This window comes from Hydra viridissima, unplaced genomic scaffold, assembly GCF_058129835.1.
Source record: "Hydra viridissima isolate aposymbiotic clone 2 unplaced genomic scaffold, HvirCarnegie_v1 scaffold_5, whole genome shotgun sequence".
NCBI classification, from domain to species: Eukaryota; Metazoa; Cnidaria; class Hydrozoa; order Anthoathecata; family Hydridae; genus Hydra; species Hydra viridissima.
The window spans coordinates 6,030,569-6,144,161 of record NW_028324304.1 but is presented as its reverse complement, the minus strand read 5'-3'; the positions used below and the strand labels follow the sequence as shown (position 1 = coordinate 6,144,161).

Sequence of the window (113,593 nt, the reverse complement as noted above, 5' to 3'; positions counted from 1 at the left end):
TAATTTTTTTGTGTAATTTAGCTTTTTTTAAATATTATTTCAAAATATTTTACTGCATTAAATAGTCACAAACTCTATAGTAGTTTTTATTATTTAAGGGCAGGAAGAAGAATGTTTCCATTTCTACTACTGGATTTATATTCACAGTCTATCCTCTTGTTGTTTTTGTACTTTCGCCTTTCATTGGCAAATACGTAAGTTAATTTCTTTTTTGTTGATTAGGTGCAACAAGATTAAAGGAACTTCTTATTTGCTAATTTGGTGCAAAAACACATTTGTAATTATGCTCAAAAAGATGTAACCTTTTTTTTTATTCAATTTTTGCTTTAAACATGTGAGTTTTTCAAAAAAGAAAAACTTTTAAGGTTGGTCATAAAAGAAAACAAAAAGTTTTGATTTTTTCATTTTTTTGGCTTTTAAATATTAAGTTCTTTAAATGGCTTTAGTACTTAGTTGGGTACTCTTTTCCATTAAAATCAGCCTAGCATACCTAATGTCAGTATTTGATGTGTATCTGACACCAGATATTCTCAATTGGTGCAAACATATCCTTTTTTTTTTTGGTTGATTATCCTTTTATTTGGCAATCTAAATTCTTACTAAGATGTTGGGTTATGATCTAGATTTTTCAATGGTCAAAGACTCTAAAAAGATTTCTTTGTTTTAAAAAAACAAAAACAAAAAATCTTTTTAGAGTCTTATTATATTCTCTCATATTTTTGTTTTATTCTTCTTGAAAGGACTTTAACTTGTGTATTAGATGGTATCTTACTGAATTAAGTTATGAAAAGCTGTGAGATGAATGTGTATGTACAAATTGGGATTTTGTTGACAGTCAAGTAAAGTTTAGATATTTTGCATCCAATTATCTGGGTCATATTACATGGACCCTAGCAATTTTCTCCAGGTACCAGTTTAAATGAAATTTAAAAAATAATTGTTTAGATGCCTGTGATTGGTGTAAAGTTCTTGCTAATTGCTGGATGTTTTATAGAAGGAACCACAGAAATTTTATTTGGGTATTATGACTTTTTTAAAACGTTTTCTTCTTTAGAGAATTTTTTTTTTGTATAAAAAATTTAACATTTCAGTTAAATAATAGTAGTGGTGATGAATAAGGTTGTACTAAAAATAAGTTGTACCTCTGTTCACTGAAAGTAAAAAAAATTAAAGTTGCCATGAAAATAACATTTTAATTTGACATAAGCACCAAATTTTATTAAACAAATCTGTCTTTAAAAATGGTTGAAAAAGCCTCTTTTTTCATTTCATTATGCAGAAACCTTCAAGATTATTTGTCTGTTAATCTGGTGAACAATAATATGACAATCAGTATTATGTTGATAATTCTAAAGAATTGGACAAGCATAAATGTAAATATTTTTATTTCTATTTCTGTTGGATGAGCATAAACATTTTAAATATTTTTGTTAATTTTTTGAGCACCCTCACTCATCAACACTGTTGGCTTTAATGCTGTAAATTTACTTTTTCTGCGTCTTAGTTTAAGACTCTTTTTTTTAAAATAAGAACCTACTGAAAAAACTTTTATTTAATGAGGATGATTCTAAATGTAAATTGCATTTCCTTTGTAAGAATATGGTACAACAAAAGTTCTTCAACAACTACTGATATTGAGCGCATTCTACAAAAAGTTTTATTTTTTTAATTTAGTATTTCATGATTTATTTACTATGCAAAAAGTATAAAAAACCAAAAACTGAAAACATATTGTAAAAGTGAAATGTTATTGGCCCAGCTTTTGCATCTTTCAATAATACATATATATATTTTTGAATTTTATGTTGAATCTGTGATAAATGAAACAAGAAACTTAAAAAAGTACCATATCTATCTTTTCTTCAGATCTTCGCTTTCTTGTTAGCAACCTAGTAAATTTATCTTTTCGTTATAGTTTTTTAGGTGACATAAATGATCACTTGACTTTTGTATCATTTTGCTTTCTTGTGCGATCATTTACTGCTATTGGAAATGCAGCTTCTTCTACTGCAGCAATTTCTATACTCAGTCATACTTTTCCAAAAGATATGTCTACTGTGTTTGTAAGTAACAGAAAATTGAGATTAAATGGATTGAGTTATTTTTGTTTTTTGAATAAAATTTTAGCTAATAAAGTTGACATTTATATTTGTTTTAGGGAGCTTTAGAACTTTTTTCTGGTCTTGGATTTATGACTGGACCAACTCTTGGAGGTTTTTTATACCAGGTAATTTATAAAGTATTGCTACATTTTTAGTTAATTAATCATAAGCTTATATTTGCCGTATTATAATTTTTTTTCTTAAGTATGGTGGTTTCAAATTACCTTTCCTGGTTACTGGTTCTATGGTGTTGGTTGTAGTATTTACTGTATTTTGGGTATTACCATCTGAAAGAGGTATTATTGTTCATACTGTATTTATTCTCCTGCTCTCTGAAGAAGAAGTAGATATACTTATGCATTACTTATTTAGTTTTGTAGATTTTTTTGTTAAAATCATTGTAATTATTTGTTAAACAAAGTAAATAAAGAATGTGTAAATTTTTTTTCCTGTATGTTAGCTTATCGAGATGAATCATACGAGGATGATGGAAAAGTAAAGATAGAAACAGGGTCTTTACTTAAAACCATATCTGTTCCAGGGATATTTGTGATGTGTAAGTTTTACAGTTAATTATTTTTTGTAATATTTGTAGATTAATGATTCATAAGTACGGTATAATTTTCCAGTCACTAAGAAAATTAGTAGAACATTTTAAAATTGAGTTCACAATAAATCAAAAAGTAACTTTATGTTAAATTTTTGTTTTGTTTAAAAGCTTAAAGAAAAAAACAAAGTATTCCTGGTGAAGTTCTCCCCCTTTTATCTATAGGTGGGAGGGAGAAAATATAGCGTACCATTATAAGTTAAAAATTAACATGCTAACAGGATGTGTCTTTGCTAAATTACTATTATTTGAACTTCTTATTTGTAAGTGTTACGTATATAGTTACATAATATGTGTAATACAAAAGTAATGCTATTTACTATATAAGTTTTGTAGTTTTGTATATATTAGTATTTTATGTAATGTGTAAGTATATAATATAGTTATAATGTAATTATATAACAAGTGTAATTTTCAGCTATTACATGTGTATTTGGTTCAATGGTGCTTGGTTTTCTTGATCCAACATTAACATTGCACGTCGAAGCATTAAGTGATGTTAGTTTGTTATCACTAGTTTTTTTCAAAAAAAAAAAAAAAATAGAAACATAAATGAGAAAAATATTTCAAAAATAAATTGTTTTAAAAATTTTACTTTAAAACTTTGTTACAGGTCAATAATTTTTTTTAGAACAAAATTTTTTTTAGAACAAAATTTCTCCTCAAAAAATTGGATTGGTTTTTTTGTTACCAGCTGTATTTTATGCATTGTCAGCACCATGTATTGGATTTTTAACAGATAAAAAGGTTGCTTAATTTAGATTAATGTTGAATTGAGTTGATTTTCTTAAAAAATAAAAAAGCTGCACAATCTTTATCATTAAAAAAAAGTTAATAGCTGTATTAGTACTTTATGCGTTTATATGTAGAAATTTTATTTCATTGTGTATCTATTTATGTATAAAAATTTTATTCCTTATGTACTTACTTATACAAGATTTATTTCTTGTTTATTTATGAATTCTTCTTTTGTGAATGTTTTATAGTTAAATGCAAGACATGCAATAATCAGTGGTGCTTTTTTTGTTGGTCTAGCATACTTACTTATTGGTCCCTCACCTTTATTTCGATCTTTTATTCCAAGGTGGGTTATGGACTTACTAAACTTGAAGCATAAGTTTAAATTTTTTTTATTATTTAACACTAAAATATCACATCTATTGTTTAATTGTTAACTCTTAGGAATGCACAAATAAAATCAATACAGGTTTTTAAAGTCTGGAGCTAAGCTGAAAACATCAAAGACTTGTGTTCATTCTGCAACACAGCAATAAAGATAAAGTGAAAGCTATCAAAATCTTTCTCTTTTAGGAAGGCCAAAACCAAAAACAAAAGAGCAAAGCGGTTTGTTTTAACCAGGAATGAAGGATTAAGATTCTGTATCCAAATTGTGAGCCGCTAAGATTAAATCTTGGCTAATCTTATACTTTTCCAAGATAAGACCTCTTTTTAACTGAATCCAACATGGTGCCATTGAATACTGAACCGACTCGAATCCCAGATTTAGAAAAAAAAGTTTTCAAGAAGTTTTTTGAAAGTTCTTTGCAAAATTGGTTTCAACCAATAACTTTTAGGATGATTGTATGGATCCTGAATAAAGAAGGAATGATTTGATGAAGAGTTGGCTCTTTTTGTTCTGATAAAAGTTTAGAGGACAGATCAAATTGATTCAGAAACAGAATACAGGCTTTAAGCACTGTAAACTCAAGGGTATTGGAACAAGCTTGTTAAATTTTGAATTCTTTCCTCCTTCAATCTCAAGTGCAGCTCTTAAAGTATTGATTTCATAGAATAGAGCTCGCTATTCCATTTGGTTTTACATGTCATAAAAGTTTTCTATAGTCCGGTTTTAGAAAATCACATGTCTCATTAAGCTTTCTGAGCTAGTACTCTTGTGAACATGAGCAGCCAATAATGAGGAATTTGCTGAAGCATCTTTCACAACTTTAACTTATTTGAACTTTTTGTAACAATTAAGTGAAGTGTGTGATCAGCACAGACAATATCAGTTTGAATCTCATGAGCAGCTTAACATTGGAACCTCGATCATTTACAGACCATCCGTGTCTAAATTTGCACTGATAGAAACTCCAGTGTAAATCATCGACAGATTTTAGGCCCACTAAAGTTAAAAACTATAATTGAAGAAATGTCTCCTAGGTATCAATGCTCCTGCTAGTCGACATCAGTTGTGAATGCTGTACCAGGAAGTCTTTTGAGTGATTTTTTTACCTCTTGTTGAACAGCATCTTGAACCATGTTTGACAGCAAATGTAGTTTCTATTTACTGTTGTAATTGACTTGACAGTCAATTTTGGATCGACTATATTCATGAGTCTATGAGATCCTCTCTTTTCTGTTGTATTAAAAAGAATGATTATTTTCACAGATGAAAGCTGCCATTCTAAAATCAAAATGTACTTGCTTTGGATTACTGAACTCATAAGCAGTCGACTTAAAGAATCATGTCATTATTGTTTTTAATCAAGCTTTTCCCAATTTGTACCACTTTGCTTAAGGTTCAGCTAGCACATTACTGAATCTAGTCTGTTATGTCTCTAGGGAAGCTGTTTTAATGTATGCCACTTCATTTTCTTTGGCCCTCTTGTTGAATTTCCATGTAATCTTTTGGGTGAAAACTAACTATAATAATTTGTTTAACTGATATTATCCAGTTGTTAAAAACAAATCCAGTAGTTTACAGGATTGTAAATTTGCTTTTTAGGTCTTTGTCACTATGAGCCTTTTGTTTCCAATATTATGTTAGCTCCCAGTTTGCTAGTGTGTAACTCCCATATACTTATTTCATACATTTTTCAGTATGTTTTTTTTTTATGCATTTGATGAAACTGAATTTATGAAAAATTGAAATGACTTTTTTTAAAACAATGTTACAATGTTTTGAAAAAATGATATTAACAAACAACTTTTTGCACCCCCTTTTTTTTTCAATCCCTGTATAAGTTTATGAGTTTTTTTTAAATTTCTTTAATCTAGAAAGTTGTATGTTGTATTGATAGCACTTGGAGGACTGGGTTTAGGTATATCTCCATTTCTTGTGCCTGTTTTATCAGATATGCATCAGGCTGGAAGGTTTGTTTTCATGTTTTTTTCTTCATTTGAATAAAACTTACAAAATATTATAAAATATTTTGTTTTTTGTCTTTTCAACATATTATATATTAACTAATTGAATGTTTTCAGCAAAGCAGGCCTACCTGATAACATGGGAACTAAGACTATTATATCAGGAACCTTCAACAGCTGTTTCAGCATTGGGTAACTAAATGTGTTAGCTGATTCATGATATTGTTTAGTAATATTTGGTACTATATATATTGCTATGAATAACAAAATAGTTAGTCAAAAAGATGAGACCCCCTCTTTATCACTTTCTGGTTTGTAACTTCAAAATTTATAGACATTAAATTTAGAGTTTTTTTTATCCTACTTGTTTTTACTACTGGCCATTTTTCATTGCTTTCTTTATTAATTTTAGTATTTTTCAATGGTCAAGTTATCATGTGCAAAATGTGTTAAAAGCATTTAACAGAGTTTGTAGATAACTTGTCCATTGAGCCTTTATGGTTTTTTTGTGATAATATTTTAGCCATTTTTAAATCTTCAAACTGCAAAATGAAAAGAATAAAAGAAAAATACTTCAATAAAGACAGTTGCAACAATAAAGTTAATACTAAAAGTCTTCAAGAACAAAAAAAGAAAATCCTTAATGACGGTGATCTTTTCCACTGGTAAAGCGTAAAAATAAAGTGCCAAAAAAGTTATGCAAGAATGAGGGTGCAGAAAGAAATAATTTAGCATTAATAGAGATAGCAGAGCAGTTTCATGCGCCTCAGTATGACTAAAAAAACTCTTAAATAGTGATTAATTAGAAAAAAATAAAAAATGACCAGGACCAATTAGTTTGAACCTACTACAATTTGTAAAACAATGCAAAAAAGTGTCACTGACAGCCAAAAAATAAAGAATATTTATTTACATCTAATATAACTTATTGACTAATACTACAAAATACTACAAAAATAACAAAACAAAAAAACAAAAAAAATGCACCTGTAAAAAAATTTTTTTAATTTTTTTTTACACTATTTTTTAATAAGTAAAAGCATATAAAAGGTTTATATTATTTTTTCAAATGATGTCATAGCCACTGTAATAAGCACTTTCGCCATCAATACGCCGTTTTAAATCTTTATAAACGTATTAGAAAGGATTGCTATTGTGGTTTTTTTTTACAGTGTAGAGACAGTTGTAGGATTCTTTTTTAAAAAGTTTGGAGATAGTGTTAATTTCTTTGTGGCCTCATAAAGTTGCTCCGTTATTTAGTTTCTTTAGTGATGATTAAATGTCGTAGTAGTTTGACAGAAGATTAATAATGTGCTGTTGCCATACGATATGTAAGAGGTTTTGCTCTACGTTTACGCTACTCGACTTAGTTTTTTGGAAGTTTAGTCACGTGATACAATTTATTTATATTTATTGCAAAAAGTTTTTTAACTTATTTTCTTTAGGTCGGTGATTGGACCAACTCTTGGCGGTTTTCTCACTGAAAATTTCTCTTTTGAGTGGGCTTCAACAGTAAGTTTACTTATTGAGTGCAACATTGTCGCTACGATGTAAAATTTGAAAGTATGCCTTCTGCACATATCTAATTTTTCTTGTTCTTTGCACCTTGCACTTTATTTTAATGCAGTTTGTTGAACATTTTTTATTTTACTTTTACAAAATTTACTTATTTATTTTTTATCAAAGTTCTTCTTTTCAGATATTTGGTTTTGCTTTGGTCGGGTTGGTGGGTGTTTTTTGTTTTGTTTTTGAACGATTATATAAATATTTTTAACACTTATTTTTATTTTTCTATCGATTCCTCAAAAAGTTCATTAGCAAGTTTATTTAGGGATTATTTTTGTTACTGTTCACGGTGTGGGAATCGAGATCAAGAAGGTGAGTACTGAAGACTATATGTCATTTTAAAAAATCACTTGTTCTGTCTCAACGACGTCGGTTTACTTTTTTTTATTTGCTATTTATCTTACAGTGCCATGACGCTCCCTGAAGGATGCTCATTGAATGCCGAGAGTTAAATTACGATGTAAAAAGAGTATGAAGTTGCCATCTTTATCAGTAACAAAGAAGGTGTTAAAGTGGATATTTCAGAAAAATTCCAAATCAAGTCCGCATTAGAAGATTATTCTCGTCGGCGAACCTTCTGTAAGAAAGTGAACAGATCAACAAACTTTACTGTTAATACACGATATTATTTTATATGCTATTTTATATATTTTCATATTTTTAGTTTTATAATGTTAGTCTATTGAACTTTTTGTTTATTATTACAATGCTATTACATCAATATTACAATCCAAAGTTAAATTATAAAATATTAAATATTATAATAGTTTTATGTTTTAGGTTTATTCTATTTAATTGCTTGATAATTCGTTTTAAGGTTACTTGTTGACCAGAAAGAATTTACACGATAAAAAGGTGATGAACAAATTAGTTGTAAGGGAGTTTCATATTAAAAAAACAGTAACCAATAAATGATCGAGAAATCGATCAGTTATTAACTACTCTCGTTTTTAATATGAAAAAAATTTAGTTCTCTATTTCTTCATTTTCGAGGTTTCAACCCAGCACAACTAATTTCTAATCATTTATAATTTTCCCAGAGTGAAACCAGTTCGGTTAGAAGAGTAATTGAAACAAAATGTAGTGATACAAAAAATGTCAACATTCTTAAATAGAAATTACATAATGGGCTCTATAAAGAGAATATTTAAGAGTTAATTTTTATTTATTTGGCAAGATCAGAGACAGTTTATTAAACTTTGAAAAGCAACTTTGGCTATAAGTAAGTGAGCATTTGTTTAGTTATAAACTAAATCATTAATTTTTCTCTTACGAAACCGGCTTTTAAATTCGAAGACCACCCTCCGGATAAATGAACGGGAGCCGAGTTTGTACTGGTTTTGGGAAAACCCTGGTTGATAACAACTGGCGTATTTTGGCTAGGTATGCCTAATTAAACAAATCACTGTAGCATTTGTTATTTACTTAATATTGCTCGCTAAGATTTTAAAAAAACTCCAACGTTACTGGTTATTGACAAAAGCTATCAGGCAACATTTCAGTTTTTATTCTCGTGGTAGTAGTCTATATAATAAAGTAGACATGTCTGTCTGTGACACCCTGTAATAACCATTAGAATTTTTGCACAGAAAAATGGACACACCTGTTTTTGCGCATGGACAATTATATGTGGCGTAGTCAAGAGCAGTCAAGAGACAATTACATGTGGCGTAGTCAAAATTTTTTAAAAACTCAATTGCCTGAAAATGCGAAAAAAACTAAGAAAATTGTTTATCAAGAAGTATTTGAATAAAATTTACAGTTTATTTATTTGTATGAAGTATTCATACACACGTGGCTCGTAAAAAATATTTTACAGTGAAACATTGTTTTTTAAAATAAAAACCATTCAAATGAAATCTTCAATGAAAGCAAGGTAACCATTTAGTAAATACAAAGAGGATGCAAGTGAAATATCCGACAAAAATTCCAATTTTCCCTAAATAAACATGGTGTATATAGTTGGGGAACTCATAAGGCACTACTTAACGTTAAATTATAACATATATTGTGTAAATGTTATATATAAAATGTTATAACATATATTGTGTAAATTTGAAATATTTCTAAAAAAATCATACTTAAGAGTACTGCTCTCTTTAAACTTTTTAAGCTTTGGATAAATTTAATTTACTTAGCCTATTTAAATGCAAATGAATTTTAATAAGACAAAGGAGTAAAAATAACCTGTCGCAGCAAGTTTTTGAAGATTTTCAAAGGGTCTTGGGCGACTTTCTCTAATAGAAGTGAAAACCATGAATCCGCCTGGACCCTTTTTTGCTTTTCTTTTTTATTTTGTTGATTGGGGCTTTTTTCCATGGTGGTAAATATGAAGTGAGAGAAATCATTTTAAGGTTCTTTATTCTTAGGAGGATCTTTTCCTTGTTGTTTATTTCCTAGGGGCGATTACCTAAGAAACTTTTTCTTGTGGGTAATTTTCATAAGGGCCTGTTTCCTGATATGCTGATATGTATTGAAGGTTGGTGCATTCACGTTAATGACATTGGGTTTACCTGAATTATTTAACTGTAAATTACAAAAACTTGTAATTTTGATTAAGATGTTCTTTTTATCATCGAAGGAAGATTAATAAGAGCCTTAAATTAAAATTAAAATTTTCCGACAAGATTTAGAGCAGTTTTTAAAACTCTTCGTTTATTGGTAAGTCATAAAGTTTTTTCCTGTTTCATTCACCATGCAATATTCCTGTGGAAACTGCACAGCCAATTAACTACAAAGTTTGTTTTTATCTTTCTAGAAGCACCAAGTGTACGTGAGTCTAAAGTATTTATCAACAATCAGTTTTATAAACTCAGCTACAACCAAATTCAGGTTTTGGAGTTCAGTGCATGACAAAACAGATCTTTTTAACTAAATTCTGATGGAGCTCATTGCAGTGAATTGCTCTTTTTTTCGGCAAATAACAGAAATATTAAAATTAACTCCTTCGCATAAAGAACGATGACAACAAAAAAAATACCACTTCTGTGATGTAAAATAAATAGATACAGAACAACTTCTCTTTAGTTCGACTGTGGCAATATCAATTAGGCAATTTTGCTTCAATCTTAATTATTACAGTCGTCCATCTCAATCAACTCTCTTCATCGAAGAGTTTTGTCTTTGTTCTTTATTCATTTTCTTATACTTCTTACTAGAGGTGTGCGAAACTCGAAGTTTCGAGTTCGAGTTTATTCAATAATCGAACTCGAATCGAATATGCTTAGTTAATCAAATATAATTCGAATTTCGAACTTAAAGTTCGATATTTAAAAAATTGCTGTAAAATCGTATTAAAACGCTTCAAAAAATCGCTGCAAAATTATATTAAAACGCTTCAAAATGGAGGACGAGACAGTAAGGAGCGTTATTTGGAATTATTTTGATAGACGTAAAATTAACGATACTATTTTTGGTTTTTGTAAAATTGGAAAATGCAGTCAAAAAATATCTTCTCCTACTTCATCTACAACTGGCTTATTTACTCACCTAAGAAATTATCATAAGAAGGAATCAGTAGAATGTGATAAAATGGCACAAGAAGCAAAAAGAATGAAAAAGGAAAAAAATAAAACTGGAAAACAACTGTCAATTAGTGTCATAGATCTGTGGGCTTAGAAAGCACCATGGACGTCTGATCACAAAAAAGCTAAAGAAATAATACGAGCTATTGGCTGCATGTTGGCTTCCGATTACCTACCATACGATTTTGTAGAAGGACAAGGTTTTCAGGCACTTATGAAATTGGTTGTTCCTCAGTATCATATTCCGAGCAGGACCACTTTTTCTCGCAGTATTGTACCAATTATGTATAAAAATTTGAAACGAGAAATGGTTGATCGCATTACTACTGAGTTTGTTGGCATGCCATCCTATTGCTTTTCCACAGACATGGTTTTCTCGCGCACTAGATTCCTATATATCATTTTGTTTGATATATTTAACTGCTGATTTTCAAATGCAATCATATACACTGGAGAATAAACCATTTGTGGCTGTTTCACATACGGGAGAAGCAATATTAGAATTTCTTGAGAAATCAATTGAAGAATTAAAAAAAGATGAACGTGGGTTCATAATGAGTGTATCAACGCGTTGGAATTCCGACTATTACATGATTCAACGCTTTATGAAAGAGAAAGCGCCTTTATCAGCCGAAATCGCATTAACTGGTAAGGTGGAGAATCTCACTACGAACGAATGGAAACTCGCCGAGGGTTATGTAAAGATTTTAACTCTATTTGAACAGGCTAGCAGAGAGTTGTGTGCTGAAAGTTACCCAACGTCATCTATGAAAATACCAGCTCTGCATGGATTACACCAGAAATTGCAAGGTTTCATCAGTAATATTGAAGTTAAAGGCTCTGGAATTTCACTGGCGCGGAGACTTGTGGCATCTTTAGGAAGGTTTCCTTCTTTTGACGAGGTAACATAAATAATTATTTATATACTGAGACTCATTATATAAGTGTTTATTTCGGTGTTTTATCAATCTTTTTTCGACATTCACTGTCATTATCAATCACGCACTAATTTTTAATTACCTATTTCCACATAAAGCTTTCTTTAACTTCAATTGTATTAAGAACTTATCTAATATATTAGTATCTAATTATCTACATTCATTGAGTTATTTGACAGTTTCTGTAATATTTCATTAGCTTCAGCCAGATGCAGTTTGCACACTGGTATGGTTTGTTGATGATGACATTTTTAAATGAAATAAACGTACACTTTCACTAGTTTGTTTAATAATCTCGAACTCGATCGAATTTTTTTATCTCGATTGAAGATAAAAAACCTAATCTCGCACAGCTCTACTTCTTACAGTATTACATTCTCTTAAGCTTCAACGAGCCTTAGTTAATTTCCTTTACTTTGCGTACTTTTTTTGCGTACTTTTTTTTCTCTCGACACATTAAAAATAACGAAACGAAGATTGACATCAAAACATCTTATTTAATCTATTGAGCCTTAAATACGCATAGAAAGTCATAAAATCATGACAATTTCTACTTAAAAATAAATTAAAACAACTTATTTTTATTTTTTTACAAATAGACTTGCCACATTTACTAAAATTATTTCAACGCAGCAGATATCCTTTTAAAGTACATTTTGGGCGTTTTATTGGTTTTTCGTTTTTCTAAACGAGACTCTGGCAAAATTCATTTCTTTCCAGAGTTTCAAATGAAACAGCTGTGTTGACATTACATCCGAAAAACTCCAAACTTTGTTGGAGAAATAGGAGCATTTAATGAAGCACTTATACTTAAACCCAACACTGTTCTTGTATCGAGAGGGTCTATAACACCGTCATCCCAAAGTCTAAACAAAAAGGTATCAAGTAAACAAACTAAAAAAAATGCATTAAATACCCACGGTTATCATGAAATCCAATATTGCCAACCTAGCTGACCCAAGAATGCCACTTATATGGGGTGATAATTTACACATACCAGTGTCACCTCGTGAAAATTTTAAAATCTTTTAGGTACGTCTGCGGGAAAAAAATGACTTTGAAGTTACGAAAATGGAAAAAATTTACCTTCTTTTTTGACATAGCAAAACTGCTATAAAATCCATACCATTAGTCATAGACCAATAAAATTTGGTGGCAATGCAGCCTAGGCCAATACCAAGATTTGGGTAAAGTTTTATTCCAATCTCTGCAGTATAACAAAAGTTAGGGTAGTTTTAGTGTCGATTTTTTGTCGATTTTTTCACTTACAGTGCAGAATCTTTCTGATTATGGCCTATTACAAGCCCCCAGGCCATAATGTGGGTAATACATGTGCTCTAGTTGAATATACCAACAACATTATAAAATAAGGATTTTCACGTTCTTACCAAAATTTTTGGTTTAGGGGGTCAAAACTGTTGTTCTTGATTGAGCCCTATTTACAGCATATGCACCTTTTTCTATATAAAATCTTATATGATAGTGCTATTAGTGCCCCATAAGCATTCTTTTAACTAAACCACTACCTTAGAAGTTAGTTGAGACATTTTTACAGATTTTTTGATGAAAATTATAAAAAATCTTGACATTTTTTACTCTAGTAACTTTGCGCTTATTCTACACATGGATTTAGCCCTGAAGATTTGTGAGCAAAGCAAAGAAACCTGTCAAAAACCTTTTGCATGTGATTTTTAAATGGTCAACATGTATTGTGTGTTGAAAAACCCAATTCATACATAAAATCAGCTAAAAATGCCTAGAATTTTCTTAGTGCTTTGTTTTCAAAATCATTATCAAATGTACAAACTGTAAAGCTAAATAAATTTACACTAACAGTGAATTAATTTCTAAAATTTATTCAATTCTATTCTTTTTTTTGTGAAATCTTGACACTCTTTAATTTGTTTAACATGACATTTAAAGCACTGGTTAGTTTATTATTCTTAAATGGCACTAAACTTTGACATAAGATTGGCACAAGTTTTAACTATTTTTTTGAAATTGACTATAATTCATCATATAGGGTGACTTCATTATATAGGGTGACTCTTCTAACAAGTAATATTAATCTATTAAAATGAAGCTGAATGGATGAAAATTTTTGATAATTTTCTAAAGGAGTTTGCTATTCAAATCCACAAGACAACTGAACAGCCTTTCTTTGTATTCAGGGTGGGTTTTATCTCTCTTGTATCATGACCAATGCAGGTGAAAATCTTGAGTGCGGTCTCAAAAGCTTGTTCACTGAATTGTCCTAAGGGCAATTGTTTCATGTTTACAAAGTACTTAATGTGGTGGAATACTGTGTGTATTTTGGGCGTGATGCTTCCAAGTTGGATTGTCAAATATGTGGCTTTAAATTGATCAATCTTAAAAGAATTTTATTAAGCAAATTAAACTTTTTTGAAAGCTTCAATGACAGCTCTGCAAGCAAGGTTCTTTGAGCCAATATCACACCAACAACAAGGAAGCATGCTTGAGTGTGTTTGAAGTCCAAAAATAATGCTGGCAACTTTCATGTCACATGCAATAATCATGGATGAGTGACCAGACCTTTTGAGAATTAGAATGAGTTTCTGGCAAATCTTCAGAGACTGCCACAAGAATTTGTCTTTTCACACTTGCTGCTTTTGCTGCTCTGGAGCTCAAAAGTCCAGAGCAGCAAAAGTCGAACTCACCGCCTTTTAGGTGATGAGTTCGATTTATCTTGTGCTGTGGAACTCTCAATAAATAACACTGACACAAAACTTGAGGAAACCTTTGCCTCCATCAATGCCTAATTTAACAAAGTAGCCACCTGGAGTTTCTCTACATTGAATGATTTGATTAACCAGAACAGACAAATCTTTGCAATGAACAACAACATGGGTTGTGTCACAACCATTGGAATCTGTGGTTTTTAAGTCTGTAAAAGTAAAAATCTCCTTCAGTTGTTGACCAGGCATTTGAAAATTGTCATAAAAGTTGGGCTCAATCAACTTCCTGTCTGATGACTGATGAACAGTTTTCACTAATTTTTTGATCCCATTGTTGGAGAGGCCAGTGTTAATTTGTACATTAATGAGGTCTTGGGTTGTCAATGTTGATGTGGCAGAATTTAATCTTGCTGCACTTCACCCTATAGAAAATTTGCATTCATTACCTCCAGCAAACAAAAGTTACAAAAACTATCATTTTATAATTAATCACTTACAAAATTGTAATACTGTAATTAATTTTTGCTGATACTGCACCTGGAGTAACAGGAAGTGGATGACCTCCAGATGCTTTTGCCAAACGAATTGTGGCTTTTGGAGATGCTAGCTTATTTTCAATCACATTGGATGCTATCTGTTCTGCAGCTTTGGCACCTAATGAAGACAATTTCTGTATATTTTCCCTGAACTTTAACTGTGAACAATGATGTAGTAAACCCTTACCTTATGAGGTGAGGTAGGTATTTCACAGCTGGCATTTGACTCACTTTCATTTTTTCACAAGGTTCACAATGCTTTTTCTTGAAACCTAGACTGGCCAATTTTGCAAATCTAGCAGTCACAGACATGACTTCGTGTTTTAGCTCTGACTCGGATAGATTTGAAATCAAACAACTTTGGCAAAGCAACATCCTTGCCTTCATCTTTTCGTCTTAAGGCAGTTCTGCATGATTCACAAAGACCTTGAGGCACACAAGAGTCACACATATTAAGATTTGTCTGGTAAATGCGACTAACTCTTTTAGCCTGAAAAGCAGTCATCTGTCGGCCACATTTTTGGAGGTAGAGTATGCAGACACACTTTCTGTTCTGTTCATAGTTTCTAGCCTGATTTGGCATCTTAAGGAGTCAGTGGATTGTAGCTGTGTACCTAAACAAATTTAGCCATAATATGAAATTGAAGAACATGATTGACAAATGTTAAGATTCCTGGCAATGTTATTTCATTATTAACATTACTAGTGGACTCTCCGTAATGTCATCGTAAGAGATGCCTTGATTTTTTTAAATTGGATTTCAAGATTATGATAATCTTTAGAATCCTGCCATCTTTAATATTTTGAATTTAACGCACTAACATATACGTCACATTGACTCAAGAAGGTGTATTTGAAATAAATAACATATTGCTGCAAGTAGAGCTACATACAGTGCCGGTTTTAGCACTACACAGCGCCCTGGGCGAGATTTCTACGGAGCCCCTAGCTCAATTGAACCCCATACAAAAAAAGGCTAAATTTCACCCCTTTATATTCGGCGCCCTGGGCCATTGCCCAACCAGGCCCTACCCTAACGCCGCCACTGGCTACATATATACCTAAATCAATCCTATTACTTCAGCCTAACAATTTTTATATTATAAAAACGAAAAACAAAATTTTTTACCACATACAACGATTTTCAAGTGAAAGGTTTAACAATTTTGGATATTTCTACAAACGTGTCATTTCAGTGCTACAAAAATAAAGTTTTGTTGTGATTTTAAGTTTTCATGATATGTACGTCACAGCGTACAAAACCAAAGCAAAAATCAAGTTAATCGTGTACGCTCTTATTTACTTGATGATGGGTTGATATTGTTAATTCCTCTTTTGCAAAATCCTTTTTTTTTTCTAATCATTGTTAAAACAAAAATGGATCAAGACTAAAATTAAAACACTTAAAACTTTAAAATTAAATTTAAGTATATCTTATGATAGAGAAGAAAAAAATATTCATTTTAAGAATAATAAACTAACCAGTGCTTTAAATGTCATGTTAAACAAATTAAAGAGTGTCAAGATTTCACAAAAAAAAGAATAGAATTGAATAAATTTTAGAAATTAATTCACTGTTAGTGTAAATTTATTTAGCTTTACAGTTTGTACATTTGATAATGATTTTGAAAACAAAGCACTAAGAAAATTCTAGGCATTTTTAGCTGATTTTATGTATGAATTGGGTTTTTCAACACACAATACATGTTGACCATTTAAAAATCACATGCAAAAGGTTTTTGACAGGTTTCTTTGCTTTGCTCACAAATCTTCAGGGCTAAATCCATGTGTAGAATAAGCGCAAAGTTACTAGAGTAAAAAATGTCAAGATTTTTTATAATTTTCATCAAAAAATCTGTAAAAATGTCTCAACTAACTTCTAAGGTAGTGGTTTAGTTAAAAGAATGCTTATGGGGCACTAATAGCACTATCATATAAGATTTTATATAGAAAAAGGTGCATATGCTGTAAATAGGGCTCAATCAAGAACAACAGTTTTGACCCCCTAAACCAAAAATTTTGGTAAGAACGTGAAAATCCTTATTTTATAATGTTGTTGGTATATTCAACTAGAGCACATGTATTACCCACATTATGGCCTGGGGGCTTGTAATAGGCCATAATCAGAAAGATTCTGCACTGTAAGTGAAAAAATCGACAAAAAATCGACACTAAAACTACCCTAACTTTTGTTATACTGCAGAGATTGGAATAAAACTTTACCCAAATCTTGGTATTGGCCTAGGCTGCATTGCCACCAAATTTTATTGGTCTATGACTAATGGTATGGATTTTATAGCAGTTTTGCTATGTCAAAAAAGAAGGTAAATTTTTTCCATTTTCGTAACTTCAAAGTCATTTTTTTCCCGCAGACGTACCTAAAAGATTTTAAAATTTTCACGAGGTGACACTGGTATGTGTAAATTATCACCCCATATAAGTGGCATTCTTGGGTCAGCTAGGTTGGCAATATTGGATTTCATGATAACCGTGTACCCATCACTATCAATAACGCTCGTTATCATCAACCAATTAAAACGTTAACTTCAACTAATTTTACTGACATGTCATCAGGGTAATGCAAAATTTAAATATTTATCAATTTAGATAAAAATAAACTTCAAATTCTTGTTACATTTTCACTTTACGTAAATGTCAATGAAAGGTAATTGATAAAAATATTTAAAAAAACTTTTTACCGTGAGCTTGAGTAATATGGGTGACCTTCATGTTCAAACTGCTTTACTAATGGCATTTTTAACTCAGCATCAATTTTAGCTTCCTCTTCTTGAGTTATCTAATGTAAAAAAATTTCAAAAGTAAAATCTTTGAAATAAATACTCTCTGAAAACAAATCTAGTTTTTGAAAAAATAACCAATATCAAATATCGTAGAGATAATACAATATCTTCATAAATATACATTTATAACAAAACAAAGTTAACACCTCATAAATAAAATTTTGGACAAAATTCAAAAACTAATATTTTAAGAACTAATAAGTTTTATCATTTAATATTTCAATTGTTAATATGTTAGTATATGTAGTTTATAAATATATTAAAATAATTATTTCAAATAATATATTTAGCAATATTATAAAGTTTTTTTTGAAAGATGTTTTATTTGAGTAAGGAAAATTTCTTTAATTCATCTTTGAATAACAATATCTTATTCTTGCTTCAAGCTCTTCCAAGTTCTCAGCTCTCCAATTATTCTCGTACACTAGCCGTTTTAAATCACCCCAAAAGTTTTCAATTGGTCTTGCTTCTGGAATGTTAGCTGGGTTTATATTTTTGGGTACAACTTTGATTTTTTTTTAAGCTTAAAAAGTTGATGACCGACTTTGCGTAATGTGATCGAGCTAGATCAGGCCAGAAGATAAACTTATTGCCTTTTTTATAATATTCTGATACTAGAGGAAGTAAAGTTTTTTCTAGTAACTCTTTATAAGTGTACTGGTTGATTGCCTGCTTACTGTAATGAATATAAAGAGGGCTTATTCCACGGGGGCTGATGCAACAAGAAATTAAGAGCTTGTCCTCGTACGTTTTACGCAAATTGTATCTTACTTGGTAAGAACATTGAGAAGGATCAGCGGCATAAAATCTATCATTACCAGCTAATGTGCTATTATTTAAGGCAAAATAGCTTTCATCATCCATAACAAAATCCAAGTTTTTACAATTTTCGTACAATTTACGACATTTAGGACGCATAGCTTTCTGCTGATGGCTACGATCTGGACGATTTGTTTTTTTGAAATTTCGAATGTTAGTCATTGTTTTTAATACTTGGGAAATTCGAGTTTGACTACAGTTAAAAACTTGAGCTACTTTCTTTTGGGAGCACCCTGACTTATTTTCAAAAAATGCAATCTTTGGAACATTTTCTTTAGTAGCTACCTTAGCAATTCGACCACTTCCAACTTTTTTTTTTAGAGATCCATTCTCCAATTTTACGATTTTATCGTAAGCAGTTGATCTGGGTAAACCCCATTCCATAAACTGCTTAGCAACAAACGCTTTACCTTTTCCTCGATTTTTTTGGAAAAAAATTTCCATAATTTTTTCAAGGTCCTTTACTTTGACCATTTTATTTTCAATATTTAAATAATATTTTTAATTTAACTAAATTAAATTTAAATAGATTATAAAATCCTCTTTCAAATAAGTATAAAGGTTTTTTGCGTGCATGAAATAAATTACATAATAAATGCAATTAGAATTTGTCCGAAATTTTATTTATAGGGTGTTATTATTGCAATATTTTCAGTAACTCATCTTGCTTTCTTAATTGTCATCTTACTCCCTTTTTAAATTAAAAAAATCTTCACTATTGGAAGCCATAATTATTAGATAACCCATATACGTATATTTTGATAACGATCATGTACAATGGCGACAACATGAATAGCACACTTTCATGACCAGTTGGTTTTTGATACCAACTTTTTTGTATTTATAGCAATTGCTGTTATTTTTTATAGCATCAACAACGTTTACCTTTTTGAATGGAAATACTCATTTGACATTTGCAGCTGTCAAAATTGCTTGTTTTGAGCATTTAATCGGTCGTGTTTACCTTTTGGCGGTCATTTTAAAAAGCACACATTTACTTTTTATTTAAAAAAAACTTAAATTCTTTTATTATATCAAAAGATAATCATTTAATTCAGTATTTAAAGGATATTCTTGTAATTCATTTGGTAAAAAAAAAATTCATGAGACGAGGTAAACATAGAACAGATGTCTTTTGAGGACAAGTACAGGCATTTCAAGATCTAGGATTGAACAATTCTGAAATAGCTTGAAGATTGGATTGTTCTCGTAAGGAAGTTATCAATGCTATTAACTTATTTAACGATACTGGTTCATTAAGCAACAAAAAACGCAAGTCTCACGAACGAAAGACAACCCCCAGAGAAGACACAGCCATTGTCCGTATCGCTAAGCTGAATCCTTTTGTTGGCGCACCAACAAAAATTAAAGAACCAATAGCTCAAAATTTAAAACGGGTTGCCCGAAAAAAACGATAGGTCTCAAAACGTAATCTCGTCAGCCGTTTGAAGTTTGCAAAACAGCACGTACACAAGAATTTACGTTTTTGGCAAAATGTGCTTTGGACTGACGAGTCTAAGTTTAATAGTATTGGATCCGACAGAAAACAATGTTCGTCGTCCCAAAACCAAGAACTCAGCCCTTGGTATACTCTTAATACCATAAAACATGGTGATGGCAATGTGATAGTTTGGGGCAGTTTTTCATGGTGTGGTATGGGCCCGTTGCATATAATTCAAGGGACAATTGATCAACACATGTACAAAGAAATACTAGAAAACGTCATGTTCCCATATGCCGAGGAAAATCTCCCTTTGGTTCGGAAATTCCAACAAGACAACGACCCTAAGCACACCGTCAAAAGTGTTAAAATGTGATTTAACGCTAAGAAAATTGATGCATTCGATTGGCCCGCACAGTCACCAAACCTAAATCCGATAGATAATTTGTGGTAGGAAGTTGACAGAAACATAAACCGGTCAATTGCAACAAATTTACACCAACTTTGGATCGAAATAAAGGCTGCTTGGGAAGCCATTACGCCTGAACGATTCCAAAAATTGATCTCGTCAATGGGCTGTCGTTGTCAAGCAGTTATTGACTCAAAAGGATACCCCACTAAATATTAATTTACCTCTAATAAAGTTTTCCAAACTATTTATACAAAGAACCTCCATGATTTTAGTAGCAAAAGGACGAAATGATAATTTTGTACAGGATATGCTATTTAAATTGCCCCCTTATTCTCTACTTCTAAATCATTTACGTGATTGTACTTTTTTTTTTTAACTAAGTTACTTTCTTTTCTTACTCAGTAATCCTATCTTCTAAAATTAATATTTTATTAGGCTGAAAAAGTTTAGATCTCAAAGACTCAGATCTCTGGAAAATATATCATTACATATTGAACATCAATCTGTGCTATTTATTTAGTCGCCGCTGTATAAGCTTAAACAATCAGAAAAATCTAATTTTATATCGTACATAAACCTATTGAAGCAGCTACAGCTTCCTAGAAGAAGCTTTGGAGAACTTCTAAAAAAGGTAGTGATGATTTATCTTGAGTGTAGCATAAATAAATTTTGAAAGAAATCTTCTAACAAATGTGTTAATTATCAACGTGTATGTTATAGAAATAAAATCCTGTTGTATCATTCTGAGTGCTCCTTTTATCAAAAAGCTGTGTGTCAAATATAATGCATTTTACTAATTATATTTCACATTTGATTAAGGTAAATTATGCTCTAAATAAGGTTCCATCAATGTAGAACATGGTCATTTTTTTAAACCTAATTTTATATGCATAGGGGGTGTGAACTTATTTATCAAAGAAATTGTAATAAAGTTGAATATCAAAAAAAAAAAAAAAAAAAAAGGAATGTTGAAATAAGCTGAGAGTCCACAAATTTATTAAAGTCCATAAACTTTATTTTATTCTCGTTGTTATAATTGAAATAAAAGTTAAAGAACAAATCATTAAAATTTTTATAAAATCTTTGTCTAAAGCAACCAATGAACTAAAAGTTTGATAACATGTAGTAATACCTTTTTCCCTTCCTTCTTCAGTTGAGCTTTTTTAATGGTTGACAAAACAGTACCAGCTTGTTCACCACCCATCACAGATATTCGAGCATTAGGCCACATATACAAAAAACGTGGACTGAAAAGAAAGCAAGAGGGAAATAGAATAGGAGTCGTTTATGGAAGTATTGCAAACCAGCATATTGATAGTTAACAGCCTTTTTATGATAACAAACAATTCAGGAAATTTTACTGGAGAATAAAAAACATGTTTTAACAATCGAAAATGTTATTTTATTTTTGACATTTGTAATCAAAATTGTTCATCTTATCTCATGCTGGACAAGATGTTTTAGTAATAGGACATTTTCTTCTATTAAACAATTTGCTACTGTTTTTTAAAAATCATATTTACATTCGAAATGTGTTTAAATCAGTACATTTACTTTAAAATATATTACAAAAATAGCTTGTTACTGGCTTTATAAATTTTTTGGTAAAAAGGTTGGTGAAATATTTTTAAAGCAATCTACAGAAGTATTATACAAAATATTCAGAGTTATTATAGTCTTGTTTTTTCAGCTTTGAAAGGATCTAAAAAGCTGAAAGGAAAACACTCTTAGGCACTCAGTACATAAAAAGAAAAGCAGCTAAATGTATAGAACTTTAACAAAATTGAATGGATTTATTAAAAAAATTCTTCCCTCAACTCTAAAATCTGAAAAAGATGACAGGCCTACCAGAAAAAGACATTGAAGTCACCAGCAGACATCAAGAAGAACACAATTTGATTCCAAAAGATAACTATAGATAAATAAAAGATAAATAAAAGATAAATAAAAGATAGATTTCAAAAATGAAGATGGTGATCTAAGCCCAAAAATAATTGAAAAAAAAATTTTGCAGCTGTAAATTATAAAAGAGATTTCATAAGGCAGAAAAAGTTTAGCATGAATACCCCTAGTATTCTCAATCAAATGATAACATTTTTTGCTTTTGCTACAAATTATTTAGCTGAATTCAAGTTCAAGACAAGTCTTACTCAAAATGAATGCACAAACTGCCTTCACATGAAAAGAGGGTTTAACATATTACCAATTTCCAAACCTATTTAGGCAGCAAAACTGCAAGTCAAATCAAACAGCATTAATAAGAAAATACTTTCATTGGTTAAAAAGACAAAGTATTTTTTGTCAATAATTCTAGATTACACCCCAGAAAATATGATCATGCACATAAAAACTGTGCAATCAAAACTGTGCAGACATTTGAGCTCTTTGATGAAGAATTTAAAAAAAAAAATGAATGCAAATAAAAAAAACTTTTAGGATTTGTACCAATAATTAAAACAACAGGTGATGAAATGAATCATGTTCTGATCAACTCAAATCCAATTGAAGCGACAAGCTTTGGAGTTGATTGTCTAAGTGGACAGGGTTATAATAATGCCAGCAATAAGAAAGGTAAGGAGTGGATCTGCATATTAATCTGTGTGCCTTTTAATGTTGCCTACAGCTCCTACACCAAGTACCTTGTGGTAAATGATGCTGTCTTGTTTTGCAACTTTTTAGATGTTTGTATTTGATGTGTCTGTTGTATAACTACTTTTACTTTAAGACATTCCACCACTGAGTGATAACCAATGGTGAATTGATGTAAGATTGATACCTTCAGATGTCAGTTACCTATATGCATAATCTTTGAAATTACTCTCATAATCATCAGATGCCAGTTACCTATATGCATAATCTTTGAAATTACTCTCATAATCATCAGATGCCAGTTACCTATATGCATAATCTTTGAAATTACTCTCAAAAACTCTTCTGGTACCAATACTAAGGTTAATGCTGAAGAATTTCTAAACAACATATCCTCATATCAGTTTTGTTTGTATTTAAAAAACACAAGGAGTATCATGGGATAGGAAGAGCTTGTATTGAGATTTGAGGTCTAGCTAAAGGCACCAATATTCAGCCAGAGATGAGGAAAAAAGGAAATTGTTCACTTAAAAATCAGAAAAATGAACCAAGGATCTTTTAATTAAAAGAAATTTTTATTTTCTGTTTACTTATATAAAATGTTAAATTCAAAAAGTAATGTAACAACATTTTAACATAAGCATATAAACCCAAAACACCTGTAAGCTCTGCCACACATCCCATAATTCCCGGCTCCATAACTACCACCAATAATAACAGTAAACTTTGGAACATTAGCACAAGCTACAGCAGTTACCATTTTAGCACCATTCTTGGCAATACCTCCAGCTTCTGCTTCTTTACCCACCATGAAACCTTAAAAAAAATAAATATGTATTTAATTAGAAAATTTTTGCTTTGAAGTAAAATCGATATTTTTAACATTATGGTTTGTAAGATTAGTCAAACAATAGATTAAATCTGTATTAGCCAGTCACAACTCAGTATATGTTGAAGTAATTGTAACTTTATTGCATATTTATTTCTAAATATCATAAAGCATAAATACTAAACAAGACACTTGACAATCAAACGGTTTTCTATAAACTAAAAAAAGAAAGAGGAAAAAAATACCTGTAATATTCTGCAAAAATACAAGTGGAATGCTTCTTTGACAGCACAACTCTATAAAATGTGTGGCTTTCAATGCTGATTCACTATATAGGACACCATTATTCCCAATGATTCCAACAGGATATCCATGAATGTGAGCAAAACCTAATTTTAAAAATAACTTAAAATACAAATATTCTTTAAAGCTGTTAATTTTGATCTGCTACTAATTGATTAGGTTTAACCTGTCACTATAGTGGTCCCATACATGGCTTTAAATTCATCAAATCTGCTTCCATCTACAATACGAGCAATTACTTCACGAACATCATAAGTTTTTTTCAGATTTGAACCAACTATACCGTACAAATCTTCAGCATCATAAACTGGCTCTTCTATTTCTCTTTTTGATATCTTAAGAAAAAAATAATTTTTTTAAAAAATTCTCAATTATTTTTTGAGAGTCAAAGCATAAGTTAAACTAAAAACTGAGTTTCTCTTTGTTTAGCTCAATTTTATAATAAACAATTTTATCTATTTACTTTTTGAATTTAAACATATTAAGCCTTGCTTTTAATAAGCAAATTGAGGTAGTAATAAGTATCATACAGTTAGTATAAAAGATTCAACTCAATTGTAAAAAGATTATAATTAAATTAGAGAAAAGAAGAAAAACAAAAAACTTCTAAATGTTTTGTAGTATTATTATCCAATGTTTTTTAAAGATTATTTTTTATATGAAGTCAATTCTCCAGTATATATTTTAAATTTTAGTTCCAAAATGTTGAATATAGAAGCTTTAATAATGAAAAACTTAATATTTAATAATATTTCACAAAGTATAAATTATTTTAGGGAAAAATATAAAGTAGAATAAATTTAATACATACTGATACTATAAAAACTGATAACACAATTAGAGAACAATTAGTGAAAAGCAAAATAGAACTCATTTTTATAATCCAACTATTATGGTTTATTTAAATGATTGAATTTTAAAGAAGTGGAGAGGAGGAAGAAGGAAGGGATATTCTGATGCAGCTGATGAAATAAGTTACAAGAGTTCAAAAGAAAATTTTTGCATTCTACTCTTGGTTGTGAAAACAAAGTGGAAAAATGATAACAGCCAATAAAGCGTGCAACTACTTTGGTGGCTATGGCTATGTTGATAATAAGGATATTAAGGACTCTCCTCTTCCATTATCTGGCGACTGTCAAAACACGTGTGAAGTTCTAAAGCAGTTTTTAAAAAGAATTTAAATGGAAAAATGGCCTTAATATTCATTTTCAGTGGTAAGAAAAATTTTAGAGATTAAGAATTATCAAAAAAAAAATTTATGATAATAAAATTTAACTTGCGGCCTTCTCAGATCTGTTAGAGTCAGTTGTTCCTATAGAAGCTTTTAAAATGAACATTTGACACTCAATTCTTTAAACTGGTTTGATAAAGGTAGCAGTTTATTGCTTTGCATAAAATGTGTTTCATTTTAAATATGCATTGAATGGTTTATGCTATTAAAGTTACTGTACCAGTAATGTGTTAATATATTCGAAACAACATGTTTTTAATTAAAACATGGATAAGCTTAAGTCATTATATATTTGCCATAACTTAACAAATTTCTTTGTACAAACTTTTAAAGGTAATAACTAAAATTTACCTGGATTTCTTTTTTATAATTGATGTTTTTAATGCACTGTCGTGCTTGATACAATGCATGAAAGTCATCGATTGCATAATAATCAGTTACACCTGAGGAACTACAAATCAAGCAAAATAAACATTACATGTATTCCACTTTTGCACAAAGAACAATTAACAGTATAATACTGTTTGTTAACTTGAATGAACTTTGCATAGATGAAATCCCATGATATCAACCATGTGAAGTGCATTTAATTCTTTTTTAATATCATGATCATACTTATTTACTTTTCAACTTTTAATAGATAACTTTGCGCTCATTTTAAAGCAAAGTATGGTTTGGTTGGATTTGTTTTATGTTTAAAGAAAAATTTTCACCTTTTTGTTATTAAGCTTTAGTTTTAGATAAAAGCAAACTTACACATTTTATAATTAAAATACTCTTACCGACAATGCAAATCAGCACCTCCTAATTCCTCAGCACTGATTTCTTCCCCAAGGGCAGCCTGAACCTGAACTCCAATAACATAATGGTAGGTTACTTTTGATGGTCAAAATTAAATTATTTATAAAAATTGTACATAAACAAGCAGTTAATCACCAATGGAGGTCCAGCAAGAAAAACAGTTCCTTGATTTCGAACAATGATGCTTTCATCAGCCATTGCTGGCACATAGGCACCACCAGCAGTACAAGATCCAAGTACAACAGCAATCTAAACATTTATTTTTTCTCTAGCTTTTTAAGGAAAAAAACAAAAGTAAACTTGCTAATATAGCTATTGTGCAATTAAAATAGGTAAATGTTTTATGCAATTTTATTTCAAATATTTGCATTAAATCGTTAATTAGTTAAAATTTTTTAGCAACATTTAAAAAAAAAAAATTGATTTTTTACCTGTGGAATTTTTTGAGCAGACATATTAGCTTGGTTAAAAAATATCCTCCCAAAATGGTCACGGTCTGGAAATACTTCAGCTTGACGTGGCAAGTTTGCACCACCAGAATCAACTAAAAAAGAAATCTGACTCACAATTTTTATTCCAAACCATTAAATATTCACAAAAACTACTAATTCAAAATGTTTACCTAAATATATACAGGGAAGCCGGTTTTGCTGCGCAATTTCTTGCGCACGCACATGCTTTGCTACAGTAATTGGATAATAAGTCCCCCCTTTAACTGTAGGATCATTTGCCACAACCATGCATTCAACTCTGCATACAAAAAAGTATTATTTTTATCAATAAAAAACTTTATGTTCCATATCAAAGTGTGTCTAACATTTACCAAAAAAACATGCTTTTTCTAGAACTATGTAAACAACTTAAAAAAAACAAACAAACATCTGTTATGTGTATTAATTTACACAAATATTTATACATATATTCCTTTAAACAAAAAATAAAATTTGTAAAGTGCTCTCATAACAAAATAAGCAAATGGAGAAGTCTCAAAATAACAATTATTTACTTTAAAAGTTAAGAAGAGAGCCAATCTGCTGTGAAAAGTTGTACTGTAAATAATTTTTGTTGAGTTCAGTAAATAACTATTATTTTTAAAATGCCATCAATTAGAAAAATAATCCTTGATGCATAATGCATTCAACCGTCTATGATTTTCTTGATGGGTGGAAAAAACTTATGATGAGTGGAGTAATTGCTTTTTCTGAGAATAACAAACTTAATAAAAACCAAAACAAACTAAAGAGGTTGAAAAGTTTGCTGTTGAAAGAAGGTTAGAAAAAGTCTTGTTGGTCATTTAGATATTGCACATAGCTTTGATATAATTATCATAGAAGGAGATTGAGCATTACACCTTGATCATTGTTATGATTGAAATGGTAAAAGGGGAAGTGTTTTAGCAAAATGAGAATCTCAGGCATTCAAAATGGAGGAAAACTGAAAGAAAAAAAAAGGTAAGTAGCATGAAATGAGGTGTCTTTGGCATTGGTGGTGACTTTGGCCCAAACAGGATTTTTTCTTTAACTCAACCAACATCCCATACCATTTGGTATGCAATATCATACTTTGTGGACAATTCTTAAATAGTGGTTTAAAGATTTCAACATTTAATGTTGCTATATGTAGTTTCACATAAAAAAGATTGTTTATAGTTGTGTGAAACATGCCAATGTATATATGTAAAAATCAACATAATTTATACACAAATTAATTCCCTTGACATTCACACATATCTCTTTACACATACAATTATATACAAGTAACGCTACAATCACATTTCTTTTTATGCACACAATTATTTACAAGTAATGCTATAATTACACTCCCTCTTGTTCATAATGACCACTTCACCTTACAGACTATAATTCTCAAGTGCCTTCCTTTTTTGGGTGCTTCTTCACAACATTGGTGTCTGGTTTGTCTTGTCTTCAGGCAATACAACGTATAGTTCTTCATCATCTTCTGGATCCTCATTCGATTTGTTGTTAACTTTTAAATGTATTAGGTTGCCTATGTGTCAGCACACTCTTTCCACTTCTACCGTTTGCTCCAAGATGATTCCTGTAATTCTTCCAAAAATGTATTGAGTCGCATTGATTATCTGGGAGCTTTACCCATATTTTATCATCATCAATTCCTCTTACTCTGATTTTGCATTGGTATAATTTATTTGCAGGTGCTGTAGAAGACTTACAATAATCTTTTGGAGTGACATTATACAAATAAACTGCCTCGAGGGTGCTACAAGAAACTCTCTTTGCCATTTTTTTGACTATTCGATGGCATCGTTCTGCAATTCCATGAGACTCAGATTAATTGATTGGCAGGCTACCTATTTTTCAACCACTTGTCTGACTTCTTTTTCTTACTGATGGGTCAATTCTACAAAATACAATGTTCTCTTCACACTATAATGTCCTGTGGACTTATGAACATGGTTTATTTCTTTGGGAGATAGAGAAGCACTAATTGTTCCAACTGCAGCAAGTTCAGGGGGCTTATCAACCATTTTCAACCAACTTCCAGGCACTCAAGTAAGTACATCAACAAGGTTAGGCTCCGAGGGTATAAGTTTGATATCCACTCTAAGTTTGTATTTGTCCACAATATTTGTAATGGTCTGAAACCGCCTTCTAATCAGCATTTCATTTGAAGCTCTTGTCTTCAATCTGGATTTTACAGTCAGTGCATTGGTGACCCAATGAAATACTGCTTTTAAATCAGTGCAAATAAGCAAGATATTCATCTTCCTATTAAGACCCATGTTTAGTGCATTGATTACTGCATCAGGTTCCAACATGTTTATATGTGTTGCATCATCTTTTCTTAACCAACAAACATCTTCAATTATACTGCCATCAACTTCAACAATCACACTTAGTGCTAGTAAACTAGCATCCACCCACACTGTTGTCTTTTTGCCATAAACATTCCAAACTCCTTTGAGAGGATCGTCATCACATGTTCTTTTTACCATATTATTCACTATTTTTTCAACAAAATCGCATTGTATCTTTTCATCCCATATTTCCATTAGGGAATTTGCCGTTCTTTTAATAAGTGACGAAGCTACATGCAACCAACCATAAACTGGATTCCCTCTCATTTTTCCACATAAAGAGAAGTTTTTTTGCCATGTTAGTGAACTTGAAACTTAAAACAAAATTTTTGTCTCACTTCCAAAATAACTTCTTATTTTTAATTCCAACTAGTAACCCTAGAACTCTTGCTCCTTTGGAGACACGAACCACCGGCATACAATGTAGTCCATACATTTCCAAATGGTCAAGTACACTGCGAACTGATATAATATCTTCATTTACAAGAATATCAATGTACGATGATATTCCTTTCCAGATCTTTTCATCTTGCGATAAGATCTGGAAAGGAATCATTATAAAATTAAAATGATTTTGGCTCAGACTAAAGTCACATGAAGTGATGATCAAAAGGCACTTAAACTTTTCATGAAATATAAGAAAGCATTGTTCCAGGGAAGTAATTAAAGACAATTGATTTCCAGTAATCGAGTACCATTATTTAATGTTAAATAAAAAACAATGTTCTTTTTGTTATTGCTTGTTTTTTTTTTGCTTTTGTTTACTTTGCATTTACATTTTGCTTTTTTTATACATCAAAGTCATCTTATGGTCTTATGTTTCTTTTTAAGATGTTATAAATACTGGAGCAAAGTCAATATTTAAAAGTTTTCTTAAGTGCAAAACTAATAAATATATAATTGATAGTAGTAATTGTGCAGGTCACAAAACATTTGTTGTTTCAGGTCCACAATTGAAATAGCCTTCAAAACAAATCAAATGCAGAACATCAAATACACTAGTTGGAAGTTGGGAGGATTCGTCCAACTTGAATGTGACCAACAATTTGTTGAGAAAGAATTAAACATATCGTAAAAAAAACTAAAGAAAATTTGAGAAGTAAACTCAAATCAACAGTTCCTCTCACCATTCATTGAGATGGTGAACTGCTACAAGACATCAGTAAAGAAATAGTTGATCAACTTCCAATCTTGGTGTCTGGATTAGGAGTTGATCAGCATCTATTGCTTATACTAAATTTCTTCATTTTTGTAAAACTAAATAATACAAAAAGTAAAAAAAGTCACAAAATATTTATTCAGAAATCTTATAATGTCAATGACTTATTTTTATAGTCAAATGTTGATAATAATTTGAAATGTTGACATGGTGTTATATTTTTTCACTTGAACATTATAAAAGCTGTGACAGGCTATTTCATTAAGCAAGTTGGGAGAATGTTACACAAAAGTTTTATTGCTCTTACTTTTATTACTTTTGTTATAGTTCTTGTTGTTATTATTATTATTATCTTACCCTGATACTTTTCCAATTCCAGTAATTATACCACCTGCAGGTACTTTATCTTCTCCATATAATTCATAGCCTGCCAGTTGGGAAAATTCCAGAAATGGAGAACTGAAAAAATATTTAATCTTTAAGAAGGAACAAAATGATTAAAATTATAGACCTCAAAAATAATGCAACATTGCACAAGTCTTAAAAAACAAAACTTTTATAGTAAATGTATTCTGATTATGTTAGAAAATGGAGTCTTTTTTCACTAAAATTGAGTTAAAACTTCTTGGTTACTTAATATTATTGATAGATAAAATGAGAAACTAAATCATACTTTAAATCCAATAAGTTTGTGATTCTGTCTCTAGGCAACATCTTGTTACGTGAAACATGACTTGCTTTTGCTTTTTCACCACCCCCTAAAACAAAACCATCTTATTTTAAAAATTATTTTACTCCTTTATATTACTTTGATAAAGGACAGTATTAAGACAACAAAATATTTATTCTTTATAAAGTGTCTTTCATATGGTAAATTTTTTGCCTAGAATTTAATCCATAAAGTTAATGCTTATAGTTTGTTGAGGCAAAAATTATCTGTTCATCATATTTCTCATTTGACCAAATTATGTTACCGTAATGAAATTTGATGTATAAAAATGTTAGAATATTAAAATATTTGAAAACTACCAAATATACTGAACTTGTAATTTTTAAGTATAAAAATGTATTAAAAGATTAGGAGTACAAAGGTAATTAATGACTTTGCTTTAATCAATGACTAAAAAAAATCTCCTACACAATCAAAAAATATTTAAATATCTAAAAAGATGAAATAAAAGTTACTCAATTTTGAACTTATTTATAACCAATTATAACAAACCTTCTTTGATAAGATTGCAAACTTTTTTTAATCCGTCTACTAACAAACGTAACTGATAATCATTTTCCTGAAAGTAAATAAATGCTTGGTCATAATTTATAATTTTTAGCCACACTATGCATTCGATACAAACATTTAATTTTACCTTGAAGTCAACACCATTTTTGTTAACTTTAGTTTTTAATACTCCAGCATTAGAAACATCATACATAAATCTTGAAGCAGAATTAGTAAAGGGAAGTGTGCAACGATGCAGTATTGCATTCTTGCAGCATCTCAGCGCCATGCTTCGAACAATTAATAGTGACGGAAACGAAGTATATAAACATCGAGTTATTTTGTGATCTTAAATAGAAGGAATAAATAAGTCTGAGCTCGCCTCCGGCAAACCCTTATAGTCTGATTTCAACGAGCAATATTTCGCGACGTACAAATTAGGGAAGAGTATAAAATCTTAATTTTTAAAATATTAATTCAAATTTCTTTTTAACTCTACAGCTTAGAGTAGTGAGGAAATAGTAAGAGGCCTGTCTATGCTATCATTGATTTAATAGTAAAACTAAAATATATAAACATTAAAAATTAACAAAAACAACTTTGCTGATACTGAACATGCAGAGAGAATTGCAGTTTAAAGAAAACAAAATAATGCATTGTTAGAGGTTATCGTCATCACTATCATAATGATTATTAAAAAAATTCTCGCATAATAAAAATGCCAGTTAATAAATTTAGAGAAACTCAAAATTTTCCCTGAGAGCAATGAGGAACAAAACACTTAGAATGCTAATGAACTTAAAGCTATAAATAATTGAAAAGTTAAATTAAAAAGACTAAAATAATTGAAAAGTTAAGCTCATTAGAAAAAACTCAACCAGATCAAATTAAAGGATTAATTAGCCTCAAACATAAGCCTGTAATGGCAGTATGTAGTAAAGGTTTAAGTAGGCAGCTAGATGAGCAAGATACTGATTTCCTGACAATGTTTAATAAAAAAAAGAAAAAATTGTGTTGATGTCTACCCGTTGATAACAACAGGTAGAACATTAAGAATGAGCGTGAAACATTTTAGTAAAAATATTTGTAGAGTTGTTCAAATTATATTGAATGATGAAGTGTGGCATATCACTGATAAAAGTCTTATCAATTTCAAAAATGTATATCATCTTAATGTAGGTGATGTTATAAGTTTTAATGTTGTTGTTACACCAAGAGCAGGAATTGCAATGGCATTAGATTTGTGATATTTTTACAGTTTATAATTTTTTCCTAATAAAAATGACAGCTGATAAATTCAGAGGTGGTACATCCACGACGAATTCAAGCAAAGTTGGTATCGCAATTATACGAAGAAGAAAGAAAGAAGAAAAAGTTTATTAAAAAGAAAGAAGAAAAGTTTGTTAAAAAAACATGGTGATACTATGACTGAAGAGTTAAACATGAATAGCCATAAAATAGATTCAACTATTGCACGAGATACTGCCACTAAAAAATTTTGTTGATAATAATGCGCTGTTGTTAAAAAGAGAAGTGGTACAATGACTAGCCCTTTAGTTATGAATATAAATAGAATTGCAATTTTAAGGGCTTCTGTTAACGCTGTCTTTTAATAATGCAACAACTAAAAACTATTTTGATGAAAATATTTTAAAATAGACTGGTGACAAAATGGTTATATTGCAATAGCATTAAATGCTTAAATTTTCACCATAGGCTGATGGTTGCTCCTATAGTTGAAAAAATGTAATATATATTGCGACTATTTAACCAATAGTTTGACCATGTGTTTATGGTTAATAATATGGTTAAAAAATGGGCTGAGCCAGCTCCTACCTTGTAAAGATAATTAAAAAATTTTAACCACTATTTTACCATCCTTTAATGGTTAATTATATGGTCAAAAATGGGCTGAGCTAGCTTAACCATTTATAATAAAAATGTTGGATTAACGGACTCTTTCTTAACAAGTATGAAAATATTCATTACTGAATAACCTCAGAGGTGACAAAGACCTATTGAAATGAAGACTGTGATGAATTTATTGATAATGGACAACGTGGATATGCTTTACATCTCTACAGTGGATCTTAAGTTGGGAAATATCATCGATGTCATTCAAGCGCATGACTCTACCTAACTGTGCATATGGTGTGAATATCCAAGGCCCATTTTGATGATCCACAAAACACAAAATTGTTTTCTATTGATTCCTTGAAGACCGACGGTAACTGTTAAAGCTTGAGATTTCAATAAATTTTGAAATCAATTTATAATGTTCGAGAGTTTTTATTACATTTAGCAGAGCTGGGCAACCGTTATTTTTTTTTTTGATAGTCCGATAGTTTGAGTTCCTAATTCGCTATCGATAATCCGATAGTTTTTCTATATAGCCCGTCCGATAATCGATATTCCGATAGTCTGATATCTTAAAAAAAATTTAAAAGTTTTTTTTGATTTTTTTTTATCTGCTTGCCTTAGGCAACTTGCACAGGCTGACTATGTTGCCTGTAGCAAGCTGGCTGTCTCATAGGAAAATAGGTCTTCTCCTTGTCTGGAGGTGTCAAGCATAATTATCTCCTCTTCGTCACTCCTCAGGTTCATTTCACTATTAGGGTGGCTTTACATATCACTGTGGCTAATAGCACTAGATGTCCGACTTGAAGTAAATATTAAATATTTGTCTGTTTCAACTTGGCATTATATCTAGCTGTAATTGTTTACAGAAAAGAAGTATAAAACCCATCAATGATGGTTTTTTAAGTAATTAATGATTCATTAATACTTAAATACTGCTTAGTCACAAAACTGAAACTGGGGGTAACTAACAAGTTTCGGTAGCTACGGTTTTGTGAGAGGAAGTATTTCGTTTCTCGAATTTACTGTAGTAAATTTATATTATACAGCTTCATAGTAGCGAAACTAGGTAACCAGGGTTAATGTATTTTGGGACTATAAGGATCAGGAATATAACGATCTTTTCCGAAATCCATCTTACGGAGCTGTTGAGATAAGAATCTAACAGTGCTGATGGACAATTTGACTTAATGTAGCATTTAAAGTAGATAATGACGTCCCCCGGTTGGAAAGGGGAAGAACAACAGTTAAAAACAAAACAGGAGTAGTTGTTGGAACAGAGGAGATATGCGTGATTGTGAATTTGAATCTGTACTTGTTCAAAAAAAAAAAATCATTTATTTTGTATATAAAAATCAGGAAGACGAAAATACAAAATTTGGACAGTCCAATTGTCCAGTACTTTATGCTAAGTCCGTTAGTTATCGGAATATCGGATATCTAATATGGTCAGTCCGATAGCCGAATTCCGATACATATATTAGTACGATAATCCGATATTTTTTTCTTAATCCGATACTAGCGGAATATCGGAACTTTTATCGGAAGTGCCCACCTCTGCATTTTAGATTTATGAGATTTTAGCTTATTAAACCAGACTCATTTATGATTTTAGATCCTTCTTTTAAACTTCCGAAAACCTATTTTTTTTGTTTATTATACTGTTTAGTAACAAGTTTCTGGAGCTTAGCAAGTATTAAAAGAAATTGCATATTTATTTTCAGTTTAATTAAATTAACTAAAGTCAGTTTTTAGATATTTGTTTTTTAAATAGCATTTTGATCACAGTGTTAGAAAAATAAACACTTAAGTCAAAGGATCAAGTTTGTTTACAATTTTTCCAAAAACACGAACTTTCTAATAAGACATACCTTTAAATATTTTTTGTTTCGGCTGATACACCATCAAACGCACATAATTTACTAATAAGGCATACCTTTAAATATTTGTTTCGGCTGATACACCATCAAACGCACATAATTTACTAATAAGGCATACCTTTAAATATTATTTGTTTCGGCTGATACACCATCAAACGCACATAATTTACTAATAAGACATACCTTTAAATATTATTTGTTTCGGCTGATACACCATCAAACGCACATAATTTACTAATAAGGCATACCTTTAAATATTATTTGTTTCGGCTGATACACCATCAAACGCACATAATTTACTAATAAGACATACCTTTAAATATTATTTGTTTCGGCTGATACACCATCAAACGCACATAATTTACTAATAAGGCATACCTTTAAATATTATTTGTTTCGGCTGATACACCATCAAACGCACATAATTTATTTTCTTAAACTTTAAATATTACAATATTGCTTATTAGTTTTTTAGAATAATTTGGATTGAACTGATAAGCTTGTTAATTAACTAGAATTTTATTTTGCAAAGATTTTATGAGAATGCCTAATTCTGCTAAGAGTCTTGATAAATTTCGTAAAACTGTATGTCTTTTGTGTATGGGTAAATGCACAAAAGAGTTAAAAACCACAATCATTGAAAAGATTTTTGACCTGTTAGGACAAATCATTGGTTTAAATTATTCTCGCATGCCCCTTGGAATATATGATCAATGCAGATCAGTTTTTCGCCAAAAGTACCAAACTAAGAACTATCTTCCAACTCTCTTTGACTTCAAATAAATTTAAATTTGACCTGTTACTAGAGATGACTCATGTAAATGCCTTATTTGCCAGATTGGTCGTTTGAAGCACAATCAAAAGCATTCACTATTTCCTTTAAAACTAGAAAAATAAACCCATCAGGCACCAAAGCATTGCTCAGATTGCCTATTCTTCTGGCTGTTGTCTACCACATGACTGTAATCAGTCAACTTTCAGGAATAATTTTAAGTGTATTGCAACAACGATACAAATCTTGCTTAACACATTGCTTCTTTTGTTGTTTAATCAAAACCGTCTTCACCTGATGGTACTGCCAGGGTTTCTAGAGAAACTGGTGACCAATTAAACCTTCTCAGAAGAGTGAGACCCAAAGTCCATGCTGTTTTTTTTTTCACATGAAACAGTTCATTGAACTTAAAAGAAAACCCCTTGGTTACTTTAATGAACAAGTTCTGAAGCCCTTCATCACATTTTGCTATAAATTGTCAGAGATAAAAGAGATCCCCTATTTACCCAGATTATGGGAAGCAGTTTGTGGCTGATTTCGATAGTAAAAAAACTTATGAAACTTGTTTCCGTTGCATTTTTTCTTTATGTTTAATTCAGTAAAAGTTTAAAATACTTTTAAATTGTGATAATAGTTAAATTAACTTTTTTATACTATTTGTGAGTTTTTGCAAAGAATAGTTAATTTGAAATAAAGTTTAGAGTGAAAAAGAGTCCTTAGATAACAAATATATTTCATAGCTCAAAATTGGACATTTAATCTGTTAAAAAGAACGTAATTCTTTCGCATATAAAACACTCGGACGTTGAAAACTGATTTCAAAGTTAATTGCAGTGTAGCCATGGCACTAAAACCTACAACATTTGTTTAACAAACTTTTCTGGATCTGTCACTTATCTAGACTCCATATTTTATATGGGAGTATCCCCTGAAGTAACCGACAAATGAATAGAAAGACTTACACAAACAAAATTTTACTCTGGAGAATTCAATAGAAATATATGGAAATAGCTACTTAATCACTCTTCCAAACTAAAAGATATACCTGAAGAGACGGAAAGAAGTGATGTGAAAGTAACATACCTGAAGTAGACGGAAAGAAGTGAAGTGAATGTCTCCATACATGGAGACATTCAAAGCATTCAATGATGTTACTTCCACTTATTTTGGAGAAGTTCTAGCTTCTGACTTTGTAGAGCTCATTTGCACATTTTTTTTCAACATGCATGTTTTTAGCTGAATATCACAGTGACTATTGTTGTACATGCAGCACGTTCCACAATTCTGCCAGCTCTAAGATTTTGATCTAGCAGAATTTAGCGAATAACAATATATATGAGAGAAAGAAAGTGGAAAAGTCAGCCTTCTTCATGAAGCTCACAGAACTAGTTTATTGCAAGCAATCATTAGATGTAACGGTAGAGATTTAAAATAAAGCCTGGTTTTGCTTATTTAATGCACTTCCTTTTGGGGAAAACACTAACATGCAATTAAAATTCGTTAGTATTTATATAAATAAAGAGGAAATGGTAAAATGTTAACTGTCGATTAATATAAAAACAGCTCATCGATAATTATTCAGACCCATCTAACTAACTTTGTAACAATAATGTGATTTGAAAGTAGGTTACTTTGTTGCAATAATGTGATTTGAAAGCAGGTTACTTTGTTGCAATATGTACTTGAAACAGGTTACTCTATCGCAATAATGTTTCATGTCAAAAAAATTGCAGTACAGTGTATGTTAAAACCAACATGTTTCACAGAAGTCCTAGAAAAATAATTTGATTAAAATCTAACTATAAATTATTCGCACATACTAATATGTAACTTTTCATTTAGGGGTCTTATTTTTGCTCATTTATGCCCTACATTTGTCGTTTTTGAATAGTACAATAAGAGCTAAAACTTTTGATAAACTTGAATTTCTGTTTTATGAAAAGTACAGAGCGGAGAAAGTTGAGATGCTTATCATGAATTGTATTTATAAGCTTTGCATCAAGGTATTAAACAGCCTTTTTTTTGTTAACATCTTATGCAAGAGGCAAATTAAAACTAACGAATGTTTAAAATAAACTTTACCAAGATTCTTTTTTATTTATTTATTTATTTTGATTTTTGCAATGCTATTATTAGAAGGATATAAACATTAGGTCTATTGTTTAAAGCCATCATTTGAATTGAATGAACTAAAAAAATAGAAATGATTTGAAATTGAAGCATTAAGGGGGCACAACCCTGTTAAAAAAGTGTAAATTATTGAAAAAATTAATTTTTCAAAAATACACTTATTTTAACTCAAATTTATCGTAGAAACTATTGCTGATTTTTAAATTTTTGCTATCTATGCTGATATTGATCAAAATTTCATTTATTTAGATGTTCATTATTTAAATTATCCTAGCAACGCGCATAGCAACCGTTTTTAAATGTTGTTTTTCATCTTTTTAAGCCCTTTTTTCAAAGTTGATTTTGGCTTTTTGTTTGTACAGATACTAAATCATCCTCCCCCTATGACAGAAAAAAGTTACAATAGTATTGCTTCTAATTATCAAGTTGTAATCAAAAAAGTTGCCAAAAATATAATGCATCAAGCTGTTAAAGAAATACGAACATTGAAAAAACTAGATCCAATCGTCAGACAGCAGCAATCTATTTTGCCTCATTTAGATAGTCAAGCAGATATATTATGTGATGCAGGTGTATCTGTTGATGGTACTTGGCAGCGGCGTGGATTTAGTTCAAATAACGGTATTGTTGCAGCAATTTCTATTGACACAGGTCGAGTACTAGATATTGAGGTAATGAGTAAATATTGCCAGGCTTGTATTAATGCCAGAATATGGAAACATTCAAACGTAGAGAAATATGCAAGTTTTATAGCAGACCATACTTGTACAAACAATCATCATGGATCTGCACCATCAATGGAATTGGTTGGCACAGAAAAAATTTTTAATCGATCTATAGAATTAAATAAAATGCGATACATTGAGTTTTATGGGGATGGGGATTCAAAAAATTTTCTTTCTATTGAAAATGTTTATGATGGCACAAAAGTGGTTAAACAAGAATGCATTGGCCATGTCCAGAAGCGCGTTGGAACACGATTACGTGAATTAAAAAAGAGAGAGAAGGAACTAGGAGGGAAAGGAAAGTTAACTGATGCTGTTATTGATAAGCTGCAAAACTATTATGGTATTGCAATACGTTCAAATACAGGAAATCTAAAAGGAATGCAGATTGCTGTGATGGCTGCACTTTTTCATGTGGCATCATCAAAAGAACATAATTATCACACATTTTGTCCAAAGGAGCCAGGTACATGGTGTCAATATCATCTTGACAAGTTGAATAATACCCAAAATTATAAACCAGGACCAGGACTACCCATCAGTGTTATAAAGTTTGTTAAACCAATCTTTATAGCTTTACAAGATGAAAATTTACTCAGCAAATGCCTCCATGGCAAAACTCAGAATCAAAATGAGTCTTTCAATGCAACAATATGGAATCGTGTTCCAAAAGATACATTTGTAAAACTAGTACAGTTGGAAATTGCTGCTTATGATGCAGTTGCTCATTTTAATATTGGAAATTTAGCCACATTAAAAATATATGATAAAATGCAGATGGAGAAAGCAGCTACACTAAGCTTGGTTGCAAAGGCAGAAATCGTTCACGATTAAAAAATGCAAGTCGAAAAAATGGTGAGAACTATAGGATGCGTCGCAAGTTTCTGCGTGGAGTGAAAAAGAGTAAGGGAAGTGAAAATAAAAATAATGAGGGTTTGTCATATGGAGCAGGAAGTTTTTAATGTTTATATCAAATTAGTTTTATCATACTTGTTTTGTAATACTTGCAGTTTGTATGAACATGGCATTTAACAGGGAAAAGTAAATTTTTCTTACCATTTTAGCTTTTTATTCATTCGCAAGTAGAAATGGGTTATTATATAAGACTTTTGATAAATAAAGTACATCTATTGTTTGAATATAGTCTACAGTGTAATACTTAATAGATAAAAAGGCTCCAGATAAATATAATTATTATTAACAATAGAGTTAACATAATTTTTTTTTTAAACCTTTTTTTCTAAGGTTTCCACATTTTCCCAACTTTGCCTGACTGTGGCAAAGATATTTCAAAAACGGTTTGATTAAAACTTCTCATATTTTGACAGATTGTTTATTATGTACAAGGTTGTGCAATAAACCTCAAAATTATAAGAATATATGTGTTAAAAATAAAATATAACGATTTTTCGGTCATTATGGGGGATAAAAATATCATTTTTTTTTGTATCCTTCAAACAAATAAAGCACGACCCCAAGGAATAAGTAAGTTGTTAAGTTTTTGAGGTTGATTGCATACCTCTAACATCAAGCTAGTTAAATGCCAAATTTTATTCTATGTGACCTTCTGCATTTTGAAATATTTTTACCACAAAATGGTCAATTTTTAAGTTTTTGCCCCCTAAAAATTGGCCCACAGGGCAACCCTTTCTTTTTTTTTAATGGAATGAACTATAAAAGAATTAAGATATGTAATATAAAAAAGAGAATCAGGGTGCGGCAACGATTTGCAGTCTTTAAGAAAGGTTGCATGATTTCAAAGGAACGGAGTAGGTTTGTTTTTTTGTGCACGTTTTGTTGATGCCTAATAATGTAGTTTTGAACTTTTGAGCAAGTTTAAAGAATGGAAAAAAAAAAGTAATACCTTTAGTATTAAAATTGATCCACGAGGGTTTACTTACAAACAGAATTGATCAGAATATCTGGAGTTTCTAAAAATACAGTTTGTAAGGTAAAATAATGTCATAGTACTGAAAGAGCTCAGCTGCCAACTTCTGTGATCAAAAAGTTGATAAGACGTTCTTAGAACCACTTAAGAAGCAAATAGGTGTCAGCATACAATGAATATATAGAAATACAAAAAAGCAATCAATGTAAGAAACTGGGGAGGAATGTTATGAGTTGGTTTTCATGCAAAATCGTAGATCGCTTAAGCTTTAAACTTAGTTATTAAATATAGTTATTTTTGTTGACATCTTATGCAAGAGGCAAATCAAAACTAAAAAATATTTAAAATAAACTTTGCCAAGTTTCTTCTTTTATAATTATTTTTGGACTTTTGCAATTCTATTATTGGAAGGATAAAACATTAGGTTCATCTAAGCCATCGTTTGAACTGACTTACGAAGAACGCAATTGGTTATCTTTTGTGTACGTTTTGTTGATGCGTACTAATGTAGTTTTGATAACGAAACAAACATTTTAGATTTAAAAAGTTTAAGAATGGAAGTAAAATAAACTGAAGAATTAAATTTGATTCACGCAAATTTACCTACAATAGAAGTAATCAGTTTAACATAACGCGATAAAATTGAAAGAGCTCAAATTCCAGTTTCAGTGAACAAAAAGTAGACATAAGTTCTTAGAACCACATAAAAAGTAAGTAGAAGGTGACATGCAAACATACAAAAAGCAAATAATATAATTGCATAATATAATTGAAGACTCCACGGGAAGAAACGGCAGGGTCACATTTTGAAAATTTTGACATTTTACACATTCTAGCTTTATTAACCACCAAAGCATAGTTTGTATTTGAATTCAAATCAAATAAACAATTTGATGCATATTTAAAGTTTGACGGAATGAAATCTCTTTTCTTCATTATACAAAAAATTACCTCCCCGAAAAACAAATTTTTAAGAATGTGAATAATGTTCGGAACTTTCTAAAAGACATCAACCAAGTTTACCTTCCTTATTTTTTGAATTATCAAGACTGATATTGATAGCTTTAAGTCCTTGTTTTTCAAAATAGTAACAGATGACTTGGTTGATGTAAGTTTAGTAAAAATGGCGGCAAATGAAAAACCATTAGAAATGCTAAAGAAATCCAAAAAACGAAAAAGTAAGGAAAGATTGCGTGAAAGTAAAAAAAAACAAAGACTAGCATCACATAAAACAGGACCTGAATGTAATTGTAAAAGGTTGAAATGCTTCGAAATTGTTAAAAGAGAAGATAGAATTTCTTTATTAAGTTATTTTAACTCTCTAGCCAGCAAGGATGCTCAAGATTCGTATCTTGCTAGTTTAATAACTTTAAATAATGTTTCAAGAAGAAGACCACGAAATATCGATTCAAAAGGTTATAATAGCAGTTACAAATATAAACTTTTTATTACAAATCAAGAGGTAATAACAAGTGAGAATTCGTTTGTTCATGTTTGCTTTTCTGCATTTACTTCAATCTTTGGGATAAAGAAGGGAAGATTGGAGACAATAAAAAGAAGTCTTTTAACCACAGGCAAATTATAATTTTTTATTGAATACATTAATAGTTATAAAATCTTTTTTCTTAATGCAAGTTTTCAATAACATTAATCTTATATAAAAATTACGTTTTTTCATTATATAGGTCACTCACCCCACGATCAAAGAGGAAAACACAAAAATCATTATAATAATTTTACTCCTGAACTTAAAAATAAGATATGTGATCACATTTCTTCTTTCAGAGGTCGAGAGTCTCACTATTCTCAAAATAAAACTAGGCGACTATATCTTCCTGAAGAACTGAATATTACCAAGATGTTTAACCTGTTTAAAATCAAGTATGGAAATGAAAAATTGTCATATGAATCTTATCGCAAAATATTTAACACTAATTTTAACATTTCTTTTGGGTACCCTAGAACTGACACTTGTTCTAAATGTGATGAGTTTAAAATTAAAATCGAATCAATAAAATTTGAACTATCTCTTAATTCAGAGTGCAAAAAGCTTAAACAACAATTAGATGAGATAGAATTACAGAAAGAACAACACCACAAAGATGCCAAAACATTTTATGTTAGAAAACGAAATGCACGGTTTAAAGCACAAAGGGAACAAAGATTTGAGTCAATTGCTTTTGATTTCCAAAAAAATCTCAATTTACCAAATCTATCAACCAATGACTTTTACTACAGAAGAAAACTGGCATTTTATTCATTTAATATTCACGTGCTTTCAAGTAATGAAGTTTTTTTGTATTGTTATGATGAAACTATTGCTAGAAAAGGGGCTGATGAGGTAACGTCAATGTTATATGATTTTTTTATGAAACATTTAGACAAAGAAATTCGATCTGTAGAGCTGTTTTGTGATTCATGTGCCGGCCAAAACAAAAACTATACATTAATTCGTTTTATGGATTTCCTTATTCATGAAAAAAAAAGGTTTGACTTCATTAAAGTTATGTTTCCAGAACGCGGACATTCTTATATGGAGTGTGATAAAGATATGGGGTTAATTAATTGCAAAACACCTGCATGTATTCCATTAGATTGGATTAACACATTCAGAAATGCTCGTAAAAGACCCACTCCATTTCAAGTTGTAGAATTGATGCAAGATATGGTAAAAAATATAACTGATTTTTTAAGACCATTTTATAAGAACAAATGTCCAATTCCAACACGTCCTCTTTGTGAAATTTGTTTTAGAGGAGACTCAACTGGCATTATATTTCATCGTGATTCGTGGAATGGGTTATTATTAAAAACAAATTTAAAAAATAATAGGAAGATTGCTATAAAAGGTGAGATCCCAATACTATATAATGCAAAACTTTGTATCTCCGAGGCAAAGTACAGAGACCTACAAGTGTTAAAAAAGTTCACATCCAATACAGAGTTTTATGATTCTCTGCCTTACAATCAAGAGCTTGTCGAGGCATTTCATGAAAATATTGACTCTGAAGATGATGAATAAATAGACGCCTTTTTTCATTTGTAGTTTGACCTTTCTTTTTCTTTTTTTTGTTAATGTTTCTTGAAAGATTTTTAAAAGTTAATGTTTTTTCTTTCTCTGCATTTAAACTGAATCAATTTATAAAATTAATAATCACAAGATATTGAAATATTGATATTAAGATAAAAATTGAGAATAGACATAAATATTAGTTTTTTAGTTACATTTACCCATAAAAATTTAAAACTCATTTATTATAAGGAAAGACTCCCTGCAATAAATACCTGTTTGTACATATAGTTTTGTGAAAGAAAAGTGACATCTGTATGGGCAAAGCTTTAAACCTTAGAATTAAGAAGAAAAATTGCATTTTGTCATCAACAACAAAAAGGTATTTTTAATTCATACTGGCCCCAAGACTGTTTTAAGGTCGATACTAGGTTCCAGTGGTGAAGTCGGTTGATTAAAAAGGCTCCTGCCTGATTTTATTTACAAGCTAATATAAAATAATTAAAACATTAACTTTTCACTTGATCTAAAAACTTAAAAAGACGTTATACCGGGGAAAAAACGGCAGAGTCCAAAAAAAACTTCACTTAAAAAAGAATGTCTAAAATGAAAATTATTGCACTTAAATTGAAAGTATAACTTTAATTGCATACAAAAATGGTTATTTTTGCAATATACTTTAAAAATCCACACATTTTTCCTAAAAATTTAAAAGATATACAGGCTTAAAAGGTTAAAAATGAATTATCTCAAAACGAAAAAATGTGACCCTGCCGTTTCTTCCCGTGTAGTCTTCAATTGTATAATAGAGCCTGTTAACTATATAGTCAAATGTTAATAATGTTCCTTGATTAAAAAACAAAACATTAAGCTCATCCTTTCGTACTTTATATTTAGATTGCGGAAAGGTAGATATGTGCAAATTCTTTAGCAAACTTCTTGTTAACATACTGATGCCGTAATTTACACTGTTTTATTTATCTCTTGCACAAAATTAATACTTTTTTTAAAAAGCGTTTTTAACTTTCTATTTTTGGATAAGATAAAAAAAAAGAAATTCTTTTTAGTAAAATGTTGCTAAACAATCTTTTATATCAGTACAAAGTTAAACACAATAAAAGGTTCTAAAGATGAAGTTTAACTCCGAAAAGTTAATCTGATTTTTTTTTAACTATGAAGGTCAAAAACAATATTTTTCACAAAATCTGAAAAAATAAATGAAAAAAAAAATTTATTAATTTCAGACATTTAAAATTTATCTTGAGAAAACATATTTTTATAAATATATTATAAATTACTATTTTGTAAATTTTAGAAAATGTTTTTAAAAGTATAAGTACACTAATATATACAATTTTATGGAATGAGAATGAAATATTACTATTAACACTCGCTCAAGGTTTTATGAGAAATAATCAGATATTGATGAGTGATTTTTCAGGTATTGCACTGAGACATTGAATTATCTCGGTAAAAAAAGAAGCGGTGTGCTAAGAAAACACAGCAAAAGAGAAAGATTCTTCACATAGTGTTAGTCTATCAGTTCATGGACAACAGTTGAAATTTTCAATACTTTACTGTGCATTATTTAATTATTGTAGAGAAAGCCAACCTTTGTATAGTTAAAAAAAAAGTATTAATACAATTTTCGGGATACTTTATTACGATTTTTGAATTCTTTTAATTTTTATCACTGATGTTGATATATTTTAAGTGAGGTGTTATCAATTTCTGCTGCTGAAAACATTGTGCGAGCTGTTGAAAGTGCTCCAAAAACGTAAAAAATAGAATAGATTGAGGAACTAGTCGCAAGTAGCATGGCGTAAAACCTTTCCAGAGCGCAAAAAATCCTTCTTGAGTGATTATGTTTATTATTATTTCTTTATAAGTTTGCTTTAAAGTAACAGTTTGGCATCTTGTTTTAATTATATCTGCTGGCAAAGCAACCACAGTGGAAATGAAGCCACTTATTGCACTTGCAACTATATAACATTTAATATCATCGTTGAAATAGTTTTTGCCTAAAAACAGTTGCTTCATTTGGGTATAGGTGGTAGGCTGAACTGCATTTAGGCTGATAGCTCTTATAATAGTCGGTTGACATCCTCTCCATAACGTCAGTACGCCTTCTTCGGACACTATGCGACGCAAAGCATCGAATACATTCTTGTATCCTCTTTGTTGTTCTTTAGGGAGCCTTCCATCGTTTGTCATTCGAACTAAAGCGACTTCTGCTGGATTACCGACCAAAGCTCCACACCCACCAGAAAACATAGCAATAGCGACATTTTTAAAGAGAGACAATTCTCCGTTAGCCTCTTTAAAGTATTCCTTGAGGCTTGTAAAAACCCCTAGTCTCACAGCCGTATACGAGGCTTGACGAAAAATTGCTGCTGATAATCCGCTGTAAAGGGCGAATGGTCCTTCTGTTCGTGAAATGTAAATAAAAGCATGTACAGCACTTTTGTACTCCTTCTGAATTCCTTTTATACCGTTCATTTGCATTCGAACTTTAATAAGATCTAACGGATGTATAACAGACGAAGCACATATTCCAGCCGCACCACCAATAACAAAATTAGACAATATAGGTAAAGGTTTTATTTCAACGCTCATTTTAACGTTACCGCTGTTTCATCAGTAATAAGTAAGCATCATAATAAAAGTAAGCACGTGGTTTTTATCAAGTTGATAGAAAATCAGTGTGACAAACTTTTTGCATAAAGAAAAGTTGTAATAAACTGTCAACAGAACGCAATTTAAAAATCTCTGTTCAACTAATATAATAATCAAAGGAACATTCTCAACCTTTATGATTTTAAGTTAAGAGTAAAATATAAGCATTTTATCTCGTAAAATTTGCTTCCTAAAAAAAAAAAAATATAATGAAAAATATTTTTTTAAAATTTAGAATGTTTCATAAAATAAAGAAGCAATATTAAACAAATCAAGATTTGATTATTATCACCCTGGCCACCCACCTTTTATAGAGTTTATGTAAATGTAACTTATTATTCAGACGCTTGACATTTTATTGCGTGATTTGACAACTGTTTTGAGAGAAGAAAACTCTGTGTAAAGCTTTATAAAAAGCTTTAAAAAAAGATTAAACAGAATATTTTCGAGCTTTTCTAGTATCAATTACACAATTATATATACAAATCAAATGTCTTTCAGCAACAACAACAAAAAATTAACAAACTTAGTAAACAAAAATACGAAATATGTAAAAATATAAACAAATGAAAAATTCCAAACAATATCCAAAAAAAGGCAGACAAAAAAAAAAGCATTGTAATACATAAAAAAAAAAAAGGCAGACAAGAAAAAAGTATTCTAATACATCTAAATCTGCATAGCAGGAAAAGCATAAGATTATGTTAAATTATGACTAAACATGGGTTTTAAAATCAAGTTTCTCCAAATCTATCTTTCACTTAACTTAAGGAGAAAAGATCACAGATGTAGAAGTTTTTAACAGCTCAAGTTATGTCTAAAAGGTAGATATTTATGAAATTCCTTCACATTTTATACAACCAAAGGGTTCTCTTGCACTTATATATTACTCATCAAATTAAATTGAAGTCCAACAATATATCCCACCTAAACAGCCACTTTTTTAACCAAAAACATTTAAAACAAAAATCCAATTGTTTAAAAAAGCACAGAAGCTTCCATGATTAGAGAATGAGAGCCGCCATTTTATTCTTGAACTTTTTCAAAACATTTTCACTATAACTTCACATTCTGTTCAACCCATCATCCATCCATCCATCCACAGACTATTGAGTTATTTTTCATGACAAATTATTGTTATTAACTTTTTTTTTTTTTTTTTTTTGTCGTTAAACCTAAAGAAGAAATATATTTCATATTTTAATATCAAAAGACTTGTTTAACTTGATAAAACACAATGGAGCATAAAAGGAATAAAATGGTAATCAAGCAGTTTGTATGAGGTATACAACTAGTAAAAAATGTTATGAAAATTGATATTAAAAGCAAATAACATTACAAGCCACTGCATTCACTTATTTTCAGAAAAAAGATTAAATCATAATTTAAAAAAAATAATAGTAATTTTAAAAAAAATTCTCACTTTAGAGCTAAGTTTGTTTTCATTTAGGAGTTAACAATTTAAAAATTAAAAATCTAAAATAAAAAACTTAGTTAATCTTTTTTTCTTCATTTACTTACCAAAGATTGACCATATGCTATTACCATATTACAAAAAATGTTTACAAGAGATCTTAAAGGGATTTTTATTTTATTTAAAATTTTTTTTTTTCAAAGATGGTTTTGTTTAATGTGAATTAAGAATAATATTGTTTGTTTTAAAGTTACTGATAGATGAATAAATTAATATTCCAAATGAGATGAACTAAATATTTTCAAGCAGACAAGATTTGCAGAATGTATCAAATCAACATTTGTGATATCCATGTTCCTCAAGGTATCTGCAGAGAAAGGAATTTGAGAAGAAAAAAGGAAGGAAAAGATGTTTCTCTACCAACATTATTTGACAAGTAGTTTGTTTCAGAGCAGAACCATGTGGCCAAAACTGAAACAGCTGATCAAAGACAAAAAACTAGGAGGAATGACACCAGTTGTTAGGTGTAAAAGATGCTTGAATTTTTTAGGAAAAGGTTTGTCTCATTTGATTTACCCAACTGTTTGTCTCATTTGATTTACCCAACTGTAGAATGTCAAACAAATCCACTTTACATGTGAAGTTGGTTGAGGTAGTTTAGTTTTCAGCCTTTTGATTAGATCCTTCTTTTCAGTATAGCCCAAAAAAACTTCAATCAGGAAACATTCAGGAAACATAGGGGCAATAAAATAGAAAGTCCAAAATGACCACTTTTTTTCCAGATTTTGAACACCTTAAAAGAAATGAAATTAAATGACAGTGCTTCAAAATTTTTAAAACAAATATTGTACTTAGATAATAAGTAGTCTGCTTCAACAATTATTCTGATAAGGAAAAATAGCTAATTCCACCTCCACTACATCTTCATTATATTCTTTGCTGCGGATTTTGTTTATTTTTTCATCAGTTGAAAACTGACAGTAAAAATATTTATTCATAAAAATTTAAAATATTGATTGTGTCATTTATCGATCAATCCATTACACCATTCATAGACTCCATTATAGGGTTACTTCTTGTATAGAAAGTCTTAACAACTGCCAGTAACCTATGCTCATGTTCCTTAGAATAAAACAGGACTGTATAAAACAGAGCAATGAATTTCTCACAATGAGAAAAAAAGCTGTTTTTTTGAATAATAGGAATGGAAACATCGGGGTTCAGCTTATAAATAAATTGAACAATTTTAAACATTGATTTAGTCTCCTGTGTGTTATACTTAGAACTTTCATTAACCTTAACTGATTCCATGATTGTGTTCAACTGTATGGAAAAAACTTCTTTATAATTTTATGAGATCTGCTGTTCCCTTTCTTCTCTCTTTGGTCTTTTATATAAAACTGCTATTCCAATGGAACCTAAAATAATATACTTTCTTTCTTAACTTATTTAAAAAACCCATACCTCACAAAGGAACAGAGGACATCATTTATGAAAATGAGCAAAAATTTAACCTTTTAAGTTGAAAACTATAGTAAATATGCATACTTGAGCAACCAGAGTACTGTCTATCATTAAAAGGGAGAGCAACCAGAATGTAAATACAAGCAATTAGATTGAAGTGATTACTCTTGTTTTTAATCATAAATTTGTTTCAATTTAAGTTTGTTTCAGCAAATAAAAATGTCATAAAATTTTTACAGCTGAATAATGATACTTTTCTAGCCAGTTTGGAATTGCATTTCAACCAAGTAACCTACATTAGGTTACTTGGTTGAAATGCAATTCCAAACTGGCTAGAAAAGGTCATCAACTGCAAATGTAGGATATTCACTTATTTACTAGTAAGAAGTATTCAACATAATAAAAGAGTACAAGGCAGTGGGAGCTCACTAGGCATATGGGGATATTACAGTGGTTTTCATAAATTTAGACGCACTCATATTTAAGAATAGAAATTTTTAGTTTTTTAACGATAAAACAATAACAAAAAAAGATTTCGGTTTAGTTTTTTTCTATTTATTAGATAAATACATACAAAATACAAAATTTAAAAAAAATTAACAAAAAAAATACAAATACTAAGTAATAATTAGGTACAACTACATGGTATCAAAAAAATAAGACAAAAAAAATTATTAATAAATTTAGACGCACGATACATTAGGAGGCGTAATTTATGAACAAATCAATATTTTGTGTATCCGCCTTTTGCTTTAATACAAGTAAGAACTCTTCTAGGCATCGGCTAAACAAGAATTTTGCACATCGCTTCTGGGACCCTATACCAGGTCTCCTTAAGGATGTTTTTCAGCTGGCCAAGTGTGGAAATTTGAACCTTTGCCAATTCACGGTCAATACAATCCCAAATGTTTTTAATAGGGTTCAAATCAGGTGAGTATGGAGGCCACGGTATTGTCTTGATATTATTATCGTTGAACCACTCCTTTGTATAGTATGCAGTATGTGCAGTGGCCCCATTTTGTTGAAGTTTCCATGGTTCATCATTGAGCATAAGCAGGTCAATTGATGGAATTAGGTTGTTTTCCAGTACTTCTACGTATATTCTGGAGTTGATTCTTCTGGTGTATGTTTGGCACATACCAACATCTTTGTAATTGAAGCATGACCAGATTCCTATCAAACCTCTTCCACTTTGTACAGTTGGTCTAATGTGCCTGGCGATACTTTTAATGAGCCATTCTTTTGACAGTTATGTTAGATTTGCAATTGATAAGCTCAAAGTTACTCTCATCACTCCACATCATGTTTTTCCATTGTTCTATTGTCCGATACCTTCTTTCACGACACCATTTTAGTCTCCTTTGTTTATCATATGTACACAGGAGCGGTTTCTTCAAAGCAGAGTAGACTCCAATCTTGTATTTGATAAGTATTCAGCGGACTGTGCTTTGAGAAATAGATGTATTTTGCATTGTATTGAATTCTGTGGTCAATTCTTTGTAACTAATTATTGGATTAGCTCTAACAGCTCTAAAAAGGGCACTATCATTCTTTCTGGTGGTTGACAAGGGTCTACCTTGCCTTGTTTCAGACTTCCTTGTTCAGACAACGAAGCAAAACTTTCTTCACACCACCAGTGTGAAAAAACTCCAATTAACCTGGTGATTTTCTATTACTTTTGGTTCGTTTTTTGATGTGAGCAATAATTTGCCATCTTTCACCTGAGTAATATGTCTTTTGCCCATTTTTTGCGTCTTTTTAGTGCAAAACTAACTTAACTTTTGTTTATTTATTAAATAATGATTAACTAATTCCAGGTAAGTCATATTTAAATAAAGTTTTTTGACAAAATCAATTAGTTTAGGCCTTTTAATGAGAAATATGGGAAAAAAACTAATAATTAACTATCAATTAACAAGATATAAGACTTTTTTTGATTTTGCGTCTAAACTTATGAATAAAATAAAATTAAGCTTATCAATTAACTTTTTTGTGTTAATTGGTATAGAATGAGTAATAAACATCCTGTAAAAAAAATTAAGGTACTCTATAATAGGGTTTCACTTTTTCTACTAAATTATATATCAAACATTGCGGTAGCACTTTTATTTTATTTTTATTTTAAGAATTTTCTTACATATATGTAAAAAAAAAAGAGTACGTCTAAATTTATGAAAACCACTGTATTTTAACATTATTCTTTGTGTAAGTGAACTGTTTGAAACTAGAATTAATGAAATAAATTTTGTTCCATCAAAACATAGCCTTTGGTTGAGAAAATACAACTCTTGATGTAAAAAAATGAAAAAGTAAAATCAATGCCTAACTTAAAAGAAAAAATATTAGCATTTTTTGTACAAAAAAAAAATCTGATCAGAAACTAAAATATTTTTTTTATAAGAAAAAAGTGGTTGCATTAAGTATAAGCTTAAATGTATTGACAATTTTTATTGCTGATATTAACTGATGACTGATGACGTTTTTAGGGATAAAACTTTAAGTTTCATATGAAGTCATATTTCTTTGTATTTAATTACATGCTACTTTATTTGGTAATATAACCATTTTTAGAAAATTTTAACATTTTAGCATAAGTCAATATAACAATATGCGTGTATATGTACATGTGTGTTTACAGCAAAAAGTTGGCACATTATATGAGCATAAACAAACAAGACTTACTAGATAAAAATTAAACAACACGTGATTATACTGACATAAAGCCTAATCTATATGGTTACCAATATTTCGAAATCAAACTTGCTAGATATTTGAGGTAACTTTATTAAGCAATGTGTATCGATATTAACTTTTGATAATTTAAAAATTGAGTCTTAATGCATGTCCATTCGGAGTTTCTTCATAAGTTTCACGTGAGCGAATGACGACATAATAAAAAGACATCGCAATTTAAAAAAAGCAAATGCGATAGGGCGAAACGATTTACGAATGACGTAGGCGAAAAGATTTCAAGTGAATTCAAACTCCTCTTTAAACTGTGTGTAAAAGAATTTAACCACCAGTTATAATATTTATCTCAACAACTGTCTCCTGAGGTTTGCTTTATCTAGTTTAAAGTCAACAGCACTTGCTTAACTTCCCCCTTCACACCTCGAATTTTAATACCTAAACAAGATGCGTTGTCGGCAAATTTTTTTCTGAATATGAGGTTGTTTTTTTTTCAGGTTATTTTATGCATTTCCTTCTTTAAACAAATGTTGATATGAATTATGTGATCGACCAAATAAAGGAGAGGTTGTTTAAATTATTAAAAATACAAGTAAAAGTATTAACTGCCTTAAATACAAAAAGTTTAAGTAATTCATTTTTCAAAATTAACTTCTTAAGCAAAAATAATATTTTAGCAAGTTCAACGTCACGTAATTTTTTAAAAAAGCTACATAGCACTAGAATTTATTTGCTGACTTAATTCTCAACGAATGCCTTTTGCCATGTTGCGTTAAGAGCCGTTTTTTCTAAGAATCAGGCAAATTCCTGAAACTGTGGAAGTGACCTCCTCCAAATTGCTTGAATTTTTTATATATTGATCAGAATATAGAGAAAACCTGTTGGGGAAAAAGAAAATTTTCAAAAATGTTTCGTTCACTCGGAATCTGGGCTTAAATTTTTGAGATTTTTTTAAAAATTTTTAGAAATTTAGTTTTTGCCACCTTTGAACCCATTTTTTTGGCAAGGCAAAAAGTTGCACATAGCTTTTGTAGTTAATATCAGACGTAACCCAAAAGCTCTCTCCAAAAAATATAAAAAAGTTGCGTGACACTGTGCGGTTGGCTAATTATCATAGTTCAAAAGTACAAAATCAATCACTTTTGTCAATTTTTAATCGTGCAACACTTCGCCGCTAGTTAATTCTAGCGGCGAAGTGTTGCACACAATTTTTCTTTTAGGATTTGAAATTATCAAAGGTATTGAGTCTAAAAATGCAAAGAAAGTTATGTGATACCTAAGGCCTATTAATATATTAAGGCTTGAAATTGGAAAAAAATGTTTTAGTATACTTACAAAATGAACCATTACGGCAGAGGCGCTTAGTTTTGTAAAAATGTAAACATATCCAACTGTCAATACAAAAAGGTCCTAACATAATAATAAAAAAAATTCGTGTGATTTTGTCACACGCATGATATAGCATGAATTAAAAACTGAACAAAAATCTAACATCAAGATAACTATATTGCTAATTAAATAAAACATAAATCAAACATTTAAATGTTTTTCCATTTAAAGATTAGTTTTTTATTTATTAATAGAGTCATTTACACACATTATCCACCACATCACACATAATTTCTACTCTGCTGCAGTAAGTTTCTCTAAGAATAATGATATGACTGTATTATAGTCTTCTTCGGATAATGAATAATCGCCACAACCACTGATTAGAAAAGGAGCATTTACTAAACAGATAATTTTATCAGTTTGGTTATTTATCTCCTCGGTAGTAACTGGCTAGCGAAAAGTATTCTTCTCTTGCCCGTTAATCATACAATTAACTCTGATCCCAGTTATAGATACCTAAAAGTATTAGCGCAACATTTAAAATAATATAATAAAGAGTTTATGATTTGTTTAATTTTGCTTACATTCAATAAAACTTGTAAAGTCTTATATAATGTCATTCTGAAATTATTTTTACATTTTATTTATATTCCTTTTATTTTAGAGCACTGTTTTGTAAAACAAAATAAAAACTTGAAACTAATATATACTTTGAATAATATTACCTCCACAATATATCCTATATTCCATTGTTTTTCATATGCAACAGCAACCCAATCATTCACTTTCCATACAAGACAAATTTCTTTTGCAAGATTGGCGATGTCTTCCTCATATTTATTATCATCTTCATTGTCTCCTGCCAGATTAAAGTCATCATTTTCGCCATAAACTTCTTTGTTATCGTTAACCTGACTATTTTCATTATTTTCTGTTGTCGGTTCTACCAGCTTACCTTTTCTTTTCAGGTTACTAAATCTATTACAATATCAATTGTACATATTTTTAAACATATGTAAACAAACACACAAAATTATAACTTTCACCTAAATTTTAATTTCATATTTGTAAAAGAACTATTTAACAGTCAGAAACATAATCTAATTTGCAAAAGTTTTGATAGCAACAATGCCTACCTTGAAAATAAAGATCTTATCTGTTGGCTAGTTACATATTGATCAGGCGGAAGTTCTCTCCTCAGCTGCATATGAACCTGCTCAGGGCTCATTTTATTACCTGATTCTTCTCCACGAATAAAGTATTTATACAACAGTTCTTTCTGCTGATTTGAAAATCTAAAAGAACTTCGAACTGGTAATGCCCAACCTTGCAATAGAAAAATGTTCATGCAATGTGGTTTGTCTTTTACGGAAGCAATGTTAGAGGATGAAGAAATTGGCATATTTAGTTGTGAAGTAATTTTCATCTTATGAACAAACGAGTTGCGAACTTTATCCAATGATGTTAATGATTTCGGAACTATATGAAGACCGGATAGCATGTGTTCTTCTAACTCAGCATCGCTTTCAAATGATAAAGTACAATTCATTTCAGTGCAAAATCTTAATGAATATAATTGCCTGTCACTTCTTTTCTGTTTTTCCTTAAGTGACTTGTTACGCTTAATTGAATTATCTGTTTTGCTATATGGCAACAACAACTTAATCGAAGGTTGAATTTTAAGATTTCCATACTCTTGTTCAATTCCCTCACCGATATTGAAATAACGCCACATCTTCATACTTTTCTCACCAAACTCAAATGAGTGATAGTTGCTAATGTTCTTAATCTTTGGTCCAGTAACTACAGTTTTATCATTGCTAATTTGAGCAACTGCTACTTTTGCATCTTTAGCGCCAAAACTATAATGCATAGCCTTGTGTATATCTTCAGCAGTCAAAAGATTATTACCAGAGTCAACGTAACTCCTTAAAATTGTCTTTACAACTGCACTCTCCCTGTCACATTGATCTTTTCCACAACAGGGTTCATTATAATCATATCTCAGCAACTTTATATCTCTCTCTTTGCATACATTGTAGATTGCTTCAGCTGAAAGATTTCCCTGATAGCAGCCGGCATTATCAGATTTGGTAAACATTTTCTTGATATGCGGTTGATCAATTCTGAATTGGTCTAAAACTGCAGTGGCTAACGAAACAACATCACCTATTCCCTGATCACACCTATACATTGAAGTAAAGTAAACACGTTTGAATAACTTTCCTGCTATTTTTATGAAGAATATATCCACATGTAAACTCATTCCTTTCTTGCCAAAATACTCTCTTTGGCCCTCTCTGTATCAAACCGGAAGAATTTTTTGACAAAAATCTTTAAGCCAGAAAGCAGTTTCATCGTTTAATTGCTTAAAAGCTTCGATTTTTGCCTTTTTCTGTTGAGAATCTCTCATCAGGTGTTTTATGTAGTTGAATACATCCTTTACAGCAATTTCCAAATCATAAATAGAATCAGCATCGTCAGAATTTTGAATTGTTAGTTCTTTGATCATCTCGATAGCTTTGCACAAATCATAGCAATCGGCACATACCACTTCTGATATCTCTGTGTTGGATTGAAGATTTTTTTCAGATGGATCTGATAAGGCATGTTTTGAGCTATGAGAAGAAATGTTTGAGTCATTGACACTACAATTGGTTTGATAACTTGTTTTCAAATACCTTTTTCCTTTTTCAAGGGCAGCTTCGAGAGATTTAGAACTAAATCTTTGTGCCAATTTTTGTAATGTTTGAAAACCATTCATGCCTGAAGCAGTAACATCATCTAATCCAGCTAAGCTTTTTCGACTTGAAGATTTTATTGCATGCAATACTTTCCACAAACTTGAATCAGATAATGGTATATAATTGTTTTCACTACAACTTTTTCGATAGAACATGATAGCGTGGCTATATTTTGTCGTCAGTATTGCATGCACTATCTTTTGTTCTTCACCGCTGTCGTATTTTAATTTGGTTATTCCATAAGCAACATCATGCAAAATACCGCTTGTAAATATAAAGTCTAAGAAATGTTTACACTTTGTTTGATCAAGACTAGATCGGACGAATACTTTCTTCTCTGGAAATGCCAACCCTTTATGAGATGCATGCCATTTTCTTGCTGTTTCTATACGATGTTTGGTACACTCAAATGTGTTCATTATAAACTTTTTGGTATACTTAGTATGGTCTAATAATGAGAGGATAACTAACTTTCCCATGGAATCACTTTGCTTATATACTTTCTGAGCGCGAATAATTTCAATTGGGAGAGGGCTATTTATTTCATCAACATTTTTACTGTTAAGAAAATCTATAAGTATTTCCTCTTGTCCAGGAGCAACAGCTTCCGCAAATTTTTTCTTTAATAAGTTTTCTAGGCGAACATACTTGCGTTTTAACTTATCTTTAGTAGTATCTTCCAGATATTCGAACTTCCTTTTTAATCTAAATTTTATTGGACTTGCATTAAGAACCTCAGTTACACTCTCACGGCTTCTTAGAGATTCGTCCAAAATCTCCTGTGAAACATTAATTTCACCGGGATCAAATTCTTCATCTGGAGTAGCAGGTGTCATATATGTTTGTTCTTGTTGTGTTTGTGTTTCTGTACATAAATTGGTGTTTTCGTTGACTCTAGATAAAGCAGTTTCTTGCTTTAAATGGGTAAAACACAGCATTGCACCAACTGAAAATACTTCATTGTATCGCTTTGACATTGATATGACGACATGTATTGGTGACGCCCTTAAAGCGGGAGATTTTTTTCCTTTTATATTTAGATGGTGAGGATGAAAGCATGTTTTTGGAGGACTCCATGCAATACCAAACGTGTACCGGTGAAAAGCACATATTTGTTCATCCTTTTCAAGATTTCTTTTAAGTCTATTTGCAATAAGTCCATTTTCTTCCCAAATATTATTATCGTTTAATCGCATGACCTAAAAACAATTTTTTAAACAATTATTAAGTGTGTCATTTAAAGCATTGTTTATAATCTGACTCTTCACGAAAAATGTTTACAAGTTTGAAATACATTGTTGTTATTATTAAAATACAATATTGCAAGAGTGTGATTAATTTAGTGATTATTTATTAAAAGAGTGAGGAATTAATTAAAAGAGCTATTTTTTTTTGTTTAAAGAACTTTGTCTCAAAATCTTATTGCAGAGAAGTTATAAAGTATGTAATTATAAAAATTATATTACAGTCTGCGTAAATTTAAAATACATAATTACCTTTAAGTTGATGAGGTGTTTCTTAACATCAACATCTCCCAGCTGATGAATGTAGAACATTTTGTTTATAATTTTATGTTTTTTGAATGATCCACAATTTCCTTTTGAAAAGCAACAACAGTTTTCATAAAAATATTTGTTTTGTTTCATACTCAACTAAAAACAAGTTCTATTTATGCAGTACCTATTTCTCAATAGCAATGATAAAATATCTACTCTATTTATGCAAATTTTAAAGATCGTTAAAATAAAGTTAAGACATTTTTATGGTAAAGTAAACAACCGCCCACTAACTTGTTTCTCCACAATCGTGATATCAGCGATTCTTCTTCCATTCGATCACCATACGTTATTTGGTTATGACGTAAATTTAAATAATTCACTTCTGATCATGTATTGGTTTTTTATTATTATTTATTTCAATTGTTATGATTTCTATATCATAGTCAGAAACGCTTAAATTTTTTCTTAACATTACGTGCAATGTTTTGTGTAATGCTAAATGCTAATTTTGGATGATAGAAATTTTATTGTGAGCGAAAACCTCATCTGTGTGTCCAAAAAAATATCTCTTCGTACTTAATCATTTTTAACAATTTGTACCTTTATTTTTAACTTAATATCTAAAGATCACACGAATTTTTTTTATTATTATGTTAGGACCTTTTTGTATTGACAGTTGGATATGTTTACATTTTTACAAAACTAAGCGCCTCTGCCGTAATGGTTCATTTTGTAAGTATACTAAAACATTTTTTTCCAATTTCAAGCCTTAATATATTAATAGGCCTTAGGTATCACATAACTTTCTTTGCATTTTTAGACTCAATACCTTTGATAATTTCAAATCCTAAAAGAAAAATTGTGTGCAACACTTCGCCGCTAGAATTAACTAGCGGCGAAGTGTTGCACGATTAAAAATTGACAAAAGTGATTGATTTTGTACTTTTGAACTATGATAATTAGCCAACCGCACAGTGTCACGCAACTTTTTTATATTTTTTGGAGAGAGCTTTTGGGTTACGTCTGATATTAACTACAAAAGCTATGTGCAACTTTTTGCCTTGCCAAAAAAATGGGTTCAAAGGTGGCAAAAACTAAATTTCTAAAAATTTTTAAAAAAATCTCAAAAATTTAAGCCCAGATTCCGAGTGAACGAAACATTTTTGAAAATTTTCTTTTTCCCCAACAGGTTTTCTCTATATTCTGATCAATATATAAAAAATTCAAGCAATTTGGAGGAGGTCACTTCCATTGACTGCCTGATTCTTACAAAAAATGACTCTTAAGGATGGATGAAGAAAGCTTTTATTTTGCACGAAAGCAAAAAAATTTCTGGTGGTCTTGTAAATTTGTAAATAATGTAACATAGCAACCCAAATTACGTTATCAATAAATTTTTCGGTGATGACTATTTAGTAATTCAACATCCAAACTATCGATTGTTGTTTTTTCCATCTTTTTAGTTTCTTACGAAGGAATTCAACTGTTTTTTATTTCAATCATCTTTCCTTTTTAAATACTCAAAATATTTTCTTAAAAGTTTGCAATATAATTAAAAACTACTTACAAAAATATCGAAGGAATTCCATCATTATTTAACACATAATGGCAATAAATGTTATTTAAAACTAAAGCCAGATTAAATCTTTAAAATAAATTAAAATTCACATAAAAAACCAATTCAGGTATGTAAATGTAAATAGATTGGAATTAACGTTTCTAATAAGTATGCTGCAATAGAAATATTGAAAAAATATCTAACAATTGTGTTATCAATTCCATAAGAATGGTCTAGAGTTTGTTCATAAACCTTTATTTTAGTTTGGCATATTACTCATCACCATGCCGATGCATGGAGCAATATTTTATAGATGTTGGATTAGGCGAAGGAAGCGATTAAATTAAAGGTGATGAAACTGAAACGATTATGCATTTTAGAGAAAAGAAGTTTTCTCTATTACTCAAAACCTAGTAATATATCTCTTTTAATTTGTATATTGGATCATCAAGTAGTTAAAGTTTTTAACTGGTTTTTTATAAATTGTTTCAGTAAATTTTTTTATAATGTTCAGCAAAATTTAAACATGAAAATAATACAACAAAATTTTTTTAAATTGTGTTTGTTGCTGCAATCAAATCATCACCTACTTTTGCGATTGACTATTTAACCAGGGACGCTATGACTTAAAAAATATTCAATGATTTTATATGAAGTATTAAAAATGTTTACAAATTTCATCACTGTAATTTAAAAGCAAGATATCTGGTAATTTATGCACGTTGGTTGTTTTATAATTGGTTATTTTATATTTATAAATATTTTAATATTTTAACATTATACTATATATATTTAAATATTGGACAAACAAAATTTGAATAAACATTGATAGAGAAAGTGTACCATAAAAAAGCAGTTAAATAAGATGTTAGTCTTGTTGCGGAAGAACTTGCTTGAATCGAAAAACCAAAGAAAAAGACTTAAAAAAGATGAAAAAAAAAAAACAATTTCTATATACCTGGTGAATTCATCTAAAGATTGTTAAATGTTTTTTATTTTTAAAACTTAGTTTTGTCTTTGCCTTCAATTCCCTAGTGTTTTGATTTTTGTGGAAACAATACTTGATATCTCATTTAAAAGTAAAGCTTTAGAGTTGAAATTTTCACCAATAATTCATTACATTTAAAAGAATCATTTAACCCATAGGTTTTTTTTATAATGTTCTATATTTTTTGCTATAGTTAATTTAAAGAAAAAAAGCAGTACTGTATGCAATACAGTATGTAGCAATACTCCCAGCGTTTATTAAAGTGCAGTAAGTTTGAGATAGTTGAGCCTCAGCAGTAAAGCGTTGCACGTGACTTATTTTTAAGAGATTATCTGGTCGTTCTAACCACACCATATATGGAATGACCATAGAAGCTATTGTTACCTGATTAAAGTAATTTTTGTGTTTCGTGAAAACTTATTTTTAAAAAGCTCGATTACCTTTTAATTGAGATAAAGACTGTGAAACACAGTTTTGTTTATGTTTCTCATATTTTTTTTTTTTTTTTTTTTTTTTTTTCAGTTTTACATTTAATTAGTCGTAATATAATAAAGTCCGTGATATATGCTCTCGTAATACAACAAAATCCATGACATGTTCTCGTAATACATCAAAATCCGAGATATATGCTTTCGTGATGCAATAAAATCCGTGATATATAGACTAATTTAAATAAAAACTTGGTATCTGATAGAAGATCTAATGATCTTGTCGCCAGAACCATAAAAAGTTATAATAGAATATAACTTAAGCCATTGATAGATATAGACAAATAAAAATGACAAAATACAAAAAACAAAAGAGCGTGTTTATACAAATTTCTTAATTTTAAAAGTATTTCAACATATTGTCATTAAAGAGAATGAATTTTTTTAATTTCTTTTTAAAGACTGGGAAGGTAATTGATAAATCAAAATTTAAAACAATAAAAATAATATTATATAAATAATATAATTGATAAATCAAAATTTAAAACAATAAAAATAATATTAAAAAAAACAATATTATGGCTTTTTTATTCTCTTTGAAGATAAAATATAAGTGGCTACCAATGTCAATTATTTTTCTAATGAAAAGTTGATGGTTAGCCATTTACCGTAAGCGCTAAAATACGTTGTTATTTAATTTACATTTTTAACATTAGTCTTGAGAGAAAAGTCTGGAAACACCGGCTATTTCAATCACTTTTTTCAGCGCTTACATTAAATCTGTGTAAATAAAGTGCAAAATTTACATTATGATAGCCGAAAGATCTATTAATTCCTTTTAAACATCTTAATGCTATTTGTATTGTTATTTGTACTCCCACTAAACATTGGACGTCCACCGGACGTCTAAGGACGTCTAATGTTTACTGGGCTGTTATTTGTACCTGTTATTTGTACTGTTATTTGCGAAATTGAAGTGGAGATGCCTAAAGAACAACAAGAACATTTGGAAACTCCACATAAAACATTTTTATATCAATTTTGTCACAGTAAATTTCTGAGTTTAAGGGGCCTCACTCGCCATGTAATATTCGATCAACTACATTTTAAAAATAAAATAAGAAAAAAGTTTTAAAAAAGCTTTCGTTTTATTTTTAATGGGAATCCTTTCACAATTCAATTTGAAACTTCCGTACCCGTTTATTCATCTAGTGTGATATTTGTTTAAACTCATTTGTTATATTCTGATCGTTATTGTTTTTTGTTTTTTTAATTATCAACTACAACCAGAGTTATGATGAACAAAATTACAAAGGGTGTTTATTAGCTTCGATTAATTTCATACTTACCAAATGTTCTCTAATTAATGTGAAAATACCCGCTCTTGTGTTTTTTTTCAAAGCTGGGTCAACACGTTCTTTTGTAGTAACATGTACCTGTATTTCCAGAGCGTTCTTTCTTATGAATAAATTTTAACTAAGCCTAAGCGCAACAGTAACAAACTACAAACAGATAACACTATTAGTTTGGGAACTCTTTTTTGATTAATAAATGAAAGATATGATCCTATCATATATTTCTCCGTTCTAATTATCTTAATATATCATTAATTTGTGTTGATTGTTTTGTTCAGCTAACGAAGGTATGAGAACTGAAAAATGGAGGCAAGTAAACTACCAACGTCCTGAATGAGGCAATTAAAAAATATTTGGAGCATAAACGTTTACGTTTGGTATCGGCAATTAAAAACTCGAAGCATCTTCTTTTTCCTCTCTTTCATTTTATATTTTAGATTAAAACTTTCTATTTTATTAGGGACAGAAAGATTTAAAGTCAAAAGAAAAAACTGTTAAAAGGCTTTTTTTGATTAACTTAAACCATAATATTTTTTATTCATATGAAAAATCCTAATTTCCCGACATTAAAAAAAAACAATTTAAAAAAACCCTTTTGCAATCTAAAGTTTCATCATTAATTCAATATAAACATCATTCTCTTCAACTCAAATATTTGTATGAAATTTGTATAAATCATTATCTTCCTATATCATGCGATGGAGTTTTTGCTTCAAAAAATCTTTTCCTTTCTGCTTTGATTTCACTTAAGTTGACTTTTGATTTGGTCAAAAGTTTCTTCTTTTTCAAGAACCAACACATTTACTTATAAATTTACTTAAAAATTTACTCATAAATTTACTTATAAATTTACTTATAAATTAACTTATCAATTTACTTACCAATTTATTCATAAATTTACTCAAAAAGTTACTTATAAATTTACTCATAAATTTACTCAAAAAGTTACTTATAAATTTACTCATAAATTTACCTATAAATTTACTCATAAATTTACTTATAAATTTACTCATAAATTTACTTATAAATATACTCATAAATTTACTTAAAAATTTAGCTACAAAGTTACTCATAAATTTACTTATAAATTTACTCATAAATTTTTTTATAAATTTACTTATAAAGTGATTTTGTAGATTATTCCAAGTATTTCGATTTGTAGTTTCTCTTTGTTAATAAATTTCTCTTCATCATTTTAATGTTCTTGAGGAAGATTAGCACTTGACACTTGAGGGATATTAACAATTGACATTTGAGAGAGGGTATCATCAACAAGACTAACGCTTTACACCATAATATTTGTTTTTTAAAATTGATGGAGAATATTGTCAATAAGGCTAACTCTGTGTTTTAAAATATTTGTTTTGAGAAATTGTCTCGATATGATAATTTACCCTTACAGCAACAATACTTATTCGTTTTTTGTCAGAAAGTATTTTTAAACTTCAAAATTTTTTTTTTATTTTCTTTCAAGCTCAGTGTACTAAAGTTGAATAAGTTTGAATAAAATAGAGATCAGAATCTTATCTTCGATAACAAAAAAATAGAAACCAGAATCAAAACACCAATAAAAAAAGGCACTTTATGAAAATAAAGGAGTCCATTATGCAGCCCCCGTAGAACTCTCTAATTGTTTCTTTTGCTTTTTGTAATTATGGAACAACGTGTGAAAAATGCACCATCACATGCACCATTTGTCGGTGCGATAGGTGTGTTTTCATTTACGTTTAATTCTTACCGAAAAGACGTAATTAATTGCTTATTTTTTATTAGGGTGTAGTATTTACATAATAATAGACTATTTAAGGAAACGTGCAAAAAAAACTTATTATTCAAGATTTTTTTATTAAAAGTGTGCATTTTAAATCTCTGTGGATCATTTCTTTTTTGAGGTATCTTTATTTTTTATGTTACATAAATTTAACACTCTTCTTTATTTTTCATTCGATCATTTTCTTAATAAAATTTTTTGTTAAGAAAATGGTCCAGTTTGTTTCAATTTTGTTTTTATTTTTCGGTTCAATTTGAAAGAGCCTAAAGGCTGCTATCAATGAATTGTTAAATGCAAGTGCAAAATAAGAAATTTGTAAGCTCAGATAATATTGTACTGGAAATATAACATTTAATTTTTTTTCACTTATTAAGCTTAAAAAAAAGAAGCTTATAAGAGAGCGTTACCCTTATCAGAGGAATTTACCCAACAGTTAGTTTAAAAAAAGCGGTTAAGCAAAACTTGATTTTTTTTTTATTTCTGATTTTACTGGTTGCTTCGTGACACTGTTTGAAACATCGGTGTAGTTTTCTTCCAAATTCTAAAACTTGTGGCCGTTTTATAACAAAACACTAAACTAGGAATTGTGATCCAAATAGAATTTTTTAACAAAGTAGGCTTCATTGACTTTGAGTTGAATAGGTAACAATTTCTTGATACTAAATAGCACTTGTACAATTACAGCACCAACAATAAACGTATATTTGACGGAACAGTTTCCAATAGAGATAAGCGCTGTAAACAAAATGACGCAAAAAAGAGTAAAAGAATTTCAAGTTATGTGCACCTTTTCGTTATATCAAATCTATTTTTATAAAAATATTTCAAGGATTTCAATTGGTTATGACATATTTTTTAAACTTCAAAACGTCTGCAGTGCGGTTCATCCAAAATAAACAGTGAGTTAAGTTTGGATGAACCAGCTTCTGTACAACTTCGAAATAACATTTTAAAAAATACCATTAAAATACTCGCGTCAATATTAGTTTAAAACGGAGTATATTTTTCCGTATTTTTATTTATATATTCATTTGTATATTTATATGTTGATTCCCAAATTTTGCCTAGGAAAATAGTTTGTTGAGTAAGCGCACTAATCACGTTGAAAGAAGCATAAATATATTTATTAAAAATCCAATTGCCTATTGATAAGTAAATACAAAAGCAGAGGTTAAATATTTTTAACAAGAATTCGTTGTAATATATGCAAACATGCTTAGTTATGTACTTTCAAAGTATGACTTAATTTTTTTCTTCCTTAATCTTACTGAGAAATATTCACAATAAAACATCAATAAATGCAAATATGAATGTCAGAATAAGCCTGCATTTATGAAAAGAACTTTGTCTATTTGAAATTTATTGAAACCTCATTATTATTCATAAGTGCATTTTTCTTTTTTCGGTGATGATTTAAATTGTGTTCTCGTTATTTCATTTTTTTTTAAATCAATTTTACTGAAAACAGAGAAACTCAATATATAAAAGCAACTCGAAGTCTGAATAATTAATTTATCTGAATATTTTACAGCAGAATTTTTCTTTTTAGAATATCAGGTCTATTATCAGAAGATTATCGTTGTCGCAAGCAAAACGTAAGTAAACGTAAGTCCAGAAAACTAAATTTTAAAGGGCATACAAAAAACTGTCTATTTTTTCCATATCATGTAATCAGCTATAAATCTTTGTGAATTCAATAATCTTGTAACAAGCTAAAATCGTGTAACAACCAATCTTTTAAAATCATAAAAATCTTGTGCTGAACAATAATTTTCATTAATAAAGTAAATTTCGAAGTTTTTTGACTTGAGTGGTTTGCTTGCGACAACAACAATATACTAATATGGAGCCAGTGGAATATGTAATATATACCTGTGGAATAATATAGTATACTCTACTTACTGATGGAACTAAAATGGAATTTACTATGTTGACACGGAACCTCTTTCATAATTTTTATTAGGCATTATAGCATCGTTTGGATCAATTGTAAGCACGTTTTATACAATAGAACTTCAATCTTTTTGATTAACTTTCGCAGGAAAGTTGCTTCAAACACTTAGTTCATGGGGTAAAAATTTCTAACAAATATGCTGTTGGAAAAACTCTTGTTGATTATTTTAAAACATTTATAGATGCACTGCTTTAGCCTCACCACTCTGCTTTTATGTGTAACAGCAACTTCATTTGTCATGGGAACTGAAGGTCAGAAATAATTTGATTTGTTTAATTATTTCAAATATTTTGTTACACTAAAAAATTATGTTATACAGAAAGAGGATGAAATCAATGTTTCGAATAAAACTTAACAAAACTTACTTTTCTTGGTCAGAAAATTGCCGAACCAAAAAGCAAGCGCTGTTGACATCTACTAAACTTATATTCGGCATGTTTATTCCGTCATGTGATGAAAATGGAAATTACAGGCCGTTACAAATGTACGGTTCCACCGGTGAGCGATGGTGCGTCGATGTACTAACTGGGAAAGAGATTGTAGGTACAAGAGTTGACCGCACACAGCGTGATCCCATCTGTCCAAATGGTATAGATGTAAATTCTTTTAAACTTCAGTCATAAAAATTGTTATGATAAAAGAATTTAAAAGAAAATTATTATACCTTACTTTAAAATTGCTTTAAGAAATCTTTTCTTTATTTTTGTTAAGAAAATTGCTTAGCTGCAAGAACAAAGTTGCTGGCAACAATTCAACTTATTGGCATCTACATTCCGGCATGTGACGCGAATGGCAATTACAAGCCATTACAAAGATCCGGAGCAATTAATGACCGATGGTGCGTAAATATAATAACTCGGCAAGAGATTCCAGGCACAAGAGTTAGACCTCAGTATCCTGATCCAGTGTGCTTCTAGGGTAATGAATTATTTGTTTTCTTCAAATCAAACAACAATTTAAACAACAAGTTAAAAAGAAGTTGGAAACAAAATTTGAATGTTGAACTGATCATTTTAATTGATCAATTTAATATGCTGTTGAAGATAAGTTTTTGCATTGTTTTGCATAATTATTTATTCTTTTTTTTTAAAAAAAAAAAAAATCTATCTTTTCTTTCTTAGTTCAACCAGAAACAGCATGGACTTTTGTGAACACGTGATATACGAAGCAAGATATAAAAAGATTTCAAAAAAAGACTGAATTTACGTAGCAAAATTAATGACTTTTCTCTATTTTCATATCTATATTTATCTCTTCATCTTCTTGGATTCACCCAAAATATGTTGTATTATTATACATTTTTTTGATTACACAGTAAATTTGTTTGAAAGAAAGTTAATTTTTTTTTATTATCCAAAATAAACCAAGATAATGTCGGGAGAACGTCGTATAATGATTATGACGTAGCGTTAAAATCTCTCTTTGCTAGGGATTGCAATCCCGCACACTTTTCAATCCCGCGGGATCCGCGCGGAATTTTTTAATTTTTGTGCGGATCCCGCGGGATCCCGCGGGATCCCGCGCGGGATTAGTAGGTTTCTTATGCACATTATAAAAGGCAAAATGACAATTGTATTTTTCTTTCAAGTATTTCAGAAAAAATATACTCAACTTATGAAATTGATAAAATAAGGTAAATAAAGCCAAAAAACACAATTCATTTGTAAATCAATATAATTCTTAACATTTAATGAACAAAAAGACAAGCCAAAGTGCATAGGACATCTTTTAGCTTTACGAAGAACGTCTATTAGCTTTATTTTTTTTTTTAAATATCAAAATGAGAAAATCATTGTAAGAAATGCGCTCTTAAGAAACAGACCCTACTTAAGGTATCATCACTTAATCTATTCCTCAAAGGACTGCATATGTAACCAGCTGCTGAAAAAGCTCGCTCGGCCTCTACGCTTGTTGGTGGTATGGTCATCAAGTAACTATGCGCTATATCTTGAAGCTTGCCTCTTACTCCATTACTTTTGTAGGCAGACATTTCCGGCTTCAATAATTTATCAAAGTCTAAAGAATCTAAATTTGGTCTCTCCTTTACATTTTCTGTCCAGCTTTTCTTGTCTTTCTGTGTTTGATTTTCCAATTCTTTTTTCAGCGATAGAATTGTAGGAGTAAGTATTTGGGAACTGTTAATAAAATCTACAGCTTCTTTTTCTTTGAGTTCATTTTCTTCGTCGGATTTTGTAAGTAAACTAGTAGTCCATTTAAATTCTTATTACGACGTTGTGTAAACCTCACACGAAGTGCCGCGGCTAAATCTATGCTCAAAAGTGATGATTGCTTTTGCAATTTATCTAGCATAAATTGAAAAGTTGTTTCCGCCTTGACAAGGTTCGATTCTCTCCTGCATAAAAGTTCGAGACCAAGTTTTAGTGGTGCTAGGCAAATAATTAAGTCATTGATTTGGGACCACTCTTCTTAGATGAAACGAATTTCTGACCCAATATCAATTAAGGCTTTTTCAATACAATATCAAATACCAATCAGCAGATGGTCGGTCAAAATCATTGTCAAACCATATTCTTTATTATAACTTCATCATCCTCAGTTTTACCATATTCATCTTCTTCTTTACAATTTTCATATGTAGTAAACGATTCTTCGACTTCTCCGCTGTTTTTCTTGTATAAGATATCAATAACTGCAAGTTGTATTCCATGAGCATAACATAGTTGTTGATAGCAACTAACTTGACGCAATATTCTGCATTACACGATCCATGGTTTCGAATCAATCCAAGATTAAAGTGTTTCGCTTCCATATGTAAATTTAAGTTTAAGTATCTCTGACTATTTTGTGATGTCCATTCGTCAAACGTTATTGAAAACTTTTGATTTTGCTTTTTTAGTGATGTGAATTTTTTCATTATATTGACTTTTACAGAATCTGAGAATTTAACTACCATCGATCTTATAGTATTAGGTGAAGTAGGAAGCCGGAAACCTTTCTTTGAAAACAAGAACCGTAAATCTGAAGATGTGCAAAAACTATTAAATGTAAAGCCGAACATAGCATGCACTTCGCATTTTCTTTATCACTTTTTTTAAAATATTCCATATAGTTTTAATTTGCGACATGCTTAGTACTTTTGTATTAAAATCTTAATGTAAATAATTTTTAAAGACTTTTTAAAAAGTAGTTTTTAAAAGTATATTTTTTATAATTATGCACGCACGTTTTCAATTTCACGTTTTCAGCATACTCATTAACAAAAATTTCAACATACTCATTAGCGAAAATTTCAACATAATCATTAATTAAACAAAAAAAAATTTGAACGAGTTCGACCAATGTTTTGCTAAATAATTATTTATTTTTGAATGATTTTTTTATATTTATAGCTAAGAAAAATATTTTAATAGCTGAAGATAAATTTTTAAATGGATTTGTTTCGCAAATACATTAAACACTTTTAATTTGATATTTTTTTTGTCTTTTTAGTTTAAAAGAATTGACCTTTTTTGTTTAAAAGCAATAGTTTCAAAATCCCGCCAATCCCGCGGATCCCGCAGTAGTTTTTGCGGGATCTCGCATGCCTTAAATTTATGCGGGATCCCGCAATGCGGGATTGCAATCCCTACTCTTTGCATAACAAATCATTTTTTACTCAAAAAAAATTTTTTTTTTCAAGAAACTTCTCTGAATTCTACTTTTAATTTCTGTCTCCTGTAGAAAATACTTTGTAACTTTAAAAACAAAGTTTCTAGTAAACTTATATGAGCCTTAACAGTTTTTCAGAATTCATATTTCAGTATTTTTCTGAGAGTACGAGTGGTGTGCGTCCTTAGTATTTACTTTAATTTCACCCATGTAAATATAACATACAGCATGCATTCTTAAAATCCGCACTAACTTTGGCGCCCTTTTTCAAATTTTTGATGGAAATATTGTTTGATTTATGGTTTTGGAATCTCTGATTCGTACGTAAACAAGTAGTAAAATGAAAAACTTGTTGATATTACAATGACTATTGTCATTGACCTTCATCTCTTGGGTGTTACGCACAAGGAAATTGTAGCAAGACTTGAAATGGCCAAACAAACTGTGTATGATATTTTAAATAGATTTAAAATGTTTGGTCGCATTGAAACCAGGAAACCAGGAAATTGTAAGACAAAGACTGTGAGAACTTTATGGCTAATTAGAGCAGTCAAAGACCGAATTCAGCGCAATCCAGTACAATCCATCAGTATGAAAGCCTTGGAACTCTATTAGAGTGAGCACACAATCAGTTCAGGTTCAGGACAAGACATCTTGCTCCTGTGATGATGTTTGGATTTGTGGCATTAAATAACTTGAAGATGCTCTCCGTTTTTATTAATTCAAGGGTTGTAATCAATCCAGATGTGTACATTAGAATTTTGGAAAACCATGTTCTGGATCACCTCTGACTTCAACCCTGATGCCAAAATAATATACCAGTAGGGTGGGGCTTTACCTCATACAGCCAGAAAGATCCAGGAGGTACACAGTAAAAAGATGCCTGTTTTTTGAGAGAAAAGTTTGGTGGCTACAAAACTTTACAGATGTACACTCTCTGGACTACAGTAAATGGGCATATGATGGAGTTAAAGGGATGTGCATATCTCCACAATAGTATTGAAGCTCTGAAAGCCTCTGTCATCATGCAGTGGAATACCATGGTCAAGGAGTATGTCCTGAAAACATATGAAAGGTCAACACACCCAGAGTTGAGGCTCTAAGTTATTTGAAATTCATGGAAAATGACATGAAATAAATTATCTTCCCAAAAGTATCTTTTGTTTACTTGTTTTTACGACCTCCCATTTTCAAAAGTTAGTGCCGTTTTTAAGGGCGCATACTTTGTCACTCATCTAAGTATCAATCATATAATTATTACCTATTTAAATACCACCCTTAAAAGTATTACCCATATATATATATATATATATATATATATATATATATATATATATATATATATATATATATATATATATATATATATATATATATATATATCAGGCAACCAAAAAAGTTCGTGTGGTTTGTCCTAATTGCCTATTTTATAAGAAATGTATTAAGAAAACTGGTTGTGGTGGGGGGATGGTTTTGCATATAAATTAAAGCTTGTTTTAAGGAGAATCAATCAGTGTGTTTCATAAGTTTTATTAGTGCGTTTTAAATTTAAAAGTCTTAAGTGGAGTATGACTGTGTCAGATGCGATAATTCGCGCCTGTTTACTTTATGAGTTCAAACTTGGAACCAAAAATGCAGAAGCTTGTCGTAAGATTTGCGCTGCTTTTGGGGAAGGTACCATAGCAGAACGGACGGGTCAAAAGTGGTTTAAAAAATTTTCTTCTGGAAATGAAAACCTTGAAGATGAACTAAGATCTGGAAGACCAAACATCGTAAACAACAAGGATATCAAGCTGGCAATCGAGCAGGACTCCAGTCAAACATGTCAGGACCTTGCCTTAAGATTTAATGGGAGTGATGAAACTATTCGTTTACATTTGCAGCAACTTGGAAAACATTGGAAGTTGAGGAAATGGATACCTTATGAGTTGAGTAAAACAAACAAGCTAAAGCGCTTAACCATTTGTTCTTCATTGCTTTCCCGCCACAATTTAGTGTCGTTTTTTGACCGGATGTTGACATGCGACGAAAAACGGATTATGTACTGCAATAAAAAACGTACATATCATTGGCTAGCCAGTAACGATCCAGTACCGATGACTCCTAAACCAAGCATTCACCAACAAAAGGTTTTACTGTGTGTATGGTGGACTACAGCAGGTATCGTTCACTATGAGTTGCTACCAAGTGGACAAACCATTATTGCTGAGATATACTCAGCCCTTTTGGACAGAGTTTCGGTTGCTCTTCACCAAGAACAAGCAGCTTTGGTAAACAGAAAAGGTGTTGTATTCCACCAGGACAACGCCAGACCGCACACCGCAAAAATCACGCGGGAAACTCTAGCACGTTTACAATAGGAGAATCTACCTTACCCTCCGTATTCACCAGACCTTGCGCCAAGCGACTATCACCTGTTTTTGGCCCTGGGTAACCATATGAGGAATCGACAGTTTCGAAATAGAGAAGATCTCGAAAATGAGTTAATTCAATTTTTTAGCTACCAAACTCAAAACTTTTATAAAAATGGACTATACTAGCTTGTTTCACGATGGGAGAAAGTTATTCTTGCTGAAGGAGACTATTTTTCAGAACTAAATTTACTAAAACTGCTTCTTTGTGTATTTATTTATGGATCTGCAAAACCGCACGAACTTTTTCGGTTGTCTGATATATATATTTTATATTATGATATATTTTGTATTATATTATATTTTGTAATATATTATATTTTATATTATATTATAGTTTTTATTATATTATATTTTTTTGTAATGTATTATATTTTATATTATATTATATTTTATATTATATTATACTTTGTATTATATCATATTTTATATTATATTACATTTTACATTATATTATATTCCTTGTTTACCTAGTGTACCGAAAAATAGGTCTAATTAAAACTAAACTTCGTTTACGAAGATTACAATCATTTATTTTAGAGTTTAACCATTCATTAAATAGCAAGTTACTTAATGAATGGTTAAGCTCTTCTCCACCAATGATGGAAACGTCATAATACTTTTCTTTAGCTCATTTGGTCCTTTTTTTTTAGTTTATACATAGATAAAAATCACATAGTCACAGTGTTTGAACAGGGGTCCATCTCTCTACTTAATAAGGGGTTAAATGCTAAAGTGTCTTGTAATAAAAGCATTTTGATTCATTTATGTAAATACAACCACTATCAACCAGAGATAAAACAATCGAGTTACGGTTTTCAAAGTCGTATATTTTTTGTTCGACTTTGAAAGCCGTCAGTTTGGCGAAGTTTCTTAAATTAAACGATGTCGAAATCCGTTAAACTTCGAAAAAAAATTAATTAAACGGTTATGAAAGCCGTGAAAAATTGTAGCTTTAACTCTAAATCGACCTTGAAAACCTTTAAAAGTCTTTAAAACTTAATTAAAACGATGCTGAAAGCCGCAAAAAGTTGTAAATCAAACTTTTACGATTATGAAAATTGTATAAATTTGTTTAGATTATATTTAACGAATTTGAAAAACTTGTAACTTTGAGTATGTTATTAAAAACGATATAAGCATTGTAAAACATCAAACAAATATGCCAAAGAGCCATTGCTCGCTGGTTTGGCATTACTTACCTGAAAGAATACAGAGGAGATAAGGTCTGATGAAAAATACAATGGATAGAGCGCTGACACCCATTGTTCATCTTGTGGATAGGTATGCTTCTCTGAGGGATAAAGAAATTAGAAAGAACAGTGTTACTGGAGTAGGTCCTTTCATGGTTGAGCTCATTCTAGAACTCGAGAAACGATGCCCAAGAGGAGGATGTGACATCATACCTTATGCTGTAGGCTGCCTGCTAAGGTGTCAGGGATGAGATTTTTGACAAGTTGAAAGACAGTCATCCTAAAACAGTAGATTGAATGTCAAAGCAGCAAGGTGCAATCAATGTCTCAACTGAGATCACCCATGAGCTTCTTAAAGATGATGGTGAAGAGTTGCAGTTTGTCTCTAAAAACTACTGAGAAGTTGGTCTTTATCAACGAGAACTTTGATCTATAATATATATTCGATTATTGATCTATAATTTGATATTCGATCTATAATATATATTCGATCTATAATATATATTCGATATATAATTTATAATATATATTCGATCTATAATATATATTCGATATTTGATTTATAATATATATTTGATCTATAATACTTTGATACAAGATAAGAAATTATTTAAACAAAACCATTTTAATCCAACTCTATTACTCATTTATACATAGTTATATTAACTATGCAAATATTGCTTGGGGAAGTACAAGCAAAAGTAAGTTGCGTACTCTTTACCATCGTCAGAAACACGCAATACGCTTAGTTTGTTTTGAAAATCGATTTACGCATTCAAAGTTTTTATTCAAAAATATAAAAGTACTTAACATTTATGAAGTGAATGTATATAAAATATTATGCTTTATGTTTCAATGTAAAATCAATTCGTCCTTACACGTTTTTAAAGATTTTATTACCTTAAAAACAAAAAATAAGTATACACTACGAAATGATAACTTACTCTTTGAACCCTTTTGTCGAACAAAATTCAATCAGTTCTGTATAGCTTATCGTGCCCCCGGGTGCACGATAAGCTATACAGAACTGATTGAATTTTGTACCCTATTTTGCTCCAGAGATTGGGTACCCTATCTCTGGAGCAAAATTGTTTTACCTAATTACAAAATTGTTTTAATTCATTCTCTTTAATGACAATATGTTAAAATACTTTTAAAAAAATAAGAAATTTGTATAAACACGCTCTTTTGTTTTTAGAATTTTGTCATTTTTATTTGTCTATATTTATTAATGGCTTAAGTTATATTCTATTATAACTTTTTATGGTTCTAGCGACAAGATCATTAGATCTTCTATCAGATACCAAGTTTTTACTAAAGAGCAAATGGCAGCTAGATCTGCTCAAGGCAGAGATCAAAATGATGGTGATGATGATGATGATGATGATGATGATGATGATGATGATGATGATGATGATGATGATGATGATGATGATGATGATGATGATGATGATGATGATGATGATGATGATGATACCGCCACATTAAAAATGAAACGGAGACCTATCTCCAGGATTGTTAAACTGGAATATAATAAATATTCTCTACTAAGGTAGCGTGCTAGGATTATTTCAGATTAGATAATCGATAATATGCAAATAATTTTTTCACGGGTTAAAGGAACTGGATTTTTGAAATCTGGAATGATTATTAGGTAAAAGCAAAGGTCTTAGCATATCTTTTGTATATTCTTTTTTCTGTAATGTTACTGTTGTGTATACTTCAAACTTTTATTATTTAGAAATTAGAACTTAGAAGGGAACTAATTGCTACCATATACCAAACCAGTTATCACTTTACATTACTTTACATTGTGAAGTGATTACTGGTTTGGTATATGAAACTGAACATAGGTAGCTTCTCATTGATTGTAACTTTTTCCAAATCTAAGGAGTAGAGTAGGAGACTAGGAGAATAGAGGGGAAGAGTGTAATGGTATTAGTTAGGCAACATACAAGTTCAACTTAAAATATGGCTTATCACTTGACTTCACTTTTTGCTTAAAGAACTTAAAGTTGAAGTCATTAAACTTAAACTTGAAGTCATTTAGCTTAAAACCTGAACGAAGTCACGCGACGTTCGTTTGTTTACTTATTGTATGCACTCGTTTCGTTTACTCAAACGATTTCGAAGACAGTTAAATTTTTGGAAGTGAATTTGAAAGCCGATAGAAATTTTAAACAACTTTAAAGCACGCCATTTTCGAATTTACACAACTTTTTACAATTTTGAAAACCGCGAAAATATACATTATTTGAACTATAGCGATTTGGAAAACCGTCAAATTAAGTTATATACAACTTTTTACGGTTTGAAAACCGCGAAAATATATTTTATTCGAAGTAATACAATTTTGAAAACCGTTTAAATAAATTTCATACAACTTTTAACGATTTCGAAACACGCGACGTCGAAGCTTCGATTTCGACTTCGAAACACATCGACCTCGATTGTTTTATCTCTACTTTTAACCCTTTGTTTTGTAGAGTAACGAGTGCCTGTTGTTTATATTGTTGTTGTAATATAATGTTATTAACATAAATTATCAAAAAATCTAAATCTATATGCTTTTATCCTACACTTATACGACTGTTGTAAAATAGCATCATTTTGACCTGATATAATAAAATTCAAGCTAAAGTTTGCAAAACTAAATCAAATTTTTATTACATTTTTTTTACATATTGTTAATAGAGACAACAAAATGCAACTTTATTTCCATGTTTCATAAAAAAAAAAAATTCGACCCCACCCTAATATGTATATGTATTTATGTATATATATATATATATATACATATATATATATATATATATATATATATATATATATATATATATATATATATATATACATATATATATGTAATATATATGTAATATATATGTATATATATATATACATATATATATACATATATATATATGCATATAACATGTATATATATATATACACATATATATATATGTATTTATGTATATATATATATATACATATATATATATATATATATATATATGCATATAATATGTATATATATATACATATATATATACATATATATATATATATATGCATATAATATGTATATATATATATACATATATATATATATATATGCAAATAATATGTATATATATATATATGCATATATATATATATATGCATATAATATATGTATATATATATATGCATATAATATGTATATATATATATATATACATATATATATATATGCATATAATATGTATATATATATATATGCATATATATGCATATATATATGCATATAATATGTATATATATATATATGCATATAATATGTATATATATATATATATGCATATAATATGTATATATATAAATATATGCATATAATATGTATATATATATATATATATATGCATATAATATGTATATATATATACATATTATATGCATATATATATATATACATATTATATGCATATATATATACATATTAAATGCATATATATATATATACATATTATATGCATATATATATATATATGCATATATATGCATATATATATATATACATATTATATGCTTATATATATATATACATATATATATATATGCATATAATATGTATATATATATATATGCATATTATATGCATATATATATATACGCATATAATATGTATATATATATATATACATATATATATATATATATGTATATATATATATATGTATATAAATATATATATATATATATATATGTATGTATATATATATATATATTAGGGTGGGTCGAATTTTTTTTATATATAAATAATTCACGTAAACAAATCGCATTGGCAAGTTTTTCGGTGTTTTTATGTTTTTTGCTATTTCTATGTTTTAATATCTATTTTTGGTCCATTGTAGTACTTTGAGAGCAAAATAATTTATTGGATTAGAACAAGAAACAATAAGTAGCTGTACAAACTACAAACTGATAATTTATTGTTGGAAATACTAGTAAATACTAAAACTGTTAGAACATTTCAGAAAAAATGCAACCTACTCTTCCCGAAGAAACACTTTGGTGGGATGAAAAAGCAGTAAAAATTGAAATGATCAATTTATATCCAAGAAAAAAAAATTGAAGTTGAACTTTTATTCTATGAACACACAAATGAAAAATGATCAGATTTTTTTTGCATTTTTATAAACAATGATAAATAGCAATATTCAGATTTTCAGGGAAATGTCAATGTAGGGTTCCGGCATATTAATGAAGGCTTGCACAATAAGTTTTTCTAATGGAATCCTCTGGGAAAAGGCATAGATTTTTTACATTTTTGTTTCCACTTTTTTGTAATTGTTGTTTTTGTGTCATTTATGATTCAAAATGCCACATTCTGCTAAAACACACAAAGAACACAGAAATTTTGTCTGTTTCTTATGTTTTCAAAAGTGTGAGCGACAAATAACACAATTTATTGTTGAAAAAGTTCACAGCCTCTTTTTTGAGTAATAAATGAAAGATATGATCCTATCATATATTTCTCCGTTTTAATTATATTAATGAATCATTAATTTGAATTGATTGTTTTGTTCAGCTAACGGAGGTATGAGAACTGAAGACTGGAGGCAAGTAAACCACAAATGTTCAGAATAGAGGCTTGTGGGAAGCATGTAGCCCAATAGAAAGTATTCCCCAAGCTTCAATATATTTTATTTTTGTTGTTGATAAAATCTTCTAAAAACACCAACCAGTAAATTGCAGTTTTGGTCTTGCTTTTTGGTCTTAGAAATATATGAAGACGCTCACGTCATCGTTTTTTTATAAAAACTTTAGCTCTCTTTAAAGTGCTAAAAAATTATAATATTTTTTATTCATAAGAAAAATCCTATTTTCCCGACTTTAAAAAAACCAATTTAAAAAACTCTTTTGCAATCTAAAGTTTCATTAGTAATTCAATATAAATATCATTTTTTTCAACTCAATTCACCTCAAATATTTGTACGAAATTTGTATAAATATTTATCTTCCTATATCATGCAATGGAGTTTTTGCTTCAAAAAATCTTTTTCTTTCTGCTTCGATTTCACTTAAGTTGACTTTTTGATTTGGTCAAAAGTTTCTTCTTTTTCAATAACCAACACATTTACTTATAAATTTACTTATAAATTTTCTTATAAATTTACTTATAAATTTACTTATAAATTTACTTATAAATTTACTTATAAATTTACTCATAAATTTACTTATAAATTTACTAATAAATTTACCTATAAATTTACTTATAAATTTACCTATAAATTTACTTATAAATTTACCTATAAATTTACTTATAAATTTACTTATAAAGTCATTGTGTAAATTATTCCATGTATTTCGATTTTTAATTTCTCTTTGTTAACAAATTTCTTAAATAATAAATTTCTCTTCATCATTTTAATGTTCTTGAGGAAGATTAGCATTTGACACTTGAGGGATATTTACAATTGACATTTGAGGGAGGGCATCATCAACAAGACTAACGCTTTACACAACAATATTTGCTTTGAAAATTGATCGAGAATATCGTCATTAAGGCTAACTCTGTGTATCAAAATATTTGTTTTGAGGAATTGTCTCGATAACACAATTTACCGTTACAGCAACAATACTAACTATTCGTCTTTTTTTCGGAAAATTTTTTTAAATTTCAAAAGCTTCATTTTTTTTTTCTCTTTAAGCTCAGTCATTTTACAAAAGTTAAATAAGTTTGAATTTTTCAAAAATTTGTTTTTGGATAAAAGAGACCAGAATTTTATCTTCGACAACAAAAAAATAGAGACCAGAATTTTATCTTCGACAACAAAAAAATAGAGACCAGAATTTTATCTTCGACAACAAAAAAATAGAGACCAGAATTTTATCTTCGACAACAAAAAAATAGAGACCAGAATTTTATCTTCGACAACAAAAAAATAGAGACCAGAATTTTATCTTCGACAACAAAAAAATAGAGACCAGAATCTTATCTTCGACAACAAAAAAATAGAGACCAGAATTTTATCTTCGACAACAAAAAAATAGAGACCAGAATCTTATCTTCGATAACAAAAAAAAATAGAGACCAGAATCAAATCACCAATAAAAAAAGGCACTTTTATATATAAAGAAGTCAATTATGCAGCCCCCGTAGAACTTTCTAATTGTTTCTTTTGCTTTTTGTAATTATGGAACAACGTGTGAAAAATGCACCATCACACTTGTTTGTCGATTTCAAGCCGGTGTGATAGGTGTATTTTCATTCACGTTTTATTCTTACCGAAAAGACATATTTGATTGCTTATTTTTTAAACGGGTGTAAATATTTACATAATAATAGACTATTTAAGGAAGCGTTACTTTTCAAAAACTTACTATTCAAGGTTTTTAATTAAAAGTGTGCATTTTAAATCTCTGTGGATCATTTCTTTTTTGAGGTATCTTTATTTTTTATGTTGCTTAAATTTAACACTCCATTTTATTTTTAATTTGATCATTTTCTTAACAAAACTTTTTATTAAGAAAAATTTGTCTCAATATTTTTTTTTATTTCTCGGTTCAATTTGTAATTGTCTAAAGGCTGTTATCAACGATTTGCTAATTAATTGCCAGTGCAAAATAAGATATTTGTAAGCTCAGATAATATTGTAATGGAAATATAACATTTAATTTTTTTTTTACTTAATAAGCTTAAAAAAAAGAAGCTTATAAGAGAGCGTTACCCTTATTAGAGGAATTTACCCCTCAGTTAGTTTAAAAAACGGTTAAGCAAAATGTGTTTTTTTTTAAACTCTGATTTTACTGGTTGCTTCGTGACACTGTTTGAAACATCGGTGAAGTTTTCTTCCAAATTCGAAAACTTTTAGTTGTTTTATAACAAGACATAAAACTAAGAAGCTATGTTTTATAACTATGAAAACCTAATTTAATTTAAAATGATATAATTAATTTATTATTTAAAACGGAATATATTTTTATGTTGATTTCCAAAGTTTTCCTAGGAAAAAGTTATGTTGAGTAATCGATTGAAGATTGTATAAATATATTTATTAAAAACCAAATTGTCAATTGAAAAGTAAATACAAAAGCAGAGATTAAAAATTGTTGACCAGAAATTGTAGAGAAGTGCATTTTTTTTAAGTAATGATTTAAACTATGTTCTTTTTATTTCTTTTTTTTTTTTAAATCAATTTTAATGAAAACAGAGATACTCAAAATTAACAGCCTGCTCGAAAATTTTATAATAGAACTTTACAAAGCGTCAGAGAAATAGATATTTCTAATTAAAGAATATACTAATACGGAGTCTGTGAAATATATTGATGGATTTAATATGGAATTTACCAGTTAATATAAAACTCTTTCATAATTTTTTTAGGCACCATAGAATCATTTAGATCAATTGTAGCACATTTTATCTTTAACAGAACTTCTATCTTTTTGATTAACTTTCGGAGGAAAGTTGCTTCAAACTTTTAGTTCAAGGCGTTAAAATTTCTAACAAATATGCCATTGAAAAAACTCTTGTTGATTATTTTAAAACATTTATAGATGCACTGCTTTAGCCTCACCACTCTGCTTTTATGTGTAACAGCAACTTCATTTGTCGTGGGAACTGAAGGTCAGAAATAATTTGATTTGTTTAATTAAATTTCAAATATTTTGTTACACTAAAAAAATTATGTTATACAGAATGAGGATGAAATCTTATAGAATCATGATGAAAAAGTATGATATCGATGTTTCGAATGAAACTTATTAAAACTTTTACTTTTCTTGGTCAGATAATTGCCGAACCAAAAGACAAGCGCTGTTGACATCAAATAAACTTATAGTCGGCATATTTCTACCGTCGTGTGATGAAAATGGAAATTACCGGCCATTACAAACATACGGATCCACCGGTGAGCGATGGTGCGTCGATGTACTGACAGGGAAAGAGATTAAAGGTACAAGAGTTGACCGCACACAGCGTGATCCCATCTGTTCAAATGGTAAAGATATAAATTCTTTTAAACCTCAGAGTCATAAAAATCGTTATGATAAAAGAATTTAAAAGAAAATAATAACACCTAACTTGAAAATTGGTTTAAGAAATTTTTTCTTTTTTTTTTGTTTAGAAAAATGCTCATCTGTAAGAATAAAGTTGATGGCATCAAATGAACTTATAATCGGCAGGTACATTCCAACATGTGACGCGAGTGGCAATTATAAGCCATTACAAAGATACGGATCCACTGGTGAACGATGGTGCGTAGATGTAATAACTGGAAAAGAGCTTCCGGGCTCAAGAGTTAGACCTACACAGCCTGATCCAGTGTGCTTCTAGGGTAATGAATTATTTGTGTTCTTAAAAATCAAACAACAATTTAAACAACAAGTTAAAAAGAAGTTGGAAACATAATTTGAATGTTGAACTGATCATTTTAATTGATCAATTTAATATGCTGTTGAAGATAAGTTTTGCATTTGTTTGCATAATTATTCTTTTTTTTTTTTTTTTTAAAAAAAAAAAAAAAACTCAATCTTTTCTTTCTTAGTTCGACCAGAAACAGCTTCGACTTGTGAACACGTGATATACGAAGCAAGATATAAAAAGATTTCAAAAAAAAGACTGAATTTACGTAGCAAAATTAATGACTTTTCTCTATTTTCATATCTATATTTATCTCTTCATCTTCTTGGATTCACCCAAAATATGTTGTATTATTATACATTTTTTTGATTACACAGTAAATTTGTTTGAAAGAAAGTTAATTTTTTTTTTATTATCTAAAATAAACCAAGATAATGTCGGAAGAACGTCGTATAATGATTATGACGTAGCGTTAAAATCTCTCTTTGCATAACAAATCATTTTTTACTCAAAAAAAATTTTTTTTTTTCAAGAAACTTCACTGAATTCTACTTTTAATTTCTGTCTCCTGTAGAAAATACTTTGTAACTTTTAAAACAAAGTTTTTAGTAAACTTATATGAGCCTTAACAGTTTTTCAGAATTCATTTTTCAGTAATTTGTCTGAGAGTTCGATTGGTATACGTCCTTAGTATTTACTTTAATTTCACCCATGTAAATATAATAACATACAGCATGCACCCTTAAAATTCCCCACTAACTTTTTCTTTCTTTTTCAAAGTTTTTTTTTTTATGGAATCATTTGTCATCATTTTGTTGGAATCATTCATTTTGTTGGAATCAATTGTCTTGATTATGGTTTTGGAATCTTTGATTGGTACATAAACAAGTAACAAAATGAAAAACTTGTTTTTATTACAATGACTATCATGATTGACCTTCATCTCTTGGGTGTTACGCAAAGGGACATTTTAGCAAGACTTGAAATGGCTAGACGAATTGTATAAAACGATATTTTGAATCGATTTGAAATGTTTGGTCTCATAAAAAACAATAACCAGGAAATAGTAAAACAAAGACTGTGAGAACTTTTCGGCTAATTAGAGCAGTCAAAGGCCGAATTCAGCGCAATCCAGTCCAATCCATGAGTATGATGACCAAGGAGCTCTCTTTGATTGAGCAAACATTTAGAAATGGTGTCAAATATGACCTAAAAGCCAAATCTTGAGCTAGAAATCTTAGATACTGATCGCTACGTTGGTATCTCAAAGCCAAAAGATGTTTCATAGTCCATTAGGTTCATAGTCCATTAGGCTGTCGCAAGTTTTTCAGTAAGTTCTAAGTTTTATTATCTAATTTTTGGTTTATAGTAATCATGGTAACCAACATTTAGAGAGCAAAATAACGTCTTGGATTGGAACAGGAAAAATTTTTACCAAGTGCTAAAAAAAAAACAAAGCATTTTGATGACGTAATGATGAAAAAGGTTTTTCTGCTTGTTTTTATATGTATTATTGCTATATATTTTTTTATATTATGTTATATATTCCAATATACTTTTGAATGTATTATTGTTTTGTAGTTACTACTTGATTTAAAATCTTGTTGCAGCAAATTAATTGCACTACCGCTGAAAAAAGATCCACAACAAAAAATTGAGTTTTCTCATTAGAAAAATAGTATGACACATAGCGGTTATGATGGATTGTGATAATGCCAACCTAGCTGACCCAAGAACGCCACTTACATGGGGTGGATTTATGGCAGTTTTAGTTTAAATTATGTTAGTTTTTTGCTACTTATACCTCAAAACGTAAGCGGTTGCTGGGATGTTCTGTCACTATTTTCAAAGTAATGGTAACATGAGTGTTCTACTATGTAATACAATTTTTAATTGGTTGAAACAATAAACAATTTTTAATTGGTACATGTACCGTTTTCATTTTATAAACCAAAATATTGATTTTCAATTTAAAACGTGGTTTGACTTGGCTTATGCATTGCGTGAAAATCTCAGCATTTCCTTAGGTATGAACTACTGCCAAAATGCATTTTTATGCTAAAAAATGATTGAAAGCATTTCTAAGGACACCTACATAGAAAAAAAAAAATATTTATTTTTGTTAAAACAGAAAAACTGTGAGAATACCAAATATTTGTTATATTGACTGCGATAATTGAATTCAAAAATTTAGATAAGATAACTAAGATAACAGACCGGTAAAAAGTTCGAAGGGCGATTGCGAGAAAAATCAATCTTTACAGATTAGGGTTGTTTGAAACAAAATTTGTAAAAAATTTACAAAAAGAATTGCAGAGGCACAAAAATAGAAAATCTCTATCTAAAGTTTTCTAAAAGTGTAATAACTTTTGAATAGAGAAATGTTATGAAGGGCAGAATAGTCCTTTAAAGACCAGTTAAAGTCGTTTGTAAGACTGTCTCTTCTAATAAGATCTCTTTTAAGTTATTATTAAGTGTGAAAAGTATCATTAATTCAAATAGTTATAAGTATCTTAAAAATTGTAATTGTTAACAACTATCACTAAGTAATTATAAGTATGTTAATAACTGTAAGTATGTTAAGCGGATTGTTATCCAATATAAGTTTATGTTAAACTTTGTAAAATGTAGAGTTTGATTTAGTGAAGTTAAATTTAGTGAATTAATGCCAAATCAAGCAAAGATTCATGATGAAAATCGAAAGTTTGTGTGCTTGCTCTATCTGAAAAATGCTTAAAACAGTTTACTAATTTCCGAACAGATCGAATATGCCAAATGTACAAGACCAAGGTCAATATCAGTGAATTTCGGGTACCATAAGAGCTTTGCGAGTCGTGCAGAACTACTTTGCGCAGGAAACAAGAGGGGAAAGAAGTTTTAATCCCTCCTTTCTTTGATTTCAATTCAATACAATTGAGACTTGAAACATGAGGCACGATGCGTTATTGGCTAATCTGCTAAATTGGTCGTTCAAAGCTGCATGAAAAACATCCTCGTGAAGAGCAAACCACCATTAAGAAAGAATCAAGTGTGCGTTGCAGCACATATTCCATTCCAGTTCTTGTAAATGTACAATTAAATAGGGGTCAAACAACGGATCAAAAGACTTTTTCAAAACTATAAATCAAACATCAAGCAGCAAGATGGTAGGGCCAAATTTTTACATGGGTTCAATCAAGTTTAACCTCAAGTCTTTTCAGCAATTTAGCGGGGATGTCGCTTATGCAAAGCTGTTCGGCAATGCCATTCGAAAGCCAACCATCAGCGGGCCTAACAATGTTCTGATTTTGGAAATCATCCCACCGATGGAATTGTATCTTCTTTTAGAAGTTGTCAATCATCTTTTCAAGATCCTTAAAGCTGCTTATATGTTGCTTAAACCCGCATTTGAGAAAATAAATATGATATTTTTTTTTTGTTACATGTCAAGTTATTTCTATTCTTAGTAATATTTAATAAAAATTTATCAATTGGCAACTCTGGCTGTCAGCAATCACCTGGCATAATTAAATTGGTGCATATTGGACAATTTAAGGTTATTTTTAGTTGTTAGTTTGATTGAAGTTTAAATATGATTAATTTTAATTTCAAGCATCTGTGATTTATTTTATTAATTATTTTTTTTGAACTTAATAATAATCAGTATGTCATTAATTTTAAATAAAGGATTTTATGTTTTTTTTTCCTGTTTATGGAAAGACACCAAATAGTAGTCTTTTTTAAAGTTGTTAATTTAAATTTTCAGCTATGGGTAAAAAATGTGATATGACACCAACAAAAGTTAGTCAAATTAGATGTCTTTTACAGAATACAAAATATTCTCAGCGAAAAGTTGCACAAATTGTAAAGGTTTCTCACCAAACCGTAATGCGAGTGAGAAAAAAAATTGATACTGGGGAAGAGTTTGGCCCAAGGAGACCACCTTCTAAACGAAAGACAACACCAAGAGCGGATCGTATTATCCGGAATATATGCCTGGAAAACAGAAAAAAGCCACAAAATATATTGACTAAGCTTATCCATGAAGCTGGTATTGCTGTGTCAGACCGGACCATTCGCAGAAGACTGAAGGAAGAGGGATTGATGCGTCATCGCCCAGCCAAGAAACCAAAACTGACTTCACTCATGAAAAAAAAGAGACTGGAGTGGGCTCGAAACTATCGTCACTGGTCTGTTGAGGATTGGGAAAAAGTATTTTTATTCGCATTCATATTCGTATAATATTTTAAATATATTCATAAATATTATAATTCAAAATAAGCATTATTTTAGATTTGCTTCTCTGATGAATCAACTTTTCAAGTAAAGATGAACAAAACAGCTTTTGTTCGTCGTAGAACAAACGAAAAGTTTCATCCTGACTGAATTGTGGAAACAGTCAAGCATCCAGCCTCAGTAATGATGTGATCTATCATTGTGGGCAAGGAGCAGGGCGTCTCTACAAAGTAGTTGGCACAATGAGGCAGGACCAGTATAAAGAAGTTCTGGAGAACCAGTTGCTTCCTCAAATGGCAGATTGGTCTAAAAATGTCAAAAAAATTCAAAAGAAGTCCAAAAATGTTAAAAATCTTATATTTATGCAAGATGGTGCAACTTGCCACACAGCAAAAAGTGTTATGGCTTTTTTAAAACAGAAAAAAGTAGATGTATTGCCATGGCCAGGCAACTCACCTGATCTTAACCCCATAGAAAATGTTTGGGAAATAGTAAAGCGAGATGTTGGAAAAAAAATTCTTACTAACAAGCAAGATCTTATGGAATATATTATCAGGATCTGGCACAATAACCCAGAGTTGACAGAAACTATAAAAAGTTCAATTGCAAGCATGCCACGACGAATCAAAGCAGTTATTGCAAATAAAGGCGGTTTTACAAAATATTAATACTTAATATATATTTTATATAATTTATTGTAATAACCAATAAATATTCAAAATGTTTAATTTTATTTGTTTATTTTTCATCAAGTATAACTTTATAAATAAAGGAACAAGCTTTAAACTACACCATTATTTTTCTTTTTGCCAAAAAATTTATTTTTACACGATATTTACAAAAAATTACAGCTGGTCCTAATGTGATGGCCGACCACTGTATAAATAAATTTTTTGTGGAGAAAATTAAAAGACATGTCTTAAATTGTAATCAGATGCTATTTAATATAATGTAAAAACAAAAAGGGTTTAAGTATTTATTTTATCACTTATTTTTGAAAGTGAAACTTTTTAAGAAGGTTTCAAGAGTCAATAAAATTTGTGAAGAGACGTATTTTTTTTGTTTAAACAACTGGTATTTTTGAACACCTTTCTACCAACAAAAACTCGTATCAACTTCTGCAGTGGCGATTGTTTTAGACAATACAGACCATTAATCTTGTTCTATTGTACAGTCCTGAAGTAAAGTACCATTCTTTAAGTACTATTATCTACTCTTGACCAGGTTTTGCACTTTTTTTTTAGGGTTTATTTGCACTTTGGCTTTTATCGTTAGAAATGCTGAAATTTTGCACGCTATGCATAAGCCAACTCAAACCACGCTTTAAATTGCAAATCGATATTTTGATCTATAAAATGTAAACGGTATATGTACCAATTAAACATTTGTAAAAGAAATTGTTGGTATTACATAGTAGAACACTCATGTAACCATTACTGTGAAAATACTGACCGAACATCACAGTAATCGCTAACGTTTTGAGATATAAGTAGCAAAAAACTAACAAAATTTAAACTAAAACTTTTATCAAGTTATATAGAGTGGTTTTCATTCAACTGGTAATTTTATTGGTGCACTATGAAGTCAAAATTTCCCTCAATTTGAACATTCAAATGAAATCCATTTCCGCGGAAAAAATAAAAAGATTTCAAAATTTGCACCACAGGGTACCTTGATGTGTACGCTATCACCTCATATAAGTGGTGTTCTTGGATCAGCTAGGTTGGTATTATCACAGTCCATGATAACCGTGTTCAAGGTTTTATATACTTCTATGAAGAATAATCATTTAGTTTATGTGAAAAAAATTTGATTTAAAAAAAAGTTTAAAAATAAATACTACTTTGCGTTGACGAACAAAAATTTTATATTTTCTACATACAACTGAGGAATTACAAATATATACGCACCACTAAATACGCAGCCTTGGTATAAACTCAAATGGCAAGTTTTTAAGTTTTAAAGTTTTTAAATATTTTAATAAATTTTCACATCAGATTGTTAGCTTTTGTCATTTTTTTCTTGTTCCATGCTATTGTGTATATTTGTTCGGTTTAAACTTACGCTTTATATTTTCATCAACACTTCAGTGATTTTGCATGCGCATATGAACCAAGTTAATAATACCACTATAACCCTTACAAACTCTTTTGAGATTAAATTTATATCCTAGCATCCTATCTTCAAACCTAATTCCTAGCCTAATTGCATCACAAATCTCAACACATCACAAACTACATCAATCGCATCACAAACTACAAACTGATAATTTAACGTTGGAAATACTACTAAATACTAAATTTATCAACAGCTTACAGAAGTAATGCACCAAAAGAGGACACTATCTTAATTTTGGACCTCTTTTTTGATCAACAAATGAGAGATATGATCCTTCCATGTAATTCTCCATTCTAATTATGTTAAGATATCATTAATTTGCTTGATTGTTTTGTTCAGCTAACCGAGGTATGAGAACTGAGGAATGGAGGAATGAATGTCTAAAATAAGGCCTGTGGGAAGCATGTAGCCCAATAGAAAGTATTCTAATCCCTAAACTTCTATATATTTTATTTTTGTTATTGATAAAATCTTCAAAAAATAAAAACCAGTAAATTGCAGGTTTGATCTTACCTAATGTTAGAAATATATGAAGACGCTCTAATCATCGTTTTTATGATAAAAGTTTAGCTTTGTTTAAATAGCCAAAATTATTAGGGCTTGCATGCGATTAAAATTATTAATCGCAATTAATCGCACGATTAAATTTTTTGATCATAATTAATCGCGCGATTAATCGAACATAATTTAAATAAAGGAAACAAACAGGAAAAGTTTTTTAAATCATTTGATCTATTTGCATGCAAATGATAAAACATCATAAAAAAGTTCTAATTATAGTTTATATTGTTTCTAATACAACCAATAAAAATAAAATATTTTAAAAACTTGAAACAAAAAATTTCTTAAAGCCAGTCTTTTAAACATAATAACATGTTCAATGAATCTGGCAGCAGAGATGATCTGTGCTTGTCTGCAATGAATCCAGCGGTTGAAAACAGTCTTTCGCATGGAACTGTAGTCGCTGGAACTGACAAATATTTCTTTGCGATTGTTGCTAATCGAGGATATGAACCTTGATGTAGCTTCCACCACTGAAGAGGATCTGAATCCATTTTGGCGCAGGGTTCTTTTCGATATCGACTCACTTCATCTTCACTTGGGGAATCAACTTCATCCAGATCTGGTAGATTGAATGCCATTTTAAAATTTTTTGCTGATGGCTGTTGCAAAATAATTATTCAAATATTACCATAAATAAAGCATATAGATATTATCTAACTATTTCAATTAATATTATAGTACTCATAGAGTTTTATCTATCATTAAAACGATTATTTTAACAAATGCAATTTTGAATCTATTATTATGTCATTAGAATAATTCAATAAAAAAACAATATCAAATTTATTACTACAAAATGCTCACCTCTTTTGGTTCTTGTTCTATTGATACTGGTCTGAGGTCTGGAACAGATTCAAGAAGCTTCAATAATCTCTGCCAGACATTTGATCTTTCATTTGAAGCTATAAACGATAAATTTTTAAATCTTGAATCCAATGCTGACGAGATTTGCAACCAACTATCATTCGAAAAATCATTAAATCTGCGCTCCATTTCATTTACAAATTTTTCTTTAAATAGCGCGATGTAACGAGGATCATCATCTTGAATAACCATTTCACGTGATAAGTGGCATATAATTGGTAAAACCACCGAACTAGATACGTATTTATTACCACCTAACAATTCTGAAGCCACTTTGCATGGTTGCAAAACATCAGCAATTTTCTCCATTTTTTCCCACTCTCTTTCTGTCAAAGTCTGTAAGTAATGGTTTTGCTCATCAAGTGTTACTGTGATGGCTTTTTTATGTTTCAACATACGTCTCAGCATATCATACATGCTATTCCACCTTGTAACAACATGCTGAATTAGATTTTCTTGTGGCAGGTCGAGGTCAATCTGATTTTCATGTAATTCCATATTATTTGCTGGACTATGTTTAAAATGTCCAACAATTCTGTGATATTTAGCTAGTGTTATGTCAAATGCAGTCTCTTCAATGGCAGATTTTATAATTAGCTGAACGGTATGTGCGAAACATGGAAGATGTTTGAAGGGAAAACTTGATACAGCCTTTACAATGTTTCTACCGTTATCAGTACCAATAGAAAATATTTTTTCAAATAATCCCCATTCATCTGCAATATTTCTGATGTGGGTTGAAACATTGTCACTGGTGTGTCGGTCCAATGTTTGATGAACACCTAAGGCAAATGAGTTCAACATCCAGTTGTTATCTATCAAATGACATGTTAAACCAAGGTAACTGACATTACCCATTGAAGACCAATGATCACAGGTAATTGCTATACTAGTAGCCATGTTTACGAGGTCTTTTTTTTTTTTCTTCTCATCTTCATAGAGTGTTTGCATTTTAATTTTAATTGTGTTTTGACAGGGAAGATTGTAACTGTAGTCGGACGTTGCTGTTCGAATGACATTCGTCAAAACAATGTTGAGTGGTCGACAGCTACTGGCAACCCAGCAAACAATGGCTTCCGTAATTTCCTTTGATTTATCTGCAGAAATTTGTTTATTTACGCCATTTTGTGATTTAATACTGTCCTCAATTGTAAGTTGTTTTGAGGAACTCACGATCTTGTTTTGATTTTTACTAGTAGTTGCGAAGAACACGTGTTTACTGTTCAAATGATACTGAAGCGTTGTAAGACTTCGGTGATATGCAAATTCTTTGGAACAATATTTACAGATAACCAATTTTTTTGATTCATCTTTAAAAATAAAGGCTCCGTTGAGGATAGATTGATTGCCGTTTGAACCCATAATTTAAATTATTAACAAATAAAGTTCATCAGGATAAGATATTAAAATTTTGGAAATTTATTAAATTTATTAACAAAACAACAACGCGATCAAAACAATTTCGAAAACAAAAATTATAAGGTAAGAGAGACATAATTGAGACAAATAAAACAAAATGGCATCATCAATGAGTAAACATTGATTAGAAATAAGAAAGTGGTATAAAAATTTCTTTATTGCTCAAAAATTATTTTTTGATGCTAACCAAAATTAGCATCGCCAAAATAATTTATGATCTAATCTAATCGTCAGGGTTAGGGTTAGGGTTTTATGAAAATTTATGAGTTAAAAAATTTCATCTGCGTTAATTTTTTTAACTTGCGTTAAATTATTAGCGCTTTAACGCGTTTTTAACGCGTTAACTTTGCAAGCCCTAAAAATTATACAATATTTGGAGAATAAACGTTTACATTTGGTATCGGTAATTAAAAACTCGAAGCTTCTTCTTTTTCTTAGGCCTGTTATTAGTATTGGATCATTAGAGTTTTAATTCTTACTGCTAAAACATGCCATTTTGGTGGAGCTAACAGGAAATAGATAACAGGTTGGTTACATATTTTTTAAAACAACAAACAGCTCATGCTGTGAGTTTCATTTTAACAGAAACTATATTGTTGTAAATACATTATGTTTATTCTTTAGAAAAAGCATTAAGTAAAGCGTGTTTATGCTTTTGTATTTTTATCGAGCCGGAATCCCCCTCTTCCCTTCTCAAGTTTTAGCAAGTTTGGCACAGTATGTTGAACCATATTACTTTAGTTTCAAAGTTGATTATCAGATGCATAATTTGCTGATACTTAAATGAAGGTGTTCAGCTTTTCTTTTATTAAAGTATATATGTAGAGTATTTATAATCATTGTCTAATGATGTTCCTTTCAACTCAATTTTTTTATAAAAAGGGGGCTTTTTTCATTTAATTTGAATAGCCATAATTTAATAAAAACAATGCGGACTGAGAGAGAGAGATACACCATGTAAAAATAGATATCATCGCCTATAATGGCTTGTGAATTTGAAGATAGTGAATTTGTTGGAGGATCTAGGCCATCTCACAAAACTAACCTAAAGTAATCATTATGGCAGCAAACCAAACAGTAATTTTATCTCGTTAGATCTAATTCTTTCTACGTGGCAGAATATCAGAGATTATCATGAGGTTGATGCAGGCACAAGCTAATGAAGTAGGTTGATGCAGGCACAAGCTAATGAAGTAGGTTGATGCAGGCACAAGCTAATGAAGTAGGTTGCATGGCCGATGCTGTTGAGCTCGTTAAACAAGAATTTTTTTTACGGACAAAAGATTTAAAGTCAAAAGAAAAAACTGTTGAAAGGTTTTTTTGGATTAAATTTTTTGGATTAACTAAAATCATAATATTTATTTTTTTCATAAGAAAAATCCTAATTTCCCGACTTTAAAAAAACCAATTTAAAAAACCCTTTTGCAACCTAAAGTTTCATCAGTAATTCAAAATAAATATCATTCTTTTCAACTCAATTCACCTCAAATATTTGTACGAAATTTGTATAAATATTTATCTTCCTATATCATGCAATGGAGTTTTTGCTTCAAAAAATCTTTTTCTTTCTGCTTCGATTTCACTTAAGTTGACTTTTTGATTTGGTCAAAAGTTTCTTCTTTTTCAATAACCAACACATTTACTTATAAATTTACTTATAAATTTTCTTATAAATTTTCTTATAAATTTTCTTATAAATTTACTTATAAATTTACTTATAAATTTATTTATAAATTTACCTATAAATTTACTTATAAATTTACTTATAAATTTACTTATAAATTTACCTATAAATTTACTTATAAATTTACCTATAAATTTACTTATAAATTTACTTATAAAGTCATTGTGTAAATTATTCCATGTATTTCGATTTTTAATTTCTCTTTATTAACAAATTTCTTAAATAATAAATTTCTCTTCATCATTTTAATGTTCTTGAGGAAGATTAGCATTTGACACTTGAGGGATATTTACAATTGACATTTGAGGGAGGGTATCATCAACAAGACTAACGCTTTACACAACAATATTTGCTTTGAAAATTGATGGAGAATATCGTCATCAAGGCTTACTCTGTGTATCAAAATATTTGTTTTGAGGAATTGTCTCGATAACACAATTTACCCTTACAGCAACAATACTAACTTAGTCGTTTTTTGTCAAAAAATTTTTTTAAATTTCAAAAGCTTCATTTTTTTTTTTCTCTTTAAGCTCAGCCAGTTTACAAAAGTTAAATAAGTTTGAATTTTTCAAAAATTTGTTTTTGGATAAAAGAGACCAGATTCTTATCTTCGATAACAAAAAAATAGAGACCAGAATTTTATCTTCGACAACAAAAAAATAGAGACCAGAATCTTATCTTCGATAACAAAAAAATAGAGACCAGAATTTTATCTTCGACAACAAAAAAATAGAGACCAGAATCTTATCTTCGATAACAAAAAAAAATAGAGACCAGAATCAAATCACCAATAAAAAAAAGGCACTTTTATATATAAAGAAGTCAATTATGCAGCCCCCGTAGAACTTTCTAATTGTTTCTTTTGCTTTTTGTAATTATGGAACAACGTGTGAAAAATGCACCATCACACTTGTTTGTCGATTTCAAACTGGTGTGAAAGGTGTGTTTTCATTCACGTTTTATTCTTACCGAAAAGACATATTTGATTGCTTATTTTTTAAACGGTTGTAAATATTTACATAATAATTGACTATTTAAGAAAACGTGTAAGAAAATTTATAATTCAAGATTTTTAATTAAAAGTGTGCATCTTAAATCTGTTTGAATCATTTCTTTTTTGAGGTGTCTTTATTTTTTATGTTGCTTAAATTTAACACTTCTCTTAATTTTAATTTCATCATTTTCCTAACAAAATTTTTTGGTAAAAAAATGGTCAATCTTGTTTTAACTTTATTTTTATTTCTCGGTTCAATTTGTAATTGTCTAAAGGCTGTTATCAACAAATTGCTAATTAATTGCCAGGTTCAAAATAAGAAAATTATAAGCTCAGATAATATTGTAATGGAAATATAACATTTAATTTTTTTTTTACTTAATAAGCTTAAAAAAAAGAAGCTCATAAGAGAGCGTTACCCTTATCAGAGGAATTTACCGCACAGTTAGTTGAAAAAACGGTTAAGCAAAATGCTTTTTTTTTTAACTCTGATTTTACTGGTTGCTTCGTAATACTGTTTTCTTCCGAATTCCAAAACTTTTTGCCGTTTTATAACAAAACGTAAAACTATGAAATTATGTTTTATAACTATGAAAACCTAATTTGATTTAAAATAATTTAATTAATTTAAGAAAACTAACAGCCTGCTCGAAAATTTTATAACAGAACTTTACAAAGCGTTAGAGAAATAAATATTTCTAATTAAAGAATATACTAATACGGAGTCTGTGAAATATATTGATGGATTTAATATGGAATTTACCAGTTAATATAAAACTCTTTCATAATTTTTTTAGGCATCATAGAATCATTTAGATCAATTGTAGCACATTTTATCTTTAACAGAACTTCTATCTTTTTGATTAACTTTCGGAGGAAAGTTGCTTCAAACTTTTAGTTCAAGGCGTTAAAATTTCTAACAAATATGCCATTGAAAAAACTCTTGTTGATTATTTTAAAACATTTATAGATGCACTGCTTTAGCCTCACCACTCTGCTTTTATGTGTAACAGCAACTTCATTTGTCGCGGGAACTGAAGGCCAGAAATAATTTGATTTGCTTAATTATTTCAAATATTTTGTTACACTAAAAAATTATGTTAAACAGAATGAGGATGAAATCAATGTTTCGAATAAAACTTATTAAAACTTTTACTTTTCTTGGTCAGATAATTGCCGAACCAAAAGACAAGCGCTGTTGACATCAAATAAACTTATATTTCAAATGTTCCTTCCGTCATGTGATGAAAATGGAAATTAAAAATGGAAATAGCCACTGGTGAGCGATGGCGCGTCGATGTACTGACAGGGAAAGAGATTAAAGGTACAAGAGTTGACCGCAGACAGAGTGATCCCATCTGTCCAAATGGTAAAGATATAAATTCTTTTATACCTCAGAGTCATAATAATTGTAATGATCAAAGAATTTAAAAGAAAATAATAACAGCTAACTTGAAAATTGGTTTAAGAAATCTTTCCTTTCTTTTTGTTTAGAAAAACGCTCATCTGTAAGAATAAAGTTGATGGCATCAAATGAACCCATAGTCGGCAGGTACATTCCGACATGTGACACGAATGGCAATTATAAGCCATTACAAAGATACGGATCCACTGGTGAACGATGGTGCGTAGATGTAATAACTGGAAAAGAGCTTCCGGGCTCAAGAGTTAGACGTACACAACCTGAGCCAGTGTGCTTCTAGGGTAATGAATTATTTGTTTTCTTCAAATCAAACAGCAATTTAAACAACCAGTTAAAAAGAAGTTGGAAACATTATTTGAATGTTAAACTGATCATTTTAATTTTTGCTGTTGAAAATAAGTTTTTGTAATTTTTTGCACGTCTTTTTTTTAAAAAAAAAAAAACTCAGCCTTTTCTTTCTTAGTTAGACCAGAAACAGCTTCGACTTTTGTGAACACGTGATATACGAAGTAAGATGTAAAAGTTTCAAAAAAAAGACTGAAATTATGTAGCAAAAATAATGACTTTTCTCTATTTTCATATCTATATTTATCTCTATTCATCTTCATGGATCCAAAAATTTCATGTATGGATATCCTTTTTTTAATTAGGCAGTTATATCTAAAATAAATCAAGACCTTTTTGGGAGAATGTTGTACGATGATGTATGACGAGAGTATATCGTAGCGATGAAATCTCTCTTTCCGTAATAAATCCGTTTTAGCTCCTAAAAAATTCATTTTCAAGAAATTTCTCTAAACTCTACTTTTAGTTTTTGCCTCCTCTAGAAAATACTTTGTAACTTTTAAAACAACGTTTCTAGTAAACTTATACGAGCTTTAACAGTTTTTCAGTATTTATATTTCAGTGTTTTTAGAGAGTACAAGTGGTATGCGTCCTTGGCATTTACTTTAATTTCACCCATGTAGATATAATAACATACAGCATGCACCCTTAAAATCCGCACTAACTTTGGTGCCCTTTTTCAAATTTTTTTTTGTTTGAATCATTGTCTTGATTTATGGTATTTTTGATTCGTGCATAAACAAGTAGTAAAATGAAAAACTCGTTGATATTACAATGACTATCATCATTGACCTTCATCTCTTGGGTGTTACGCACAAGGAAATTGTTTTAAGACTTGAAATGGCTAAACGAATTGTCCATGATATTTTAAATAGATTTAAAATGTTTGGTCTCATAAAAAACAATAACCAGGAAATAGTAAAACAAAGACTGTGAGAACTTTTCGGCTAATTAGAGCAGTCAAAGGCCGAATTCAGCGCAATCCAGTCCAATCCATGAGTATGATGACCAAGGAGCTCTCTTTGATTGAGCACACATTTAGAAATGGTGTCAAATATGACCTAAAAGCCATATCTTGAGCTAGAAATCTTAGATACTGATCGCTACGTTGGTATCTCAAAGCCAAAAGATGTTTCATAGTCCATTAGGTTTATAGTCCATTTGGTTGTCGCAAGTTTTTCAGTTAGTTCTAAGTTTTATTATCTAATTTTTGGTTTATAGTAACCATGGTAACCAACATTTAGAGAGCAAAATAACGTCTTGGATTGGAACAGGAAAAATTTTTACCAAGAGTTAAAAAAAACAACAATATTTTGATGACGTAATTATTGCTATATATTTTTATATATTATGCTATATTTTGCAAAATACTTTTATATGTATTGTTTTGTAGTTACTACTTGATTTATTATATTATAGTTTGATCTTTTTCTTTTTTTTATTGTATTATTTTTTTTTTTTCTAACTTATTTTGCAGAGGTTTATTAAAAAATCTTAAAAAACATACCCCAAGTTTATAAAATCAAAATTTAAAATCTTCTTGCTGAAAATTAGTTACACTACCACTAAATCGAATCCATTTAATGAAGCGCTCTTCTTCTTTCTTTTTTGGAAAAACATTCTCTGCACAGCTTCGGGCTTTGGGTCGTTATTTTCCTGAAACAAAAATCCTTTAATTAACAGTTTTCCTGATAGCAGCGCGCATCTTTCCTTTAGGTTCCTTCAACTTGAATTAAACCACCAACTAGGTTGCTCCCACATCAAACTCAAACCATGACTGATCCTTTTTACAAAAATTTACATACAAAAATTTACAAAAATTTTATATTTTCTACATACGACTGAAGAATTACAAATATAAACATACGACTGAGGAATTACAAATATATACGCCCCACTAAATACACAGCCTTGCTATAAACTCAAATGGCAAGTTTTTAAGTTTTAAAGTTTTTAACTTTTAGATATTTTCATATCTAATATATACATGTGGAATACACTCTTGTTTTCGCTCTCACTAATATGACTCTCTTTTAATGAATTCAAAACATAAAAGTAGTAACATTTAAAAACAAAGTTCATTTTTTATATTGTTAAAATGTAGAACAAAACTGCATTTCAATCATAAATTGCTCATTTCGATTCTGGGTTTGGTAGCCCATACATCCATGTTTCAAAAAATAAAAAAAATTGAAATCATCTGCCTACGTCCAAGGAAAAAAAATGACTTCGAATTTTCTCATGTTATTGGCTCCTTTCGTAAAGGCATAAAGAAGAAAAGTTGATACTTATTTATGAATACCTAAAAAATTTGATAGATAATCTCTAGAAAAAATAAAATTTGATAAAAAATAAGAGTTCCAACTGGAATGTGTGGAACGTGTAGAAATCAACTTAGAAGGGTTGAAAGAAGAGTATCTTTCAAGCTGCCTACTCTGTACAATTTCAAACTATCAATGTCAAGACTTTAACAAGAGTTCCTACTGTAACTGCCTGATTTGCCAAAACGGTAAGCTGAAGCTGACTGAAAAACATTCTTTGGATAATTCTGCAACTTCGAATCGCAAAAATTTCCTGAAAAGATGTTCAGATTGTTTGTCATCACCAATGAGCAAATTTTCATGAAGCAGGGTTGAAACTTGTAAATTTTTTTACAAAAACTACAATTGCATAATAAGGCAAAAAAATGCCACACAAAGAGTACACAGTTGTTTACTGCAAAAATCTCTCTGAATTTCTGGCAGAAATTTTACTTAAGAGACAACTTCAAGCAGGTTGTCTCATAAAGGTTGGGATTGATGGAGGTTGAGGTTCCTAAAGCTAACAGTAAGTCTCTAAAGAATGAATAATGAAGAAAATTCAAGCAGTCCACCTTCAAAAAAAATTGTCACCTCTCGTGCTCTAAAAGACAGTGGAGTTAAAAAGCAATTTCTAATTGCAGTTGCAGAGGATCTACATGAGAATTACAGCAATATCAAAAACTTTATTGAGGTTGTTTAACCTGGAAATGTAGACTTTGTAGTCTCTTGCGAGTTGAAAGTTACTAACATTTTATGTGGTCTGCAATGTCACTCTAGCTCACATCCATGTCTATATTGTGATAGTGAAGCAAAAAACTTAGCTGAAAAAGGTGGGCTTAGGACGCTGTCTGATCTTCAAAATTGTTACACAGACTTTCTTTCAAAAGGTGGTGACATTAGTAGGGCAAAGTTTTTCAACAATGTTGTCTATAAATCGCTTCTAAAAGCTGATCTAAACAAATTCATTTTCGAACTAATTCCCCCAACGGAACTTTATCTGCTTCTTGGGATAGTAAATCATTTGTTCAAAGCACTAAAAGAAGCATTGCCAGAAGCAGATGAGTGGCTAAAAAGACTCAACATCACAATCCAACCATATCATGGCGAACAATTTGCTGGCAATGATTGCCAAAAACTCCTGAAAAACATTGAAGTAATAGATCAGCTCTTTGAGAACCTAGATTCATTAGTTTTGGCCATAATTGATGCATTCAAAAAATTCAGTGCAGTTATTATAGCCTGTTTTGGAAACGTCCTTGACAAGGAATATGAAAAAAAAATCGAAGAATTACGGACATCTTTTTTAAGTCTAGGATTTGTAAGTGTGACCCCTAAAGTGCACTTCTTTTTTTTTTTTCATATTGATGATTTTATCAGAATGAAGAAAAGATCCCTTGGTCCTTTTAGTGAACAATCTTTAGAAGCTCTTCATCACAATTTTTCTGCCCAGTGGCAAAGATAAAAACATTCAAAATTACATCCACAATATGGAAATTGGCTTGAAAGATGTGTGGTTGAATACAATAGCAAGCACATTAAGGTGAAATATGTCTGTTGTATTTTTAATGAAGATTGAAACCTTGCTACTTTAAAATAGGTGTTTGTGACAAAAAAAATCAACTGAGAATGTACCTATGGATTTATTTAAACTGATTGAAAAATTTATTGATGAGATTAAATCTTTTTTTAATATTTATTTGTTTAACCTGTGTGTAATTGTAATTTGTGAAAAAAACCCACAGTAAATAAAACCTACATTATTTAGAACTTTGAAACAGCCTTTTGCCAAAGTTTAATTATAGACACTATTTTAATAGTTTTTTTTATTTTGTGACAGTGTTTAAAGTTTAGAAATGATTCAAATTCAAAGAAAAAATGGTGATTAAAGAAATCTTTTCCATTAAAAGAAAGGTCAAAATGACTGACAAGTTCAAAGTAACAATGATTTCCTACACATTGACTGATGGCTTAATTTTTTATTTTTAAAGCCTCTATGTATAGACGATGCATAACAATAATAGTAATATCAGTTTTATTATTTATTTCTTATTTTTGAGTGTGTCTTTTGTGGTTTGAGGCTCTCCGGGCGATAAAGCAAGAAACAAAAAAATCAAAAAAATCAAAATCTTTTTTTTTTTCCTTGGACGATTTCCTAGGATGATTTCAATTTTTTTTCTTTTTTTGAAACATGGATGTATGGACTACCAAACCCAATTGATTTTATTTTTTGATCATGACTTTTATGTTTTGAGGCTCTCCGGGCAGGTGTGAATAATTATGAGTGTTTTCAAACAAAATGCCATTGATGATAATAAAGCTGGAACGACACAAAGTGAACTATGTTAAAAGTATAAAATAACAAAAGTGGTTACAATGGGGTATATTAGTTAACAAATATAAAATCTAAGGAAATGGAAAAACTGACCATTAAAGTGGACGACCGAAGAAAACTAATTCTCATATTGATTACAAATAATTAGGTACGTGAAAAAATATCCATTTACTAGTGCCAGAGGTGCAATTTGCAAATTGGAACTCAATATTTCAGAAAATACTGCACGACGACGATTGGATGATGCAAGGTTGTTTAATTATCGTGGAGCAAAAAACCATTCATTTGAAAACGATTAAAGGCAACGAACACTGTTGGAACTATAAACCATGGGGGTGATTAGATTTGATAAACTGGGGGTGCTTTACAGAATTTTTCTGGATTGGAATCACCCATATGTAATTCAATTCTTAAGAATCAAATGATAGCTTTGTAGACGAAAATATGCCCCTATTTTCACACAATTACAAGCACACATTAGAACTCGTTAAAAATTGTTTAACACTTGCAAAATTTTTAAAATGCAATGAGCTGCGCAATCTCACGACCTAAATCCAAATGAGAGTTTATGAAGCAATTTGATGATAAAGTAAATCTGCTTGGTACACGCAGAAGTTCTGCAGAACTTTAAGCTGCATGGTCAATAATAATAGTTAAGCCAATAAATCTATCTTGTTTAGAATTAATGCTTAGACTATATTTTATCTAAACACACACTTTTTGTATTGAAGTCAAAATAGAATGTAACGTACTATAATGCTTTTTCTTTTATATTTTCAATATGTATACGCCTAGTTTTGGTGGACTGTTGAATGTTTAATAAGGAATTCCTTCGTCTAAGCTGTTTATATATATATATATATTTTTTCCCGTTCATTTTTATGACTCGAACCAAATAGGTTTTTTTTTAACAACTTGATACGAATTCAAAAAATAAAAAATTCGAAATATTAAATACATGATATATTTCTTTGTAACTGTAGTTAAAACAAGTTACTGTTCGTTTGGTTGACATTTTTATTTACAGCGTCCCTCTAAATTCTTGACTGCTGAGAAGCCAAACTCTGATATTAAACATTTCATAGTCCTCTTTTCTTAAGAACGAGGACTGATTAACTTTTTGCGTGCTTTGGTCAAACTCTGGTAGCTTCAAAACCATTTTATGAAATATCGAATCCCAATTTGCAAATAGTATCTCTGGCACTAGCAAATGGATTTTTTTTTACCTAATTATTTTATAACCAGTATGAGGGTACTTTTCTTCAGTCGTCCACTTAAACGCTTAGTTTTACCAGTTCCTTCCGTTTTATATTTGTTAACTAATCGACTTATAAACGCTCTAGGATTTTATACTTTTTACATAGTTCATTTTTTATTGTTCAAGCTTTATTATTTACAATGGCTTTTTGTTTGAAAACACTCACTTATTAGGTGTATTTCTGTAATCTTTTAGTATAGTTTTTCTTAAATATTTGTAAACTTTTCGTAAGTTTGCTTGATGCATATTAAAACTGTGCATTACTTTGATGGTGCTTAATGAACATGCAGCATCTGGACTAAAGCCTGTCCGGATTACTGGACACATCTTTGAGTTTAAGCACACAGAATGTGGTGAATTTAAATTTCGAGTGAACTCTCATTTTAAAGCACATTCTTTTTAAACTTTTGAACTCTCATTTTAAAGCACATATCTCATTTTAAACTTTTGAACTCTCATTTTAAAGCACATATCTCATTTTAAACTTTTGAACTCTCATTTTAAAGCACATTTCTCATTTTTAAAAAATGTTATACTTGCGGAAAATACTTTCTTATGCCCCTGTAAAAAAAAACCTTGAGTTCAAATTCAACTTTAACAGCATCATAAATTAAACCTCAACTTAAACCCTAACCCTCTGTAATTAATTAAAAAAAAAAAAATTTCTGCGAAGGACCGCAACAAAAGTGGAACAACAATGAGCCAAGAGGACTAAAAAAATGTAAAAATCAAAGATTCAGCTTTAAGATAAAGTTTATTCATGCATATAAATATAAAAACTTATGTTTGACAATAATTCATATTGAACTATTAGCGAACAACCCTGTTGTTGTTTCTTTGTCTTTGCTCAACACCTTTATCGACAACTACGGCATCGACAGCAACATCGTAAACGAGACGATTGTGCATGAACATGGTAAGAACGGGGAGCATGACGGGAAAAACAAAGGATATACATGTGTTCTTTAGAAAAGCGCGAAAACAAGATCTAAAATCAATAAGTTAAAAACCTTTTCAATAAATTGAATTAGGATATTAGAATCCCCTGATGCAATATTAGTTTAATTTTAGAGCAAAAATCAGAGATGAGACTTTTTCTATCATTTAGTAACTTTGTTGATTGAACTTGATTAAATCTTTATGGCTGTATAACTTTAGTACAACTTATTAAGTTTTAGAGCTTTTTCTATTTATTGTGGGTCTATTCCTCTAAAAACTCAGCGAAAACTGCTTGGGTCAAAACGACTTTCAATGACCATCTTCTAGACAGGTCTCATCTGCTCTTTTTTTACAATTGATTTTAACATGCATCAAAACCCTTACTCTAACACAACCAAATACCGCTTACCTTAAAGCTCCAAGAGGTCTGGGAACAATGCTCACTGTCTGCTCAATACTATCATGCTCTTGAATGTCTTTGGAATATAAAACTTTAAGATTCATTATTCTTTTACCGAGAGTTGAACCGTTAGAAAATGGAAGCGTACCAGAGAGCATATAGCCCTACAATTTATTTGAAAAAGTTTTAAGTATTAAAAAATCCCATATCCAATAGCAACCAGGCGAAAACCTATATAATTACCCAAACCTCATAGGCAATAACAACCAGGCGAAAAATAAGTGCTTGTATAAGCATTTCTTCAATGTCTGACAGTGAGGTTGTATCGTCAATAATAAGTATATAGCTGAATTTTTCAAAGTATTTATCCCCATAGCTAAAAAAAAAAATATAAAAATAGATTACAGATTTTCTTCCACTTATTAAAAAAATATTCTTATATATTTTTCAATATTAACTATTAAACAAAAACAAACAAAAAAAGTAAAAATAAGTGAATAGGAAAATATTTTGCAAACTTCCAAAACCCTAAAATCTTTGTAAAAGTAGTTATTTTGAGTTATTAAAATATTTAGGAAACTTCAACTTTAAAGTTACAACAGTTAAATGTCAAACTCAAAAAATATAAATAAGTTAAATAAATTGAAAACAACAGAGTAACAGATTAAAGTTTACATGTGCCACAATTCTGGAAGGTTTCATTGTATTGAAAAAAAAAACTCTGAAAAAACTGAGAATGCTAAACGTAAGAATACATGAATCTAAAAAACATATCATTTCAGTTGTATCGTTAAAAATATCACAATTTCACTGTTTTACTATTGGATGAATTGTTTTAGAAAAAAATTTAATCATTAAGTTCCATTTTTTGATTTACAAACGAAGTAAGAAATAAACAAAAATCTAAATTTGGATTCAAAATCTATCAAACATTTTGTTCATTAAAACACCATGTTTGTTATAAGCAGCATGTTACAGCAGATGTGAACTGTATTGGCGCTGTTACTACATAACATAAATCCAATAATATTGAAAAAAAAACAATATGTAAACAAATGGGACATTAACCAGAAGATGCAATTAAACAGGAAATCATTTCTTAAAAAAAAAATTCAGTTAAAAAAAAATGTTTATATTTTAAAACTTTTCATTGAAACTACTTTTCTATTTTTTGGTTGAATACAAACTCATGTTAGAACTTTGCTGTATGCTTATTGTGAAATTTCACACCCACCAAAGGTCTGAAAACACTTGAAGAGATTCAAAAAATGGCAAAAAAAAAACAAACAAAAAAAAACAAAACAAAAAAAAAAAAAAAAAATTACAAGAAGGTTACAGTCACAGGACTAAAATGAAGACTTTTTTGTTTTTTATACTTTTACACCTGCTAAAATATTTTATATTTTTTTCAACTGCATATATAAACAAGAACTTTGAGCTATAGATATCCCTCTGTGAAAAACTTAGGAATACACTGATTTTGATTTTTTTTTTTTATGAAAATATTTTAAATTCATTTTTTAGTTTGTAATTAGTTAAGCTTTTCAATATGTTATCAAATATATAGATCTGTGGCAACTTATAACTCAATTTTTCAGAGGACGCTAAAATGAAAAAAGACCTTGGGGTTGAATTCAATATGTTTTATCTGTTTAGGTAAATGATTGTTAAGGCCAATAGCAGAAAGACACAAAAATTTATTATCTGATTGCACATCTAAGAAATTTCTGGTAAGATATAAACTAGCTCTACTATTAATTTCAGTTCATTAAACACCAAACTAACATTTACAAGCACAAAGAAAAAAATTACTGCACCTAAATTATCTAAGTAAAATGTTTTATAAAACTGGAATAGTGTACTAGAAGCAGATCTAGAATCAGATCGCATGAACTTTTTGAGCTAAATATATAGTTGATTTCTGATTTAAGTATAAACTTACGAATATTAAAACAAAAAAAAAAAATACATAGATTTTAAACTATTCAACATTTCTCAGTTAAAACCTCCTAATTTGAATAAGAAAAACTTGTCATCAATATTCGAGGTCCACAATTAAGAACAACAGCAGCTTAATTTTTGTATAATGGCTGTGCAAGTGCTTAACAATGTGAAACATAAAAAAAACAAAAAAAAAAAACAACCTTAACAAGATCTTGAATTATATATATGTTTAAAGAGAAAGTTGTATGCATCATTTACGTGTTATTATACCACTGAAAGTCTGTAAATTTGTGACAGTAAAACATGAATTATTTTTGGGTTTGGACTTGTACTTGACATTGACACCATTTTCATTAGTTTTCCCACCAATTTAATGCAACCTTCCAGAGGATTAACTTTTTTGTTTTTATTTACTTGACATAATACTTGAAAAAAATAGAATAGAAGCAGAATTGGCTTTAGTAAAACAAAATCGGTTTTAGCCAAAATTTAACAAACAACAGGTAAAGCAAAAACAAATATATAATATGGAAACTTTCGTACAACTAAAACAAAATTTATGATAAAAATAATGACAAAAGCAATGATAATTATGAAACCTATCAAAATGAAAACTCACATCTGATAGATGAGATAGATTTTGCAAAGTGCTAACAGCAAGAAATCAAGAAATTCAGCAGCTATTCTTTTAGAAAGTGGTGCGAGTTTGACAACTAAAATATCAATAAATTAACTTAACACAATTATTTTTAAAAAGGTTAAAGATTTTGATGTTTTTTTTTTTTTTTTTTTTTTAATGAACACAAGAATTTTAAACTTTTATACTTCAATAACTCAAATATAAAGTAAGTTTTTTTTAAATATATATATCAGAAAGTTGCACAAAAAAAGGATTTAAAAATAAAAGTTTTTTTTAAGTGATTTTTTTAATTTTATATTAATTTAGCAATGGATAACTGCAAAAAAGGTTAATTTCAAAGTTAATTTCCTTTACAATATAAAACTTTGAAAGAAATGATTAATGACTTCTTATAGCTGTCAAACAATTAGCTTTTTCTTAGCAGTAATGCACATGGGTAGTTTACACCCTGAAGGTAGCTATCTGTTTGATATTATTAAAGCAAAGAGAAAAAATCTTACATTTTTCTCTTTGAAATGTGAAATTTTTGAAATGAATTTTTTTTTTTTACTTGTTTAAGTACCAAAGATAAAACAAAAAAGAAATTTTTATTCGTTAATTTTTTGTGATAATATTTTTTATCTGTACTTTGTTAACATTCTAGTGTAGGTAAGCAACACATAATTACACAATTTTTGCAAAATTTTTGTCAAGTTTTGCATAAATAAAAGAAATAATCAACAAAATCATCTGCAGTGCAATAAAACATTGAACAAAGATCTACAATAAAATGTTTTAACTTTATTTGGCTTTTTTCAAAAGAACATTATGTATTTTTTTATCTGTGTTATAAAGTGGCTGTTTAAAATTTAATATTAAATTTTTCTTTACAACTATTTAACAAACTTTTAATAGTGTGCAGTAGCAAATGGTATGTTATACATCAACTTTGTTTCTGATTGTGTTTATGTGATTAGAATAATAGAGCCATTGAAAGTATTTTAGAGACTTCTTATCACTACTTGAAGATACAAATGACAAATTTAATAATGAAATTTTCAATACAAGGAGGATCTCTGCTTTAACAACCTATTCTAGATTACTTTAGCCAAATCTTTGGGCTGGGGTAAGTGGTCAACATTTGATTTTAAAATTTATGTAAACAGGAAAATGCAAGGCAAAAATCCTTGAAAACAGTTTTAGACCTCTGTATAAAATCACTTGTAAAACCAAAAAATATTGTTTATATTTATGCATATTATTGCATTCTAAATGGCTATTTCTGCATGTGTGTCTTTTCTAATCAATCACACTATCGATAGTAGCCAAAACACTCTTGGCGACAAAAGAGTTGATGATTATAACTGTCAAGGCTGTTCAATGGTACAAAGTATCCAAGCAATGTATTGTAACATGAGTTTGAAAATTCATTTTTTACACACTCATCTAAATTATTTTGCTCTTGTAAGTAGAAAATTTTCACTAGGATTCACTAGGATTTTACAGGATTCACTAGGCTGAACTAAGAAGATGTAATGAAGATCATTGGAAGTAAAACATAATAGCAAAATATATAGAGTTTTGGAAGAGTGGGATATTAAAACACAAAATGATATCATGACCCTTATCAAAAGCTATTCTGCAAATATTGCAGCTTATCTCTCTGCAAATGGGGGATACATTTCATATTAAAATACCTGTTGTTTAATTTTGTTGCTATGCAAGCCTTCTCACTTACATCTAAAAACAGTGCTGCTTTATGTGCATAATAATTGAGTAAATCAGAAAAAAAGGAGATGGTCAGAGCAATAGAAATAAATGTGTTTTTTGATTTATGTATTTTTTTATCAGTTAAAAGTAGTTGATTTAAGTTTGAGTAGTTTTATTTTAACATGGAGCAAGATAAAAAAAAACAACTTTATTCACCAAATAGAAAAATTTTTATTTGTTTACATAAAAACATAAAATACTTTTATTAAAAGTTGTAAGAAATATACTTCTGTTATATTAATATTGTTCCTACACATATTTTTAATGTTTTTCTTTTTCATAAAAAAATGAGGCAAGCATGTTAAGATATTTGCTTTCAACATCATTGAAAAAAGTTAGAACATTTAAGATTGAAGTTATACTTTTGAGTCTCAGCATTTTTTGCTATTAATATGTATACTTCAAAAGGTATACAAAATGTTAATGTTATGTGATAGAAGAGAAAATTGAAAACATAGGGAGAAAAAATAGCAGCTGATCAGAGATCAATTGAATATTGCAGATAGAATATCAAAATAGAACCATATTAAGTTTGGTCTGATAAAAATTTTGAAGACAATATTTTTAAAGGATTTCCATGCCTCAGCAACAAATTGAAAGGTGGTATTTTTGGTGGATTTCAAGTTAGTAAATATCAAATATAGAAAACATTTATTTTCTATGAATGAGATCAAAGCAATAGCAATAAATGTGTCTGAAAAATTTATTGCTAAACTCCTTGGAAACATCAAATATGTAGTTTCATTTGACCAAACTACATAGCATTTCCATAATATAAGGGCACAATTTTTAGAATCTCTTGTGGAGTTTGTGATGACATTAGTACACCAGCAAATATTTTAACATTTGTTGCAGTTTTTTAAGCAAATTTCTTAAGATTTCGCTTGTCTCAAATTAGTTACATGGTCATTGACTTTTGATAGGTAGCCAGATAATTATTTGCTGAGTAAATAGCTGGTCATATTGAGGCATTTAATGATAACTAATTGTTGACCATAGTTTGGTCAAGCAAGTCTCTAGCAAGTTTTTTTTTTGCATTCTCTTTAGTTATCTTGACATAAATGATCTTTTGTCCAAGTTGTTTTTGACAAAACAAAAAATACTTTATTGCATCAAGTTTAACATCAGGGATGCCATAATGATAAATATATTAATTTGTACATAGTTGCGAACAATTAGTTGTATTTTGGGGAAAGTATTTTAGAGCTTAATAAATAAACAAAAAAGAGAGTTTACACAGCTATTCTGAAAAAAAAAAAAAGCTGGCAGGAAAAATTTTTTAGTAACTGTATTCAAAACATCAGGAAAATCAATAATTACTAGCTCTACTTACTAACTCTTTCTTCAATGTCAATATCTTGTCGCTGCTGTTGTTGCTGAGTGTTATTTCGTTCTTGAGGTTGTTGTTGGGTATGAGCTTGATTTTGGTGCTGCTGGATCTGATTCATTAAGGATGCTACTCGTAACTTTTCTTGCAGTACCTGTCCGTATAGTGTCCATGAATAGTTCATCCAACACCAGTTTTGCCATGCAATAAACATTGTCATATCATCTGTATATTTATTTGGTGTGTTAAAAACATCATTAAAGCTTTTTTGATCATTTCCTTTTTGCTCCTCTTTTTTATTTGAACCACCATTAGCATCCATCAAGAATTATACATGCAAGATTACACAAGGGTTATATAATTTGTAAAACAACTATGCTAAATCAATGAAAATTTAACATATTACAGACGCAACAAATAATGACAGTAAATAACTTATTTTAAAGTGTCATATTAACTAAATTTACTTCATATCTACATGATTTTTACCTTTTCTTACATCTTCTGGTAATTTAAAAAAGGCTTGATCCTCAGACTTCTTTTTTTTATATACCTTTTTTTTTTAAACTGCAAAGATTTTTTCAAGATGAGAAAGTTTAGCGGTTGGTAATAGTCATGATCTGAATAATTTCATAAAGAAGTGATAAAGTAAACTCTTTTGTTTCTATAATTGTGATTAAGTAGTTGCACAACTCCCATATGTTTATAAAAGCTGATGCGATCTTTACAATGTGATCTTTTAAAATTCAAAAAAGTAATTTCTGAATATATGCTTAAATCAAATTATAGCCATTAAATTGAAAAATATAATTACTAGGATGAACTGCTAATTAACTAGAAAATTACATGCATACAAAATTTAATGGTATGAAAGACAAGAGATAAACTTTTAAAAACATAAATTTTTAATCGCAGTGATATTTTGTTTCAGATAAAACTAGTGATCCCTAGAGATCCGCATGAAAGTGTTAATTTCACACTTATTCAACCGTAGTTCTAGGGGCCAACGAATAAGGGTAGCGAATATATTACAGTGAATATATCGCTCGTTATAAAAAATAGCAAATATTTTTTTGCATTTGATGTACTGCTAATGAACAGAGGTATCATATCATGGCCAGTGATGTAAAAAAAAAAAAATGGTTGTGAATAACATTAACTTGAATGATGCCTATTTTAATATGATGAACTTTTTACTGGGACAACAGTTCGGGTTTACAAAATCTCTGTATTTTCTCTGTACGTGAGCCATTATGGATCGAGTGCAACATAACAAAAAGAAAAAGTGGCCTATATGGGAATAATTAGTCTACTACGCTGCATAGAACATCCTCAACGAACCTCTGATGATCAAAGGTTTGCTTACTTGTTCTAAGCTCTTTAATGTTGGGCTAAGGAAAAGATAAAAGCTAGGATCTTCTGTCCAAGAGTTTCACCATATTTATTTGATTCAAATTTTGAGAACCTAATGAAGCCAAAGGAACTTAATTTGTGGAAGGTTTTGTTCATGTTGCAATAACCTTTCTTTGCAATAACAAGACCAGAAACTATAAAGAGCTTGTCGCCAATATGCAAACTCTCTTTAAAAGCCTTTAGCGCATAAAAAACATCAGTTTTTGTTCATGTTGCAATAACCTTTAAATAAGGACTACTAGGAGGAGAAGTTCAAAAAAGCTCTGAAGGAAATGGAGACGTATCGGGGACGCTGGAATTCAGTCTTAATAGCTGATTACTGGTGGATTGTGAAGAAAAATTGGATTGTCCCTGCTACTAATTATTTTGTCAAAAAGCGCAAGTTTAAGACGCAAACTTTGAACGTCAATGAACAGCTTTTCAATTTTAGTAACTTTTAATTCGAGAGACAAAATGCGGTGTTTTTTAAGATTTTATAAAGTTTCCAATATACTTAATGTAATAATGTTTGCAGATAATTCTAATATGCTGTACTCTTCAACATTAATTGAAAACATCTTTAAAATTTCAAATGCTGAACTTAAAAGTTTTAATATATGGTTCATATCAAATGAGTTATCGTTAAATGCAGAAAAAACAAAATAGATACACAAATAGATCTACACTTTAATTATGCTTTCTGCTGTAAAAAAAAGTCAAAATGAATACTCTTTCATGCAGCTGTGTGAAATTTTTGTAAAAGTAAAAACGCGTATTACGCATTTTAACTTTTATTGATCCATTATTTGGATGACTCTGACATTTTCTTTCAACAGCTTTGGTTTGACTCTTTGCATTGTTATAAAATCAGTTATTTCAGTATGACAGTATGACGGTTTTTTCAGAGAGCTCAGCTAAAATTCCTTGGCTCGTTGGAAACTGTTATGCTAATATGATACAGACCCATACATTTGTAGGGAAATTCCCTCTTTATCATATAAGATTTTGCTATAAGATTATTCTTGGTTATTGATTACTTTCCAATCTAAACACCAAATTATGGTTTTTTGGTCTTTTATTGATTATTATTAGAAATCTAAATGCAAAAAAATCAAGCTTTTTAAACCTTTTCATCTATTGCCTAGACAGCTATATTCAGTTTTTTTTATAGAAGAGCTTATTTAACAAACTTTCTTAAACTACTACCCTAGAGATTAAAAAAAAACTTTTTCAATAACTTGAAAAAACTCATATAGTTTTTGGGGTGCACATGACATAGTTTTTTGCGCTACAATGAACTGTTCCGCTAAATATAACTTAGCAGTGATACAACCATCTTAAGAAAATATATTTACAACTAACCCTTGTCAAAAATATCTGAATTCCATACCATTACGGCCATTTTAGTCCATTTGAGGTACATAACGAAAAATGTAGTCAACTTCAACATTTTAGCAAAAGATGCAAAACATGCAAAACCTAAAAACCATACCTACCAGGAAGAACCCCATTTAGGGTAGCAACTTCAAAAGCAATTTTTTGATTTGCATACATGAAAGAAAGTTCATTGAGGAACCATTTTTAGTATACATTGAAATTTGATGAAAGCATAAACCCTGACAATTATTGAGCCATGGGATGTACAATGAATTGCTAGAGAAGACAATAAAGCTATAAGTTTTTACTAAATTCTTCTTGGAGATAAAAGCCTTTAATACAAGAAGTATTTTGTAGTTACAATCTTTAAAATATGACAATTGTTCAACAAATGTATTTGATGATAAAAGATTATGCAGTGAACATTTTCCTTCGGGTAAGTAATATTTTGTTGGAAAATATTATCCCATTAAAATTATTATTTTAAGATTATAACTTATGAGTTAAAATAAAGGCACCCATTGTCTTAACATTTCCATCTGTATTTGTAGCTTTTAAGGACCCTATCTCACGAAGCATATATGTAGACTGATGCTAAAAGAACCTATATCAGAATTTTTTATGTCAATATTGTTCTTTTTTAACACCAGACCACAAATCTCTCTCTCTTTCACTGTATATATTGAAGCTCTTAAAGCCCATCCATCAGTAATGTGCAGAGCCCTCTGATGAAAGTATGAATTGAATTTGATCATTAAGACATCATGCACATTTTGAAAGAGTGATAGAGCTTTGAGCCTGAAAATAATCATAAATTCTGAGCATAATTATACGGAATAAGTTTCTTTTATTTAAAATTTATATTAATAAGAAAAAAAAAATGCGTTTGTCTTAAAATCTATAATTGGGATGTTTATTGACTACCAAACTTTTAAAATAACTCTAAAAAATCAAGTTGATAATGACATAAATAGAAAACTATTAGTTTCTATTTGAGTTCTGACAAATAAAATTTCCCACTTATTAACATAACTTTGCTCCTGTTCATAGTAAAAGACGAACAGATAAAAAGAACTCAACAAAAACGATAGGCAAAAAAGTCTGAGTAATTTGTAATAAATAAATTAGCTAAAACAAATATTCCAGTAATTATTTTGTAAAGTGAAATGATGCGTAAAATCTCCAAAAAATTTATAACTCAAGTTCCCTAAAAAAGATGGATAATAGCTACACCAGCAGCAAATATGACTAAATAATTTACTTGCTAGTTACTTCTTGGTAAGAATTCTGTTCTCCTTTCTCCATCCAAATTTTCTTTTCGTTTGTTAACCAAAACTAAAACTTTTAAATACTTCTTCAAGAGGCATCTCTTTTTCAAGGTTGTTAGCATGGCCGCAGAGAGAGAGGGGTGTGGGGTGGACGGGAGAGACTCCCGGGGCCCCGTGTGTGTACAAACAACTTTTTAAAATTAATTTTCAAAAGATTTAAATAGATTTGACTTTTAAAAAATTTAATTAACTTTTATTTTTAATTTTCAATGCCCAGAGCACGCTTCTTTTGGTCCTGAGTATATAATTGATCTTAATGAGGAACCCTTAAGAAAACTTCCCTGGGGCCCAAAATTTCTCTCAGCTGCTACGATTGTTAGCACCACAAATATTCGATAATGTTAAAATGGTGGAGATTAAGGTGGTCAGATAAGATGAGTTATCTCCTCAGAATGTTCATTATGCCATTCTAAGATTACTTTGCGGAGTGGATAGGAGCATTGCCATCATGGAATATTGCATTGCCAGGGATCGGTGCTTCAATCATTGGATGGATTTGATCCAATAAAACAGGTAAGTAGTAATTACTATTGATTCTGCCATGAAGGGAAACTATTTGGCCGGCTAATTTCCACGATATTACTCCGCAGATCATAACAATTCCTCATCCGTGTTTCAAAGTAGGAAGAAGTTATTTGGATTGATATGGTTCTTTAAGCTGCTCTAAATTAATCTTGACCAGTGGTTTGAAATAATGTAAATGGCAATTTATCTGAAAATATCACATTCCTCCACTGCTCCATAGACCAATTCTGGTGATTTTTATATCACTCCACACATTTTCTGACGTTTATTGTTAAGAAAAATGATTTCAGTAAAAGAATAATTTATATTATATAATCAAAACTTTTGATGAATTCCTAGTATACCTTAATTTAACCCTAAGGTTGTGTTATTAAACAAACTTTCATTAACTTTAACATAACTGCAATATGTGTTAAAACTATACTAGCTTAATGTACACTAAGACTTAGTCAAAGCAATTTGTAATAAAACAGTTTTGATCATGTTTTTGTTTTGTATCTCATAAATGTATTTTTAGGAGAAATATATTGTGATGAATATATATGAGAATTATCTTGAGTTATTGAGAAGAATTTTTACTTTACACTTTGTGATTACATATTCACCTTTAGGATTATTATAAACAGTATATGGATTTTTTTCGTTTCCCCCATTCATCACTTCAATGTTTTTAAATTGTCTTCCCCATTCATCACTTGAATGTTTTTGAATTGGATTCAGGAAAAAAAAAGTCCCTCAACCTCAAAATTTCGGACACAATTTTTTTTTCCAAAAAAGTTACAAAGGGTAAAACAGTTTCTTCTCTCAAAGAAAAATTTTTGTTGTGAATATGTATGCACTCACGAGCAATTTTTCGTTTTGCTTCAAGAAACTTGTAACCCATTATCAAGCTAATTAAGCTGTAATGAGAGAGCTGTGAGTTGGCTTAACTATTGAAATGTTAACGGTATTAACTTCGCATTATTTCTAACCATTTTGAAATTTTGTATTTAGTTGTTTATTTGTTTTTTTCATTCCATCAGGACTGAAAAATTAAAGCCAGGATGTATTTGAGGAGATTTTTTAACCTGGCGCCGAACTGCAATCTAAGCCCGGGCTGAACATTCTTTATGTAATTGACCTTTAAGTATGGTAACAGAGCTAATCGTGGAAATTCTATACTCACTCCGTGAGTATGATTTTAAGTATTAAATCTGCTCTTGACTCGTGGGGAGTAATCGTAATTGAATTCATATGAAGACTCCACGGGAAGAAACGGCAGGGT

The 113,593-nt window shown here is 29.8% G+C and overlaps 8 protein-coding genes, 1 long non-coding RNA gene and 4 pseudogenes across 15 annotated transcripts in view; 7 read left to right on the top strand and 6 right to left on the bottom strand.

Moving 5' to 3' along the window:
* The window catches only part of LOC145189498 (MFS-type transporter SLC18B1-like), a 12,343-nt gene extending 4,324 nt beyond the window's left edge, over positions 1-8,019 (top strand). Inside the window, exons 2-16 of one of the 2 annotated variants that reach the window (XM_090088049.1) lie at positions 104-194; positions 946-1,019; positions 1,916-2,063; positions 2,159-2,227; positions 2,308-2,398; positions 2,563-2,658; positions 3,128-3,207; positions 3,358-3,456; positions 3,696-3,793; positions 5,707-5,802; positions 5,914-5,988; positions 7,242-7,308; positions 7,496-7,522; positions 7,628-7,674; positions 7,769-8,019. In XM_090088049.1, the coding sequence (XP_089944175.1) occupies positions 946-1,019; positions 1,916-2,063; positions 2,159-2,227; positions 2,308-2,398; positions 2,563-2,658; positions 3,128-3,207; positions 3,358-3,456; positions 3,696-3,793; positions 5,707-5,802; positions 5,914-5,988; positions 7,242-7,308; positions 7,496-7,522; positions 7,628-7,674; positions 7,769-7,814 (1,113 nt within the window). In that variant the 5' untranslated portion in view covers positions 104-194 and the 3' untranslated portion in view covers positions 7,815-8,019. Of the gene's footprint in view, positions 1-98; positions 195-945; positions 1,020-1,915; positions 2,064-2,158; positions 2,228-2,307; positions 2,399-2,562; positions 2,659-3,127; positions 3,208-3,357; positions 3,457-3,695; positions 3,794-5,706; positions 5,803-5,913; positions 5,989-7,241; positions 7,309-7,495; positions 7,523-7,627; positions 7,675-7,768 lie in introns of both variants that reach the window. The other variant, XM_090088048.1, reaches the window with a different exon arrangement.
* A 4,282-nt stretch (positions 8,020-12,301) lies between these two features.
* LOC145189041 (methylcrotonoyl-CoA carboxylase beta chain, mitochondrial-like) lies at positions 12,302-31,906 on the bottom strand. 2 transcript variants are annotated; one of them, XM_090086988.1, is made up of 15 exons: positions 31,645-31,906; positions 31,500-31,566; positions 30,951-31,035; positions 30,635-30,736; positions 26,905-27,032; positions 26,714-26,826; positions 26,418-26,531; positions 26,264-26,328; positions 25,833-25,932; positions 24,417-24,585; positions 24,193-24,336; positions 23,778-23,934; positions 21,662-21,776; positions 17,756-17,853; positions 12,302-12,690 (listed from the first exon to the last, which is right to left on the bottom strand). In XM_090086988.1, exons 1-15 carry the CDS (start codon positions 31,783-31,785, stop codon positions 12,573-12,575), a joined length of 1,716 nt encoding a protein of 571 aa, XP_089943114.1. In that variant the 5' UTR covers positions 31,786-31,906; the 3' UTR covers positions 12,302-12,572. The 2 variants fall into 2 exon arrangements, 1 of the variants encoding a protein (XP_089943114.1); XR_016452397.1 differs by lacking the exons at positions 12,302-12,690; positions 17,756-17,853; positions 21,662-21,776 and adding an exon at positions 23,202-23,373 and having other exon boundaries at positions 23,425-23,934.
* A 6,528-nt stretch (positions 31,907-38,434) lies between these two features.
* On the top strand, positions 38,435-39,887 carry LOC149888215 (uncharacterized; annotated as a pseudogene).
* A 1,822-nt stretch (positions 39,888-41,709) lies between these two features.
* LOC149888214 (uncharacterized) lies at positions 41,710-43,852 on the top strand. The gene is made up of 2 exons (XM_090088370.1): positions 41,710-42,322; positions 42,434-43,852. The coding sequence occupies exons 1-2, from the start codon at positions 41,872-41,874 to the stop codon at positions 43,768-43,770; spliced, it is 1,788 nt and encodes a 595-aa protein (XP_089944496.1). The 5' UTR covers positions 41,710-41,871; the 3' UTR covers positions 43,771-43,852.
* Positions 43,853-45,058: 1,206 nt separating this feature from the next.
* Positions 45,059-46,856, bottom strand: LOC145188979 (mitochondrial 2-oxoglutarate/malate carrier protein pseudogene; annotated as a pseudogene). Its single transcript, XR_016452783.1, has 2 exons — positions 46,740-46,856; positions 45,059-46,624 (listed from the first exon to the last, which is right to left on the bottom strand). The product of XR_016452783.1 is annotated as a mitochondrial 2-oxoglutarate/malate carrier protein pseudogene (transcript).
* Positions 46,857-48,094: 1,238 nt separating this feature from the next.
* LOC149888213 (uncharacterized) lies at positions 48,095-52,206 on the bottom strand. Its single transcript, XR_016452784.1, has 2 exons — positions 49,914-52,206; positions 48,095-49,617 (listed from the first exon to the last, which is right to left on the bottom strand). It is a non-coding gene; the product is annotated as an uncharacterized LOC149888213 (long non-coding RNA).
* Positions 52,207-53,490: 1,284 nt separating this feature from the next.
* LOC149888212 (uncharacterized) lies at positions 53,491-57,889 on the bottom strand (annotated as a pseudogene). Its single transcript, XR_016452746.1, has 4 exons — positions 57,573-57,889; positions 54,469-57,275; positions 54,058-54,310; positions 53,491-53,848 (listed from the first exon to the last, which is right to left on the bottom strand). The product of XR_016452746.1 is annotated as an uncharacterized LOC149888212 (transcript).
* A 5,825-nt stretch (positions 57,890-63,714) lies between these two features.
* LOC149888211 (saxiphilin-like) lies at positions 63,715-66,963 on the top strand. The gene is made up of 6 exons (XM_090087718.1): positions 63,715-63,796; positions 65,225-65,270; positions 65,811-65,880; positions 66,008-66,217; positions 66,341-66,547; positions 66,751-66,963. Exons 3-5 carry the CDS (start codon positions 65,811-65,813, stop codon positions 66,544-66,546), a joined length of 486 nt encoding a protein of 161 aa, XP_089943844.1. The 5' UTR covers positions 63,715-63,796; positions 65,225-65,270; the 3' UTR covers position 66,547; positions 66,751-66,963.
* A 3,843-nt stretch (positions 66,964-70,806) lies between these two features.
* LOC149888210 (histone-lysine N-methyltransferase SETMAR pseudogene) lies at positions 70,807-72,266 on the top strand (annotated as a pseudogene).
* Positions 72,267-79,093: 6,827 nt separating this feature from the next.
* LOC149888209 (saxiphilin-like) lies at positions 79,094-81,588 on the top strand. The gene is made up of 5 exons (XM_090087717.1): positions 79,094-79,273; positions 80,388-80,457; positions 80,621-80,830; positions 80,957-81,166; positions 81,377-81,588. Exons 2-4 carry the CDS (start codon positions 80,388-80,390, stop codon positions 81,163-81,165), a joined length of 489 nt encoding a protein of 162 aa, XP_089943843.1. The 5' UTR covers positions 79,094-79,273; the 3' UTR covers position 81,166; positions 81,377-81,588.
* A 6,699-nt stretch (positions 81,589-88,287) lies between these two features.
* On the bottom strand, positions 88,288-90,714 carry LOC149888208 (E3 SUMO-protein ligase ZBED1-like). Its single transcript, XM_090087716.1, has 2 exons — positions 88,894-90,714; positions 88,288-88,688 (listed from the first exon to the last, which is right to left on the bottom strand). The coding sequence occupies exons 1-2, from the start codon at positions 90,313-90,315 to the stop codon at positions 88,371-88,373; spliced, it is 1,740 nt and encodes a 579-aa protein (XP_089943842.1). The 5' UTR covers positions 90,316-90,714; the 3' UTR covers positions 88,288-88,370.
* A 60-nt stretch (positions 90,715-90,774) lies between these two features.
* Positions 90,775-95,105, top strand: LOC149888207 (equistatin-like). Of its 2 annotated transcripts, XM_090087719.1 has the most exons (5): positions 90,782-90,898; positions 90,997-91,161; positions 94,220-94,419; positions 94,545-94,754; positions 94,937-95,105. In XM_090087719.1, the coding sequence occupies exons 3-4, from the start codon at positions 94,314-94,316 to the stop codon at positions 94,751-94,753; spliced, it is 315 nt and encodes a 104-aa protein (XP_089943845.1). In that variant the 5' UTR covers positions 90,782-90,898; positions 90,997-91,161; positions 94,220-94,313; the 3' UTR covers position 94,754; positions 94,937-95,105. The 2 variants fall into 2 exon arrangements, with proteins under 2 accessions (XP_089943846.1, XP_089943845.1); XM_090087720.1 differs by lacking the exon at positions 90,997-91,161 and having other exon boundaries at positions 90,775-90,898.
* A 6,338-nt stretch (positions 95,106-101,443) lies between these two features.
* On the bottom strand, positions 101,444-108,459 carry LOC145188965 (protein FAM8A1-like). Of its 2 annotated transcripts, XM_090088518.1 has the most exons (6): positions 108,197-108,459; positions 107,714-108,085; positions 104,611-104,704; positions 102,297-102,423; positions 102,057-102,211; positions 101,444-101,696 (listed from the first exon to the last, which is right to left on the bottom strand). In XM_090088518.1, exons 2-6 carry the CDS (start codon positions 108,027-108,029, stop codon positions 101,519-101,521), a joined length of 870 nt encoding a protein of 289 aa, XP_089944644.1. In that variant the 5' UTR covers positions 108,030-108,085; positions 108,197-108,459; the 3' UTR covers positions 101,444-101,518. The 2 variants fall into 2 exon arrangements, with proteins under 2 accessions (XP_089944644.1, XP_089944643.1); XM_090088517.1 differs by lacking the exon at positions 108,197-108,459 and having other exon boundaries at positions 107,714-108,113.
* Positions 108,460-113,593: the final 5,134 nt, after the last annotated feature.

Excerpts from the sequence above, each read along its gene's own strand:
- LOC149888209 (XM_090087717.1), top strand. The coding sequence starts at position 80,388 with ATGCACTGCTTTAGCCTCACCACTCTGCTTTTATGTGTAACAGCAACT. Across the intron at positions 80,458-80,620 it reads ATTTGTCGTGGGAACTGAAG|ATAATTGCCGAACCAAAAGA; the intron begins GTCAGAAATAAT and ends TTTCTTGGTCAG. Across the intron at positions 80,831-80,956 it reads TGATCCCATCTGTTCAAATG|AAAAATGCTCATCTGTAAGA; the intron begins GTAAAGATATAA and ends TTTTTTGTTTAG.
- LOC149888211 (XM_090087718.1), top strand. The coding sequence starts at position 65,811 with ATGCACTGCTTTAGCCTCACCACTCTGCTTTTATGTGTAACAGCAACT. Across the intron at positions 65,881-66,007 it reads ATTTGTCATGGGAACTGAAG|AAAATTGCCGAACCAAAAAG; the intron begins GTCAGAAATAAT and ends TTTCTTGGTCAG. Across the intron at positions 66,218-66,340 it reads TGATCCCATCTGTCCAAATG|AAAATTGCTTAGCTGCAAGA; the intron begins GTATAGATGTAA and ends ATTTTTGTTAAG.
- LOC145188965 (XM_090088518.1), bottom strand. The coding sequence starts at position 108,029 with ATGGATGCTAATGGTGGTTCAAATAAAAAAGAGGAGCAAAAAGGAAAT. Across the intron at positions 102,212-102,296 it reads TGGTTGTTATTGCCTATGAG|GGCTATATGCTCTCTGGTAC; the intron begins GTTTGGGTAATT and ends AATAAATTGTAG. Across the intron at positions 101,697-102,056 it reads AGACCTCTTGGAGCTTTAAG|ATCTTGTTTTCGCGCTTTTC; the intron begins GTAAGCGGTATT and ends TATTGATTTTAG.
- LOC149888208 (XM_090087716.1), bottom strand. The coding sequence starts at position 90,315 with ATGGGTTCAAACGGCAATCAATCTATCCTCAACGGAGCCTTTATTTTT. Across the intron at positions 88,689-88,893 it reads TAGAACAAGAACCAAAAGAG|CCATCAGCAAAAAATTTTAA; the intron begins GTGAGCATTTTG and ends ATTTTGCAACAG.
- LOC149888207 (XM_090087720.1), top strand. The coding sequence starts at position 94,314 with ATGGAAATAGCCACTGGTGAGCGATGGCGCGTCGATGTACTGACAGGG. Across the intron at positions 94,420-94,544 it reads TGATCCCATCTGTCCAAATG|AAAAACGCTCATCTGTAAGA; the intron begins GTAAAGATATAA and ends CTTTTTGTTTAG.
- LOC149888214 (XM_090088370.1), top strand. The coding sequence starts at position 41,872 with ATGGCGGCAAATGAAAAACCATTAGAAATGCTAAAGAAATCCAAAAAA. Across the intron at positions 42,323-42,433 it reads AAGAAGTCTTTTAACCACAG|GTCACTCACCCCACGATCAA; the intron begins GCAAATTATAAT and ends TTCATTATATAG.
- LOC145189041 (XM_090086988.1), bottom strand. The coding sequence starts at position 31,785 with ATGGCGCTGAGATGCTGCAAGAATGCAATACTGCATCGTTGCACACTT. Across the intron at positions 23,935-24,192 it reads ATTTTTGCAGAATATTACAG|GTTTCATGGTGGGTAAAGAA; the intron begins GTATTTTTTTCC and ends ATTTTTTTTAAG. Across the intron at positions 17,854-21,661 it reads TGAAGAAGGAAGGGAAAAAG|ATAACTCAAGAAGAGGAAGC; the intron begins GTATTACTACAT and ends TTTTTACATTAG.